The 144,179-nt window shown below is 42.7% G+C and overlaps 3 protein-coding genes across 5 annotated transcripts; 2 read left to right on the top strand and 1 right to left on the bottom strand.

Annotated features, from left to right (window-relative positions):
• Nucleotides 1-29,560: 29,560 nt before the first annotated feature.
• On the bottom strand, nt 29,561-75,062 carry LOC123990703 (lethal(3)malignant brain tumor-like protein 3). Of its 2 annotated transcripts, none has more exons than XM_046291473.1 (22): nt 74,949-75,062; nt 73,225-73,349; nt 71,470-71,581; nt 69,969-70,134; nt 68,787-68,934; nt 68,093-68,177; nt 67,734-67,828; nt 67,322-67,426; nt 66,843-66,978; nt 66,108-66,199; nt 65,266-65,417; nt 63,041-63,117; nt 61,721-61,806; nt 61,456-61,566; nt 57,845-57,959; nt 53,698-53,800; nt 51,849-52,004; nt 51,413-51,514; nt 39,544-39,635; nt 32,962-33,119; nt 32,807-32,869; nt 29,561-30,818 (listed from the first exon to the last, which is right to left on the bottom strand). In XM_046291473.1, exons 2-22 carry the CDS (start codon nt 73,330-73,332, stop codon nt 30,675-30,677), a joined length of 2,406 nt encoding a protein of 801 aa, XP_046147429.1. In that variant the 5' UTR covers nt 73,333-73,349; nt 74,949-75,062; the 3' UTR covers nt 29,561-30,674. The 2 variants fall into 2 exon arrangements, with proteins under 2 accessions (XP_046147429.1, XP_046147428.1); XM_046291472.1 differs by having other exon boundaries at nt 32,962-33,122; nt 74,949-75,061.
• Nucleotides 75,063-77,698: 2,636 nt separating this feature from the next.
• On the top strand, nt 77,699-80,721 carry tmem244 (transmembrane protein 244). The gene is made up of 6 exons (XM_046293227.1): nt 77,699-77,929; nt 78,323-78,408; nt 78,704-78,780; nt 78,923-79,048; nt 79,618-79,662; nt 79,798-80,721. Exons 1-6 carry the CDS (start codon nt 77,825-77,827, stop codon nt 79,893-79,895), a joined length of 537 nt encoding a protein of 178 aa, XP_046149183.1. The 5' UTR covers nt 77,699-77,824; the 3' UTR covers nt 79,896-80,721.
• A 2,462-nt stretch (nt 80,722-83,183) lies between these two features.
• LOC123990702 (rho GTPase-activating protein 18-like) lies at nt 83,184-138,773 on the top strand. Of its 2 annotated transcripts, none has more exons than XM_046291470.1 (15): nt 83,184-83,440; nt 122,957-123,159; nt 125,380-125,603; nt 125,958-126,021; nt 127,715-127,881; nt 130,322-130,487; nt 131,196-131,287; nt 131,472-131,549; nt 131,788-131,947; nt 132,318-132,400; nt 132,499-132,705; nt 132,816-132,962; nt 133,432-133,559; nt 133,889-133,944; nt 136,330-138,773. In XM_046291470.1, exons 1-15 carry the CDS (start codon nt 83,301-83,303, stop codon nt 136,422-136,424), a joined length of 2,010 nt encoding a protein of 669 aa, XP_046147426.1. In that variant the 5' UTR covers nt 83,184-83,300; the 3' UTR covers nt 136,425-138,773. The 2 variants fall into 2 exon arrangements, with proteins under 2 accessions (XP_046147426.1, XP_046147427.1); XM_046291471.1 differs by lacking the exon at nt 83,184-83,440 and adding an exon at nt 123,366-123,406 and having other exon boundaries at nt 123,017-123,159.
• Nucleotides 138,774-144,179: the final 5,406 nt, after the last annotated feature.

Here is a 144,179-nt window from a genome sequence, read left to right as displayed (position 1 = left end):
GGGAGAGGCGAAGGTCGAGTAATGCGTCCTCCGAAACATGACTCGCCCAGCTGCGCTTCTTAAACTTTTGAGTGTAGGGGGCAGTATTTTGATGTTTGGATGAAAAACGTACCCAAATGAAACTGCCTATTTCTCAGGCCCAGAAACTAGAATATGCATATATTTGTCAAATTAGGATAGAAAACACTCTAAAGTTTCCAAAACTGTCAAAATATTGTCTGTGAGTATAAGAGAACGGATGTTGCAGGCGAAAACTGCACAACGCATCACCGGGGGCAAACTACCTGCCCTCCAGGACACCTACACCACCCGTTGTTACAGGAAGGCCATAAAGATCATCAAGGACATCAACCACCCGAACCACTGCCTGTTCACCCCGCTATCATCCAGAAGGCGAGGTCAGTACAGGTGCATCAAAGCTGGGACCGAGAGACTGAAAAACAGCTTCTATCTCAAGGCCATCAGACTGTTAAATAGCCACCACTAACATTGAGTGGCTGCTGCCAACACACTGTCATTGACACTGACCCAACTCCAGCCATTTTAATAATGGGAATTGATGGAAATGATGTAAATATATATATATATATATATCACTAGCCACTTTAAACAATGCTACCTTATATAATGTTACTTACCCTACATTATTCATCTCATATGCATATGTATATACTGTACTCTACAACATCGACTGCATCCTTATGTAACACATGTATCACTAGCCACTTTAACTATGCCACTTTGTTTACTTTGTCTACACACTCATCTCATATGTATATACTGTACTCGATACCATCTACTGTATGCTGCTCTGTACCATCACTCATTCATATATCCTTATGTACATGTTCCTTATCCCCTTACACTGTGTATAATACAGTAGTTTTTTTTGGAATTGTTAGTTAGATTACTTAATAATGTTGGTTATCACTGCATTGTCGGAACTAGAAGCACAAGCATTTCGCTACACTCGCATTAACATCTGCTAACCATGTGTATGTGACAAATAAAATTTGATTTGATTTGATTTGATTTGAAAACCTGAGAAAAATCCAAAGAGGAAGTGCCTTCTATTTTGAAAGCTCCCTGTTCCATTGCATGCCTTCCCTCCATTTAAAGGGATATCAACCAGATTCCTTTCCCTATGGTTTCCACATGGTCTGAACAGTCTTTAGACATAGTTTCAGCCTTTTATTCTGAAAATGAGTGCGAAAGATCACATCACGTCAGTGGTGGGTGCCAACAGAGTTTTGCATGCGCGAGCAGCTTGGAGCAGACATTTTCTCTCTCTCTCCTATTGAAAAAGCTACGGTCCGGTTGAAATATTATTGATTATTTATTGTAAAAATAACCTGAGGATTGATTATAAAAAATGTTTGACATGTTTCTACAAAATTTACGGATACTATTTGGAATTTTCATCTGCCCCGTCGTGACCGCTCGAGCCTGTAGATTTCTGAACATAACGCGCCAACCAAATGGAGGTATATTGGATATAAAAATTATCTTTATGGAACAAAAGGAACATTTATTGTGTAACTGGGAGTCTTGTGAGTGCAAACATCCGAAGATCATCAAAGGTAAGCAATTAATTTTATTGCTTTTCTGACTTTCGTGACCAATCTACTTTGCTGCTAGCTGTTTGTAATGTTTTGTCTGGTGAGAGAGATGTCCTTACATAAACGCTTGGTTTGCTTTCGCCGAAAAGCTTTTTTGAAATCTGACAAGCCAGGTAGATTAACAAAAAGTTGTGTGTTCTTATATTGCACTTGTGATTTAGTGAAAATTAAATAATTTTAGTAATTTAATTTGAATTTGGCGCTCTACAATTCAGCGGATGTTGACGAAAATGATCCCGCTAACGGGATGGGTGTGCCAAGAACTCGCCAAGCTGCGCTTCTTAACACCTGATTGCTTAACCCGGAAGCCAGGTGCACCAATGTGTCGGAGGAAACAGTTCAACCGACGACCGAAGTCAGCCTGCAGGCGCCCAGTCCGTCACAAGGAGTCGCTAGAGCGCAATGAGCCAAGTATAGCCCCAGGCTGTAGCGATGCCGTAACATTGCGAAGCAGTAACTTTGACCGCTGCGCCAATCGTGAGGCCCCTAAAAGCCTTTTTAAACCTCAAATAACACTGCAAGTTTGTTTTCCTGCTTTGTAGGAAAATTCTCAGCAACAAAAGAGTGATCAAATTAAAATCCTAAATCCTTAGGTTGTCAAATTTGGCTGCTGATTCCTGTGTTGCACTATTGGGAGAAGAACACTGAAAAACTTTGAGGACACGTGATAAGGACAGGCTGGGCCAGGCAAATTCTGTCATGTTTGTCATTTATTATCTTGTCTTGTCCCTGTGCTTCCCATGCTATTCGTTTCCCTCTGCTGGTCTTATTTGGTTCTTTCCCTCCTTCTAGCCCTCTCTCTCCCCCTCCCTCTCTCACTCTCTCGCTCTCTCTTCTCTCTATCGTTCCGTTCCTGCTCCCAGCTGTTCCTATTCCCCTAATCATCATTTAGTCTTCCCACACCTGTTCCCGATCCTTTCCCCTGATTAGAGTCCCTATTTATTCCTTTGTGTTCCGTTCCTGTCCCGTCGGTTCCTTGTATTGTATTCACCATGCTGTGATTGCGTTTCGCCCTGTCCTGTCGTGTTTTTGCTGTGATTGTGTATCGCCCTGTCCTGTCGTGTTTTTGCCTTCATCAGATGCTGCGTGTGAGCAGGTGTCTCTGTCGACTACGGCCTGCGCCTACCCGAAGCGACCTGCAGTCTGTGGCCGCTTCTCCAGTTGTTTCCCTCTACAAGTCTAGAGGATTTCTGTTATTCCGTTTTGGACTTAAATAAACTCTGTTTCTGTTAAGTCGCTTTTGGGTCCTCTTTCACCTGCATGACAGAAGGAACCGACCAAGGAATGGACCCAGCGACTTCAGACGCTCGTTACACTGCCGTCGAGATCCAAGGAGCCATGCTCGGCAGACACGAGCAGGAATTGTCCGCTGCTCGCCATGCCGTGGAGAACCTGGCCGCTCAGGTTTCCGACCTCTCTGGACAGTTCCAGAGTCTACGTCTCGTGCCACCTGTTACTTCCTGGCCTGCCGAGCCTCCAGAACCTAGGGTTAATAACCCACCTTGCTACTCCGGGCAGCCCACTGAGTGCCGCTCCTTTCTCACGCAGTGTGAGATTGTGTTCTCTCTCCAACCCAACACATACTCTAGAGAGAGAGCTCGGGTTGCTTACGTCATTTCACTCCTTACTGGCCGGGCTCGAGAATGGGGCACAGCTATCTGGGAGGCAAGGGCTGATTGCTCTAACAAATTCCAGAACTTTAAAGAGGAGATGATTCGGGTTTTTGACCGTTCAGTTTTTGGTGGGGAGGCTTCTAGGGCCCTGGCTTCCTTATGCCAAGGTGAACGGTCCATAACGGATTATTCCATTGAGTTTCGCACTCTTGCTGCCTCTAGTGAGTGGAACGAGCCGGCGCTGCTCGCTCGTTTTCTGGAGGGACTCCACGCAGTGGTTAAGGATGAGATTCTCTCCCGGGAGGTTCCTTCAGATGTGGACTCTTTGATTGCTCTCGCCATCCGCATAGAACGACGGGTAGATCTTCGTCACCGGGCTCGTGGAAGAGAGCTCGCATCAACGGTGTTTCCCTGCTCCGCATCGCAACCATCTCCCTCCTCTGGCTTTGAGACTGAGCCCATGCAGCTGGGAGGGATTCGCATCTCGAATAAGGAGAGGGAACGGAGGATCACCAACCGCCTGTGCCTCTATTTGCGGAGTTGCTGGACATTTTGTTAATTCATGTCCAGTAAGAGGCCAGAGCCCATCAGTAAGCGGAGGGCTACTGGTGAGCGCTACTACTCAGTCCTCTTCATCTAGATCTTGTACTACTATGTCGGTCCATCTACGCTGGACCGGTTCGGGTGCTACATGCAGTGCCTTGATTGACTCTGGGGCTGAGGGTTGTTTCATGGACGAAGCATGGGTTCGGAAACATAACATTCCTTTCAGACCGTTAGACAAGCCTACGCCCATGTTTGCCTTAGATGGTAGTCATCTTCCCAGTATCAAATTTGAGACACTACCTTTAACTCTCACAGTATCTGGTAACCACAGTGAGACTATTTCTTTTTGATTTTCCGTTCACCGTTTACACCTGTTGTTTTGGGTCATCCCTGGCTAGTATGTCATAATCCTTCTATTAATTGGTCTAGTAATTCTATCCTATCCTGGAACGTTTCTTGTCATGTGAAGTGTTTAATGTCTGCCATCCCTCCCGTTTCTTCTCTCCCTACTTCTCAGGAGGAACCTGGCGATTTGACAGGAGTGCCGGAGGAATATCATGATCTGCGCACGGTCTTCAGTCGGTCCCGAGCCAACTCCCTTCCTCCTCACCGGTCGTATGATTGTAGTATTGATCTCCTTCCAGGGACCACGCCTCCTCGAGGTAGACTATACTCTCTGTCGGCTCCCGAACGTAAGGCTCTCGAGGATTATTTGTCTGTGTCTCTTGACGCCGGTACCATAGTGCCTTCTTCTTCTCCGGCCGGGGCGGGGTTCTTTTTGTTAAGAAGAAGGACGGTACTCTGCGCCCTGCGTGGATTATCGAGGGCTGAATGACATAACGGTTAAGAATCGTTATCCGCTTCCCCTTATGTCATCAGCCTTCGAGATTCTGCAGGGAGCCAGGTGCTTTACTAAGTTGGACCTTCGTAACGCTTACCATCTCGTGCGCATCAGAGAGGGGGACGAGTGGAAAACGGCGTTTAACACTCCGTTAGGGCATTTTGAGTACCGGGTTCTGCCGTTCGGTCTCGCCAATGCGCCAGCTGTTTTTCAGGCATTAGTTAATGATGTTCTGAGAGACATGCTGAACATTTTTGTTTTTGTCTATCTTGACGATATCCTGATTTTTTTCTCCGTCACTCGAGATTCATGTTCAGCACGTTCGACGTGTTCTACAGCGCCTTTTAGAGAATTGTCTCTACGTAAAGGCTGAGAAGTGCTCTTTTCATGTCTCCTCCGTTACTTTTCTCGGTTCCGTTATTTCCGCTGAAGGCATTCAGATGGATTCCGCTAAGGTCCAAGCTGTCAGTGATTGGCCCGTTCCAAGGTCACGTGTCGAGTTGCAGCGCTTTTTAGGTTTCGCTAATTTCTATCGGCGTTTCATTCGTAATTTCGGTCAAGTTGCTGCCCCTCTCACAGCTCTTACTTCTGTCAAGACGTGTTTTAAGTGGTCCGGTTCCGCCCAGGGAGCTTTTGATCTTCTAAAAGAACGTTTTACGTCCGCTCCTATCCTCGTTACTCCTGACGTCACTAGACAATTCATTGTCGAGGTTGACGCTTCAGAGGTAGGCGTGGGAGCCATTCTATCCCAGCGCTTCCAGTCTGACGATAAGGTTCATCCTTGCGCTTATTTTTCTCATCGCCTGTCGCCATCTGAGCGCAACTATGATGTGGGTAACCGTGAACTGCTCGCCATCCGCTTAGCCCTAGGCGAATGGCGACAGTGGTTGGAGGGGGCGACCGTTCCTTTTGTCGTTTGGACAGACCATAAGAACCTTGAGTACATCCGTTCTGCCAAACGACTTAATGCCCGTCAAGCTCGTTGGGCGTTGTTTTTCGCTCGTTTCGAGTTTGTGATTTCTTACCGTCCGGGTAGCAAGAACACCAAGCCTGATGCCTTATCCCGTCTGTTTAGTTCTTCTGTGGCTTCTACTGATCTCGAGGGGATTCTTCCTTATGGGCGTGTTGTCGGGTTGACAGTCTGGGGAATTGAAAGACAGGTTAAGCAAGCACTCACGCACACTGCGTCGCCGCGCGCTTGTCCTAGTAACCTCCTTTTCGTTCCTGTTTCCACTCGTCTGGCTGTTCTTCAGTGGGCTCACTCTGCCAAGTTAGCTGGTCATCCCGGTGTTCGAGGCACTCTTGCGTCTATTCGCCAGTGCTTTTGGTGGCCGACTCAGGAGCGTGACACGCGCCGTTTCGTGGCTGCGTGTTCAGACTGCGCGCAGAAGAAGTCTGGTAATTTTTTTTCTGCTTCTGCTCCTGGTCTTGCTGGGTCTCAGTCTGTTCCCTGCCATCGCATCTCTCCTGTTCTTGTCCCTGCCCTTGCTGTGTCTCAGTCTGTCCCTAGTTCTCATTTTTTTTTAGAGTAGTACCCTAGTTTCCCTTTTTATCGTTTTTCGTTACGGTCCTGAGGAGAGGAGTTGGGTTCTTTCTCGGGACGTGCTGGACCGTTTGATCTATGATTTCCTCCGTTGCCGCCAGTGTTCCTCCTCGAGAGCGCCAGGAGGCGCTCGGTGAGTGGGGGGGTACTGTCATGTTTGTCATTTATTATCTTGTCTTGTCCCTGTGCTTCCCATGCTATTCGTTTCCCTCTGCTGGTCTTATTTGGTTCTTTCCCTCCTTCTAGCCCTCTCTCTCCCCCTCCCTCTCTCACTCTCTCGCTCTCTCTTCTCTCTATCGTTCCGTTCCTGCTCCCAGCTGTTCCTATTCCCCTAATCATCATTTAGTCTTCCCACACCTGTTCCCGATCCTTTCCCCTGATTAGAGTCCCTATTTATTCCTTTGTGTTCCGTTCCTGTCCCGTCGGTTCCTTGTATTGTATTCACCATGCTGTGATTGCGTTTCGCCCTGTCCTGTCGTGTTTTTGCTGTGATTGTGTATCGCCCTGTCCTGTCGTGTTTTTTGCCTTCATCAGATGCTGCGTGTGAGCAGGTGTCTCTGTCGACTACGGCCTGCGCCTACCCGAAGCGACCTGCAGTCTGTGGCCGCTTCTCCAGTTGTTTCCCCTCTACAAGTCTAGAGGATTTCTGTTATTCCGTTTTGGACTTAAATAAACTCTGTTTCTGTTAAGTCGCTTTTGGGTCCTCTTTCACCTGCATGACAAATTCAGCCATATAGTTTTACAATTCTCCCTCTCCTCCTCCTCTCTCTCTCCTTCTCCCCAATCTTTACCTTGGCTTGGATTTGAAGCTGAACTTTGCTTGTAGGTATACATTTTTCTTTTCAAACTATTTTGATTTAATCCTTGGTAAAGTTAGGATCTTTACCCAGGTTAATCAAAAACGGACACCTGGGCTCAACGGCATCCGTCTATTATGTTTCTGGACCTACTCACTGCCACAAGCATACTCTGGACCTAGTTTTGTCCCGTGGAATAAATATTGTTTTTCCTCATAATCCTGGACTTTCGTACCACCAATTTATTACATCTGCAATCGCAACAAATAATCTGCAAACTGGAAGTCTTTTCCTACTAGCTTGGAAAGACAGTACCGTACAATATCAAAGGGCCCTCACTGCTGCTCGATCATCCTATTTTTCCAATTTATTTGTGGAGAATAAGAACAATCCAAAATAGATTTTTGATACTGTTGTAAAGCTAACTTCAGCAGTGATAAATTCATGAACTTCTTTGATGAAAATATCACGACCATTAGAAAGCAAATTACGGACTCCTCTTTAAATCAACGTATTTCTCCAAAGCTCAGTTGTCCTGAGTCTGCACAACACTGCCAGGACCTAGGATCAAGGGAGACACTCAAATGGTTTAATCCTATATCTCTTGACACATTCATGAAAATAGTAATGGCCTCTAAACCTTCAAGCTGCATACTGTACCCAATTCCAACTAAACTACTGAAAGAGCTGCTTCCTGTGCTTGGCCCTCCTATGTTGAACATAATAAACGGCTCCCTATCCACCGGATGTGTACCAAACTCACTAAAAGTGGCAGCAATAAAGCCAAACCTTGACCAAGAAAATATTTTTAAACTATTAGCCTAGATCAAATCTCCCATTCCTCTCAACATTTTTAGCAAAAGCTGTTGCGCAGCAACTCACTGCCTTCCTGAAGAGAAACAATGTATACGAAACGCTTCAGTCTGGTTTTAGACCCCATCATAACTATCATAACTCAAGATGAGACCCAGAAGCAGACACAAGAGGCAGATGGTTGGAGTCTTAGATGTTTAATAATCCAAAAAGGAGTAGGCAAGAAAATGGTCGTGGACAGGCAAAAGGTTAAAACCACATCAGATTCCAGGAGGTACAGAGTGGCAGGCAGGTTCGAGGTTAAGGCAGGCAGAATGGTCAGGCAGCCAGAAACAGGCAAGGGTCAAAATCGGAAAGACTAGAAGGAGAATGCTGGGTGACTTGGACATAGAAGACGAACTTGCACAGAGAGACAGGAAACACAGGGATAAATACACTGGGGAAAACAAGCGACACCTGGAGACAATAACAAGGACAGGTGAAACAGATCAGGGTGTGACACATAGCACTGAGACTGTACTCGTGAAGGTGGTAAATGACCTTTTAACGGCATCAGACCAAGGCCCTGCATCTGTCCTTGTGCGCCTAGACCTTAGTGCTGCTTTTGACATCATCAATCATGCAATTCTTTTGGAGAGATTGGAAAGCCAAATTGGTCTACAAGGACAAGTTCTGGCCTGGTTTAGATTTTATCTGTCAAAAATATTTCAGTTTGTCTCTGTGGATGGTTTGTTTATTGACAAATCAACATATGTTTCGGTGTTCCTCAAGGAACCGTTTTAGGACCACTATTGTTTTCACTATATACAGTTGAAGTCGGAAGCTTACATACACTTAGGTTGGACTTGTTAAAACTCGTTTTTCAACCACTCCACAAATTTCTTGTGAACAAACTATAGTTTTGGCAAGTCGGTTAAGACATCTACTTTGTGCATGACACAAGTAATTTTTCCAACAATTGTTTACATACAGATTATTTCACTGTATCACAATACCAGTGGGTCAGAAGTTTAATTTGACTGTGTGTTTAAACAGCTTAGAAAATTCCAGAAAATGATGTGATGGCTTTAGAAGCTTCTGATAGGCTAATTGACATCATTTGAATCAATTGGAGGTGTACCTGTGGATGTATTTCAAGGCCTACCTTCAAACTCAGTGCCTTTTGCTTGACATCATGGAAAAATCAAATGAAATCAGCCAAGACCTCAAAAATAAAATTGTAGACCTCCACAAGTCTGGTTCATCCTTCGGAGCAATTTCCAAATGCCTGAAGGCACCACGTTCAGCTGTACAAACAATAGTACGCAAGTAGAAACACCATGGGATTGCGCAGCCGTCATACTGCTCAGGAAGGAGACGTCTGTCTCCTAGAAATGAATGTACTTTGGTGCGAAAAGTGCAAATCAATCCCAGAACAACAGCAAAGGACCCTGTGAAGGTGCTGGAAGAAACAGGTACAAAAGTATCTATATCCACAGTAAAACGACATAACCTGAAAGGCAGCTCAGCAAGGAAGAAGCCACTGCTACGGTTTGCAACTGCACATGGGGACAAATATCGTACTTTTTGGAGAAATGTCCTCTGGTCTGATGAAACACAAATAGAGCTGTTTGGCCATAATGAACATTCTTATGTTTGGAAAAAGAAGGGGAGGCTTGCAAGCCGAAGAACACCATCCCAACCGTGTAGCACGGGGGTGGTAGCATCATGTTGTGGGGGTGCTTTGCTGCAGGAGGGATTGGTCCACTGCTCAAAATAGGAGGCATCATGAGGTCGAAAAATTATGTGGATATATTGAAGCAACATCTCAAGACATCAGTCAGGAAGTTAAAGCTTGGTCGCAAATGGGTCTTCCAAATGGACAATGTCCCCAAGCATACTTCCAAAGTTGTGGCAAAATGGCTTAAGGACAACAAAGTGAAAGTATTGGCCATCACAAAGCCCTGACCTCAATCAAATAGAATATTTCTGGGCAGAACTGAAAAAGCGTGTGTGAGCAAGAAGGCCTACAAATATGACTCAGTTGCACCAGGTCTGTCAGGAGGAATGGGCCAAAATTCACCCAACTTATTGTGGGAAGCTTGTAAAAGGCTACCCAAAATGTTTGACCCAAGTTAAACAATTTAAAGGCAATGCTGCCAAATACTATTTGAGTGTATGTAAACTTCTGACCCACTGGGAATGTGATGAATGTGATGAGCGATTCCAGGATGCTGGCCTTCTAGGCAGAGTTCCTCTGTCCAATGTCTGTGTTCTTTTGCCCGTCTTAATCTTTTATTTTTATTGGCCAGTCTGAGATATGGCTTTTTCTTTGCAACTCTGTCTAGAAGGCCAGCATCCCGGAGTCGCCTCTTCACTGTTGACGTTGATACTGGTGTTTTGCGGGTACTATTTAATGAAGCTGCCAGTTGAGGACTTGTGAGGCATCTGTTTCTCAAACTAGACTCTCTAATGTACTTGTCCTCTTGCTCTTGCTTCGTAACATTGCAAAAGTCTGAATATTTATGTCCAAAACTGATGTCAGCCTTGTCTCAGGGTAGTAAGTTGGTGGTTTGAAGATATCCCTCTAGTGGTGTGGGGGCTGTACTTTGGCAAAGTGGGTGGGGCTATATCCTGCTTGGTTGTTCTGCCTGCGGCTGTGGAACCCTGACCTATTCACCAGATGAGCTACCTTGCCCCGGACCTGCTGTTTGCGACTCTCTCTCTCTACTGGACCAGCTGTCTCTTACTCTGAATGCTCGGCTATGAAAAGCCAACTGACATTTACTCCTGAGGTGCTGACCTGTTGCACCCTCTACAACCACTGTGATTATTATTATTATTTGACCCTGTTGGTCATCTATGAATGTTTGAACATCTTGACTATATACTGTTATAATCTCAACCCGGCACAGGCAGAAGAGGACTGGCCACCCATCAGAGCCTGGTTCCTCTCTGGGTTTCTTCCTTGATTCCTGCCTTTCTAATTCGTTTTTTTCTAGCCACTAGGCTTCTACATCTGCATTGCTTGCTGTTTGGGTTTTTAGGCTGGGTTTCTGTATAGCACTTTGTGACATTGGCTGATGTAAAAAGGGCTTTATAAATACATTTGATTGATTGTTTGATATTACAAAGATAATTGCTGATACAATTAGTCAGTCTGCTGTGTGAGAGCATGACCTATTTTCACTGTAGCTCTAAGGCCAAGTGTTTCTGGAATGGGGGGAGGGAGGGGGGGGGTTGAGGATTAGCTGTGTGTGTGGGCTAACTGGATTTCTCCAGTTGAAGATAAGGTGCTCCACAGGAAATCCCAAAACTCAATTCACAACATTCTATTTCCTACACGGTCATTACACCATGTAGGAAACTATTTAGAATGTAGGTTATAAGCTGGTGCTTGATTTGAAAATACTTTAAAATCTATGCCAGCCTCTTTAAAATATGCATTAAGTTCTTCTAGCCAATGCAGCAAGAAAAGTGGGGGGGAAATGACAACACACAAGTTGAGCACAAATTATTAAATGACCAATTGAACCACCCATTACAATGAGTCAGGATCAATTGTTCATAATAATATTGTATCAGTCACAACAATATGAAAAATGTTGGCTCTCTGCTACCCTACTCTTTTCCAAAATTGAAAGAGGCAATCAAGAGATGACTTGCTTATTAGATTCAGTCACATAATAATCATCTGAAATGTATCCTTGGGAGTGGAAACCAGAAATAGCTATGATGAGTGATAATTGCATTTCACATCTGATCCTCTCAGTCAGGGCCAAGAGTAGTTTTTTTACATTTGGATTCATTATCAGCCAAGTTCATGGATCGTTTTGCGTCTGAGGGCATATGTCAAAATATTCAAGCGGTGTTATAACAATCTAGCACATTAACCTGGTCTATCTTCCGTCAAGATAGAACTGCTAAAGGGGGAGGAGTTGCAGTCTACTGCAGAGATAGCCTGCAAAGTAATGTCATACTTTCCAGGTCCATACCCAAACAGTTCGAACTACTAATTCTGAAAATCACTCTCTCCAGAAATCAGTCTCTCACTGTTGCCGCCTGCTACCGACCCCCCTCAGCTCCCAGCTGTGCCCTGGACACCATTTGTGAATTGATTGCCCCCCATCTAGCTTCAGAGTTTGTTCTGCTAGATGACCTAAACTGGGATATGCTTAACACCCCGGCAGTCCTACAATCTAAGCTAGATGCCCTCAATCTCACACAAATCATCAAAGAACCCACCAGGTACAACCCTAACTCTGTAAGCAAGGGCACCCTCATAGACGTCATCCTGACCAACTGGCCCTCCAAATACACCTCCGCTGTCTTCAACCAGGATCTCAGCGACCACTGCCTCATTGCCTGTATCCGCTACGGTGCCGCAGTTAAACGACCACCCCTCATCACTGTCAAACGCTCCCTAAAACACTTCTGTGAGCAGGCCTTTCTAATCGACCTGGCCCGGGTATCCTGGAAGGACATTGACCTCATCCCGTCAGTTGAGGATGCCTGGTCATTCTTTAAGAGTAACTTCCTCACCATTTTAGATAAGCATGCTCCGTTCAAAAAATGCAGAACTAAGAACAGATACAGCCCTTGGTTCACTCCAGACCTGACTGCCCTCGACCAGCACAAAAACATCCTGTGGCAGACTGCAAAAGCATCGAACAGTCCCCGCGATATGCAACTGTTCAGGGAAGTCAGGAACCAATACACGCAGTCAGTCAGGAAAGCTAAGGCCAGCTTCTTCAGGCAGAAGTTTGCATCCTGTAGCTCCAACTCCAAAATGTTCTGGGACACTGTGAAGTCCATGGAGAACAAGAGCACCTCCTCCCAGCTGCCCACTGCACTGAGGCTAGGGAACACGGTCACCACTGACAAATCCATGATTATCGAAAACTTCAACAAGCATTTCTCAATGGCTGGCCATGCCTTCCGCTTGGCTACTCCTACCTCGGCCAACAGCCCCGCCCCCCCCGCAGCTCCTCGCCCAAGCCTCTCCAGGTTCTCCTTTACCCAAATCCAGATAGCAGATGTTCTGAAAGAGCTGCAAAACCTGGACCCGTATAAATCAGCTGGGCTTGACAATCTGGACCCTCTATTTCTGAAACTATCCTTACCAGCCTGTTCAACCTCTCTTTCATATCGTCTGAGATCCCCAAGGACTGGAAAGCTGCCGCAGTCATCCCCCTCTTCAAAGGGGGTGACACCCTGGACCCAAACTGTTACAGACCTATATCCATCCTGCCCTGCCTATCTAAGGTCTTCGAAAGCCAAGTCAACAAACAGGTGACTGACCATCTCGAATCCCACCGTACCTTCTCCGCTATGCAATCCGGTTTCCGAGCCGGTCACGGGTGCACCTCAGCCACACTCAAGGTACTAAACGACATCATAACCGCCATTGATAAAAGACAGTACTGTGCAGCCGTCTTCACCGACCTTGCCAAGGCTTTCGACTCTGTCAATCACCATATTCTTATCGGCAGACTCAGTAGCCTCGGTTTTTCGGATGACTGCCTTGCCTGGTTCACCAATTACTTTGCAGACAGAGTTCAGTGTGTCAAATTGGAGGGCATGTTGTCCGGTCCTCTGGCAGTCTCTATGGGGGTGCCACAGGGTTCAATTCTCGGGTCGACTCTTTTCTCTGTATATATCAATGATGTTGCTCTTGCTGCGGGCGATTCCCTGATCCACCTCTACGCAGACGACACCATTGTATACACTTTCGGCCCGTCATTGGACACTGTGCTATCTAACCTCCAATCAAGCTTCAATGCCATACAACACTCCTTCCGTGGCCTCCAACTGCTCTTAAACGCTAGTAAAACCAAATGCATGCTTTTCAACCGATCGCTGCCTGCACCCGCATGCCCGACTAGCATCACCACACTGGATGGCTCCGACCTTGAATATGTGGACACCTATAAGTACCTAGGTGTCTGGCTAGACTTCAAACTCTCCTTCCAGACCCATATCAAACATCTCCAATCGAAAATCAAATCAAGAATCGGCTTTCTATTCCGCAACAAAGCCTCCTTCACTCACGCTGCCAAGCTTACCCTAGTAAAACTGACTATCCTACCGATCCTCGACTTCGGCGACGTCATCTACAAAATTGCTTCCAACACTCTACTCAGCAAACTGGATGCAGTTTATCACAGTGCCATCCGTTTTGTCACTAAAGCACCTTATACTACCCACCACTGCGACTTGTATGCTCTAGTCGGTTGGCCCTCGCTACATATTCGTCGCCAGACCCACTGGCTTCAGGTCATCTACAAGGCCATGCTAGGCAAAGCTCCGCCTTATCTCAGCTCACTGGTCACGATGGCAACACCCATCCGTAGCACGCGCTCCAGCAGGTGTATCTCATTGATCATCCCTAAAGCCAACACCTCATTCGGCCGCCTTTCGTTCCAATACTCTGCTGCCTGTGACTGGAACGATTTGCAAAAATCGCTGAAGTTGGAGACTTTTATCTCCCTCACCAACTTCAAACATCAGCTAGCTTAGCAGCTAACCGATCGCTGCAGCTGTATATAATCTATTGGTAAATAGCACACCCATTTTCACCTACCTCATCCCCACAGTTTTTATTTATTTACTTTTCTGCTCTTTTGCACACCAATATCTCTACCTGTACATGATCATTTATCACTCCAGTGTTAATCTGCAATATTGTAATTATTCGCCTACCTCCTCATGCCTTTTGCACACATTGTATATAGACTCCCCTTTTTTTCTCTGTGTTATTGACTTGTTAATTGTTTACTCCATGTGTACCTCTGTGTTGTCTGTTCACACTGCTATGCTTTATCTTGGCCAGGTCGCAGTTGCAAATGAGAACCTGTTCTCAACTAGCCTACCTGGTTAAATAAAGGTGAAATAAAAAAAATAAAAAAAATAAAAAAATATCTGCAATTTGCACTGTGCCCTAGCGATCAAATAAATGATGGTTCTCGTGCACAGGTGTTAGCTCCAACAGTGCCGTAGAATGTCTTGCAAATACAAAACAACAATAAATCAATAAATAACAATCCAAAGTAGGTGTATACTGTATATTAGAGTGAGCATGTGTGAGAATCCAGAATATAAATATGTGGGGTGTATAGAGCCCCACAGTGGAGGTGTCATAATACCCATAAAACTTAGTGGTCAAACAGGGAAATGGTTCCAATGGTATTTTCTAACCACTATTTTTTCCCCATAGGGGATTTGACAAATTCTTAATTCTTTAGAGTCAAAGATGTGGAGGGAGGCACCATCATTTCCACAGAGTGGTCATAATAGTTTGTAGGTCAAACCACAGGAGAGCCCTGGTATAGACAGTATATCATTTGGGAAATAAAATGGTATGCACAGTATATACTACTGTACGTACACAGTGCGTAAACAACATTATATGAGCAGAATATGAGGTGACCAGCATTCAAATACGTGGCATTAGTCTCCAGGTGCAGGGCTGAGTACCGGGTAGCCGGCTAGTGATGGCTGTTCAACAGTCTGATGACCTGGTGACAGAAGCCATTTCTCAGTCTCTCGGTCCAGGCTCTGATGCACCTTATATCTATCTGTCTTCTAGAGGGTAGCAGAGTGAACAACAGACCATGGTTCAGGTGGATGAGGTCCTTAATGCATTTCTTGGCCTTCCTTCGACACAGAGTTCTATAAATTTCCTGGATGGCAGGCAGCGTGCCCCTGGTGATGCGCTGGGTTTCTGCTCCACCCTCAGGAGAGTCATGCGCAGGTGTGTAGTGCTGGGGGCGTACGAGGTGAGGCACTCCCTCACTTTTTTCAATTTGAGAATACACAAAAAATGTATTCTGATCAATTCTAACTAAATTATATTTAATTACCACAAAAATTCCATGAACAATGATTGATTGACAAACCAAATAAATATGTAGGCTACAGCAGCCTGCAGGTAGGTAATTGGGGGTTTCTTCCCTGTCTTCTCTCTGGTGGTGGAGAATGATGAAGAACTGAAGGCTACACTGTGGGGGCCTGTTAGAGGCTTGGCCAATCAGAACGTAAAAAAAATAACAATCGAAAAATAACAATCGAAATTTACCTTGATGTTCATAAAACACCACCAACCCCAATCTTGTGCAGTGGAACCCAAAACGATGTGACCACTTGGTTACTGCGACACCCTCCTGCCGAGGACACCCAAAACAGAGGAGCCACTGTAAAGCCCAAGAGACTTTAGCGCTGTTCTTTTATAACCACGAAGGGAGCTCCAGTCATTTAAAACAACATTCATCAAGTTCTGTTACCTATGCTTAATAGTCCTACTCAATATTCCTACTTATTATTATTATTACAAATGAAAGATTATCACTTCTCACAATGATGCTAGTTTAGGAAAGTTAGATCAAAGTTGTCTTTGTGCTTGTCTCCACCCCCCTCCAGGTGTCGCCCACCTTCCCCATTATCTCCAGTGTATTTATACCGGTGTTCTCCGTTTTGTCTGTTGCCAATTTGTTTTGTCTTGTCAAGCCTACCAGCAGTTTACCCATGCTCCTCTCTTTCTCTAGTTCCTGTTTTCTAGTTTTCGGTTTTGACCATTCTGTCTGCCCTGAGCCTGTCTAATGTTCTGTACCTTGTCACACCACCCTGGAATACTGACCTCTGCCTGCCCTGACCCTGAGCCTGCCTGCCGTTCTGTACCTTTCGGACTCTACCTCTGGATTACTGACTCATGCCTGCCCTTGACCTGTCTTTCGCCTGCCCCCCTGTTTTTGTAATAAACTTTTGTTACTTCAAGACTTTCTGTATCTGGGTCTTCTCCTGAGCTTTGACAGTTACACCAAAAACACTTCATTTCTAATGAGATTTTAGGATAGTTAGCTGAAGCTGAATATCAATATTTTTTTAATCATGAGCCAAAACTCAACAGAGCCACTAGGCAGGATATATGCTTTGATTGAAACAAAATACAATAAAGGCTAATAGTTTGTTAACACCATCTGCTCTAAGTCACTCACAAAACAGTAATTCAAGAAGATCAAAATGCATAGGCTATTCCTATAAAACACAATGAGATAAATCAAATGATCATTCACGATTGACAGTGATGATTGCCTGTTTTGAAATTAGGCAGCATAACTGGGTGTTTGAGGGTATTAAAAATATAACATTTTCTTGAGACAATATGTGTGTGCATAGGCAGACGTTGCAATTGGAGGATGCATTTTATGCATATTCTACACTGAACAAAAATATAAACACAACATGCAACAAATTCAAAGATTTTACTACGTTACAGTTCATATAAGGAAATCAGTCAATTGAATTAAAATCCTTAGGCCTAATCTAGGGATTTCACATGACTGGGAATACGGATATGCATCTGTTGGTCACAGATACCAAAAAAAAAAGGTAGACGCGTGGATCAGAAAACCAGTGAGTATCTGGTGTGACCACCATTTGCCTCATGCAGCGCATATATCAGGCTGTTGATTCTGGCCTGTGGAATGTGGTCCCACTCCTCTTCAATGGCTGTGCGAAGAGGCAGGATATTGGCGGGAACTGGAACATGCCGTCTTACACGTTGATCCAGAGCATCCCAAACATGCTCAATGGGAGACATATCTGGTGAGTATGCAGGCCATGTAAAAACTGGAATATTTTCGGTTTCCAGGAATTGTGTACAAATCCTTGCGCATGAGGCCGTACATTATCATGCGGATAAACGGCACGACAATGGGCCTCAGGACCTCGTCACGGTATCTCTGTGCATTCAGATTGACATCAATAAAATGCAATTATGTTCGTTGTCCGTAGTTTATGCCTGCCTATAGCATAATCCCACCGCTACCATGGGCACTTTGTTCACAAGTTGACATCTGCAAACCGCTCGCCCACATACACATGGTCTGAAGTTGTGAGGCCGGTTGGATGTACTGACAAATTCCTTAAAACGACGTTGGAGGCGGCATATGGCAGAGAAATTAACATTTTATTATCTGGCAACAGCTAAGGTGGACATTCCTGCAGTCAGCATGCCAATTGCACTCTCCATCAAAACCTGAGACATATGTGGCATTGTATTGTGTGACAAAACTGCACATTTTAGAGTGGCCTTTTATTGCCTCCAGAACAAGGTGCACCTGTGTAATGATCATGCTGTGTAATCAGCTCTTGATATGCCACACCTGTTAGGTGGATGGATTATTTTGTCAAAGGATAAATGCTCACTAACAGGTATGTAAACAAATTAAGCTTTTAGTGTGTATGGAACATTTCTGGGATATTTTGTTTCAGCTCATGAAACATGGGACCAACACTTTACATGTTGCATTCATATTTTTGTTCAGTGTCGTTTTTGTTCAGTGTATTTTTGAACAAAGTTGAAATGTACTTTTTAGTGAAAAGTGTAAGAATAGGTGAAATAGGTGAAATCAGTCATTGACACACACATGGTGGCATAGCAGAAACATCGGAATGAGTTCAAATCCCAGGTGAGGACATATTAAATAATACTTGCTGTATGCATAAACATACACAATGGAATCATGCATGTCAACTATGTAAGTTGATGCCGACAGCCTCGTATAGGGCTACCTGATCAGAGGATCTCCCCCTGGAGACGAAGCCATTCCCCAAACTATTTAATAAAATATAACGATAGGTTTTTATTCAGTTAAGCCTGTACTCGATTGAAATGTAAGTCATTTAAGTTAAATCAGGAAGGTGGATCTGAATGCTTGTTTAACTTCATCCAGTAAGCATAATATAATTCACTTTTTTTCCTATTCTACGGGAATAGTGGGAATGAATAGAAACATATCATCAGCATAGCACCTTGTTTCTTTTCCTCTTAGCCATGTTTGGAATGTCATTCACCTATTTACCTTATAGCCAATAAGCACGGCACAATAATGCACATTTCCCACGCTTGCTGTTTAAACTATGGGCTCACTCTTGTAATGATCGCCTTCCTCTCTCTCAACCAATGGGCATAAATCTTGGGATGTATTTATATATTAACTTACCCTTGTTCTCTCACTTACTGTTTTTCAGAAAAAGTTTTCGACAACCATCCACATCCCCATCACCACCAGCTATAATAACCTTTAGGCTCATCGGTGAAACTCCTTTCCACCAGTGGGGATGTTTCGATGTCAGCAGCCCCGCATAGGGCTACCTGCCATCACATCATCTGGCTCCGAGGATCATCTGTCAGAGAACAGGCCATTCCCCAAACTATTTAATAAAATGTCATATTGCATTCCATCTTTGTTCATTCAGTTAAGCCTGTACTCAACTGAAGTGGGTCTAGGGTGTCGGGCAAGGTGGAGGTGACATGGTCCTTGACGAGCCTCTCAAAGCATTTCATGATGACAGAGGTGAGTGCTACGGGGCGATAGTCATTTAGTTCAGTTACCTTAGCTTGCTTGGGTACAGGAAGAATGGTAGACATATTGAAGCAAGTGGGGACAACAGACTGGGATAGGGAGATGTTGAATATATCTATTAACACTCCAGCCAGCTGGTCTGTGCATGCACTTAGTATGCGGCTTGGCTTGCCGTCCAGGGCCAGCAGCCTTGAGATGGTTAACACGCTTAAAAGTACTGCTCACGTCAGCAACAGAGACCACATGCGTTTCGTGTCTAAGCTATGTTGTTTTATTCATATGTACAGTGGGGCAAAAAAGTATTTAGTCAGCCACCAATTGTGCAAGTTCTCCCACTTAAAAAGATGAGAGAGGCCTGTAACATTGATCATAGGTACACTTCAACTATGACAGACAAAATTAGGGAAATAAATCCAGAAAATCACATTGTAGCATTGTTTATGAATTTATTTGCAAATTATGGTAGAAAATAAGTATTTGGTCACCTACAAACAAGCAAGATTTCTGGCTCTCACAGACCTGTAACTTCTTCTTTAAGAGGCTCCTCTGTCCTCCACTCGTTACCTGTATTAATGGCACCTGTTTGAACTTGTTATCAGTATAAAAGACACCTGTCCACAACCTCAAACAGTCACATTCCAAACTCTACTATGGACAAGACCAAGGACAGGGAAGACTGAATCTGCAATAGGTAAACAGCTTGGTTTGAAGAAATCAACTGTGGGAGCAATTATTAGGAAATGGATGATATACAAGACCACTGATAATCTCCCTCGATCTGGGGCTCAAATCAAGATCTCACCCCGTGGGGTCAAAATGATCACAAGAACGGTGAGCAAAAATCCCAGAACCACACGGGGGGACCTAGTGAATGACCTGCAGAGAGCTGGGACCAAAGTAACAAAGCCTACCATCAGTAACACACTACGCCGCCAGGGACTCAAATCCTGCAGTGCCAGACATGTCCCCCTGCTTAAGCCAATTCAAACTCATCGTGTTTGGAGGACAAAGAATGCTGAGTTGCATCCAAAGAACACCATACCTACTGTGAAGCATGGGGTGGAAACATCATGCTTTGGGGCTGTTTTTCTGCAAAGGGACCAGGACGACTGATCCATGTAAAGGAAAGAATGAATGGGGTCATTTATCGTGAGATTTTGAGTGAAAACCTCCTTCCATCAGCAAGGGCATTGAAGATGAAACGTGGCTGGGTCTTTCAGCATGACAATGATCCCAAACTCACCGCCTGGGCAACGAAGGAGTGGCTTCGTAAGAAGCATTTCAGGGTCCTGGAGTGGCCTAGCCAGTCTCCAGATCTCAACCCCATAGAAAAGATTTGGAGGGAGTTGTAAGTCCGTGTTGCCCAGCAACAGCCCTAAAACATCACTGCTCTAGAGGAGATCTGCATGGAGGAATGGTTCAAAATACCAACAACAGTGTGTGAAAATCTTGTGAAGACTTACAGAAAAAGTTTGACCTCTGTCATTGCCAACAAATGGTATATAACAAAATATTGCGATAAACTTTTGTTATTGACCAAATACTTATTTTCCACCATAATTTGCAAATAAATTCATAGAAAATCCTACAATGTGATTTTCTGGATTTTTGTGGGAGAACTTGTGGGAGAACTTGCACAATTGGTGGCTGACTAAATACATTTTTGCCCCACTGTATATGTTTATTCATATTCATATGCATAAGCATTCATAATCTCGTAAGCCTGTGAACTTGTTATCTTAATTAAGTGGAAAAATAGCACCAAAAGTTACAATAAATATTCACAAGGCAAGAATAGATGCCAACTTCAGCCTGAAATGTCCAAAAGATGCCAACAACTGAAATACTCTGGCTGCAGAGGTACTGGAGACAAGTGACTCACTGTTTTTCTATAGATAGCTGCCTTTTTTAGGGTAATATTACATATTCCCCTTAAAGCTAGTCCTCTGAACCCAACCTAATCTAGACTCCTCCATGCTGTACACTTTCCTTTGCACCACCAAACATTGAATTGAGGTAAATCATGATAATAATCATGAACCACATCTGTTGCAATGCATATTCATATTTCCCAATGCTGTTGAAAACATCTTTATGCTTTGCAGTAAATAATACATTTTATATCTGCAATATTGTGTGAGACAAAACAAATCAAAGACTATGTTTCCTTAAAACGTCTTTGGGATAGGGGACAGCGTTTTCACTTTTGGATGAATAGCATGCCCAGAGTAAACTGCCTCCTACTCAGTCCCATATGCTAATATATGCATATTATTATCTGTATTGGATATTAAACACTCTGAAGTTTCTAAAACTGTTTGAATGATGTCTGTGAGTATAACAGAACTCATATGGATGGCTAAAACCTGAGAAAAATCCAAACAGGAAGTGGGAAATCTGAGGTTTGTAGTTTTTGAACTCAGCCCCTATCGAATACACAGTGGCATATGGGTCATTTTGCACGTTTTGCATGCTTTAGAATGTTGTTTCAGGCTTCTACTGTGAAGGGGGGCCGGATGAGAGAGGATTGAGTCAGAGGTCTGGCAGCAGCCTCGATCTCAGTCACGCGCATTTCACATGAGAAGTAGCTCTCGTTCCATTGCTTTTCTACAGACAATGGAATTCTCCAGTTGGAACATTATTGAACATTTATGATAAAAACATCCTAAAGATTGATTCTATACTTAGAATTCTATACTTATACTTTGACTCGTTTCTACGACCTGTAATATAACATTTGAACTTTTCGTTCGACGTTCGGCTGGACCTGAACGCACGTTTGGTTTGTTTACGAAACGCCCTAACAAAAGAAGCTATTTGGACATAAATGATGGACTTTATGGAACAAATCAAACATTTATTGTCGAACTGGGATTCCTGGGAGTGCATTCTGATGAAGATCATCAAAGGTAAGTGAATATTTATAATGCTATTTCTGACTAATGTTTGCGCAACATGGCAGATATTTCTTTTGGCTGTTTTGGGCTCTGAGCGCCGTACTCAGATTATGCTTTTTCCGCAAAGTTTTTTTGAAATCTGAGACAGCGGTTGCATTAAGGAGACGTTTATCTATAGTTCCATGTATAACACGTGTATTTTCATCAACATTTATAATGAGTATTTCTGTAAATTGATGTGGCTCTCTGCAAAATCACTGCATGTTTTGGAACTACTGAACATAACACACCAATGTAAAAATGAGATTTTTGGAAATATAAATATGAACGTTACCGAACAAAACATATATGTATTGTGTAACATGAAGTCCTATTAGTGTCATCTGGTGAAGATCATCAAAGTTTGGTGATTAATTTTATCTCTATTTGTGCTTTTTGTGACTCCTTTCTTTGGCTGTAAAAATGTCTGGGTTTTTCTGTGACTTGGTGGTGACCTAACATAATCGTTTGTGGATCTTTAGCTGTAAAGCATTTTTAAAATCAGACACTGTGGCTGGATTAACGAGACTTTTATCTTCAAAGTGGTGGCTAATACTTGTATGTTTGAGAAATTTGATTTATGAGATTTCTGATGATCTGTATTTGGCGCCCTACAATTTCATTGGCTGTTGGTGAGGGGTTCCGCTAGCGGAGGTTAACAAAGATTTCATCTTAGAGTTGTACTTTGAGGTGATTTAGAAGACTGGAGCAGAGACACAATGATCAAACAACAGTTGTCAGATGTTGTTCATGTAATAACAAATACTAGAAAATAAAAGATTGTGTTGAACCATGCAACAATTAAAGGTCTTTAGTTTCACTGCATGAAAATAGAACAAGTAAATGATGTTTCCATTCTTCAGCTGATTATTCGAACAAGGTGACAGGAGAAAAAAATTGCACCGTGTGACAGGATGTCAAAATTATTTGAAATGAGCTAAATAACAGATGTATAATATTCTGTTACTGAAGACTTCAACAAATCCAAAGTGGGTTTAGTGTACACTGAAAGTACAACTTGAGGCAGCAAATAACACCTGGGACACAAGTAGACAAGGCAGACTTAGTGTACTTCTCATTGTATTTATTTGTGAATCAATACAGGTGGAATAAAGGTTTCATCATTATTACACTGCAAAAATGGCAAGCTCTTTTCTCATTTACATTGCATTGCATAATTCTATACACAGCAGTCTCACTCAAGAAAGAAAAAGCATTATTAAATCAATAAAAGCAAAACATTTTCTCTTTAGGCTTCAGTAAAGCCCATTGAAAATAGAAATAGCATATTAAAGTCAACTTTTTCAAGGGCACTAAGTATGCTCTTTGAGATGATCAGCAATGTATCCATTCAATTATATTTAGTGATTGCTTTAAATGCAAGTTCTCAGTGCATTCGGAAAGTATTCATACCCCTTGACTTTTTCCACATTTTGTTACGTTACAGCCTTTTTCTATAATGGATTAGATAGTTTTTTTCCCCTTAATCAAAAACAAAAATCCAAGATGGCACAACAGTAAGATGTGTTTGTTTTCATCCCATGTAAATATTGTCTTTTTCAGTTTTTTTGTGTACATTTCAATCTCTTTTGTCCATTTTTAAAATAAATACATTCCTGCAACCCGCCTCACCCAATGTAGTACGGATCAGCAATTTTTTTTAGACCTTATAACTAGAACCGCCATCACAGGCTAGCCAGCTAATTAGCTACTAGCTATTTAGTCATTGTTAGCCTCTGCTAGCGGTCTTTACCTCTAGCTCGGACTCCTGCCGTTTTAGCCTGGATAGCCCGGATAATACCTGCCAGTCTGCACAGCGTGATACCAGTCCTGATCATATCGGACTGCTCTTTTCAACTACATCACCAGATTCCTGCCGCAAGCTCTGGAGCTACTGTTGCTAACACCCTTGTCCAGAAGCATGCGCCAGTTAGCCCCGAGCTAGGCCTGTCTCCCAGCTAGCAAACTAAGTACACCAACTACAACACTTCTCTTGCCAATTGGCCTGGACCCTTTGTCGACACGGAGCCGCACCGATCCATCATGACTTAGGAAGGACACCAAAAATCCAGATATTTCCATCCCTAACTATAACATTTTCTGACAAGATAGAACTGCCAAAGGGGGCGGAGTTTCATTCTACTGCAGAGATAGCCTGCAGAATTCTGTCATACTATCCAGGTCTGTGCCCAAAGAATTCAAGCTTCTACTTCTAAAAATCCACCTTTCCAGAAACAAGTCTCTCACCGTTTCCGCTTCAGCCCCAGCTGTGCCTGGACTATCAACAGCCCTGCACCCCCCCACAGTAACTTGCCCAAGCCTCCCTATTTCCCCTTAAGCCAAATCCAGATAGCTGATGTTCTGAAAGAATTGCAAAATCTGGACCCCCTACAACTCAGCTGGGCTAGACAATCTGGACCCTCTCTTTCTAAAATTATCCACTGCAATTGTTGCAACCCCTATTACTAGCCTGTTCAAACTCTCTTTCGTATCGTCTGAGATCCTCAAAGATTGGAAAGCTGCCGCAGTCATCCCCCTCTTCAAAGGGGGAGCCACTCTAGACCCAAACTGTTACAGACCTATATATATTCTACTCTGCCTTTCTAAGGTCTTCAAAAGCCAAGTTAACAAACAGATCATCAACCATTTAGAATCCCACTGTACCTCCGCTATACAATCTGGTTTCCGAGCTGGTCATGGGTGCACCTCAGCCACGCTCAAGGTACTAAACGATATCATAACCGCCTTCGATAAAAGACTACTGTGCAGCCGTATTCATCGACCTGGCCAAGGCTTGACACTGTGAATCACCACATTCTTATCGGCAGACTCAACAGCCTTGGTTTCTCAAATGACTGCCTCGCCTGGTTCACCAACTACTTCTCAGACAGAGTTCAGTATGTCAAATCTGAGGGCCTGTTGTCCAGACCTCTGGCAGTCTCTATGGGGGTGCCACAGGGTGAAATTCTCGGGCTGGGGCCTCCCAGGTGGCGCAGTGGTTAAGGGCGCTGTACTGCAGCGCCAGCTGTGGCACCAGAGACTCTGCGCTCGCGCCCAGGCTCTGTCGTAACCGGCCGCAAACGGGAGGTCCGTGGGGCGACGCACAATTGGCCTAGCTTTGCCCGGGTAAGGGAGGGGTTGGCCGTTTGGGATATCCTTGTTTCATCGCGCACCAGCGACTCCTGTGGTGGGCTGGGCGCAGTGCACGCTAACCAAGGTTGCCAGGTGCACAGTGTTTCCTCCGACATATTGGTGCGGCTGGCTTCCGGGTTGGATGCGCGCTGTGTTAAGAAGCAGTTCGGCTCGGTTGGGTTGTGTATCGGAGGACGCATGACTTTCAACCTTCGTCTCTCCCGAGCCCGTACGGGAGTTGTAGCGATGAGACAAGATAGTAGCTACTAAACAATTGGATACCATGAAATTCGGCAGAAAACAGGGAAAAAAAAACGTTATTCTCGGGCCGACTCTTTTCTCTGTGTACATCAATGATGTCGCTCTTGCTGCTGGTGATTCTCTGATCCACCTCTACGCAGACGACACCATTCTGTATACTTCTGGCCCTTCTTTGAATACTGTGTTAACTAACTTCCAGACAAGCTTCAATGCCATACAACTCTCCTTCCGTGGCCTCCAACTGCTCTTAAATGCAAGTAAAACTATATGCATGCTCTTCAACCGATCGCTGGCCGCACCCGCCCGCCCGTCCAGCATCACTACAGTTCTGACTTAGAATATGTGGACAACTACAAATACCTAGGTGTCTGGTTAGACTGTAAACTCTCCTTCCAGACTCACATTAAGCATCTCCAATCCAAAATGAAATCTAGAATCGGTTTCCTATTTCGCGACAAAGCATCCTTCTCTCAAGCTGCCAAACATACCCTCGTAAAACTGACTATCCTACCGGTCATTTACAAATTATTCTCCAACACTCTACTCAGCAAATTGGATGCAGTCTATCACAGTGACATCTGTTTTGTCACCAAAGCCCCATATACTACCCACCACTGTGACCTGTATGCTCTCGTTGGCTGGCTCTCGCTTCATATTCTTTGCCAAGCCCACTGGATCAAGGTCATCTATAAGTCTTTGCTGAGTAAAGCCCCGCCTTATCTCAGCTCACTGGTCACCATAGCAGCACCCACCCATAGCACCTGCTCCAGCAGGTATATTTCACTGGTCACCCCCAGAGCCAATTCTTTCTTTGGCTGCATTTCCTTCCAGTTCTCTGCTGCAAATGACTGGAGCGAATTGCAAAAATCACTGAAGCTGGAGACTCATATCTCCCTCACTAACTTTAAGCATCAGCTGTCAGAGCAGCTCAAAGATCATTGTACCTGTACATAGCCCATCTGTAAATAGCCCATCCAACTACCTCATCCGAAATATTGTTATTTTTGTTGTTGTTGCTCCTTTGGACCCAAGTATCTCGACATTCATCTTCTGCACACCTGTCACTCCAGTGTTATTTGCTAAATTACTTCGCCACAACGGCCTATTTATTGCCTTACCTCCCTAATCTTACCTCATTTGCACACACTGTATATAGATTTTTTCTATTGTTATTGACTGTAAAATGTGTTTATTCCATGTGTAACTCTGTGTTCTTGTTTGTGTCGCACTGCTTTGCTTTATCCTGGCCAGGTCGCAGATGTAAATGAGAAATTGTTCTCAACTGGCCTAGCTGGTTAAACCCTGTTTGGGATAGGGGGCAGCATTTTCACGTTCTGATGAAAAGCATACCCAGAGTAAACTGCCTGCTACTCAGGCCCAGAAGTTAATATATGCATATTATTAGTAGATTTGGATAGGGAACACTCTGAAGTTTCTAAAACTGTTTGAATGATGTCTGTGAGTATAACAGAACTCATATAGCAGGCAAAAACTTGATAAAAATCCAACCAGGAAGTGGGAAATCTGAGGTTAGTAGTCTTTCAACTCATTGCCTATCGAATATACAGTGTCTATGGGGTCATATTGCACTTCCTAAGGCTTCCACTAGATGTCAACAGTCTTTAGAACCTTGTTTGAGGTTTCTACTGTGAAGGAGGAGAGAATGAGAGCCGATTGAGCCAGAGGTCTGGCAGAAGGCCATGATCACACGTGCACCCGTGAGAGGTAGCTGCGTTCCATTGCATTTCTAAAGACAAAGGAATTCTCCGGTTGAAACATTATTGAAGATTTACGTTAAAAACATCCTAAAGATTGATTCTATACATCTTTTGAAATGTTTCTACGAACTGTAATATAACCTTTTGAACTTTTCGTCTGAACTTCCGCCTGGACTTGCCCGCGCCTCGTGAGTTTGTATTTGTGAACTAAACGTGCTAACAAAAAGAGGTATTTGGACATAAATGATGGACTTTATCGAACAAAACAAACATTTGTTGTGGAACTGGGATTCTTGGGAGTGCATTCTGATGAAGATCATCAAATGTAAGTAAATATTTATAACACTATTTCTGACTTTTACTGACTCCACAACATGGTGGGTATCTGTATGGCTTGTTTTTGTGTCCCAGCGCTGGACTCAGATTATTGCATGGTTTTCTTTTTCCGTAAAGATTTTTTGAAATCTGATACAGCGGTTGCATTAAGGAGATGTTTATCTAAAGTTCCATGCATAACACTTGTATCTTTTATCAAAGGTTATGATGAGTATTTCTGTAAATTGATGTGGCTCTCTGCAAATTCGGCAGATGTTTTCGAGGCACAACATTACTGAACACAACGTGCCAATGTAAAATGAGATTTTTGGATATAAATATGAACTTTATCGAACAAAACATACATGTTTTGTGTAACATGAAGTTCTATGAGTGCCATCTGATGAAGATCAAAGGTTAGTGATTAATTTGATCTCTATTTCTGCTTTTTGTGACTCCTTTCTTTGGCTGGAAAATGGCTGTATGTGTTTTTGTGACTAGGCTCTGACCTAACATAATCATATGGTGTGCTTTCGCTGTAAGGCCTTTTTGAAATCGGACACGATGGGTAGATTAACAAAAAAGTTCAGCTTTAATTTGTTGTATTGCACACGTTAATGTATGAAAGTTAAATATTTCTGAAAAATATTTTTGAATTTTGCGCTCTACCTTTTCAGCGGATGATGTCAGAGGATGTTGCCCTAATAAGTTTTAAGTAAAGTAGAAATAAAAAATCTACGCACAATACCCCACAATGACAAAGCAAAAACAGGTTTTTAGACATTTTTGCAAATGTATAATAAAACAACAAGTCAAATATAACATTTACATAAGTATTCAGACCCTTTACTCAGTACTTTGTTAAAGCACCTTTGGCAGTGATTACAGCCAGTCTTATTGGGTATAAAGCTACAAGCTTGGCACACCTGTATTTGGGAAGTTCATCACATTCTTCTCTGCAGATCCTCTCAAGCGCTGTCAGATTGGATGGGGAGCGTCACTGCATAGCTATTTTCAGGTCTCGGGTTCAAGTCCGGGCTCTGGCAGGGCCACTCAAGGACATTCAGAGACTTGTCCCGAAGCCAGTCCTGCGTTGTCTTGGCTGTGTGCTTAGGATTGTTGTCCTGTTGGAAGGTGAACATTCACTCCAGTCTGAGGTCCTGAGCACTCTGGAGCAGGTGTTCATCAAGGATCTCTCTGTACTTTGCTCTTTTCATCTTTCCCTCAATCCTGACTAGCCTCCCATTCCCTGACACTGAAAAACATCCCCACAGCATGATGCTGCCACCACACTGCATGACCGTAGGGATGGTGCCAGGTTCCTGCAGAATGTGATTCTTGGCATTCAGGCCAAAGAGTTCAATCTTAGTTTCATCAGAACAGAGAAGCTTGCTTCCCATTGTCTGAGTGTCCTTTAGGTACCTTCTGGCAATCTCCAAACGGGCTGTCATGTGCCTTTTACTGAGAAGTGGCTTCCGTTTGGCCACTCTACCATAAAGGCCTGATTGGTGGAGTTCTGCAGAGATGGTGGTCCTTCTGGAAGGGTCTCCCATCTCCACAGAGGAACTCTGGAGCTCTGTCAGAGTGACCATCAGTTTCTTGGTCACATCCCTGACCAAGGCACTTCTCCCCGTTTGCTCAGTTTGGTCAGGCGACCAGCTCTAGGAAGAGTCTTAGTGGTTCCAAACTTCTTCCATTTAAGAATGATGGAGGCCACTGTGTTCTTGGGGAACTTCAATTTTGCATAAATGTTTTGGTAACCTTCCCCAGATCTGTGCCTAGACACAATTCCTTCGACCTCATGGCTTGGTTTTTTGCTCTGACATGCACTGTCAACTGTGGGACCTTATATGGACAGATGTGTGCCTTTCCATATCATGTCCAATCAATTGGACTCAAATCAAGTTGTAGAAACATCTCAAGGATGATCAATGGAAACAGGATGCACCTGAGCTCAATTTTGAGTCTCATAGTAAAGGGTCTGAATACTTATGTAAATAAAGTATCAGTTTTTTTGTTGTTTTTTAAAAACATTTGCAAACATTTGTAAAAACCTGTTTTCAATTTGTCATTATGAGGTATTGTGTGTAGATTGACGAGGAATCTACACTCAATCATACATTTTAGATTAAGGCTGTAACGTAACATAATGTGGAAAAAGTCAAGGGGTCTGAATACCACCCGAATGCACTGTAAATAAACAAGTGAACAACAGTCCACGTAAAGAAATACAATTGTCTATATGGACTTTTAGATTTAATTCATTCAACCAAACCCCTACCCTGGGGTTAGTACCTTAAAGTAAACAGACACTTGTCACTGCTTCATAGGGCCTGAACAGTACTGATGAGGAGATGACTGTACAATACACTGGAGAAACCAGACCAAGGTGACCCATGTTGGTCTTTATACAGGTACTGTATATGGCTATCCATAAAGCATAATAGGTGGGTGCATTTAGGTGGGTGCATTTACCAAAAGGGAAATTAAATGCAGGGCCTGATGTCTTGTTTTACAGTATGGTTCCTGTTGGTTTGGTGAATTAATAAAAAATCCCTCTCACCTCTCAGTTATACAGCCTTGTCCTCCAGCACCACCAGCACCACCACCCCAGCAGCCAGACAGAAGTAACAAGGATTATTTTTAAAGCATGAGGACTTTCTAATGAATGTATTAATTTCTCTGTGCAACTCACCTGGGGAATCACTGAGCTTCCATTCTCAGTTAGAATCTCTCTGACCTGCATGACATCAGCATCCCAGAGACTGGAACAGCTAAAGCCCTGTGCAGATGGGACTTTCTACATGATGGAAATGTCAGAGTTGCTGATTGTGATGCACGAAAGGAAATCTGACGCATTTGCACTACATTTCCAGTTTTAGTTTTTAGGTAGAACGAGCATACTCGTGGCACCACCCCAACACTAATATAAAAAGAGCCTATACTGTACAATAATATTACACATAATAGAGCTGATGATTGAAAATGACATTTCTCCAATGAGTCAATCACGTTGGATATTCGCAGTACGCAATATGGCTGTCTTAAAAAAAATAACTTGTGCAATTCACATGTGCATTCAGTTTGCTTCCTCTGGGAAAAAGAATGGTTCTTTGTGCTTCACATCCTTATCTGTAGACTTCCTTCTCCTGGCTCTGCTCTGCTCAGGGTAAAAATAGTGGCCTCCGACCTTCGTTAGAGCTCATTACATGCCGATTCCTCTGCCGTCTTGAACATCAAGATTGAGTTGTAGATTTTTATGGCTGGACCCAGCTTGATACTCATGATCCTCACTAGGTCAACCTGAGTCAACAGAAGGAAGGCTTCACCATCTATTTGCTGGACAAAAACATATGAGGGAGGGAAGAGTTAGAGAAGTCTCACGTTTGAAAATGTCCACCATCAAAGTGCTTTCCTAATAAACCTTTTTGCCCAAGGAATGTGTTTCACTTTCAACCTCCAAAAACAGGCAGCTTAGACATAGTGGTGCATAAAGAATTAACTTCAAAGCCAAGGGTTTTTAAAGATTCTTCACCATACAAATGACCATGGCTCATTAGGGGGGTGTTATTCAGGGATTGAGTCATATTCTACATTTAACAAGCAGTCGTAATATCTTCCGCTATTAACGCTGACAGAATGGCATAATAACGATGCTCTTGTTTTGGGATAACCTATGCATCCTTCATTCCTCCCATCCTATAGGGAGACCGATATATTCAAACAGTGCCTTAGATGAGCTGGTTTGCGCATGTAGGAGTGGTACTTGTGTTGCCTCTCCTCCCACAGACACTTACGTAAAACCCTCTTGTTCATTGTTCATACTTCCCGCAGCCGTTGGATAGGCACATAATTGACTTTTACTTGCCCACTGTAACATATGATTAGCCTAGGGTACTCAATCTTGTAGGCCGCTATAGTTTTATAATGGGCTGCAAAATAGTGGTTTTGTGCCGAATTTGGAGAGCAGTTTGACATGGGACATACACACGCATAGTCCACATTATCTTGGGATCCTGGAGACTGGGTTTTATTGGGTTCGCTCATGTAGCCAACTAGCGTATAGTTGTTAGAAGGATAGTTGCCATAAGGGCGAAATACTACTGTTAGTAAAGCACCATGGATAAGGTCATTAATAGTTATGTAAAAACATTTTAGCAAAATGTTCGCCTAGGGTACGCAGCAGAACGTTGTAGCGAATCCGGAGCGCAGACTGACTTTTTTGTTTGTGATCATAACACTCCATGGTCGTTAGAAGAGTGTACACCTATAGTATGAAATTGACAGGGGGAAAGTTGGTCTGTGTGTGTGTGTGTGTGTGTGTGTGTGTGTGTGTGTGTGTGTGTGTGTGTGTGTGTGTGTGTGTGTGTGTGTGTGTGTGTGTGTGTGTGTGTGTGTGTGTGTGTGTGTGTGTGTGTGTGTGTGTGTGTGTGTGCAAGCTAATAGTTCATGTGCAGTGACGCCTGTTTGAATGAGTGTTTTTAGTCATTAGATTGATAGCCATTAGTTTGTTTTGCCCCTAGTTTGTACCACCCACACACACACACCCCCCCACACACCTGCATACACACACAACCCGCCCGTCTCTGTATGTAACAACGGTTCCTCCTTCTGAAAATAATCTGTGGCACAACTTTTTCCAGGTCCTAATACTTATAATAATATGGTAATTATGTGCTTCTTACTAAAGCCAATTCTAAAGTATAGTTTCACCAGGTCATCTACAGTAACCAACACATTTCAATGGTGGCGTGCACAGCATTAGGGAGCCAGGGAGACATGCACTTTAACAAATCCCCTACGTTAATCTTGAAATATAACAGACTTTATTCTAAAAATGTTTACTTTATTTGCAAAATATTTGCACCTTATTCATAAAATATTAGCACTTATTTTAATGTACTAGCATGCAAAAAATAATATTTCAAGTACCATCACCATCACTGTTTATTTGATTAATATTGTGATGCTCCAAATTGAATACAGTTCAACTCTATATCTGACATGGTACAGGTGTCTTATTTTTTAAGCTCATAACCGTGTGTGTGAGGTGTGTACTTTTGTTTCAAAGTAGATTTATTTAGGACTACCAAGAAACACTCTGTGTGACGCTGATTTAGCCCACTGCAGTAAAAGTTTCAACTCTGAGGCAGACACAGATGTGGAGACCACAGAGCGATAATGTGGAGGTAATGCATCTGATGAAACACAAATGGGATCTTTATAATCCCACAAGCAGACAGTAAATGGGAAGTCCTTTTCCCAGAAGTGTGTGTGTGTGTATCAGTGGTCAGTGAGCTAAAAGCTGTAGTGTACTGAAACTGTACCTCATCTCTGAAAGTGTGCACGTGTTCGTTACAGCCTGGAAGACCTTGAATGAACTCAATCACCTGTAACACATTGAACATCATGGTTAGTACAGTTATCCAAATTACCCAGACAGTTATTTAGACTGCAAGAAACAATGTAAGTTATCCAGTACCTCCTCCACTGTCCACACAGCCACTTTGCTTGAAGTGATGCCAGCCACGGTGGGTAGCAGCTTGCTGTGCTGGTCCCAGCAGAAAGGAGAGCTGCTGGGGGATGGCGAGGTGCATGGCATGAACACTGACTGGTGAAGGGCTTCCTGTAGTGTCAGCTCTACTGTATGGAAGACAAGAAAATAAACATACAAAACCTTGAATTAATTAACTTAATTTTAAACAACAAGGGATCTGTTGCTGTGGCTACCTGTAGAAGAACTGCTTGATATTAAATCAGCAAGGGATCTGTTGCTGTGGCTACCTGTAGATGAACTGCTTGATATTAAATTAGCAAGGGATCTGTTGCTGTGGCTACCTGTAGATGAACTGCTTGATATTAAATTAGCAAGGGATCTGTTGCTGTGGCTACCTGTAGATGAACTGTTTGATATTAAATCAGCAAGGGATCTGTTGCTGTGGCTACCTGTAGATGAACTGCTTGATATTAAATCAGCAAGGGATCTGTTGCTGTGGCTACCTGTAGATGAACTGCTTGATATTAAATCAGCAAGGGATCTGTTGCTGTGGCTACCTGTAGATGAACTGCTTGATATTAAATCAGCAAGGGATCTGTTGCTGTGGCTACCTGTAGATGAACTGCTTGATATTAAATCAGCAAGTGATCTGATGGAAGTATCTAGAAATGCTAGTAGAAACAGAACGCAGATGCTTGACGCTCACTCCTAACCATATTAGGATCCAGGGGCAACCAGTCTAATCAGATAGTGAGTTAATGCTGACTGTTACTTTGCTCCAGGCATAAACACATCTTTGAGCATCTTCCAAAGATTATTTCCTAAAATGTATAATTGGTAGTGACAATTCAAGTGAAGCAAAATATTTGGATGTTTTGAGAGTAATTCTATAGTTTGATGGAAAATAAAGATAAATGTTGCCCCGGGAGGAACGCATCTACTGTAGCAAGAGAGGGAGGACCACTTAGAAAGGTTTCAGCCAATAGCAAAGGCCACAGTCACAAACGGATGGGTCATAACTCTTAGTACAAATTGAATGACAGTTGTGACACAGCAACTTCATGTTACTTTACTTTGGTGGATGGAGAAAACTAACAACAAAGCACTCAAGGACAATATTATTCATGTTTCAGGGAAATGGGAAGTATTTTTTGGAAGAGTCTTCTCTTGCCATTCTGCTAAGTAAATACCTTTGGGACATGTGGTGTTATATATGAAAATGCATGTTAGAGAATGACCACTACTCATTAAATCTATAATAAAATGTAATTAAATTATATTGTATGCTCCAAAAAATTGGGAATTATTTTGTATTTTATTTTATATTAATACAATTGCTCAGATAAAGAGATTCTGTATAACAAGTAATACTATTTTCTCAAAAGGTAGGGCTCAAAATTATTGACACCCCTGTTTTCAATACTTCACCTTGCGAGGATAACGGCACTGAGCCTTTTTCTAAATTGTTTTATGAGTTGGAGAACACATTGGAAAGGATCTTAGCAGTGGCGGCTCAACCATTAAGGCGTTAGGGACGGCACCCCACTTGTGATAAACTGTTAACAAATATATTATATCATTCATGGATTATATTTTAAAATGCTGATAAAAGTGTGGTAAACATTTACATTTTCCGGATTCAAAATGATATTGATTAACAAAAGGCTAAGCTTGAGAGCAAATATATTTATTTCATTTCATTTGCGATTTTCATGAATAGTTAATGTTGTGTTATGGTAATGAGCTTGAGACTATAAATAGGATCCCGGATACGGGATTGCTCGTCGCAACAGGTTAAAACAAGCTGTTCAGTTACCTACTAGTCAGCCTCTCAGTAGTGCTGAGTGATTAGTGCTTTTTGTGGTAGGTACGGTTTTGATTAGGTTATTTGTTAAATAATCAGGTTTTAGATTTTTCTTTATACATTAAATGCATTATGAAATAAAGCTTTTTAATAGAAATTCCAAACCCCGAAATAGTGAGAATTCAATTTTGCAATGTCTCTTTCAGGTCCACTTTTGGTAGACATAAATAGAAAAATAGGAAATTATTATGAAATACTAAAATATTTCAGTTGTGTATATTACTTAGTTGTTATTTAATAACTTAATTATTTTTCATTTGTTAAAGTCATCATCACATCATCTTTAGTCATCCTATTTAGCTAGCCTGCCTAAGTACTGTAGCCTTCATACAGTATGCTACAGCACTGTCTGATTAAATAATTGTACTCGTTTTTCAAAGTAGATAAGGCATACTTTCACAAACTGTCTCTGTCCCTCTCTTTGTTGTGTTCTGTACATTCATCTATCGTGCAGTCTGTGTGGAGATCTAACCTAACGTAGCAGGCGTAAAAGTGTATCCATCCAGAGATCTACAGTACCAGTCAAAAGTTTGGACACACCTACTCATTCAAGGGTTTTTCTTTATTTTCACTATTTTCTACAATGTAGAATAATAGTGAAGACATCAAAACTATGAAACGACACATATGGAATCATGTAGTAACCAAAAAAGTGTTACAAAAATCCACCCTTTGTCTTGATGACAGCTTTGCACACTTTTGGCATTCTCTCAAACAGCTTCACCTGGAATGCTTTTCCAACAGTCTTGAAGGAATTCTCACATATGCTGAGCACTTGTTGGCTGATACAGGAATGAGTAGAAGTGTCCAAACTTTTGACTGGCATTGTATATATAATGACGAGATGCTCATGTCTCCGGGACCTAACAATGGGGGTCGTTGTCGAACTAGGTTGAATATTTGCTTAAATGAAAATGACAACTCTCTTAAGCCCAGCATCCCACAAAATTCTTGCCTTGATTTCAGTTGTAAATTATTTAAATTCTCTCTAGCGAAACGCTGCATTGGGCTCACAAGAACCCCTGAACTAAATGGAATTAAAGAAATTGAACCAACATTGGCCAATTAGGTATTTAAACCCGGAGAAAATAAATGTTGGTTAATCACTCAGCACTACCCCTCAGTGATTCTGCCAGCAGCAACAGCTCCGCGTGCGCATAGGCCCGGCGAACATTGTTTAGATTGTTTTACCAGCCATTTGCTATGAGGGGGAACTGCCCCAATGAAATTGCAGGATTTCTAAATGTGTACATAAATTATAACAGCACAAAGTAAATGGATCATCCTGTGGCACTCAAATGTGGAGTCAAAACCTCTGGGTCTGCTCTAGTCTCCCTCCCAATGAGTCTCCTGCACCAGATGGCTTGAGATTAGATCTGCTCTATCAGGTACAGATGGCACTAAAGCTAAAAGCAAATTGTAATTAAATAAATAATCATAACAGTCACCGGAGTCTGGGACCTGATAAACCGGATACACTAGCTCAAACCTTCTCATTGTGGATCTGGTAGGACAAAAAAGCATGACAGTGGCTGGCCAATTCTCCCCATGGTATTCATAAACTGGGTGTATCACAAAGCATGATCAAATGAATTAGCAAGCTATAATACATTTTAGAAATAGTTTGGAAAATGTTGGGGTAAAATTAACCAGTTATCTACCGTTGATAAGCATCTAGCTAGCTATAGCTAGCTAGTTAGCTCCCATTCCAAATTAGTCTTTCTAAACTAATATGTCACTAACTCAGAAATATTAAGTTGTTTCAGAATGAAACTAGCTAGCGCATCATGCTTTGTGACATGTTAGCTAGCTATCCCCATTTAGATAATGTATTTTAACTTATTGCATCTGCATGCTTGTTGAGTTCTCCCAGGTGCACCCGTTAGTTTGTGAGCTGGCTGCTCGTTCTAAATAGTATAATCTAATCTGTTCAAAACAGTGGCAGCATATGCAGCATTTGTCATTCGGTTTTTGACATGCAAAAGTGAAATGTATTTATGCTGTTGTTCAAATGCACAGATCGCTTCTATATCTTCTCAAAGAAACTATCAGTAGTTCGAAAACTTTGCATCATATTTTTGTCATGCTGCTTTGTTGACAACTCCAACGACCCCGCGACCCTGATATTCAGCCAATCAGCGGCCACCACTGGATCTTAGACCATTCCTTCATACAGAATCCTACCAAAGCCTTGATATCATTAGTCTGCGCTTATGGACTGCCCTCTTCAATTCAAACCACAGGTTTTCAATGAGTTTCAAGTCCAGAGACTGAGATGGCCAATGCAAAATGATGTTTTTCTGTCGAATGAACCATTTCTTTGTGTAATTTGATGCGTGCTTGGGGTTATTTTCTTGCTGGAAGATCCACTTGCAGCCAGGTTTCAGCCTCCTGGCAGAGACAACCAGGTTTTTGGCTAAAATGTCCTAGTACTGGGTAAAGTTGATGATGCCTTAACCATAACAAGGGCCCCAGGACCAATGGAAGCAAAATAGCCCCATAACATCCACCACCATTTAGTAGGTAGGGGTAGGTATGTGGTATAGGGTTCTTTTCTGCTTATGCATTCTAATTGAGACTGCAAACCCACAACTGGAGCGCGTAGTTTGGGAGCTCTATTTTCATGTTATCTGACCAAAGCACTGGTTCCAATCCATGTGCCAATGCCGCTTACTAAACTCAAAACTACATATGTTGGATGACATGAAATACAGCTATTTGGCCACGCACGCCAGGGGTGCGTTTGGCGTCGAAATGAGAATGCTGCCTAAATTTGTTTTGTGTGTAAAAAAATATTTTGAAAGAAGTAGCGCCCCTTGTGTGCACCGCCAGTAATAACATATACCACGGTATGGGTTCAGGAACGGTATGAAGGTATGAAAATCAGAACCGCCCAACCCTAACGAAAACTAATTCTGTCTGTCTTTGTATTCAAATAATATTTGCTTCCAGCTTGCTAGCCTTTGATGAGTTCTGACTATAAACTTAAAATATTGTTAACTATCAGGTATTCTATTGAAATATGTCTTTGTCTGTTCAGCTGTGCGATCCTTTGGGTGAATAAACTTTGTTGGAACTTTTATAGTGTCCGTCACTTTCTTACTCTGTTATTTAGAATCTCACAATTTCTATCCCTTCAGAAGAGTGAGAACTCACAAAGACACAAAGGACCAGAGCAGAGCCTTTAATGCACTGACACAGGGACATCACACAAATAACCCTGAATCCAGAGACTATACTGTAGAAGGAGTGAGACATTCCTATTGCTTTAAGGTTTCGTATTGCTTAATGGTTATGTTCACACTACACTACAAGGACTGCTTTGGTATGCGGTGCAGTTTGGTTTCATTTGGAAAGGATGTGAATGTTGGAATTTCGCTCAATAAATCAACTGAAACCAAAGGAGCTAGGACAAGAAACAAGATATATTATCTGTGCCAAAGACATGAACATTTACATAATTGCACTGTGTAAAACTGCTTTGACAGCTTGTGCCTAGCCCTGGCACGACAGAGTAAGGGGAGAGAAATCCCAAGAGGTGTACACATTCAGCATAGTAAAAGACAGAGGAAGTGATGTAATTCTTGATTAATCTACATTACTGATTCATACTGTGAAGGAAGGCACGGGGTAAGATGAGTGGGAGGCGATAGATCAGACTATATTGGGGAAACACTGTGCAGTGATGCTCTTGATATCCAGTGGGAAGAATATAATGTTATTTAGAGAGGGTTGTCATGCCCTGACCCTAGAGATCCTTATTATTCTCTATGTCTGGTTAGGTCAGGGTGTGGGAAAATCTATGTTTTCTATTTCTTTGTGTTTTTGACTGAGTATGGTTCCCAATCAGAGACATCTGTCTATCGTTGTCTCTGATTGGGGATCATACAGTGGGGAGAACTAGTATTTGATACACTGACGATGTTGCATGTTTTGTGTTGCATGTGGAGGTCTGTAATTTTTATCATAGGTACACTTCAACTGTGAGAGACGGAATCTAAAACAAAAATCCAGAAAATCACATTGTATGAGTGGCTCTGTAAGAAGCATCTCAAGGTCCTGGAGTGGCCTAGCCAATTTCCAGACCTGAACCCAATAGGAAATCTTTGGAGGGAGCTGAAAGTTCTTATTTCCCAGCAACAGCCCCGAAACCTGACGGATCTGGAGAAGGTCTGTATGGAGGAGTGGGCCAAAATCCCTGCTGCAGTGTGTGCAAACCTGGTCAAGAACTACAGGAGACGTATGATCTCTGTAATTGCAAACAAAGGTTTCTGTACCAAATATTAAGTTCTGCTTTTCTGATGTATCAAATACTTATGTCATGCAATAAAATGCAAATTAATTACTTAAAAATCATACAAATGTGATTTTCTGGATTTCGTCTCTCACAGTTGAAGTGTACCTATGATAAAAATTACAGACCTCTACATGCTTTGTAAGTAGGAAAACCTGCAAAATCGGCAGTGTATCAAATACTTGTTCTCCCCACTGTATATAAGTTGTTATTTTCCTTTTGGGTTTTGTGGGATCTTGTTTTCTGTATAGTTTATTTAGCCTTACAGAACTAACTGTATGTGCTTTCGTTTTTGTCATTGTTATTTTGCTTTTGGTGTCATCAATAAAAAGAACGATGTACGCCTACCACGCTGCACCTTGGTCCACTCTTCATGCTACAATCGAGAGCCGTAACAACAGTTCAGTACCTTTGGTTTCAATTATGCATGGCACCTCACTCTTCATCTCCTCATCCTCCACCAGCTCCTCTACCTTCTTCTGCTTGCAAGGCCGCCCAACCCTGGAAGAGAGAAGGGGGTCAATAGAGACACACAAACAGGGCAGTCTTGCAGGAACTGGGATCACACAATTTGGAAAAACATTTTTAATGACATACTGAGTTATTACTTAATTATCACAGTACATTCCAATATGTTCACTACTCCTGGGGCGAAAATGTAATGTAGATTGTAATCACTCCCAAATCCCAAAAATTGTTTGGTCAAACTCAATCAACATGCTGCTCTGATGAGTCTTGATAATTCATATATAACAGAGTAATGACTTGAGTTCTCTCTAAATTAAACTTAGCGAACACCTTCGTTCCCCTCTCTTTTCCATGTCTTCAGAATTTGTTTTGTGCATTGGACTGAAAGCAGGTTCCAACTCTGGAATAAAACACAGAGATAAAACTTGGTGCCAGTCCCTTAACAACGAATTTCTCTGTGCAAATCACATTACTCAACATTTTAACAATCAACATTTTTTAATTAACATTTTAAGAATAAAGTGACGTTTTTGGTGAATTTCATGTTAGCCTTCATGTTACATATCAAGCTGCCCACATATGGCCAACAGCTCTGTGGCCATGCTTGTGGAGTAGAGATACTGTACATTTATAGTGAAATGGGATTGAGTGCATATTTGTGTAAATACCTGCTGGTAATGACATTAAAGTGTTTTTACAAGAGAAACACAGCATTATGTCATTTAATTATACGTTACTTTAAACCTGAGGAAAACAGTGCATGATGGATTTGGTAGTGTATGCTTGAGGAGTAATTTCTACTACTAGGCCTTCAATAACCACAATGAGAGGAGGGCAACTGGAGGGCAAGCATTAGTCAGATGACAGTTTGACAAATGTTGGGGAAGCTGATGTAGAGAGGCTTGGTACCTAGAGCAATCTTAAATTCTACTACTGTGACTCTGCGGCTCTCTGTGTGGCTCTCTGTGTGAAAATAGATAGGTTCTGATCTTAGCCCATGAACATTAAACTCTCAAGTCCAGAAAAAAGGACTTAACTTCAATTGTGTATCGGTCACTTGAAGGAGGATGTGTACACCACCCCGTTCATGAAAATGAATCACTCCTACAGACAGTGAGTCACGTGGCCGTGGCTTGCTATATAAAGCAGGCATGGAAGCATTCAGTTACTGTTCGATTGATTGTTGGAATGGGCAAAATTGGTGACCTAAACATCTTTGATCATGGTATGATCGTCGGCTCCAGGCACACCGGATCCAGTTTCTCAGAAAGGTTCGCACTCCTGGGCTTTTCAAGAACAATATTGTACAGGGCTGTCCCCGAAAAAAAAGTTTAAAATCTTGGTTGACCAATAGTCGTCTGTTCAATTGAGCGAAATTTGTATTTTTTACATATATACAGTCGTGGCCAAAAGTTTTGAGAATGACACAAATTTTCACAAAGTCTGCTGCCTCAGTTTGTATGATGGCAATTTGCATATACTCCAGAATGTTATGAAGAGTGATCAGATGAATTGCAATAAATTGCAAAGTCCCTCTTTGCCATGCAAATGAACTGAATCCCCCAAAAACATTTCCACTGCATTTCAGCCCTGCCATAAAAGAACCAGCTGTCATGTCAGTGATTTTCTCGTTAACTTTTTTGGGATAGGGGACAGCATTCAGAATTTTGGATGAAAAGCATGCCCAAAGTAAACTGCCTGCTACTCAGGCCCAGAAGCTAGGATATGCATATAATGGTAGAATTTGATAGAAAACACTCTAAAGTTTCCAAAACAGTTAAAATAAGGACTGTGAGTATAACAGAACTGAATCGGCAGTCAAAAACCTGAGGAAAATCCATCCAGGAAGTGCTATTATTTTGAAATGGGTGTTTTTCCATTGAAAGCCTATCCACCATTTAAAGGGATAGGACCCAGATTCCGTTCCCTATGGCTTCCACTAGCTCTGAACAGTCTTTAGACATTGTTTCATGTCTTTTTTATGAAAAATTAGGGAGAATGAGCAGTTTCAATGAGAGGCCAGTGGAAAATCGCCAACTTGTTTGGTGCGCAATCCCGAGAGCACGCCTTTCTTGTTTTTCTTTAATATTGACGACGCTATTGTCTGGTTGAAATATTAGCAATTATTTAGGCTAAAAACAACCCGAGGATTGATTATAAACATCGTTTGACATGTTTCTACAAACTTTACGGATACTATGTTTCTATGAACTTTACAGAATTTTTGTCTGCCTCTTGTGACTGCATTTGAGCCATTGGATTACTGAACAAAACGCGCCAGCAAAATTGAGGTTTTTGCATATAAAGAGGGACTTTATCGAACAAAATGAACATTTATTGTGTAACTGGGACTCTTATGAGTGCAACCATAAATCAAATCAAATCAAATCAAATTTTATTTGTCACATACACATGGTTAGCAGATGTTAATGCGAGTGTAGCGAAATGCTTGTGCTTCTAGTTCCGACAATGCAGTGATAACCAACAAGTAATCTAACTAACAATTCCAAAACTACTGTCTTATACACAGTGTAAGGGGATAAGGAACATGTACATAAGGATATATGAATGAGTGATGGTACAGAGCAGCATACAGTAGATGGTATCGAGTACAGTATATACATATGAGATGAGTGTGTAGACAAAGTAAACAAAGTGGCATAGTTAAAGTGGCTAGTGATACATGTGTTACATAAGGATGCAGTCGATGATGTAGAGTACAGTATATACATATGCATATGAGATGAATAATGTAGGGTAAGTAACATTATATAAGGTAGCATTGTTTAAAGTGGCTAGTGATATATTTACATCATTTCCCATCAATTCCCATTATTAAAATGGCTGGAGTTGGGTCAGTGTCAATGACAGTGTGTTGGCAGCAGCCACTCAGTGTTAGTGGTGGCTGTTTAACAGTCTGATGGCCTTGAGATAGAAGCTGTTTTTCAGTCTCTCGGTCCCAGCTTTGATGCACCTGTACTGACCTCGCCTTCTGGATGATAGCGGGGTGAACAGGCAGTGGTTCGGGTGGTTGATGTCCTTGATGATCTTTATGGCCTTCCTGTAACAACGGGTGGTGTAGGTGTCCTGGAGGGCAGGTAGTTTGCCCCCGGTGATGCGTTGTGCAGTCCTCACTACCCTCTGGAGAGCCTTATGGTTGAGGGTGGAGCAGTTGCCGTACCAGGCGGTGATACAGCCCGCCAGGATGCTCTCGATTGTGCATCTGTAGAAGTTTGTGAGTGCTTTTGGTGACAAGCCGAATTTCTTCAGCCTCCTGAGGTTGAATAGGCGCTGCTGCGCTTCTTCACGACGCTGTCAGTGTGAGTGGACCAATTCAGTTTGTCTGTGATGTGTATGCCGAGGAACTTAAAACTAGCTACCCTCTCCACTACTGTTCCATCGATGTGGATAGGGGGGTGTTCCCTCTGCTGTTTCCTGAAGTCCACAATCATCTCCTTAGTTTTGTTGACGTTGAGTGTGAGGTTATTTTCCTGACACCACACTCCGAGGGCCCTCACCTCCTCCCTGTAGGCCGTCTCGTCGTTGTTGGTAATCAAGCCTACCACTGTTGTGTCGTCCGCAAACTTGATGATTGAGTTGGAGGCGTGCGTGGCCACGCAGTCGTGGGTGAACAGGGAGTACAGGAGAGGGCTCAGAACGCACCCTTGTGGGGCCCCCGTGTTGAGGATTAGCGGGGAGGAGATGTTGTTGCCTACCCTCACCACCTGGGGGCGGCCCGTCAGGAAGTCCAGTACCCAGTTGCACAGGGCGGGGTCGAGACCCAGGGTCTCGAGCTTGATGACGAGCTTGGAGGGTACTATGGTATGAAGATCATCAAAGGTAAGTGATTCATTTTATTGCTATTTCTGACTTTCGTGACTCATCTACTTGGCTGGTTACTGTTTGTAATGTTTTGTGTGCTGAGTGTTTTCCTCAGATAATCGCATGGTTTGCTTTCGCCGTAAAGCCTTTTTGAAATCTGACACGGCGGCTGGATTAACAACAAGTTAAGCTTTATTTTGATGTATTGTGCTTGTGATTTCGTGAAAGTTAAATATTTATAGTAGTTGAATTTGAATTTGGCCCTCTGCAATTTCACCGGATGTTGTCGAGGTGGGACGCTAGTTTTTAACACAGGTGTGAGTGTTGACGAGGACAAGGCTGGAGATCACTCTGCCATGCTGATTGAGTTCAAATAACAGACTGGAAGCTTCAAAAGGAGGGTGGTACTTGAAATCATTGTTCATCCTCTGTCAACCATGGTTACCTGCAAAGAAACACGTGCCGTCATCATTGCTTTGCTCAAAAAGGGCTTCACAGGCAAGGATATTGCTGCCAGTAAGATTGCACCTAAATCAACCATTTATCGGATCATCAAGAACTTCAAGGAGAGCGATTTAATTGTTGTGAAGAAGGCTTCAGGGCACCCAAGAAAGTCCAGCAAGCGCCAAGACCGTCTCCTAAAGTTGATTCAGTTGCGGGATCGGGGCACCACCTGTACAGAGCTTGCTCATGAATGGCAGCAAGCAGGTGTGAGTGTATCTGCACGCACAGTGAGGTGAAGACATTTGGAGGTTGGCCTGGTGTCAAGAAGGGCAGCAAAGTAGCCACTTCTCTCGAGGAAAAACATCAGGGACAGACTGATATTCTGCAAAAGGTACAGGGATTGGACTGCTGAAGACTGGGTTAAAGTCATTTTCTCTAATGAATCCCCTTTCCGATTGTTTGGGCCATCCAGAAAAAAAGCTTGTCCGGAGAAGACAAGGTGAGCGCTACCATCAGTCCAGTGTCATGCCGACAGTAAAGCATCCTGAGACCATTCATGTGTGGGGTTGTTTTTCAGCCAAGAGAGTGGGCTCACTCACAATTTTGCCTAAGAACACAGCCATGAATAAAGAATGGTACCAACACATCCTCCGAGCGCAACGTCTCCCAACCATCCAGGAACAGTTTGGTGACGAACAATGCCTTTTCCAGTATGATGGAGCACCTTTCCATAAGGCAAAAGTGATAACTAATTGGCTCGGGGAACAAAACATTGATATTTTTGGTCCGTGGCCAGGAAACTCCCCAGAACTTAATCCCATTGAGAACTTGTGGTCAATCCCCAAGAGGCGGGAGGACAAAAACCCACAAATTCTGACAAACTCCAAGCATTGATTATGCAAGAATGGGCTGCCATCATTCAGGATGTGGCCCAGAAGTTAATTGACAGCATGCCAGGGTGGATTGCAGAGGTCTTGAAAAAGAAGGGTCAACACTGCAAATATTGACTCTTTGCATCAACTTCATGTAATTGTCAATACAATCCTTTGACACTTATGAAATGCTTGTAATTATACTTCAGTAGTCCATAGTAACATCTGACAAAAATATCTAAAGACACTGAAGCAGCAAACTTTGTGGAAATTAATATTTGTGTCATTCTCAAAACTTTTGACCACGACTGTAGACACACTGTAGACACACATGTTTGAATAAAATCAACTAAATGCACTGAACTTGTCTGATACTTTAAGAGCACTGGTTGATGAAATAATTAAGAAACAAATGACTCAAGAGGGAGCCTGGTGGCCACTCTGTGTTAATATTTTTATTTTATTTTTTACAGCCATTTAATTTCTTATTTGTTTCTCTGACTGAAACGTTATGTTACCGAAATCCCTCATTTGTTTAGAAAAAAACATTCCCTATTTGCTCAACCCCTCATCTCTTTATGTGAAACACGTATGCATGTGACCAATAGGGCCTGACCTACTGAATAGCCTATCATAATAGCCTAGTGATTAAAGCGTTGGGCCAGTAACCGAAAGGTTGCTGGATCGAATCCCTGAGCTGATGAGGTGAAAATTTGTCGTTCTGCCCCTGAACAAGGCAGTTTAACCCACTGTTCCCCAGTAGGCCGTCATTGTAAATAAGAATTTGTTCTTAACTGGTGTCATGAAGTTGGCCTGGGGGGTAGGTTTATGACAGTCCTAAATACCTATTCCCCCATTTTTCCTCTCTCTACCCTACTGATGTTACATTTGCAAACCCCTTTGGTTAACATAGAGATTCTGGGAACATCAGAAGGTGGGGGAAATGAACTTTTTTCTGGTAATGCGAGTCAATCACCACCTTCCGGAGACACCTGAAACCCCACCTCTTTAAGGAATACCTAGGATAGGATAAGTAATCCCTCTCACCCCCCCCCCCCCCCCTAAGTTTTAGATGCACTTATTGTTAAGTGACTGTCCCACTGGATGTCATAAGGTGAATGCACCAATTTGTAAGTCGCTCTGGATAAGAGCGTCTGCTAAATGACTTAAATGTAAATGTAATGTAAATGTAACTTAACATATGCAGTGGTACTTAATGAATATGATGTCAGTTCGGTTGTCATCTGAGACATTCTCATCAATGATAAGTTGACATAAACTCTACAGTGGAAAGTCTACACATCAGAGTTATCGGATTCACATGGAATTGTTGTTCAATCTAAATGTTTGAATATGCAATTATTCGTGATGGGATGAAATGTGATTTTAGCTTCTAAAATGTGAGATTTGGGTTTTCATAAGGTAGGACTCTGCTCAATCAGTGGCCCGCCCCTGTGAATGGACATGGGCTATAAAACCTTTCAAACACGCTCTCCTCTCCCTTCCTATATAAAGCCTTGACGACAATGTAACCTCCTGTTCCAAGGATGTGAGGACGACGGTCCGATGTCAGAATGGTTCAGATAATAACTACAGAATGAAGCCAACATCAGCATGAGCTTTGGTTACGAATGGTATGAACTTTGAATTCTTATTCACTACAGAAGTGATACCTCCTAGCCGTTGAGTTAGCAACAGCAGCTGCAAACGCAGGTTAGGAAGGAACAGACAGAGTATCCCGTCTACCACACAACAACGTTACTACATTGTATCCAATTTACCAGCAGAGACATTCTTCAAAGGACAAAGGACTCGGTTGGGCAACACGGCCTTCCATCTACCACCAACCTACCGAAGCGCAGCTCAGAGTAAATATTTATTGCATTTTCCTTTTCCAAATGGGTGGTAATTTAGAATGCATAAAATACTGTATTTACGATAGCACAGCTTCACCCTTTGTTCCTCAGTCTTCCCGCTCTTTCACTCAAACCCAGCCATTTTCTTTTGTGTAACAAGCTGTCATATCTGTTCCGCCCGCCAGGGACGTTTTCCTTTATGACGTAATTTGTAATCAAGTTATGATTTAATTATGTGTATGGGGCGGCAGGGTAGCCTAGTGGTTAGAGCGTTGGACTAGTAACCGAAAGGTTGCAAGTTCGAATCCCCAAGCTGACAAGGTACAAATCTGTCGTTCTGCCCCTGAACAGGCAGTTAACCTACTGTTCCTAGGCCGTCATTGAAAATAAGAATTTGTTCTTAACTGACTTGCCTAGTAAAATTTAAAAAATAATAATTAAATGTGTAATTATGTGTGATTAGTTAGGTAATTTAGTAAATAAATAATTAAACCCAATTTTGTATTGCTGATTCAACTTGTTAGCCAGGGTTTGTGCAGATAACCAAAAATGTACAACTTTCAGATAAGACTGAATTAAGATGACGAATAATATTGACTGCTATTGATGTAAAATATTACTAAGTCTTTAAGAGTTTATTTGGAAAATAACAGCTCTATAAATATTATTTTGTGGTGCCCCGACTCTCTAGTTAATTACATTTACATGATTAGCTCAATCAGGTAATATTAATTACGGAGAAATTATTGTATAGAATAGCATGTCATATCACTTAATCCAGCATAGATTGCCTAGTTAAATAAAAAATAATAATCACATCAATAAATTGGTTATAACAAGCTCTGAACGCCATAACACATGACAGCAAAATTGAGGCAGAGGATGGGAAATAGGAACTTGAAATTGGTGAATGTTTACTGGTTCCCAGGAGGGAAAGGGGAAGTCAGATATATTTGACTTAGTTGTGGAAAATACTGTGGATCATGCAAGCGCACTGTGTAAGTATTATGTGTGCCAAAAAAGTGCTGTTAGATTACAATATTATATATTTTTTTGACCATTTGGAACAGTGTAAACAACACTAAATTGTGTACCAGTGTCTGTTCTAACCAAAACATTTTTTGTAGAAAGCAAAGATCAAAAACAGTTACATGCATTCGTGAATTGTGATTTATTTATTGTTTAGGCTAATTATTCAGCTCCCTTATTTTATGCTTGATTGCTTATCAAAGCATGAATGACTCGTATGCTCTGGGATGACATGAACAAATAATTCATTGATACATTAGCTCAGCAGTTCACAAACTGGAGGGTTGCGACACAATGTGGGGTCGCCTGATGTGAAAATGGGGTCGGGATAAAAACATTTATTTACAATATAAAATTGTCTTTAAAATTGTCTTCAAAATCATTGCAATCTGGTTAACCTTAAATATCTAAATGAAAATTACTCAAATCTAAAATTCAACAGAGAGCGTCCTTAGATCATGGGAAAAGGCCACACTTGACCGTTGCACTTGAACTATTCCCACAGTGAATGGCTAGGCCTGTTACACTATGAAACCACACACTATTGCAGAGACTTTGATATTACTGGCCGCAATTGATATGGTGAAAACAATGTGTGGAGTGACAGAGGCACACAAACACATGAATACCTTTGTCAGATTACATTGTTAAACAAAGAATTCATGCTATTGCGAACAATCAAGAGGAGACCGACTGAATGACTCAATAACTCCCTAGCTTATGCTCTCCAAATGGATTTTAGCTGTGAGGACCAAGATGTGCATGCATTGACTTTTGTTCACTATACATGTCGGGGGATGTTATTCACCAGGACATATTGTTCTGTCTCACGATTCCCGAGAATAAAACAGCCAGGGGATGTTCAGTGTGCTGCATGGCTGTATTGATGAAAAACGGATGAATCATGTGACCGAATGCATTCACGGGTCACTACGGAGGAGTTTTGGTTCTTGACTCAAAGGGAATACCCTGCTGCCAGTCTCACTCTGATCATCCTCACTCAGGATTCCAACTCGGGAACTCAGGCCTCTTTTTAGAGCCCTGACCTTCTGACCTGAAGATCACGGACATCATGATTCGACTTAGTATTTTCAGAGTTCCCAGTTGTCTTGAAAGCACCATAAAACTCACAGTAGCCTTTGCCAGCTCATATCTGTGTGAAGCTGGATTCGGTGCTATTGTTTGCATTAAAACCAAATACCGATCCAGGTTGGATGTGACAGCAGAGATGAGGTGTTTACTGTCGACCACGCCCTCTAACTTTGAGAAGGTCAAGCTCACCCATCTCATTAGTGGTGGTGAGATAAGATACATTATGTCAGACTAATTTGCAATTGACTATCATACCATCACATACTTTTAATGTGGGGCTGAGTTGAATAGATCGTCAGAAATACTGTTATAATGTTGACTGGCATAGCCCCAAATTTAAAAATTCACGTGGTTGGGGTTGCGAGAAAAACGGGTTTGTGGGCAAAAAAAGTTAGGGAACCCCTGCAGTAGCTTACAGTATATATTGAAATATAGGCCTAAGAAGGTTACGCTATTAAGACTAAACAGGAAGTGCTCTTAGGCCTTCAGCTCTGTGCTGGTTATACAAGGCTGCGTGCATATTATGTGTGACAAACAGGTGTTGTTAGATCACAATGTTTGGAACAGTGTAAACAACACTAAATAATTTAAAAGTAATATCAGTCTAATGGGGAAAAAGCCTTTATTACAGCATAGCAAAGATTAAAAACAGCACATTTGTGAAATTGCTTTATGCTACAGTTTGTGGTTGAGTGAGGCTTGGTGTTCTCAACACCAATATGCTGGTTAACTTTGCTATTATGCACATACAGAAGCAACATACAGTACCAGTCAAAAGTTTGGACACACATTCCAGCTATTTAAAAAAAATGATTTTCTACTTTGTAGAATAATAGTGAAGACATCAAAACTATGAAATAACACATATTCATGTCGTAACCAGAAAAGTGAATGAGTAGGTGTGTCCAAACATTTGACTGGTACTGTACAGGGAAAGGTACCAATTCAACGGCAAACTGAAGATTATGTTTCAGAACCACGGATAGTGAACTCTATCCAACGTGTAAGAATGCACATTTGTTATAAAATATTATTATATTTATTAGTGTTGCACCATTATTCTTACATAATATAACTGCCATAGCGGCAGGGTAGCCTAGTGGTTAGAGTGTTGGACTATTAACCGAAAGGTTGCAAGTTTGAATCCCTGAGCTGACAAGGTACAAATCTGTCGTTCTGCCCCTGAACAGGCAGTTAACCCACTGTTCCTGTTAAGGATGTTTGTGAATTTTCTCAGCTTTTTGTTAAAAATCGCGCAACATTTCAGCGCCCTGCTATTCATGCCAGGAATATAGTATATGCATATGATTAGTATGTGTGGATAGAAAACACTCAGACGTTTCTAAAACTGATTAAATCATGGCTGTGGCTTTAACAGAACGGGCGTTTCATCGGAAAGTGCAAAGAAATCTGTTCACAGAAAATGGAAAAATATATCCTTCCGCATTGTTCAAAGTGAACCGAATTAAATAGAGCCGAGTTTACATTGCCTACAGCTTCCACAGGGTGTCTAGAGTCATGTCATTTGATTCGCAATTGATTCTTGGTCTAACCCAAACAAGGGAACTCCTTCCCTGCTGTCTCCGACGGGATGATTGGTCCACCTCTTTTCAGACATGTTTTTCTACACGGAGAGCTAAAGATTTTACATCGCCTCCTGATGAATTTTATCGCTTATTAACGTGTACTAATACCTAAAGTTGCACTACAAATGTATATTGAAGTGTTTTTTGAAAGTTTATCGTCGACTTTTTGAATTTAAAAAAATTACGTTACGTTATGAAACGCTATTTTTTCCGTTGATCACACAGTATTCTTAGATCGATATCTAGGCTATATATGGACCGATTTAATCGAAAAAAGACCCTAAATTATGTTTATGGGACATCTAGGAGTGCCAAGAAAGAAGCCCGTCAAAGGTAATGAATGTTTTATATTTTATTTCAGCGTTTTGGTTTGCGACGGCTAACGCTAAATCTGCCGTGTTAGGTGACGTTGCAGTATTTTGAGGGTGCATGGTATCAGATAATAGCTTCTCATGCTTTCGCCGAAAAGCATTTTACAAATCTGACTTGGTGGATAGATTCACAACGAGTGTAGCTTTAATTCAGTATATTGTATGTCAATTTTAATGAAAGTTTGAGGTTTATCACCTCTATGGGTGGCGCTCTAGAACATTTCCGCTGATTGTGGTCCCCACTTCGGTACCACGTCCATAAGAAGCTTTAGGCTGTCATTGAAAATAAGAATTTGTTGTCAACTGACTTGCCTAGTAACATAAAGGTAATTTTTTAATATTTTAATTTATTTATTTATTTTGTATTGTATTTCACTGCCTTTTTCTTCCCAATTTTGTGATATCCAATTGCGATCTTGTCTCATCACTGCAACTCCCCAACAGGCTTGGGAGAAGTGAAGATCGAGTCATGTCTCGCAGATTTCACACCAACATCAGAATTTCACAAGCTAGTCACAACCTGTTACGTGACTATCAAATCAGTTATGTGACTATCAAATCCTCACAGTCCTATCGGCAGGCAGGCGGGCAGGCAGGCAGGCGGGCAGGCAGGCAGGCAGTAATAATACAGTAATAATACCGTACAGTCACACACCACTCCACCATCAGATTTAATGTGAGGTCTGGCAGCCATTCTGGAGAGCAGGGTTATTCACATGCATTGTAAGGACCACTCACCTCCTCTTGGGCTCTGTGCCGACGGGTTTCGCCATGCCGCTGCCAGCCATCTCACCCCTGCCAGGCTTCTCCAGGTGATTTGTGTTGGCGCTTAAGTGCTTGCTAAGAAATTGTCAGAGAGAGGAATTGCTTTTAAGTTGTGCAGAAAGAACATCCATAATAAGGCTGGCGGAGAACAGTTTAGAATGTTTAGTCACTTCAGACAGAAATAGATGAGGGCTGTTCACACTTATTTGGGTGTTAAGCTGCTAAAATGCTTCAAGGAATTTAGAATTCAGTTATATTTCAAAATATGAAGCTACACGATGATAGTTTCAGCCAAACTCAGGAATTATACTGTATATTTTTCCCCCTACAACATCTGTCTGGGAATGTCTGAGAATGTTGATTAGTTAAGAGCATTCTGAGCGTGTTCTGGTTCCTAATTGGTCCTTACTCTGCAGTGAGAGCTAGAGCTGGGTGGTTCTCTGGGTTGGGTTCTGCCCGTCGGGGTCGGCCCAGTCCTCCTGACCCTGGCATCTCACCACTCAGACGGTCTGGCAGCACTGAGTCCTTGTTGATGTTGAGATCAGAGTATGGGCATCCCACCGCACTGCAAATCAGAAAACGGACATTATTACAAATGACTGATTTCAGAAAAAGGACTTTGTGTAATACAAACTTCATAATAGGACTTCATTATAACTTAATAAGGTATTAATAACATATGTTACCATCAGACAAGATATGATTTCACACATCAATGTTCTTGGGGACAGAATCAATAAAAGCAATAATAAAGAATGAGAATAGGGAAGTTGTCTCACACTGAGAGCGTGTCACAGACTCTCTTTCCTGTCTAATCGGGCAAAAGATGATTTTGCTATAAAACATGTGAGTTTACACAGTTCCAAGTACTTCTCAATAGTCACTGCAGCAAACCAAAGAATTCTGAGTCGCTGGGATTGACGTAATTAATTCCAGGGTGTTGAATCTCAATTTGGAAGCATTACATTTGCTGCAGACAATAGCAGTGTGCAGACTGTGACTACTTCTTTACAGTGCATTATCACCTTCTCATTAACTTTGGTGGAAACATACTTTAACTCCACTAAAAATGAAATATATAAACAACATATTTGCATATACATGGGGGTATGGATGGTTGAGTAACCGCGACCACTGACTGATGAGAGGAGAGAAGAGAAATTGAAGCGTTTTTCTCATTCTCCTCTAATCCGCTCTCATTCCTCCCTGGCCACTGTCACACATTTTTATTAAAATGAGGATCTTCCCCATTATTTCAGGCCATAGCTAGCTGTGGCACTACCTGTTTAATATGCCAGGTTAGCCCACAAATCCTGATAAAGCGCCCTTCATTCCATAGATACATTTTAATAAACTACATTATGTACTCAGACTCCAAGGTTAATCAGCTTACATTACAGATACATGGTACAGTGTCCCCATTAAAAAGTGACTCTACAGCAGTATCTATGACCTCAGGTAACTATATAATGTAGGACTTAAATGTCAGAGTCATATTGCCTTTGCTGCAAATATTTTTCTGCTCACATTAGTAGATATACTACACCTGGAGGGGTATATGCTGTAAGAAAGCCAGCTGATGCAGATGCATCATTGTAGGTGTATGGAGAGTGGAGATGTGGTTTCTTAGGAGAAAAGGGAAAGAATGGTGATGAATACTGATGGGAGAGAGTGACACTCATGCGCTTACACGGCTGTGCTTCTAGCTCCACACAGCCAATTATACAGCCTATATACAGCCTCACCTCAATACCAATACTGTTGACATCCAGACCTAACACAGTTGCTCTAGGCATATATTGGGTGTCTTTTGCATTACGGATGTCTATGCTACAATATCGGCTAATACATGTAACCAGTTGATCAATGAGCAAGAAGACCCAGTTTTACCATTATGTGGCCTGTAGTGATATGAAGCCTGTTGGTGTTATTTGTATATTTATTTTTATTTTTATTTAACCTTTATTTAACTTGGCAAATCAGTTAAGAACAAATTATCATTTACAATAACGGCCTACTCCGGCCAAACCCTACCCCGGACGACGTTGGGCCAATTGTGCGCCACCCTATGCAACTCCCAATCACGGCCGTTTGTGATACAGCCTGGAATCGAACCAGGATCTGTAGTGATGCCTCTAGCACTGAGATGCATTGCCTTAGACTGCTCGGGAGCCCTATAAGTGTCAGTTTCCAGTAGATGGTAGTTTTATTCCTGGCCAGCCAGATGGAGTGATGTGAGAGAGAGAGAGAGAGAGCACCTGTGGTGGCCAGAGTAGCGGGCTCCTTTGATGTGGCCCACACCTTTACACCCTGGGGTGGGACATCCGCCCTGCCCTGATGACTCAAACAGCTCCTGTGGACCTGGGGATGAGGAGAGGGGAGATATTACATTTGGGTCTACAGTACCAGTCAAACGTTTGGACACACCTCTCTACATTCAAGGACTCCATTTTGTTGCTCCCTGCCTACAGACAGAAGCTAAAACAAGAAGCTCCCGCACTAAGGTCTGTTCAACGCTGGTCCGACCAATCTGATTCCACGCTCCAAGACTGCTTCCATCACGTGGACTGGGATATCTTCCGCATTGCGTCGAACAACAACATTGACGAATACGCTGATTCTGTGTGCGAGTTCTTTAGAACGTGCATTGAAGATGTCGTTCCCATAGCAACGATTAAAACATTCCCAAACCAGAAACCGTGGATTGATGGCAGCATTCGCGTGAAACTGAAAGCACGAACCACTGCTTTCAACCAAGGAATGGTGACCAGAAACATGACCGAATACAAACAGTGTAGCTATTCCCTCCGCAAGGCAATCAAACAAGCTAAGCGTCAGTGTAGAGACAAAGTAGAGTCGCAATTCAACGGCTCAGACACAAGAGGTATGTGGCAGGATTACAAACAGAAAACCAGCCCCGTCACGGACCAGGATGTCTTGCTCCCAGACAGACTAAATAACTTTTTTGCCCGCTTTGAAAACAATACAGTGCCACTGACACGGCCCGCCACCAAAACATGCGGACTCTCCTTCACTGCAGCCAACGTGAGGAAAACATTTAAACGTGTTAACCCTCACAAGGCTGCAGGCCCAGACGGCATCCCCAGCCGCGCCCTCAGAGCATGCACAGACCAGCTGGCTGGTGTGTTTACGGACATATTCAATCAATCCTTATCCCAGTCTGCTGTTCCCACATGCTTCAAGAGGGCCACCATTGTTCCTGTTCCCAAGAAAGTTAAGGTTACTGAGCTAAACGACTACCACCCCGTAGCACTCACTTTCGTCATCATGAAGTGCTTTGAGAGACTAGTCAAGGACCATATCACCTCCACCCTACCGGACACCCTAGACCCACTCCAATTTGCTTACCGCACCAAATAGGTCCACAGACGATGCAATCTCAACCACACTGCACACTGCCCTAACCCATCTGGACAAGAGGAATACCTATGTGAGAATGCTGCTCATCGACTACAGCTCAGCATTTAACACCATAGTACCCTCCAAACTCGTCATCAAGCTCGAGACCCTGGGTCTCGACCCCGCCCTGTGCAACTGGGTACTGGACTTCCTGACGGGCCACCCCCAGGTGGTGAGGGTAGGTAACAACATCTCCACCCCGCTGATCCTCAACACTGGGGCCTCACAAGCGTGCATTCTGAGCCCTCTCCTGTACTCCCTGTTCACCCACGACTGCATGGCCACGCACGCCTCCAACTCAATCATCAAGTTTGCGGACGACACTACAGTGATAGGCTTGATTACCAACAAAGACGAGATGGCCTACAGGGAGGAGGTGAGGGCCCTCAGAGTGTGGTGTCAGGAAAATAACCTCACACTCAACGTCAACAAAACTAAGGAGATGATTGTGGACTTCAGGAAACAGCAGAGGGAGCCTCCCCCTATCCATATCGATGGGATAGTAGTGGAGAGGGTAGTAAGTTTTAAGTTCCTCGGCATACACATCACAGACAAACTGAATTGGTCCACTCACACAGACAGCATCGTGAAGAAAGCGCAGCAGCGCCTCTTCAACCTCAGGAGGCTGAAGAAATTCGGCTTGTCACCAAAAACACTCACAAACTTCTACAGATGCACAATCGAGAGCATCCTGTTGGGCTGTATCACCGCCTGGTACGGCAACTGCTCCGCCCACAACCATAAGGCTCTCCAGAGGGTAGTGAGTTCTGCACAACGCATCACCGGGGGCAAACTACCTGCACTCCAGGACAACTACACCACCCGATGTCACAGGAAGGCCATAAAGATCATCAAGGACAACAACCACCCGAGCCACTGCCTGTTCACTCCGCTATCATCCAGAAGGCGAGGTCAGTACAGGTGCATCAAAGCTGGGGCCGAAAGACTGAAAAACAGCTTCTATCTCAAGGCCATCAGACTGTTAAACAGCCACCACTAACATTGAGTGGCTGTTGCCAATATATACTGTACTCTATCATCTACTGCATCTTTATGTAAAACATGTATCACTAGCCACTTTAAACTATGCCACTTTGTTTACATACCCTACATTACTCATCTCATATGTATATACTGTACTCAATACCATCTACTGCATCTGGCCTATGCCTTTCTGTACCATCACTCATTCATATATCTTTATGTACATATTCTTTATCCCTTTACACTTGTGTGTATAAGGTAGTAGTTTTTGAATTGTTAGTTTAGATTACTCGTTGGTTATTACTGCATTGTCGGAACTAGAAGCACAAGCATTTCGCTACACTCGCCTTAACATCTGCTAACCATGTGTATGTGACAAATACATTTGATTTGATTTGAGCCTCAGAAATGGCAGCCCAAATAAGTGCTTCACAGAGTTCAAGTGACAAACACATCTCAACATCAACTGCTCAGAGGAGACTGTGTGAATCAGGACACCGATAAGAAGAAGAGATTTGCTTGGGCCAAGAAAAACAAGCAATGGACATTAGACAGGTGGAAATCTGTGCTTTGGTCTGATGAGTCCAAATTTTAGATTTTTGGTTCCAACCGCTGTGTCTTTGTGAGATGCAAAATAGGTGAACAGATGATCTCCGCATGTGTACTTCCCACTGTGAAGCATGGAGGAGGAGGTGTGATGTGTGGGGGTGCTTTGCTGGTGACACTGTCAGTGATTTATTTAGATTTCAAAGCACACTTAACCAGCATGGCTACCACAGCATTTTGTAGCGATACGCCATCCCATCTGGTTTGCGCTTAGTGGGAGTATCACAGGACCTCCAGGCTGTGTAAGGGCTATTTGACCAAGAAGGAGAGTGATGTAGTGCTGCATCAGATGACCTGATCTCCACAATCACCTGACCTGAACCCAATTGAGATTGTTTGGGATGAGTTGGACTGCAGAGTGAAGGAAAATACGCCAACAACTGCTCAACATATGTGAGAATTTCTTCAAGACTTTTGGACAAAACAATCCAGGTAAAGCTGGTTGAGAGAATGCCAAGAGTGTGCAAAGCTGTCATCAAGTCCAAGGGTGACTACTTTGAAGAATCTAAAATATTAAATATATTTATTTGTTTAACACTTTTTCTAGTTACTACATGATTTCATGTGTGTTATTTCATAGTTGTGATGTCTTCACTATTATTTTACAATGTATAAAATAGTAAAAATAAAGAAAAATCATTGAATGAGTAGGTGTGTCCAAACGTTTGACTTGTATTGTACCTAGTGAGACATTATCCACAACATGACTTCAGGCAAACCATCCTAGAATAATGTTACAAAATCTATTGGATTCATGTAATGCAAATGAGCAGTACAATGTCCATATTAGGATAGCCTCAGAGTCACAAGAAATAGGTGTCAACCTCAGAAGGAGTTGGTACTAATGAGAGCCATACAGGTAGAGAAAAAGCAGATATCTTCCTGAATCTGTCCTTATGACACGAGTGAGCTGTCATGTGAAGCAGTAGCTCTGTACTCTGAAATATGACGGCAGCATTTTCTCCACGCCACGTTTCCATGGACACCATTACACAGGGAGAAATGATCAGGACGGGGAGGCAGAGGGAAGTTCTTTGTTCTGCTCCCAGCATCCTCTGGGTAAAATACAGGATATTGACCACATGATTTCAGGACAGGACTCAGGAGCCGGACTCGGGAGCCATCAAACATCTCGAGTTATTTTGAGCAATTATTTTCACAAACAAGGCTTCAACTACTTCTTAAATATAAGGACGGCAGATCAGATTAAAACAATGTAAAGTTGGAACCGTCTTTTCAGGGATAGCATATTAGGCCATTTATGATGGAATGGGATGAGAAATAGCAGCATCAATGGAGGCCTGGCTCTAAGTGTGTCTGCTATGAACCGTAGGTCTTGAACTGAGGCAGGGAGCTGGACATGAATAGATTAGGATGAGTCATAAAGCCACTCACTGATCGGGGGCTGGAGGGGGTGGCCTGTCTTAGCACACCAGCCTGCAGGGTGGATGTCTGGGCTGTCTGTGTCCACCCAGTAGTCATATTTATCCGTCCAGCCGTCAAAATGGATCTAAAGGAACACACAAACCAAGGACAAACGGTCACAGTAAAATAGCTAAATATAGAAATGTGGGGAAAAGAGATTGTCAAAACCATGGTAGACATGATAAGGACATGTCTTGGAGGTAAGAAGCAGAACTGCTGATTGCGCCAGTCTACCTGACAAGTATTGTCTCCGACTGAAGCCCCTGTCGCTGCCTCTTACAGCTGGCTAGCCCTGCTATCTATGTGAGGCAGACACACAGCCTAGTTGATCACTATCTCTCCCTCAGTTCTGATTCACACTCCTGACAATGAGAGTGTGCCTCACAGTCTGGGGCAAACAAGAGGAGACAGGAGCACATCAGGGAGTTGTGGAAAGGCAGACCGTCCTAGTCTACAGCCTTCTTCCCTCCCTAGCTGAACACCCTTATTACTATTTTACAGTTGAAGACAACATGAAATATGAAGCAAGTGATGGTTTTCAGAGGAACTGGAGAAGGGGAAGCAGTAAGATAACGCATGTGATTGTTGAAGGACAATGAGAGCATGAAATGCCTGTAGTGTTGGTTTGTGTGTGAGTGATAGTGATGGTGGGGATGGAAGGAGATTTAGAGAACACTGCCTTGGAATGGAAGATAAAAGTCAGGACAGAGGTCCAGATCACATCTAAAGACTTGTATATAAATGGAGGAGTGAAAGTAGAGTACAGTTTAGGGGTTAGGATTTATTTAATATTTAATAATAATATTTAACATATTTGTGTGTGAGTATGGGGGGAGGTAGATCCGCTTGAATGTTGTTGATAGGTATTGGGTTCTATCAATTTAACTGTTTGCATAATTTCTAATTCCCCTTACTTACGTATTTTCTCCAACCGTATCACCGCTCTCCTGACTGGAGTAAACTAACTGATAACAATACTGCTATTTTCGCTCACATGTACGGTACATGTAGTTAAATAATTATAGATCTATTCCTAATTTCCTCATTCTGCAAGATCTGAATGTTCACCCACAGCGGGTAAATCCACCATTCATTGTGATCTTAACTCCGACCCTCCAATGTCCACAGTCTAACCCATCTTTCCCAGTATAATACCGTTTTGCTATTTACTTTTGCAATACATCCCTCCACTTGACTGATCCCTTTCACATTGACTGATCACATTTTTTCAGATCCACTAACAATACAGTTTGCAAGCCCATCTGAACACTGATATTATGACATAACAACCATTCCTGGCATAACAACCATAACAATCATTCCTCCAAAAGCGAGCTGCCAATGGACAGTACCAGAAAACATGTTCTATTGATTCTGTTTCCCCGTGGCAGAGTCTGCACAATGCTGACTGTTCAATGCCCCATATATTGAGTATTCTTTTTGTAGCAAGGATTTTATATAATAGCTTAAATTGAGATGAATGCCTGCTCTTTCCATGACATAGACTAACCTGGTGATGAATCCAGGGGGGGGGGGGGTTAGTTGCTTGTGTGACATCATTTTACCATCCTTGTTTACAATGTTCTTCATAAATATTATACCCTTCTTGTAAATGTTTTCCAAGAAAATGGTTGTTTTCTCTATCAGTACAGTGGAGTTCAGACATATTATTTGCTGTAATATTTGATCTGCCTTTCCTGGAGGATGAAATTGAAATTGTAGCCAACTCTTTATGGCTTAATTTAAAAAGGAGGATACTTAAACAGGGATCCATTGTCAATAAACCGAAAATGTACAGTTTTAATCTGCAAAAAGGCAAAGAGCCCACTCTTAAGCATAGGATGGGCCTCTCTTAGTAACCAGTTTGGATTTAGATATAATTTTGGACTAATGGAGGCTGTAAGAGAGGTTTAATGCCTAAATATTGAATAGTTTTAACCTTCCAAACTCATGTTCGCTTTATAAATATGCCTGTTTAATTTGATCTGGTTTACAATTCCAAATAAAAATAAACATTTTGTCTTGCGTGATTTGAAAAAGGATTCTCCTGGAGTCGGTAGATCCATGAATAAATATGTAAACTGAGAATGAATCAGAGAATTAATCAGGGTAATCGTCCAGTAGGTGGACAGGTAGGGGTTAGGACTTTAGACACCTGAGGGACTGGATAGAGTGGAGATATGCTATGAAGGGTTATTTTTGCTCAATGGACAGAAGGGTTTAGACTGAGATGACTGAACAGTATAGACATAAGTAAGGCTGAGGTAAAGGCATTGACATACTGTAGGGCTAGAGAGCAGGGGAAAGAAAGACTACTCTATGGCCCATCAGCAGGAGCAGCAGGTTAGAGAAGAGGAGAGAGGGGTGAGAGAAGAAGGGGGAGGTGACATTACTGCCCTCTGCGGATAGATACCTGTCCTGCACTAATGTCCCAGCACAATGCAATCCTCTCATGACTCCCCCCTGGCAGCAGGCTGGCCACTGGCACTGAACTACTGTTCACTTCAGAGTTCATGGAAAGTGAAGCTTATATTGCTCCTCAAAATGATCTCACTGAGAAAGTCAGGCAGATGTTCATTTGACACCACTCGGGTTCCCGAGGGGTCTAAGGCACTGCATGTCAGTGCAAGAGGCATCACTATAGTACCTAGTTTGAATCCAGGCTGTATCACATCCGGCTGTGATTGAGAGTCCCATAGGGCGGCGCACAATTAGCCCAGCGTCGTCCGGGTTTGGCCAGAGTAGGCCGTCATTGTAAATAAGAATTTGTTCTTAACTGACTTGCCTAGTTAAATATAACAAATTACATAAAACATGTACTGGGACAATGAGATGTGACAATGCCAGGGACTTAAATAATTTTTCGATTCATTCCCAATGCAGTGCATCAGTGCAATTCACTTATTTGCCATATAAAGGACCCTTTCATTTCCTTCCAACTTTCTATGTGAAATTCCTTTACATTTTTTCCAGAGAAATGTTGAAATATAGGCGCTATACAGAGCTCGGATTAGGCATATAATTCTGTCATCTAAGATTACACCCTTTCAAATCTAAAAAGTAACATATTGTAGTTCAGAGTGCAGATGAGTGATGTAATGGCTAATCCTCCTGTACAGCTGAACTGAACGACACACAACACCTGGTGAAACTCATCTCCCGGTCTGAGCTACACACTAGTGATAGGAGGAAGGGAGCATTCCTAGTTATTGACACAGATAGAAGTGTTGCTACAGCTGAGTGACACTGCCATTTTGAATGAATCCAGTGTGGAGTGCAGATACTGTAGATACCGGTAGACACAGGGGTCAGATAGACACAGATAGATAAAGATAGACACAGTGACAGGAGTCAGATAGATCATTGGGTCTCAAAGCTCTCCTTGGGGACCCCCAGACATTTCACTATTTAGTTTTAGCCCTGAACTAGCTCTCCTGATTCACCTACTCATTGGCTTGATGATTAGTTGACAAGTTGAATCAGGTGTGCTTGCTCTGGCATAGATCAAAAACATGGATGGGCTGGGTGCGCGTCCTAATGAGAGGTTTACAGAAGATAGAGAGTGATAGATATGTTCTCACTTGGATCCTGTGGTCCTCAGTGTCTACCACGGTGGCCACTCTGACAAGCATGGGGTTCCTCTTGTCCACCGTCTCCAGCTTCATGAGTGGCAGGAAGGTGTGGGGGGGTTTCTGTAGAGGGAAAGGGGGGTGTGAGGCCGCATGTCATATGTCACTCTGCAGCAGGCAGACAGCCAGCTAGGCTACTCTATTAAATTGTGTTTGGATGTGGATGGGGGGCTGCCACATCGTCTTATGGGCCGAGGATAGAGAGAGACAGCCTCACCCCTTTGAAAGCCCTGGCAGGGGCCGGTGATGAGTTGGTCTCCTCCAGATATTTTCCCCAGGAGAAATCTTTGACACTGGGGTAACCTAGAGCAAGGAAAAAGATTGAGGATTTTATTACTATATGCTATATTATGTAGTGAGTGGGCAGGCGGGTAAAGTCCCTTGTGCTTTCTGGTACTCGGAACCATCTGTCTACTCCACAGTGGAATAACATCATTTATAGATCAGATCATCTGTTTGGAAACGTTTCATGTGTTTTTTTAACTCTAACACGGAACCCAAACCAGCTGCGCGCGTGTGCCATCGTGCATACATGTATTTTGTCCCCCTACACCAAACGCGATCACGACATGCAGATTAAAATATCAAAACAAACTCTGAACCAATTACATTAATTTGGGGACAGGTCGAAAAGCATTAAACATGTATGGCAATTTAGCTAGTTAGCTTGCACCTGATAGCTAATTTGTCCTATTTAGCTGGCTTGCTGTTGCTAGCTAATTTGTCCTGGGATATAAACATTGAGTTGTTATTTTACCTGAAATGCACAAGGTCCTCTACTCGAAAAATGAATCCACATAAAACGGCCAACCGAATTGTTTCTAGTCATCTCTCCTCCTTACAGGCTTTTTCATCTTTGAACTTATATGGTGATTGGCATCTACACTTTCATAGTATTACCACATCAACTGGCGAAACACTTTGTCTTTCAATCACCCACGTGGGTATAACCAATGAGGAGATGGCACGTGGGTACCTGCTTCTATAAACCAATGAGGAGATGGGAGTGGCAGGACTTGCAGCGCGATCTGCGTCATAAATAGAAAGGAGTTCGATTTTATCCCTTGGCATCGCAGACACTCGTTGGCACGCGCGAGCAGTGTGGGTGCAATAATTGAATAACATGGATTTCTACATTTATTTTGCGACGCTCGCACACGCGACGTGTCCGGTCTGGTCAGCATGTTACATGCGGTCTGGTCAGCATCTAACAGACCGGACAATTCGTGTGCGCGAGTGTGGCAAAATAAATGTAGAAATCAATGTTATTCAATTATTGCACCCACACTGCTCGCACGCGCCAACGAGCGTCTGCGATACCAAGGGATAAAATCGAACTCCTTTCTATTTATGACGCAGATCGCGCTGCAAGTCGGGATCGCGTTTGGTGTAGGGGGACAAAATACATTTATGCACGATGGCGCAGGCGCGCCGCTGGTTTGGGTTCTGTGTATAACTGTATGGTCAGTCATCATTACACACTACATCTTGGTATCTACAGGACAAATAGTGACAATAATGATTGACAGGATGTCACCTGGAGGGGTCGTGAGAATCCTGTCGTTGTCTTGACACCAGCCCACTGCGTGGATGTACGGACTGGTTGCATCACACCTACAGAAGAGCAGGAGAAGGACAGTGGTTAAAATGCCATGAGCTCATCAATGGCAAATTTCCCCCTTTCCTATTGCCTTGGCGGCAGTTAGCCTAGCCATTAAGGGGGAAAGGGAATATCTAGTCAGTTGCACAACTGAATGCATTCAAGCTAAATGTGTCTTCCACATTCAACCCAACCCCTCTGAATCAGAGAGGTGCAGGGGGCCGCCTTAAACGACATCATCAGCACACGAGGAGCAGTTGATGGGGGTTAACTACCTTGCTCAAGGGCAGAACAGCAGATATTTTTAAACTTGCCAGCTTGGGATTCAAACCAGTGACCTTTCGGTTACTGGCCTACACTCTTAACCACTAGGCTATCTGCCATTCGGCCAGAAACTGAAAGGTTGGGTTAAATGTGGAACGCATTCAGTTGTGCAACTGACTAGGTATCCCCCTTTCCTTTTCCCCCTGTCTCCATAAACTGTTAAAGACATGAAGTTTATGATATGAATCCCACTGTATGATATGAATCCCACTGTTATGAGTGATTGAATAAGGATCATGTTAATGACTGCGAATACAGACAGAGGAATAGATCAATTGACAATGTGACAGAGTCTGACACACTGTGGCATGCATTTAGACATGATGGCATGTTATGCAACATACACTTTGATGTATCAGGACAGTCAGGGTGAGAAAGGACACTTCTCTCACAGCTTCCTAAGAATACCTCTCTGCACGACAAACATCAGTAGGACAACATTCACCCATCACTGAATGATGGAGGGCACATCATTGACCTGATGAGTAGCATTGTTTAGGTGCAACTACAGGTATTAATACTGTTATGATGCCGTTATTGCATCGGCATTGCTGGATAATTTGCAAGGGGCTTGCAAATCTGTTTAGTATATTGCAACCCTCCTTACTTGTCCAATAGGCTGTTACTGAAATATCTTTGGAGAGTTAAACTGTTTACTATGCCGCTCTGTACCATCACTCATTCATATATCTTTATGTACATATTCTTTATCCCCTTACACTTGTGTCTATAAGGTTGTAGTTTTGGAATTTTTAGCTAGATTACTTGTTGGTTATTACTGCATTGTCGGAACTAGAAGCACAAGCATTTCGCTACACTCGCACTAACATCTGCTAACCATGTGTATGTGACAAAAACAATTTGATTTGATTTGATGTACTCAACATACTGTAAAGCCAATCCCTATTGTGGTGTGCCAGTATGGAATAATCTCAGCAGTGCAATGGGCTTTTACTAGTCCTGTATTAGTAGACCGATTTATAGATGTCTTCAGCACATGAAACCAAAATAATTTGTATCGCTGCACTCCCCCTAGTAGTGTCCTACTCTCTGGCCAGGTCAGGGTGGAGCAGAGTGGAGTAGTTTAGCTGCTCTCTGGCCCGAGCTGTGATGTTGGAGTGGCCTGTGACTGGCTGCAACTGGCTGATGTGATACGTAGTGACATCACGTGTGAGAAAGTCATCTCCCTGGATGAGTCTGCTCCTACCTTAGCCGCTCTGTGCTCTACTCTTTCTCTAACTCCTTCTTGAGATTTATTGACGATCATTCATAATTCAACCAATACAAGCTCCTGCATCGTGCAGATTGAAGCTTCCTCCTGGCAATCTAAATCCACAGCTGGGAGAGGTCAGAGCGGCGACGAATTGACAGTAACGACTGTAACCACACACGCAGTTCTCAGTCAGAAAGTCACACAACGGAAGCATTAAGAATTGTGAGAGCCAAACACATGCAATAAGAAACCAATAAAAGGGATAAAAAATAAGACACATGAATTGTGAGAAAAGTGATGTGCCAGTGTCAAAATAATAATTCATGGTACAGACATTTTTGTCTTCCAAATCTGAAAGCAATAACGCAGATTCAAGTGATGTAGCATGTTTGCTTGTGTAAAATATAAATAACAAACACTTTGGTAAGAGGCAATGATTTTCTCCTCCCAGACACAAACCTTCTGGTTTAATAATCTAGCACCATCTAGTGCCCAATTCTGCAACAAGCTAAACCAACACAGACTCCAAAGCAATATGATTATGATACGGCATCAGTTAACACAAATGATACAGTGCTTTGATTTTGAGTACTGAAGGAAATGTAATCACAAAGTTAGACATTACCAGAAGTCATAGCTCTCATCCCAATTATCAAAGTGCACCAGGAATCGACTGTCCACCATGTCTGTTACTGTGGCAACACAGATGAAGGAGGGGTTCTTCTTGTCAATGGCCTCCAGCTTCATCCCAATTCTGAATCCTAAAGGGGTGACAGTCTGGAAAATATACATAGGACGGTTACTCAGAGGCAAAAGTTACTTCATCCATAACCCTACAGATATAGGATCTTCATTTCATCACCCTGTTTGTTGTAGGATAACCTTTGCAATGCAGGACATTTTAAACTGGCAGTGTATTCTGAAGGCTTCTGAGGCTTGTAATTTCCACTTAGAAATGTCAGACTTAAGAAAAAATGTATCAACCCTTACAAAAAAAGTAAATTAATTATAATCCACATAATAATGAACATTTCCTGTTGCTGCAGGACTATTTTCCTGCTGTAGAAAACCACACCTGTACTTTAAACTGCACATGCATCTGCGTCAAATCTATGTTGAATGGGCTGATGTCAAGTACTGTACTTCAATGAATGCCGTGTAGTCTTAACTAAACAGTTTTACCAAGTGGTGGTAAAACGCTACTACTAAAGCAATATGAATGTGGACACGTTGAGATTTTGTGTCAGAGAATTTCAGATGGAGCAAATGCTTTTTAAATGGGAGTCATCTGTTGATGAATGACAATGGGGATGATTGACAAAAAAATGAATGCAACTCGTCCGAAAATAGTTTACTTGAGTTGTACTTCTGACGCTCAAAAATGGACAATGATGTATGTCGATTTCATTTGTGTTCATGCATCGGAGTGTGTCCCCGGCCAAATCTAGGTCTGTAGACTTCTCTTACCGTGTTCTGATTCTCAAACAGGGCCTTGGGAGCTGCCTGGGCTTTGCTCTGTTTGATGTATGACGACCAGCCGAACTCCTCATCCTTCATACCTGTCCATCCATAGAGAAATGACAAGGATTATACTCACGTTTCCATAAAGAACTGGGGGTAAAAATGATTTGACTCCTAATTAAATATTGCTGGTTAAATTACAGTGCTAGTAATCATACATAGAAGTCATATAAATAAACATCTTTGTCTTCTTTGTGTTTTCAAAATAGTTTAGAACCGTTTTCCATTTGCCATGGGTAACCTGCTTGCACACCTGCTTGTCAAAGTATACACACTGTAACCATCCCTAAATGACTAGTCTCGCATACAGATGTTAGATATTCATTTGATCACCCTGTTGCAGAAGAACTTTCCTGCAATTCAAGACATTTAAAACGTGTAGTGTATTTGAGGTTTAAAAAAATTCTACTTTGAAATGTCAGACTTGATTTTCCCTTACAAAAATGTATCAACCCCTACAAAAATGGCCACTAATTATTATAATACACATAATAATAATTCAAATTCACTGTTGAGGCAAACTAGCTCAAATTAAAATACAGCAGTAAGGAAATACTAATGAGAAGAAGATGAGGAAGTGCTAAAGTAACCGTTTCAAAATATCCCATCCAAAATGACAAGCAATCCATACGTTATTATCTTTTCCAGGTGGATATCTGTCAAATGTAGCATGTCTCTTACCTTTGGGGGGGTGCAGCTTGTGTCCTGTTTTCTCACACCATCCCACAGGGTGGATGTCTGCAGAATTGGAATTCACCCAGAAGTCATAGCAGTCCAAGTTCTTGTCAAAGTGAAGCCGTATTCGGTGTCCTAAAACCTAAACATGGAAGAAGCATTAAGCATCTTCATACCTAACATGGTCATCATGTGTTTGCTACTCAGAGATGAAGTAGCAGAATACTGACCAGAAGTGCACATGATGCCAAAATAGAAAAGTAGACTCAAAACCAAACAAGCATTTATGGTCGTATTAATATTGTAATTTGCTAAATGCCATTGCATAGCAACACATACAGTACATGTTAGTGAACACAACTATTGCTTTGCACTGGAACAAGAACAATGACAATGCAGACTTTGCTTCAGATCTGAAGAAATCCATGCCATGAGTTGAGACTCCTCTAAGAGGGCAGCGATGATGAGTCGAGGTGAGAGGTTACCTCAGCTACAGTGAGCACACAGTACATGGAGGGATGTTCTGGGTCCACACCCTCCAGCCTCATCCCCACCCGGAATCCATTCTTACTCTGGGGGAAAGCCTGGTGCTGAAAGGAAAATGGGACATAATATGTTTAAAATACATATTCCCAGACTTATGTAGAATAAATAATGAACTTAACAGTGTTGCTGTAAGAAAATAATAATATGATTAATGAGTTGAATAAATGAACTCTAAACATGCAGGACTCAATGTAGGCCTTGTTGTGAAATTGCATATAAACGCTGAATGACAAGCTGTAAAGGAGAAATAGGAGAAAGATTAGATTGACTTGAAGGAAACAGAGAATGATAATGGGTTAGACCTCAGTTAATAACCAATTCTAGACAGGCCTGGGGGGTATGATAGCTCACCTCTTTGAACAGTTTAGTTGGGGCAGCGATGGCTTTGTCCTGCTCCAGATAGGAGGCCCAACACCAAGACTTTTTCTTCCCTCCATATGGAACAGCTGCCATAAATAATGATTTGATTGTAGCAAGCAATAAATTAAATTACATACAGTTTGTGTGTGTGCAATGGCAGTGATTATATGAATATAGTGATTTGGAAATAGTGAGAAGATTCTGTCCCAAGAGACAGTCCCAAATGGCACCCGATCCTCTATATAGTGCTCTACCTTTGATCAGGCCCCATAGTGCTCTACATAGGGAATAGGGTGCCATTTGAGACACACCCCTCACAGGTGTCCCTTCCACTGCCTGTTTCTACTTACTGTGTCTGAGCAGGGCTGCATCCCCCCTCCGCTTCCTCCTGCCTCGCGGAGCTCCACGCGTCGTCTTCCTGCTGTCTTTCTCCTCCTGTTTGATGCACAAACAGCAGGATTTACACACTAGAACATTATAATATTCAGGAACATTCTAATGAGACTAAGAATACTCACAAATACAGTATAGACTAGAGCAATATGATATGTTGGTGCAGGCAATCAGGACAGTGTTTGTGAGGTAGTATGGAAATCATTCTGAATTTGTGTATACATTGAAATGTTTCCATTTTGAAACATTAATGATAAATCAGAGACTATCAGCGAGTTTTCAGCACCAATCAGGTCACAAAACTTTGTGAGAGGTATTAATTTAGTTACGACACCTCGGCAGTGAAAGACATGTAAGGCTAATGCATCATCCCTCACAATCTTGTGCAATCTGGAGTGATGCAAAAATGTACAGACTGAGAGCTCTGAAACAATTTGTCTATAGCGTCTTTAAAATCACATAAGCAACATCTACAAAATGTGATGAAATATCAAGAAATATCAGTAAATGTCTTAAAATGTTGGGAGTGATTTAGTAGGTACACAATGTCTGTAAAAGTGAGGGGGGGGAGCATGGATAAGAATTCCGGATAACAACATTGGTAAAAAAACAAAAAAGCCCATATTCCTTGGAGTATAAACTAATACTGACGTAGTCCTCATCATGGTCCTCAGGCAGGACCTCTGTGGTGTCCATCTTGTCAGCTAGGCTCTCCTTGTACTGCTGCAGAGGCCTCTTACAGCTGACCCCCACCACCTCCCCATTGCTCTTAGACACCTCTTTCTTCAGCTTCAGCTCACTGCAGTGGAAAGAACACAGAGTACCAGTGATTTAGAAACTAGAAGGTTTCTAAAAGGTTATGCAAAAAGGATTATCATTGTTAAAAACTATCGTTTCAGTAATAACACAACTGGGAAATGTTTCTGTCAAAATATCTAAAGTATGACCAGCTCAATACAGTGTTCATTCACGGCAAATAATTGAAGTCAAAAATGTAAATGAGGACCACATGTATTTCATATTCATAACGCATTGCGCCTACATTGACTTATTCCTGGTGACGGCTGCCTATGAATAATCGTATCATCATCAGCTAAAATGGGCAAAATAAAAAAACATTTTTTATTTTATTGTAATCTAACTCAAAATGTTTCTAATTAAGTGTAATTAACAATTTATTATAGGATGCAAAGGCAGTATTTTCCTTTCTCTGTTGCCATGGCAGTCGTAAATCCACAGAGGGAATACCACTTTAAGATGTAACGTTCTGTTGGCAGCTTCTCCTCCTATAAGACAATGGATACATGGTGCCCACGGCAATGCAGCACTGGCTCTCTCTCTCTCCAGCTCAGAGCATGCATTAGCATCACCACCAGTCTTTACATTAACTAACTGATCGATTATTCCTGGCTTCCACTCTGCATAGGATGGCTGGCCCCAAAAACATTTTAGGAGGGAGACTCTGATTTTTTTAAGCATATGAAGGATGTTTATAGTTCTTCATAAGAGCAAATTGAGAAAGAGAAAATATGATATCAGTAAAACCTTTTTTTAATCTATATTTGTGTTTCAAAATAATTTGAACATGATAATTTGCCATCAATGTATGATATCAACATTGACTATGTGAGTCTGTCACCGCTATTATTTCAGTGTATTGTACACAAGGGAATGTTATTACAAAAGGAATAACCTCAAGAGCTCAATAAACAGCAGTTCAACTACCAGAAAGTAGCATGATATTTTCCCACAGGATCAGGCAGACACTGCAGTTAGGACCAGACCAGACCCCCTGGACCCTAATAAAACTCTAGTCCTCCCCAGCCCACTCACTCCTGCTGGTCCTGCTGCAGACAGCGCTCGCTGCAGTGAAGGCAGTCAGACAGGAAATCCACGGGGGAGCCCTTCCTCTGGCAGCGCACACACACCAGGCCTCTCTGGGCCCACTGACCCTCCTGCCTCTCCTCTTTCACCGCCACACACGCACTGTCTGAGAGGGCTGTGGAGGGAGTGAGAGAGGGAGAGAGAGAGAGAGAGAGAGAGAGAGAGAGAGAAGAGAGAGAGAGAGAGAGAGAGAGAGAGAGAGAGAGAGAGAGAGAGAGAGAGAGAGAGAGAGAGAGAGAGAGAGAGAGAGAGAGAGAGAGAGAGAGAGAGAGAGAGAGAGAGAGAGAGAAAGGGAAAGAGAGAGAGTCACAAAGTCATCCTCACCCATCTCCTGTGTGGCTAATGAAACGTTTCTAAGCTCAGGGTCAATAAGGTAATGGTCAAATACTCCAGTCACCCAAGTCATATGCACCGCAAGCGGTAGCGGAGCGCCAAGTCTGGGACCAAAAGACTCCTTAAGAGCTTTTACCCCGAAGCCATAAGAATGCTGAACAACTAATCAAATGGCCACCCGGACTATTTACATTGACCCCCCCTCCCCCTATATTTTTACACTGCTGCGACTTGCTGGTTATTTCTATGAATTGTCACTTTACAAATTACCTTGACTAATCTGTACCCCCGCACACTGACTCAGTACCGGTACCCCCTGTATTTAGCCTCAATATTGTTATGGAAATGTTTTGTGTTACTTTTGATTGATTTGATTTATTTTTGACTTTAGTTTATTTAGTAAATATTTTATTAACTATATTTCTTGAACTGCATTATTGGTTAAGTGCTTGTAAGTAAGCATTTCACGGTATATACCTGTTGTATTCGGTGCATGTGACAAATACAATTTGATTTGATACCCTATTTGATATATTTAAACAACAATATAGCCACGAGCTAAACTAACACATACTGTACATTAAAGTCATTTGAGATCTCAGCTAATCAGAAATGCTCCAATAGATAGCTGACCACTTTTAATGATCATTATTCATCACTTTCTTAGCTTTGAGCTCAATCTAACTAATTCTCATACCTATAAGGTTAGACACAATTATGACAATGTAATATTCTGGAAAATGCATATATCATAGGTATCCTAAACTAAAAGATGAAAGCATTTTTCAGACAGCACAGTTACCTGATGTAATTATCTGGTGTTGTGAATAGTCATAAAAACAAAGCCACCACTACTGATGTGAAGTCGTTTCTTGAAGATTGTGTATGTGGTATGTGGTAAGGTAGTGAAAACCGTCAGTTAAACATGCCTACTTGAAAGAGGAAGAAAGAGTAAATATATGCACATCCCACCAGGTCAGGTGCTAGAGAGACAGGTGCATATTATGTAAGATCCCAATGGGGATACAAACATTGTACAAGTGTAGGCTTACATCTCACAAATATATCCCTGTTGGGAGCATATCAAAGTTGTGTACATTGAACCATGCCATCTTACCCTCCTGAACAGTGGGCACTGCCCATGTAGTGGTAGCATGAGACTTCTTCACCCTCTCATCATCTCCCTCCTCTGTTAGGACCTCCAAGACTCCAAACTCATTCACCTTAAACTGATAAACATAACACACACACACGTGAGGAGTAATTATATTTATTATATTTAGATGAATACTGTGATTAGGGCCATGCAACATGGTCAGGAAAATCTCAAACGAATTATGATTTTTACAATTTATGATGTACACAATTATATATAACATTGCATTTGGCATTACAAAAACGGCTCATTTAATTTCATTATAATGTTTCATTTTTCTGCTAGGTATAATACAAATATTTACAGTACCCGTCAAAAGTTTGGACACACCTACTCATTTATGTTTGTACTATTTCTTACATTGTAGAATAATAGTGAAGACCTCAAAACTATGAAATAACCCATATGAATCATGTAGTAACAAATAAAGTGTTAAACAAATTATTCAGAAAAGCCACTCTATGCCTTGATGACATCTTTGCACACTCTTGACATTCTCTCAACCCGCTTCATGAGGTAATCACCTGGAATATATTTCAAGTAACAGGTGTGCCTTGTTAAAAGTTCATTTGTGGAATTTATTTCCTTCTTAATGCGTTTGAGCCAGTAAGTTGTGTTGTGACAAGGTAGGATTGGAATAAGAAGATAGCCCTGTTTGGTAAAAGACCAAGCCCATATTATGACAAGAAAAACTCAAATAGGCACAGTGAAATGACAGTCCATCATTATTTTAAGACATGAAGGTCAGCCAATCCAGATATTTCAAGAACTTTGAAAGTTTCTTCAAGTGCAGTCGCAAAAACCATCAACCGCTATGATGACACAGTCTTTAATGAGGACCACCACAGGAAAGGAAGACACAGAGTTACCTCTGCTGCAGATGATAAGTTCATTAGAGTTACCAGCCTCAGAAATGCAGCCCAAATAAATGAAACAGACACATCTCAACATCAACTGTTCAGAAGAGACTGCGTGAATCAGGCCTTCATGGTCGAATTGCTGCAAAGAAACCACCACTATAGGACACCAATATGAAGAAAAGACTTGCTTGGACCAAGAAACACAAGCAATGGACATTAGACTGGTGGAGTCCAAATGTGAGATTTTTAGTTCCAACCGCCATGTCTTTGTGAGACGCAGAGTAGATGAACAGATGATCTCTGCATGTGTGGTTCCCACCGTGAAGCATGGAGGAGGTGTGATGGTGCTTTGCTGGTGATTTTTTCAAATTCAAGGCACACTTAACCAGCATGGCTACTACAGCATTCTGCAGCGATACACAATCCCATCTGGTTTGAGCTTAGTGGGACTATCATTTTTTTATCAGGACAATGACCCAACCTACATCCAGGCTGTGTAAGGGTTATTTTACAAAGAAGGAGAGTGATAGAGTGCTGCATCAGTTGACCTGGCCTCCACAAGCACCTGACCTCAACCCAATTGAGATGGTTTGGGATAAGTTGAACCACAGAATGGAGGTTAAGCTTCCAACAAGTGCTCCGCATATGTGGGAACTCCTTCAAGAGAGTTGGAAAAGCATTCCAGGTGAAGCTGGTTGAGAGAATGCCAAGAGTGTGCAACACTTTCAATGTAGAAAATAGTCCAAATAAAGCAAAACCCTTGAATGAGTAGGTGTGTCCAAACATTTGACTGGTACTATATATATATATGTATATGACAATATTGAACCTTTTTGGCTATTGTGGTGATCTGTACCTTTAGCTCACTCCCAGGTAAGGTCCCAACACCCTCACTCCAGTCCATGGCACCATACACATCAAAATCAGGGGTTACTGCATTTGTGATGTTTGTAGACTCATCCATATTAAAAATGGTGATATCTGAAATAGACAATGATAGATGAAGCCAAGCCAGACAATTAATAATGCACTGCATAATAAATATGTCATAGGACTACTAAATCTACATAAACTGACTTTATAAGTCTTTTTTATAACATTAGCTAACTAAAGTGCAACTCAAATGAAATGAAGAAAAACAAAGTGACGTTCAACAGAGCCGATTGGCAACAATGTTTCAATAATATTTCACAGAGCTGCTTTGCAACAATATTTCACTATTGTCGAAACAGCGGAAGCCATGTGATTGGAACTCGATGACGTGCATCAACCACTAGAGGTCATTGCTGACAACATTAAGACGACTGCGTTTGAAACTTTCAGACCCTATTCAACAATGAAATCACTGAACAAAAAATCGAGACGAAAATGTCTAATGTATTTTATAGAAAATATGAATTATTGATAGTTTATGCAATATGATGCATCAATATTGCTGTCTTTCAAATACAATTCCTGACATTGGGGTAGGGTATTGGCTATAATTTATGTTTTATGTATGCGCCTATAGGCATTCAGGCAGTTACAGTAGCCTATATCAACAGCAAATCGTTGACAGTCATTTCTGAAATTGCAATATGAAAGTAACTTCAAATTGACGCAAGCATATAATTTAATTTACAACCCAAACTATTTGAAGGATTACTCCTATCTGCTAAGCGTCAAAATTGCATCGTTGCGGGAATACTTTTTTGAATGATCCAAAAATATTATTACAAAGGAAAATTCCGCATGTTGACTGTGCACATATTATTCTCCATGTGTGTTAGATTTTATCATCAGATGCTCACTACCGGTTGTGAGCGTTATTCATATTTATTTCGAGCTCTTTGAGTCAAATAGTTTTTATTACGAGTGGGGTTAAATTATTCGGTTGGGCGCAACCAGTTCGCATTTCCTTTGTATTCCAACTAGGAGTGTTACAGGTATGTAGCGATGTCCCTTAGCAAGACGCCCAACATGCATTGCATCAGATCTAAACACTTTTCTTTGCTCTGATACTATTTAATGTGTTTTAAAGGCAGTTTCCCAAAATGGCGGAGCTGGAATATACTCTATATAATTCTCACCGGCAGGCCTGCAGACTCGTTGCACTACAACAAAAATAATATTTAACTGCCTTGACAGCTTTTTGGAAGGAAATGGTGATATAAATATTTTAGTCCAAATCGCTTGTCAAGCGCACAGTTCCTCCTTTCCACATCCATAACCGGGAATTACACTGAAGCGCATTATTCTTGAAAGAGTACAATATACCATTATTATATACGTCTCCAAGAGACAAGAAATGTAGCGCAACATATTTTCTATCGATTGCAGTAATTTTCAACGCAACTTTTGTTACAATTTTAGAACGCAATAGATTAACGCTTTACATTGAACCTCTTCCTGGCTGATATTATTGATGACACGTCCAGTCGTTTTGTACTTTATTGCTAAGTTTTGGTCAAATTCCGTCGCAATGAACCTCTCACGAAAGTATTAGACTACACAATAGATCACTAATTACAATAAGACATAATTTTCTGCATTAACTGTTTTATCGTAAAGTACATTTGTTTTAATTTGTCTGTTTCTTACCCAAATTCTCCCACGAGTACTGACAAATTGCCCAGGCAGCCGTCAATGCGCATGAGCGTGGCTCTGAGCGAGTGCTTGCAGTGAGTGCCCCAGCTCGACTGAAGAACACATGATGGCAATATCGAAAGTTTTAGCTGGTTGAGTAACAAAATATTTATAGATTTAACCATTATTTGTCGCATAACGTTGCCATCGAAATAAAAGCACCAGCAAATGATTATTGATGCGTTGTGGATATTTAGAGAATGAAATATGCGATAATGGGAATACAAGAGCACGAATACCATGTTACTAAAAATACAACCCAGTGTGCTTGTCGACAGTGAAACGGGGTGACTTGCGAAATAGCACAAAGAACGTCAGAAAACGTTTCACTACCGACATTGTGTTGTATAGTACGTAGTGCGCCATCAACACATTTTCAATTTTGTGCTTAGGTTTATAGTACGCAGCAAGCTCGTTTTCGTTGCATTTGATATACTAAAATGAATCTGTGCTTGTGAGTCCTGTGCAAGAAACCATGCAAATATTGATGTACAACGTTTCTTTATGTCATGATATAGTTCCATTACTATGAACAAATTGGCTCAACTTGATGTAATGACATCAACATGAAAAACACCAATAGGCTGTATCCATGGCCTACTTTTTAATTAAAATACCTTTATTGGACTTCTAGTTAGTTTATCTAGAGTTGATTCAGTAAAAGTAGCAGTACATAATAGAATACATAACGTTAGAGTAGAATACATTATGTATGACTTTCATCAGTAATGGCTGTCTAGAGACAAATGTACAGTAACTATCTGTGCAGATTTGTAGTCAATCATGCTTATCATTACCAATGCATTCAGTTATACAAAAAAATGTATGATCATGATTATGACTACTTTTTCTATAAAATCTTTCATGCTTTGTCATCAGATTATTATGAACTGCTCTGTGAGAGCATGTCTGGCTAATGCATACTGGATTGGGTGTTACTGCTGTTGCATATCACCATAGTGTACATTTAATTTGTTACTTTTGGAGCTCAATTTCAATTCATGGAATGTGCATATTGGAATGGCATGCGGGCAAAGATTTCATTGGGAGCCCTTTCTTGCATATGACTGAGTATTTAACTGAAGACATGCTTTGTGTTGGTGATCTGTCTCTAATGCATGATTGGCGTCACCGCACAATCCACTCACTGTATAGAACATTAGTGATTAGTGAGTTACAGTGTCACTAATTTGCTAAAAAGAAAAGAAGCTCAAATGATGCTGTGCTGATGATGCTGTGCTGAGGGTGATTGTCAAAAGACATATTGAAGACTGGGTTTATGACTGGGATAATGATTTAAGTGCTTAGGACTTGTTTGCTTTCCCTCAAAGATCTGTCATGGTTTTAACAACTGTCGCAGGAGCCTGTTCAATGTCTCAACTCTAAACATTCAAGAATATGTTCAGTTCACACACACACACACACACACACACACACACACACACACACACACACACACACACACACACACACACACACACACACACACACACACACACACACACACACACACACACACACACACACACACACACACACACACACACACACATACAGCAGATTCTCCAGTGTTAAATCAACACTGTAGAGTGTTACATTTAACATTGTTCCAGTGTCTATACAGTCCACACTTTTCAGTGTTAAAATAACACATTGTAAAGTGTAAAGTCTTATTTCCCAGTGTGCCTTTCCTATTGAGTGAATTGTAGAGTTCACAACCCATGACTGTATTTGTTAGTGACAGTGACATCGTTGTTGCATTCATTCATTTTCAGTCCTATGGACCTCACCAAGTGAAATCCTAAGTGGATATGTTATCATTAAACTGTCATTATTTAATACAATACCATACATATTTCATAACGCCTTATTTTGAGGGCCTAGTTGTAACCTAATACAGTGACCTGAAACTCATGCTGGCTTGCAAAGTGATCTGTAATTCCTATTGGAATACAGCTGGACTGGGAATATCCAACATTTGGAATTTGTATTCGACTGGAACCTGTATTCAGAATGACTGCCTGGATTGGGAAGACTAAAATATGAGACTACCTAAAGCATCTAAACTGGAACAACTATTTCAGTAACCGATGGAATAAGTCCAAGTAACAGATTTAGAAAAATGTTGTTTATATTTGAGTAGCTTAAGACTCATAAATCAATCAATATACATGAAAAGCATAGATATTGAATCAAACTGTTCTAAAAACCAACCTGCAATAGAGCTCAACTCTGGTTATTAATGCCAACACTCTGGTTATTTTACACCAATGAGTGTTAAATTAACACTTACAGAGTCAACTTCACTCCTGAATCAACCATAGAAAAGTTACACTGAAAAATCTACACTAGGTAACACTGGCCAATTTGCTGTGCAGTATGCTGTTGATCAACTGGCCAGAGAAGCAGAGCACTGTTCTAAAGAAGTGTGTGACCTATTTACATTTAATTTACTCAGAGTCATGTCTGGCTTGCCTCCTGGTGCTCCAGCAGCTGTTACAGTATATACACCCCAACAGGCCAACATCACACATTAATAGCTTAAAAAATAATACCGTCCAGTGAATATGTATGCAGTGACATCACAGTGATGTCAAGAGAGGTTGGTTGTCACCCCACTCAGGTATATTTCTAGCCACTGGGTGTTGGTGATGCTGTAGAAGTGGTCTGGGCCTTGGGCCGTGCTTTATCCAGCCTGGATTGAGACAGGAAGCTTTTTGCGTGTGTGTAATCCCATTAACCATTAAGACCAGCCCTCATCCCCTGGTGTGTTTGCTCTGCTGTAGGCGGCCTTCTAGCGTCTCAACTGATAAAAGAAAAGGCGGCCATTCATGTTGTTGGACTACTGTTGCAGGTGTTGTGGGTATTGTGGGTCTACTCTGAAGCGCTATGGCCCAACATCAGTCAAGATCAAGACCAACGTCAGTGAAACATGGGTAAAGACCTTGGACTTCAGTTTTGGATACCACAGGAAATGTAGTAGTAGAGAACTACAGGAGGTGTACATGTTTACCAGTGTCTACTTAGTGTGGCACTGTGTACATAGTTCATGTGCTGCTGTAGTTTTGGCAACACAGCTCACTATTCAAGTTAGAGCATTTGGTATAGAATTCTAATACCTTTCAATGAAATGACTGAACGTATCTGAGTTCAGTTTATGCAAGTATTTCAGTCGGAAACTTTCTAAATGGCCTTTTTTTTGTAGATTTGTGGCAACAGCAATGATCAAATGAATCCATATTATTATGGATCATATTTGAGGTTTTATTAGCGTCTGACATTTTGAGGGTCTTGTGTGACGGAGTCTGATGTGATGTTATGTATTACAGATTGTTCTCCAGAACTTGCTGATGTGCATAATATCCTTCTATGCTGTTTACTACATAGTGGTCAGTCTCTGCATTGGTATTCTCAGGTGAGTCTAAAATAATAGATATTTTGCACAATATTCAAATGAAGTATATCCTGTCTTTCATATAGTTTCATTGTCAAATGTTGTGGTACATGATTGACGTGTACTTCCTGTCTCATGAACACAGAAACTATCCACACAAAAAATGCACATTGTCTGCATGGAACCCTCATTCTGGTTTCTGCCAAAAAGCATCACAATATGTCTCCAGTGCTACCTCACACATTTACTGTAACTACAGTTAACAGCAAATATACCATTTATGACCTAAGTTTCTCATTATTCATCATCTCTGCAGGGTACATGAGGTTGACAGCCTTTTAGCGCCCTTTGACTACACAACACAGCCATCATGGCAAAGTCCAAAATACCTAGGTGAGTTGATCGAAGACTCTGCTCTATTCTTGTTATTCAGTAGTTAGCAACATCCCTTTTTTAGATAGACTACCTTGAATTCTGTGTGTTCATGTTGGTAAGCATGTTGGCTGAGGTGTGTAGTTTTGTATTTCCTGCATAGTGACAGTGATCTCCATGGAGCTGACCTATCTTTTGGGAGGCCTGATATTTGCGTGGATTGTCGAGGAGTGGGTGTGGGACTACGCCATCACAGTCACACTAATCCACATCGGTCTGACGGTAGCAGGTAAGCAGCAAGAGAGCCATTTTTACAAGTATGTACATATGGTCTAATCACTGCGTTGTGTATATGCAGCGGTCTACTTTGTGTTTAAATCTGTGTCAAGTACCATGCTTCAAGAGTCCCTCCTTTTATTGGTTAACATCATTAATGTCGCTACTGAATAGCAACCAGTGCTATAGTGTGATGGCGTCTGTCTGTCTGGTTCTGTCTGGTGCTGCCTGTGCTCTACTGTAAAGCCAGGTTTGATAATAGCCAACACATCAATGACTCCACATGAATCTACTTCCCACCTGAGATACACTTTTTAGTAGATGTTTTAGTACCAGTTTCAGTATCTGCTAATGAATTAGATGAAAAATAACTAGGATTTCAATTGCTAGGATTTCAATCTACAGTAGGTTATGTTATGCAAGGTTGTAAGGCCACTTTAGTATCAACAGGCTTGTCAGAAGAACATCATGGTCATACAGTTTCACAAGCTGACAGAAAGCTTGATTTGATGTATTAGTTTATTTGATGTGGTTGAATATGTGTCATATTCAATTAATATCATGTCTGTTTCTTTCATCCAGTTATGTCTGATTTCCCGTCAACAGAACATTATTGGATTGCCCTTGGTAAGGAATCATACTTGATTTCAGGCCATTTGGAGCCAATAAAAACATGATGTTTTAATTAGTCGACGTACATTTATTGATTAAATACTTGATGCATTCAAATAGGTCTATCCTTTAAATCCACTTGTGTCACAGGTTCTGGATTGGTGATGATGATTTTCGGAGGCCAACTTGTAGCATATAAACTCTTCAGGAATAATTTTGTGTATCCGGATGAGCTCCAACATTTCTAAGAAAAAGATTTCGCTTTTCTTCTACAAAATGATGTAGGGTCAAATATTTTTTTATATTCATTTTTTTTTGTACTACACAACTTTGGTACTCTGTAAATCCACACATTATATTGTTTGGAAGGAATAGTTGAGAATATGGGGCAGCAGGGTAGCCTAGTGGTTAGGGCATTGGACTAGTAACTGAATGGTTGCAAGTTCAAATCCCTGAGCTGACAAATCTGTCGTTCTGCCCCTGAACAGACAGTTAACCCACTGTTCCTAGGCCGTCATTGAAAATAAAAATGTGTTCTTAACTTGCCTAGTTAAATAAAGGTAAAAAAATATATATATTAAACACTTCTTGCCAACAATGTTCTTGTTTTTGTGTATCTTGTTCATATTCATATCCATGCCATTGGAAATAATAAGGAATTACTATTTTTAGAGATGGAATAAACACAAGTGTTATTGCTATGTTATTAATGTAACAAAGTGTTATTACTGTGTTATTACTGTAATGAAGTGTTATTACTGTAACAAAGTGATATTACTGTGTTATTACTGTAACAAAGTGTTATTACTGTGTTATTACTGTAATGAAGTGTTATTAGTGTAACAAAGTGATATTACTGTGTTATTACTGTAACAAAGTGTTATTACTGTGTTATTACTGTAATAAAGTGTTATTACTGTAACAAAGTGATATTACTGTGTTATTACTGTAACAAACCGATAATACTGTAACAAACTGTTATTACTGTATTATTTCTCTAACAATGTGGTATTACTTATATCAAAGTGTTATTACTGTTATTACTGTAACAAAGTGTTATTACATTGACATTTTTGTAATTTAGCAGACACTCTTATCCAGAGCAACTTACAGGAGCAATTAGGGTTAAAACAAAGTGGTATTAGTGTCTTATAACACATTACCTAATTAAAACACTAAGGAACCTTAGGGATAGCACAGTGGTGATTGTTATTAAGCCTGAGCATCTGTTGTCTGTTAAAGCCCTTGGGATTAAGAATGCTTAGAATTACTGAGGCAGTAGCGAGCAGTCAGTCAGTCGCTCCTCCTTACTATTTTGAATGGTGTCATTTCAGTACTGAAGCACACATCCACCTCTTGAACAGGTCAGTCTGTTGATCATTACAGTCTGCAATACTGACCCTAGTCACAGTTGTAATCCCAGTGACCCCATATTTACACAGACACACCCCAGACAGTGAAGTAAATCAAAGACTCAACTGAAATAATTAAAAAGCTACAACAGGATGTATATCTACCCATAATATATTGGTAATTTAGCAGGCACTCTTATCCAGAGTGACTTACATGAGCAATTAGGGTTAAATGAAGGACACAGGCAGATTTGTCACCTAGGGGACTTGAACCAGCATCCTTTTGTTTACCTGCTCAATGCTCTTAAACCCTAGGTTACCTGCCACATCAACTAGTTTCACTCCATTCTTGTACCTGCAGGTGTAGATTTGACCTTGGTAAGAGCTTTGCTCAGATCATAGTGTCCACACCTTTCCAGATGGATTGACAGAGGGCGTTATTCATCTAATATCAAATGTATATAAGGATTAAAGTGTTAAGTAACATGCCAAGAATATAAATGTTTCTGTTTAGTGAATTGACACAAGGTTTTGTTATATGCCTACTTGTATGTCAAACACTTGATTAGAGTAATAGTAGTATTAGTAGTACTTATTAGGATCCCCAGTTAGCTGCTGCCGAGGCAGCGGATACTCTTCCTGATGTCCAAACAGGAATCAAAACATAACAAATAAAATACATAATATACATAATACACAGTACATAGCACTACATGTGCTAGGAGAGATTGAAATGCATGTTATTGACATTCGTCCTCTGTGTCCATCAAAGTGCAATACGTGCTGCTCTGTCCTGGAACAACTGCAATTTGCTGCACCTGACCACATAACTGTGCAGTATTCCAGATGCGACAAAACTAGGGCCTGTAGGACCTGTCTGCTTGACTTAGATGTCAAGAAAACAGAGCAATGCGTTATAATGGACAGACCTCTTTACCAGCAGTAGATTTAGCAGTAGACTTACCATCAGATCCATTTTCTAATCTGACTATGACTATGAAGCTATGATAAGCACAAAATACATGGCATATTTCGTAATCCGAAAGGTCAACTGCCTAACCAGTCCTAACCAAACAGTCCATGTATGATGACTGGTACCAGAGGTATACACAGCCATTACCATGTAAAATTCAATACCAACAGTAACATTTCATTTAACCTACAGTGATATTATTTTAAGTTAGTTTGCTTAGTTTAGTGGCTATTAAGTATTTAATTGTGATTAATACTGTCCCCATTTTGTTCTATACACTCCCACTGACAGACGTTATCGCAGCAATGAACCCAGATTGTTTTTGAGCATCATTACCAGTGAATCGAAAACAAAGGGATTTCCTCTGCTGCACCCAACAGACATAGAACATGTTGTAACCGAGCACCAGATGGCAGTATAGAGGTAGCCTACTAATTTACTGTATTATGGGAGGCCTTTATTGTAATGGCCAATGCTGCTCAGATGTCAAACCTATGAGGCGCGTTGGAGCTGGTCTGATAACTAATCACACCAGGAGAAAGGTCTTCCGATTCAGCCTGCCAGGCTAATACATATTTACTAATTGATTGGAACAGAATGTAACAGTTTGTAAGTGTAACATAATGGCTTTTTCTTCTGGCACGCACAAGAGCCCCTACATAGTTCCTAAATCAATATTCTAATTGTAGATATGGACATTGACATAAATCACACAAAATACCCAAATTAAATAACTGTTGTACTGCAGTTATTACAGCCTTACTACACAGCTATAAGACCAAGATAATGCAGGTGTAAAAGCCATGAACACTATGCAATAGTCACAGAGGACATCAGATCAATATCAGGATCAGAACGGTGAATTCCAATTCACTAAGTACAGGTGGAATTATATAGCATTGTAATGCATCCTGAATCAGAATTAATATCAATGTAGGCCGAGCTATTACATACAGTAACTTGGAATATTAGAGCAGTAAAGGATGATTGTGCTGTTTTCAGGTCATTGCCCTGTTACTTGACAAATGAATGCCCCAGGTAGGATATTAGTAGTGCTGGGGCCAATTGCTGGTGGACCATATAAAGTAAGTAGATACCATAGAAGGCTGGGACAAGAAAAAAAGTGATCTTTCATAGGTTTATAGGAGTGGCTCAACCCAGATTACACGACTCAGCGGCATTCTGGGCGGTGCTTTCAGGCAGCTGTTGATTATCCATGTTATCGGGGAGGCAGTGAGTGAGATCATTGAAACAGCTCCCCTGTTACATACAGCGTTACTACCCCTAGAGCTGTGTACATTCTAAGTCACCTGCGAACTGCAACAATAATGCAGCATGAGTCGCGCAACATGAATCGCCAGCAGGACGCCAAGGGAGTAATCTTGACCGGGTATTTTAGCAATAGTGAAGTTTCACCTCCCGCCTCAGTTGTCAATAATGCCGAAGAGATCGAGTCTTCATCGTTGAGGTGAGCGGATAGTCTGTTATTGAACATAGCGTACTGTATGTAACATTGCCGCTTGAATAGTAACGAGAGGTGCAGTTGCCTAGCATATTCTCTTTTTAGTCAGATATGGCTACCAGTTGTCCGGTTTGTAATCTGACCTCTAACAGAACACTCAGTAGCCTACAAGCCACCGCTGACTTTTCCATGTGTTGATACATTATTTTCTATGATGGATATTTGAAATCGAATGAGTTCATTGACTAAACAAGCAGTGACGATATACAAGGCAAGCAGTATAAATACTAAGTGTAGGCTAAACTAGGCTACGTCATTATGCCAAAATTCGACTGTCCACAACCCCACTTTTTATTAGACTACAGAAAACCTTAGAGCAAGCCCTTACAGGATATATAACGAACACAAATATAAAAGCAACTTGAAATTACACAAATATAAAAGCAACAAGAAACAATTTCAACGATTTTACTGAGTTACAGTTCATATAAGAAAATCAGCTAATTTAAATAAATTCATTAGGCCCTAATCTAAGGATTTCACATGACTGGGCAGGGGCAAAGCTATGGGTGGGCCTGGAAAGGGAGAGGCCCATCCACTTGGGTGAAAGACCCACCCACTGGGGAGCCAGGCCCAGCCAATCAGAATTAGTTTCCCCCCAGTATAGGGCTTTTTTACACACAGAAATACTCTGGGGTGGCTGGTCGCAGATGATCCCGTAGGTGAAGAAACACGTGGTCTGCGGTTGTGAGGCCGGCTGGACATACTGACAAATTCTCTAAAACGATGTTGGAGGCAGCTTATGGTAGATAAATTAACATTACATTCTCTGGCAAAAGCTCTGGTGGACATTCCTGCAGTCAGCATGCCAATTGCAAGCTTCCTCAAAACTTAAGACAACAGTGGCATTGTGTTGTGTGACAAAACGGCACATTTTAGAGTGCCTTTTATTGTCCCCAGCACAAGGTTTACCTGTGTAATGATCATGCTGTTTAATCAGCTTCTTAATATACCACACCTGTCAGGTGGATGGGTTACCTTGGCAAAAGAGAGATGCTCACTAACGGGGATGTAAACAAATTTGTGCAGACAATTTGAGATAAGTAAGATTTTGTGCCCATGGAACATTTCTGGGATCTTTTATTTCAGCTCATGAAACATTGGACCAACACTTTACATATTGCATATTGAACATATTTTTGTTCAGTATATATCATTTTTGTTACACAAACATTGTTTGTTCTGCAAATGTTTAAATAACAATATCAAACCCCATGCAGAGGCTACAGAGGACATACACACACAAACCTAAACCACATTTTTTTGTTGTTGCCCTTTTCTTCCCAATTTCGTGGTATCCAATTGGTAGTTAGTCTTGTCTCATCACTGCGTACTCGGGAGAGGCGAAGGTTGAGAGCCGTGCATCCTCCGAAACAAAACCCAACCAAGCCACACTGCTTCTTGACACAATGCCCACTTAACCCAGCTGCACCATGTGTCAGAGGAAACACCGTACACCTGGCAACTGTGTCAGTGTGCACTACGCCTAACCCTAACCTAACCCTAACCCGCAATGGGACAAGGACATCTGGCTGGCTGTGGCAGAGCCTGGACTCAAACCCAAGGTCTCTAGTGGCACAGGTACCACTGCCCCTCTCGGGAGGCCTCCCTAACCCTAAAATATTTATCTATTTATTTGTAATAATGACAATTACAACAATACTGAATGAACACTTATTAGCCTCATAAATAATGAAACACTTTAGTAACACTTTTTAACAATTTAGTTTAAATAATGCAAAAACAAAGTGTTGGAGAAGTAAAAGTGCAATATGTGCCATATAAAAAAGCTAACGTTTAAGTTCCTTGCTCAGAACATGAGAACATATGAAAGTTGGTGGTTCCTTTTAACATGAGACTTCAATATTCCAAGGTAAGAGGTTTTAGGTTGTAGTTAATATAGTATTTATAGGACTATTTATCTCTATATCATTTCTATTTCATATAGCTTTGACTATTGGATGTTCTTATAGGCACTATAGTATTGTCAGTGTAACAGTATAGCTTCCGACACAATTTCACCTGGTTAATATTGCCTGCTAACCTGGATTTATTTTAGCTAAATATGCAGGTTTAAAAATATATACTTCTATGTATTTATTTTATTAAGAAAGGCACTGATGTTTATGGTTAGGTACATGTTGGAGCAACGACATTCCTTTTTCGCGAATGCGCACCGCATCGATTATATGCAACGCAGGACACGCTAGATAACTACACATGGTTGATGATATTAAAAATCAAATCAAATTTTATTTGTCACATACACATGGTTAGCAGATGTTAATGCGAGTGTAGCGAAATGATTGTGCTTCTAGTTCCGACAATGCAGTAATAACCAACAAGTAATCTAACTAACAATTCCAAAACTACTGTCTTATACACAGTGTAAGGGGATAATGAATATGTACATAAGGATATATGAATGAGTGATGGTACAGAGCAGCATAGATACAGTAGATGGTATCGAGTACAGTATATACATATGAGATGAGTATGTAAACAAAGTGGCATAGTTAAAGTGGCTAGTGATACATGTATTACATAAGGATGCAGTCGATGATATAGAGTACAGTATATACGTATGAATATGAGATGAATAATGTAGGGTAAGTAACATTATATAAGGTAGCATTGTTTAAAGTGGCTAGTGATATATTTACATAATTTCCCATCAATTCCCATTATTAAAGTGGCTGGAGTTGAGTCAGTGTCAGTGTCAGTGTGTTGGCAGCAGCCACTCAATGTTAGTGGTGGCTGTTTAACAGTCTGATGGTCTTGAGATAGAAGCTGTTTTTCAGTCTCTTGGTCCCAGCTTTGATGCACCTGTACTGACCTCGCCTTCTGGATGATAGCGGGGTGAACAGGCAGTGGCTCGGGTGGTTGATGTCCTTGATGATCTTTATGGCCTTCCTGTAACATCGGGTGGTGTAGGTGTCCTGGAGGGAAGGTAGTTTGCCCCCGGTGATGCGTTATGCAGACTTCACTACTCTCTGGAGAGCCTTACGGTTGAGGGCGGAGCAGTTGCCGTACCAGGCGGTGATACAGCCCGCCAGGATGCTCTTGATTGTGCATCTGTAGAAGTTTGTGAGTGCTTTTGGTGACAAACCAAATTTCTTCAGCCTCCTGAGGTTGAAGAGGCGCTGCTGCGCCTTCTTCACGATGCTGTCTGTGTGAGTGGACCAATTCAGTTTGTCTGTGATGTGTATGCCGAGGAACTTAAAACTTGCTACCCTCTCCACTACTGTTCCATCGATGTGGATAGGGGGGTGTTCCCTCTGCTGTTTCCTGAAGTCCACAATCATCTCCTTAGTTTTGTTGACGTTGAGTGTGAGGTTATTCTCCTGACACCACACTCCGAGGGCCCTCACTAGTTTAACTACTGATTATGGTTGATTGATTGTTTTTTATAAGATCAATTTAATGCTAGATAGCCACTTACCTTGACTTCTTACTGCATTCGCGTAACAGGCAGTCTCCTCGTGGAGTGCAATGTAAGGCAGGTGGTTAGAGCGTTGGACGAGTTAACTGTAAGGTTGCAAGATTGAATCCCCTAGCTGTCATTCTGCCCCTGAACAAGGCAGTTAACCCACCATTCCTAGGCCGTCATTGAAAATAATGTGTTCTTTAACTGACTTGCCTAGCTAAATTAAGGTGTAATAAAAAATAAACAAATTAAATACAAAAAAAATACATTCAAAAAATCGGCCAAAACTTGTGTCTAAAAATACCGATTCCCGATTGTCATGAAAACGTGAAATCGGCCCTAATTAATCGGCCATTCCGATTAATCGGCCGACCTCTAATACACACACACACACACACACACACACACACACACACACACACACACACACACACACACACACACACACACACACACACACACACACACACACACACACACACACACACACACACACACACACACACACACACACACACTACCGTTAAAAAGTCTGGGGTCACTTAGAAATGTCCTTGTTTTCCATGAAAACACACATGAAATGAGTTGCAAAATTAACAGGAAATATAGTCAAGACGTTGACAAGGTTATAAATAATGATTTTTATTTGAAATAATAGTGTCCTTCAAACTTTGCTTTCGTCAAAGAATCCTCCATTTGCAGCAATGACAGCCTTGCAGACCTTTGGTATTCTAGTTGACAATTTGTTGAGGAAAGATGAGATTTCATCCCATGCTTCCTGAAGCACCTCCCACTAGTTGGATTGGCTTGATGGGCACTTCTTGCTCCCACAACAGCTCAACAGGGTTGAGATCTGGTGACTGTGCTGGTCACTCCATTATAGACAGAATACCAGCTGACTGCTTCTTCTCTAAATAGTTATTGCATAGTTTGGAGCTGTGCTTTGGGTCATTGTCCTGTTGTAGGAGGAAATTGGCTCCAATTAAGCGCCGTCCACAGGGTATGGCATGGCGTTGCAAAATGGAGTGATAAGTGTACAAATGGAGTGTACAAATCTCCCACTTTACCAGCACCCCCAGAGCATCACATTGCCTCCACCATGCTTGACAGATGGTGTCAAGCACTCATCCAGCATCTTTTCATTTTTTCTGCATCTCCTGAATGTTCTTCTTTGTGATCCTCAAACTTACATTTGTCTGTCCATAACATTTTTTTCCAATCTGCCTCTGTCCAATGTCTGTGTTCTTTTGCCCATCTTAATATTTTATTTTTATTGGCCAGTCTGAGATATGGATTTTTCTTTGCAACTCTGCCTAGAAGGCCCGCATCCCGTAGTCACCTCTTCACTGTTGACGTTGAGACTGATGTTTTGTGGGTACTAATAAATTAAGCTTGCCAGTTGAGGACATGTGAGGCGTCTGTTTCTCAAACTAGACACTCTAATGTACTTGTAATCAAACTCAGAAATGCTGATGCTCCAGATACTCAACTAGCCAAAGAAGGCCAGTTGTATTGCTTCTTTAATCAGCACAACTGTTTTCAGGTGTGCTAACATAACTGTAAAAGAGTTTTGTCGTTGACACAACATTCCAGTTCTGGCATAGGAACGGTCTGGTGTTTTTGTGTGACCTATTTGTTGATAACACATTCATCTCATTCAATACTCTGAGGGTTGACCATAATATTCCCAATACCCACTTTTTTAGAATCCTGCAAACTATCAGCTTTGCCAAAAAAACATTTTCCTTAATTTCCACTCGAGCCAACTAAGTTTCGTTGAGAGGTGCTTAGATCTTAACCCTTATCTGAAGGGCACAATCTCCAGATTATACGACATAATACAGAACATTAATCTGACTTCCATTGCAAATACAAAATCTGCATGGGAGCAAGACATACTGTAGGTGGCGAACTACAAGATTCTATATGTCAACAAACTATTGAGCTTATCCACACATCATCATTTTGCATAAGGCATGGGCTTATTCAGTTTATACTTTTGCACCGTGTCCATCACTCAAATGACGGATTGGCAAAAATATACCCAAATGTTGACCCCATGTGTTTGAGATGCCACTAGAGTCCAGCGACATGTTTTGTTTATGCCAATATTTGAGTTGCCTCTGAGACCCCATTTTTGAGGCATTCTCACATATGTGCTATACAACTGTTAACCCCAACACGGTCACTGCCATGTCCTTTTTGGGGTACTTCCCCTAGACCAGAATGTCCTCTTTCACTGGAAGTCTGGAAAGGCTTCCTCCTTAATGCTGTGGGTTAAGGAGGTGATGTCATCTCTGCCTCTGGAGAAGGTTAGATACATTGTGCATGGGTCCCGACAAAAGTTTGACTTAACCTGGTCCCCCATAAATAAACTCAGCAAAAAAAGAAACATCCCTTTTTCAGGACCCAGTCTTTCAAAGATAATTCGTAAAAATCCAAATAACCTCACAGATCTTAATTGTAAAGGGTTTAAACACTGTTTCCAATGCTTGTTCAATGAACCGTAAACAATTAATGAACATGCACCTGTGGACACTAACAGCTTACAGACGGTAGGCAATTAAGATCACAGTTATGAAAACTTAGGACACTAAAGAGGCCTTTCTACTGACTCTGAAAAAGCGTAAACGTGCCTTAGGCACGTTTAAAGAGGCATGAGGACTGCAGATGAGGCCAGGGCAATAAATTGCAATGTCTGTACTGTGAGACGCCTAAGACAGAGCTACAGGGAGACAGGACGGACAGCTGATTGTCCTCGCAGTGGCAGACCATGTGTAACAACACCTGCACAGGATCGGTACATCCGAACATGACACCTTCGGGACAGGTACAGGATGGCAACAACAACAGCCTGGGTTACACCAGGAACGCACAATCCCTCCATCAGTGCTCAGACTGTCCGCAATAGGCTGAGAGAGGCTGGACTGAGGGCATGTAGGCCTGTTGTAAGGCAGGTCCTCACCCACCGTTGCTGGACCAGAAGGGTGCTCTCAAAAAGTGCTCTTCACTGACAATGTTTCACGTTTTTTTCTCACCAGGGGTGATGGTTGGATTCGTCATAGGAATGAGCGTTACATCGAAACCTGCACTCTGGTCTGGGGCGGTGTGTCACAGCATTGTCGTGTCTTTGGCTATGCCGGATTAAGTGATATGACATGCTATTCTATAAAATAATTTATCCGTAATTAATATCACCTGATTGAGCTAATCATGTAAATGTATTTAACTAGAGAGTTGGGGTACCATGAAAGGGTGAGCTGTTATCTTCGGAATAAACTCTTAAAGACCTAGTAATATTTTACATCAATATCAGTCAATATTAATTGTCACCTTAATTCAGTCTCAACCAAGAATTTACAACTTTCAGATATCTTCACGAACCCTGGCTAACAAGTCAAATCAGCAATGCAAGGTTGGGTTTAATTATTTATTTACTAAATACCTAGCTAATCACACGGAATTACACATACACATAATTAATCATAACTTGATTACAAATTACGTCATAAAAGAAAACATCCCTGGCGGGCAGAACAGATGTGACAGCTTGTTACACAAAAGAAAAGGGGCTGGGTTTGAGTGAAAGAGCGGGAAGACTGAGGAACAAAGGGCGAAGCTGTGCTATCGTAAATACAGTATCTTATGCATTCTAAATTACCGCCCATTTGGAAAAGGAAAATGCAATAAATATTTAGATGGAAGATGGAAGGCCGTGTTGCCAAACCGAGTCCGTTGTCCTTTGAATAATGTCTCTGGTGGTCAATTGAATACGTTGTAGTAATGTCGTTTTGTGATAGACGGGATACTCTGTCTGTTCCTTCCTAACCCTCGTTTGCAGCTGCTGTTGCTAACTCAAAGGCTAGGAGGTATCACTTCTGTAGTGAATAAGAATTCAAAGTTCGCAACCAAAGCTCACGCTGATGTTGGCTTCGTTCTGTAGTTATTATCTGGACCATTCTGACATCGGACCGTCGTCCTCACATCCTCGGAACGGGAGGTTATATTGTCGTCAAGGCTTTATATAGGAAGGGAGAGGAGGGCGTGCTTGAAAAGTTTTATAGCCCATGTTCCTTCACAGGGGCGGGCCACTGATTGAGCAGAGCCCTATCTTATGAAAACCCAAATCTCACATTTTAGAAGCTAAAATCATATTTCATCCCATCACGAATAATGTCATTTTTCAAACATTTAAATTGAACAACAATTCTATGTGAATCCGATAACTCTGATGTTTAGACTTTACACTATAGAGTTTATGTCATCTTATCATTGATGAGAATGTCTCAGATGACAACCAAACTGACATCATATTCATTAAGTACCACTGCATATGTTCAATTGGTCGGATTACCAGAATATAGTTCATTTCCTCCCACCTTCTGATGTTCCCAGAATCTCTATGTTAACCAAAGGGGTTTGCAAATGTAACATCAGTAGGGTAGAGAGAGGAAAAAGGGGGGAAGAGGTATTTAGGACTGTCATAAACCTAACCCCAGGCCAACGTCATGACAGGATCATCGGACTGAGCTTGTTGTTATTGCAGGCAATCTCAACGCTGTGCGTTACAGGGAAGACAGCCTCCTCCTTCATGTGGTACCCTTCCTGCAGGCTCATCCTGACATGACCCTCCAGCATGACAATGCCACCAGCCATACTGCCCGTCCTGTGCGTGATTTCCTGCAAGACAGGAATGGCAGTGTTCTGCCATGGCCAGCGAAGAGCCCGGATCTCAAACCCGTTGAGCACGCCTGGGGCGTGTTGGATCAGAGGATGAGTGCTAGAGCCATTCCCCCCAGAAATGTGCCTTGGTGGAAGAGTGGGGTAACATCTCAGCAAGAACTGGCAAATCTGGTGCAGTCCATGAGGAGGAGATGCACTGCAGTACTTAATGCAGCTGGTAGCCATACTAGAGATTGTTACTTTTGATTTTGACCCCCCTTTGTTCAGGGACACATTATTCAATTTCTGTTAGTCATATGTCTGTGGAACTTGTTCAGTTTATGTCTCAGTTGTTGAATCTAGTTATGTTCATATGAATGTTCATACAAATATGTACACAAATATTTACACACAGTTTGCTGAAAATAAACGCAGTTGACAGTGAGAGGACATTTCTTTTTTTGCTGAGTTTATGTGTGCCATTCAGAGGGTGAATGGGCAAGATAAAATATTTAAGGGGTGTCTTAATGTTTTGTACACTCAGTGTATGGTCCTCTAACTGATAAGATGCCAAGGCTAAATCTATGTCCTACACAGAATGGGGATAAAGTGAGCAGGAATAAATCTTAATATAAGATTCTCCTACCAGAAATAAGTCCCTTGTTATGAGTGACAGCCTTTCACTAAAACCACATATGCAGATTTAAAACCCAGGCATTTTGACATGTATGAGAGCTCAGGAGAGATATCGATGTTATGATGGACTTGGTCATCAAATCAGCCGTCAGAGAGAGCCCCTGTCATGCTGCAGAGATAAAGCTGATCACCTTTACACCCCTCCTCATGCCCTCCTATGCCTGTGAAGATAAATGGCTTACTGTCCAGCATTACTCTTGCTTATATCCGTTTTGGTAATGCTGTCAGAGCAGATCCATTTCTATTCTCATTTAAAATTGTGCTTGCCAGTAGCTGGAGAGGGGCCAAATGAGGTTCCACTACACGCACCCATCTTCTGGATCTAATGTCCTGACAACATGTCAGATTTAGAGATGGTAAAAACCTACTCCGTGGCGGCTCTCCCCCTCTCTCAATGGTCTGGTGAATTCAGCCGGAAACATATATTTTAGAGAGGTGAAGGGGAAAAGTGTACCCTAACACATTAATAACATGTCGAAGACATTTTTAAAGTAGACAAATACACTGAACAAAAATATAAATGCAACATGAAATAATGTCTTAGATTTTACTGAGTTACAGTTCATATACTGTAAGGAAATCAGTGAATTGAAATTCATTCATTAGGCCCTAATCTATGGATTTCACATGAGTGGGAATACAGATATGCATCTGTTGGTCACAGATACCTTAGATATGGGCGTGAATAAGAAAACCAGTCAGTATTGCAACACAGGGCCAGGCATTATCATGCTGAAACATGAGGCCAGGCATTATCATGCTGAAACATGAGGCCAGGTATTATCATGCTGAAACATGAGGCCAGGTATTATCATGCTGAAACATGAGGCCAGGCATTATCATGCTGAAACATGAAGCCAGGCATTATCATGCTGAAACATGAGGCCAGGTATTATCATGCTGAAACATGAAGCCAGGCATTATCATGCTGAAACATGAGGCCAGGCATTATCATGCTGAAACATGAGGCCAGGTATTATCATGCTGAAACATGAAGCCAGGCATTATCATGCTGAAACATGAGGCCAGGTATTATCATGCTGAAACATGAGCCAGGCATTATCATGCTGAAACATGAGGCCAGGCATTATCATGCTGAAACATGAGGCCAGGCATTATCATGCTGAAACATGAGGCGATGGAGCGGCAATGGGCCTCAGGATCTTGTCACGGTATCTCTGTCCATTCAAATTGCCATTTATAAAATGCAATTGTGTTTGTTGTCTGTAGCTTATGTCTTCCCATACCATAATCCCACCACCACATTGGGGCGTTCTGTTCACAACGTTGACATCAGCAAACCGCTCGCCTACACGACCACATACATGCTGTCTGCCATCTGTCCGGTAAAGTTGAAACCGGGATTCATCCGTGAAGAGCACACTTCTTCCGTGTGCCAGTGACCATCAAAGGTAAGCATTTGCCCACTGAAGTCAGTTACGACGCCAAACTGCAGTCAGGACAAGACCCTGGTGATGACGAGCATGCATATGAGCTTCCCTGAGACTGTTTCTGGCAATTTGTGCAGAAATGATTTGGTTGTGCAAACCCACAGTTTCATCAGCTACCCGGGTGGCTGGTCTCGAACGATCCCGCAGGTGAAGAAGCTGGACGTGGAGGTCCTGGGCTGGCGTGGTTACACAAGGTCTGTGGTTGTGAGACTGGTTGGAGGTACTGCCAAATTCTCTAAAATGATGTTGGAGGCGGCTTGTGGTAGAGAAATAAACATTCAATTCTCTGGCACGATGTCATAACAGCAGCACACCACTTGTAGTTCCAGTTTCCCTAGCTGAGTGGCTATCAGGGCCAATGAAGCACCAGGAACAGGCCATTTGTCCCAATAGTCCCTAACAGCTCTGGTGGAATTTCCTGCTGTCAGCATGACAATTACACTCTACCTCAGAACTTAAAACATCTGTGGCATTATGTTGTGTGATAAAACTGCACATTTTAGAGTGGCCTTTTATTTTCCTCAGCACAAGGTGCACCTATGTAATGATCATGCTGTTTATTCAGCATCTTGATATGAGAGAAATAAGCGTTTTTTGCATATGGAACATTTCTGGGATCTTTTATTTCAGCTCATGACACATGGGACAAACACTTTACATGTTACGTTTATATTTTTGTTCAGTGTAGTTGGTAGGAAGAAACTTTGCCATCATTATCATGTTGTTCAATTTACTTAATACATATGAAAATGTTTTTATTAGTAAGCAAAGTTCATCAAAAATAGCTAGCAATGATAACTTTAGCTAGCTAAAAATCTGTTGGTCTCCCCTCAATATTAACTAGCTAGCTAACGTTTTACTGCATCTACAGTCAATCTGGTTACATCACAATGATGACAAAAGGTAGAAATGTATTGTATTTCCAAGCCACTTTTGTCATGTTTTGTCATTTATTATCTTGTCTTGTCCCTGTGCTTCCCATTCTATTCGTTTCCCTCTGCTGGTCTTATTAGGTTCTTTCCCTCTTTCTATCCCTCTCTCTCCCCCTCCCTCTCTCACTCTCTCGCTCTCTCTTCTCTCTATCGTTCCGTTCCTGCTCCCAGCTGTTCCTATTCCCCTAATCATCATTTAGTCTTCCCACACCTGTTCCCGATCCTTTTCCCTGATTAGAGTCCCTATTTCACTCCTTGTTTCCCGTACCTGCCCTGTCGGATCCTCATTTATAATTCACCGTGCTGTGTCAATGTTTTGCCCTGTCGTGTCGTGTTTCCCTCAGATGCTGCGTGGTGAGCAGGTGTCTGAGTCTGCTAGGTTCAAGTGCCTTCCCGAGGCAACCTGCAGTTCTCGATCAAGTCTCCAGTCTGTTCTTGTCTTTACGTGTAGTATTATGCTTTTTGTTTTGTAAAGTTTATTCTGGATTAAATACTCTGTTTTCGCCAAGTCGCTTTTGGGTCCTCATTCACCTGCATGACAGAAGGATCCGACCGAGGAATGGACCCAGCGACTACAGACGCTCGTAACACTGCCGTCGAGATCCAAGGAGCCATGCTCGGCAGACACGAGCAGGAATTGTCTGCTGCTCGCCATGCCGTGGAGAACCTGGCCGCTCAGGTTTCCGACCTCTCTGGACAGTTCCAGAGTCTCCGTCTCGTGCCACCTGTTACTTCCTGGCCTGCCGAGTCTCCAGAACCTAGGGTTAATAACCCACCTTGCTACTCCGGGCAGCCCACTGAGTGCCGCTCCTTTCTCACCCAGTGTGAGATTGTGTTCTCTCTCCAACCCAACACATACTCTAGAGAGAGAGCTCGGGTTGCTTACGTCATTTCACTCCTTACTGGCCGGGCCCGAGAGTGGGGCACAGCTATCTGGGAGGCAAGGGCTGATTGTTCTAACAATTACCAGAACTTTAAAGAGGAGATGATTCGGGTTTTTGACCGTTCAGTTTTTGGTGGGGAGGCTTCTAGGGTCCTGGCTTCCCTATGCCAAGGTGATCGATCCATAACGGATTACTCTATAGAGTTTCGTACTCTTGCTGCCTCTAGTGACTGGAACGAGCCGGCGCTGCTCGCTCGTTTTCTGGAGGGACTCCACACAGTGGTCAAAGATGAGATTCTCTCTCGGGAGGTTCCTTCCTGTGTGGACTCTTTGATTGCTCTCGCCATCCGCATAGAACGACGGGTAGATCTTCGTCACCAGGCTCGTGGAAGAGAGCTCGCATCAACGGTGTTTCCCTGCTCCGCATCGCAACCATCTCCCTCCTCTGGCTCTGAGACTGAGCCCATGCAGCTGGGAGGGATTCGCATCTCGACTAAGGAGAGGGAACGGAGGATCACCAACCGCCTGTGCCTCTATTGCGGATTTGATGGACATTTTGTTAATTCATGTCCAGTAAGAGGCCAGAGCCCATCAGTAAGCGGAGGGCTACTGGTGAGCGCTACTACTCAGGTCTCTTCATCTAGATCTTGTACTACTATGTCGGTCCATCTACGCTGGACCGGTTGGTGCTACATGCAGTGCCTTGATTGACTCTGGGGCTGAGGGTTGTTTCATGGACGAAGCATGGGTTCGGAAACATAACATTCCTTTCAGACAGTTAGACAAGCCTACGCCCATGTTTGCCTTAGATGGTAGTCATCTTCCCAGTATCAAATTTGAGACACTACCTTTAACTCTCACAGTATCTGGTAACCACAGTGAGACTATTTCTTTTTTGATTTTTCATTCACCTTTCACACCTGTTGTTTTGGGTCATCCCTGGCTAGTATGTCATAATCCTTCTATTAATTGGTCTTGTAATTCTATCCTATCCTGGAACGTATCTTGTCATGTGAAGTGCTTAATGTCTGCCATCCCTCCCATTTCTTCTGTCCCCACTTCTCAGGAGGAACCTGGCGATTTGACAGGAGTGCCGGAGGAATATCATGATCTGCGCACGGTCTTCAGTCGGTCCCGAGCCAACTCCCTTCCTCCTCACCGGTCGTATGATTGTAGTATTGATCTCCTTCCGGGGACCACTCCTCCTCGGGGTAGACTATACTCTCTGTCGGCTCCCGAACGTAAGGCTCTCGAGGATTATTTATCTGTGTCTCTTGACGCCGGTACCATAGTGCCTTCTTCCTCTCCGGCCGGGGCGGGGTTCTTTTTTGTTAAGAAGAAGGACGGTACTCTGCGCCCTGCGTGGATTATCGAGGGCTGAATGACATAACGGTTAAGAATCGTTATCCGCTTCCCCTTATGTCATCAGCCTTCGAGATTCTGCAGGGAGCCAGGTGCTTTACTAAGTTGGACCTTCGTAACGCTTACCATCTCGTGCGCATCAGAGAGGGGGACGAGTGGAAAACGGCGTTTAACACTCCGTTAGGGCATTTTGAGTACCGGGTTCTGCCGTTTGGTCTCGCCAATGCGCCAGCTGTTTTTCAGGCATTAGTTAATGATGTTCTGAGAGACATGCTGAACATCTTTGTTTTTGTCTATCTTGACGATATCCTGATTTTTTCACCGTCACTCGAGATTCATGTTCAGCACGTTCGACGTGTTCTACAGCGCCTTTTAGAGAATTGTCTCTACGTAAAGGCTGAGAAGTGTTCTTTTCATGTCTCCTCCGTTACTTTTCTCGGTTCCGTTATTTCCGCTGAAGGCATTCAGATGGATTCCGCTAAGGTCCAAGCTGTCAGTGATTGGCCCGTTCAAGGTCACGTGTCGAGTTGCAGCGCAGGTTTCGCTAATTTCTATCGGCGTTTCATTCGTAATTTCGGTCAAGTTGCTGCCCCTCTCACAGCTCTTACTTCTGTCAAGACGTGTTTTAAGTGGTCCGGTTCCGCCCAGGGAGCTTTTGATCTTCTAAAAGAACGTTTTACGTCCGCTCCTATCCTCGCACTCTGACGTCACTAGACAATTCATTGTCGAGGTTGACGCTTCAGAAGGCGTGGGAGCCATTCTATCCCAGCGCTTCCAGTCTGACGATAAGGTTCATCCTTGCGCTTATTTTTCTCATCGCCTGTCGCCATCTGAGCGCAACTATGATGTGGGTAACCGTGAACTGCTCGCCATCCGCTAGCCCTAGGCGAATGGCGACAGTGGTTGGAGGGGCGACCGTTCCTTTTGTCGTTTGGACAGACCATAAGAACCTTGAGTACATCCGTTCTGCCAAACGACTTAATGCCCGTCAAGCTCGTTGGGCGTTGTTTTTCGCTTCGTTTCGAGTTTGTGATTTCTTACCGTCCGGGTAGCAAGAACACCAAGCCTGATGCCTTATCCCGTCTGTTTAGTTCTTCTGTGGCTTCTACTGATCCCGAGGGATTCTTCCTTATGGGCGTGTTGTCGGGTTGACAGTCTGGGAATTGAAAGACAGGTTAAGCAAGCACTCACGCACACTGCGTCGCCGTGCACTTGTCCTAGTAACCTCCTTTTTTCCTGTTTCCACTCGTCTGGCTGTTCTTCAGTGGGCTCACTCTGCCAAGTTAGCTGGTCAAGGCAATTCGCCAGCGATTTTGGTGGCCGACTCAGGAGCGTGACACGCGCCGTTTCGTGGCTGCTTGTTCGGACTGCGCGCAGACTAAGTCGGGTAACTCTCCTCCTGCCGGTCGTCTCAGACCGCTCCCCATTCCTTCTCGACCATGGTCTCACATCGCCCTAGACTTCATTACCGGTCTGCCTTTGTCTGCGGGGAAGACTGATTCTTACGGTTGTCGATAGGTTCTCTAAGGCGGCACATTTCATTCCCTCGCTAAACTTCCTTCCGCTAAGGAGACGGCACAAATCATTATCGAGAATGTGTTCAGAATTCATGGCCTCCCGTTAGACGCCGTTTCAGACAGAGGCCCGCAATTCACGTCACAGTTTTGGAGGGAGTTCTGTCGTTTGATTGGTGCGTCCGTCAGTCTCTCTTCCGGGTTTCATCCCCAGTCTAACGGTCAAGCAGAGAGGGCCAATCAGACGATTGGTCGCATACTACGCAGCCTTTCTTTCAGAAACTCTGCGTCTTGGGCAGAACAGCTCCCCTGGGCAGAATACGCTCACAACTCGCTTCCTTCGTCTGCTACCGGGTTATCTCCGTTTCAGAGTAGTCTGGGTTACCAGCCTCCTCTGTTCTCATCCCAGCTTGCCGAGTCCAGCGTTCCCTCCGCTCAAGCGTTTGTCCAACGTTGTGAGCGCACCTGGAGGAGGGTGAGGTCTGCACTTTGCCGCTACAGGGCACAGACTGTGAGAGCCGCCAATAAACGCAGGATTAAGAGTCCTAGGTATTGTTGCGGCCAGAGAGTGTGGCTTTCCACTCGCAACCTTCCTCTTACGACAGCTTCTCGTAAGTTGACTCCGCGGTTCATTGGTCCGTTCCGTGTCTCCCAGGTCGTCAAGGCTTCTTCCGCGACATCTTCGTCGCGTCCATCCTGTCTTCCATGTCTCCTGTGTTAAGCCCTTTCTTCGCACCCCCGTTCGTCTTCCTCCCCCTCCCGTCCTTGTCGAGCGCACCTATTTACAAGGTACATAAGATCATGGACATGCGTTCTCGGGGACGGGGTCACCAATACTTAGTGGATTGGGAGGGTTACGGTCCTGAGGAGAGGAGTTGGGTTCCGTCTCGGGGGACGTGCTGGACCGTTCACTCATTGATGATTTCCTCCGTTGCCGCCAGGATTCCTCCTCGAGTGCGCCAGGAGGCGCTCGGTGAGTGGGGGTACTGTCATGTTTTGTCATTTATTATCTTGTCTTGTCCCTGTGCTTCCCATTCTATTCGTTTCCCTCTGCTGGTCTTATTAGGTTCTTTCCCTCTTTCTATCCCTCTCTCTCCCCTCCCTCTCTCACTCTCTCGCTCTCTCTTCTCTCTATCGTTCCGTTCCTGCTCCCAGCTGTTCCTATTCCCCTAATCATCATTTAGTCTTCCCACACCTGTTCCCGATCCTTTTCCCTGATTAGAGTCCCTATTTCACTCCTTGTTTCCCGTACCTGCCCTGTCGGATCCTCATTTATAATTCACCGTGCTGTGTCAATGTTTTGCCCTGTCGTGTCGTGTTTCCCTCAGATGCTGCGTGGTGAGCAGGTGTCTGAGTCTGCTAGGTTCAAGTGCCTTCCCGAGGCAACCTGCAGTTCTCGATCAAGTCTCCAGTCTGTTCTTGTCTTTACGTGTAGTATTATGCTTTTTGTTTTGTAAAGTTTATTCTGGATTAAATACTCTGTTTTCGCCAAGTCGCTTTTGGGTCCTCATTCACCTGCATGACAACTTTAATACACTTTTGATGAAATTTTACTCCATGCCAATTGAGCAGAATGCTGTTGGGCATCAGTCCTAAAATAATGTTCAAAACAGTATTGTGACTAAAATTCCAAGCCATGAATACTACTTTTGATTTTGACCCCCCCTTTGTTCAAGGACACATTATTCAATTTCTGTTAGTTACATGTGTGTCGATCTTGTTCAGTTTATGTCTCAGTTGTTGAATCTTGTTATGTTCATACAAATATATACACATGCTACGTTTGCTGAAAATAAACGCAGTTGAGAGGGCGTTTCTTTTTTTTGCTGAATTTACAATGTGGAGAGCCTGTCTTACTTAGTGTAACTTTGTATAGTTTGGCAAGCAGTCATGTCTGTCTAGTGGCCATTTGTGCTGATAAGAATTTTAATTGAACTTTTTTTTCTCCGTTTTTGTTTCAATTACTTTTTGTTTCTGTTTTTCTTTCCTATTTAGCTTACTTTTATAGATGCATTGGCGGGTGGGTGGTTTGGATGGAGGGAGTGAAGGGTTGGAGGGAGGGAGGTGATGGATGGATGGATGGGAGAATGAGGGTTTGGGGTTGTACGGTTTTTGTTGTTATATCTGAAAATATATAAATAAAGTAAAAAAATAAAACTTTAAGGCTACGCAATCTCTCAATGTCTTACTTCCAAAGCAATTTGAGCTACTACGTAGTTATACATGTTGTTAATTTCTATGCTGCAGGGACCAATGGCCCTCCCTCTGCCACAGCAGGAGCAATCAATGCTGCCTCTGAACCACTCACCCCATTCATAGCCTCTGAAATAGTGATATAGGAGCATCTGAGTCTTATACCTTGTGTAGTCACGTGTAACATTCTGTACACTCCCCTTGTCCTAAGGGTCAAAAATGACCCGCCTTTACTAAACCCCTAAAATATAGCAGCTTGATTGAATTTTAAACCCCAAATCTATTTTGCATGAAGAAATAACCTGTCATTCATCACAAACTTTGTGAATATATTGGTTTTCCCTCTTCACAATGCAGAAAGAATGCATTTAATCAGTGGCCATCGCTCATTTTTATTACAACACACCTGTCATGATAGTTTTCTTTACTAAAGTACAGCTCATCACTAAGCTAAGGAACCTGGGACTAAACACCTCCCTCTGCAACTGGATCCGGGACTTCCTGACTGGCCGCCCCAGGTGGTGAGGGTAGGTAGCAACACATCTGCTACGCTGATCTTCAACACTGGAGCTCCCCAGGGGTGTGTGCTCAGTCCCCTCCTGTACTCCCTGTTCACACACGACTGCATGGCCAGGCACGACTCCATCACCATCATTAAGTTTGCAGACGACACAACAGTGGTAGGTTTGATCACCGACAACGACGAGCCAGCCTACAGGGAGGTGGTCAGAGACCTGGCCGTGTGGTGCCAGAATAACAACCTATCCCTCAACATAACCAAGACTAAGGAGATGATTGTGGACTACAGGAAATGGAGCACCGAGCACACCCCATTCTCATCGACGGGGCTGTAGTGAAGCATGTTGAGAACTTCAGGTTCCTTGGTGTCCACATCAACAACAAACTAGAATGGTCCAAACACACCAAGACAGTCGTGAAGAGGGCACGACAAAGCCTATTCCCCCTCAGGAAACTAAAAAGATTTGGCATGGGTCCTGAGATCCTCAAAAGGTTCTACAGCTGCAACATCGAGAGCATCCTGACTGGTTGCATCACTGCCTGGTACGGCAATTGCTCAGCCTCCGACCCTCCTGCACATTGGCTAACCGGGCTATCTGCATTGTGTCCCACCACCCGCCAACCCCTCTTTTTACGCTACTGCTACTCTCTGTTCATCATATATGCATAGTCACTTTAACCATATCTAGATGTACATACTAAGTCAATAAGCATGACTAACCGGTGTCTGTATATAGCCTTGCTAATGTCTTTTTACTGTTGTTTTATTTCTTTACTTACACACATTTTGCACTATTGGTTAGAGCCTGTAAGTAAGCATTTCACTGTAAGGTCTACACCTGTTGTACTTGGCGCACGTGACAAACTTTGATTTGATTTGGTTTATTATTATTATTGCTAAAGGTACTGCATAGGTGTAAACATAATTGGCTTAGCAAGATATAGTACTTGTATAGCCTAAGAAAGTAGCAGAAATGTGCAGAATATAGATTTGAATGCATTTTATTGAAGGGAAACAATAAGTCTTGAACTTTTTTGGCAACATAGTGATATATTCTTATACTGTACAATGAGGAATTCAACTACAAAATACTAGTCTTCTTCTATTTTTTAAATCATTGCCCACACCCACAAGGTGTATAAACAACAACAATGAATAGGAATAAGATAATAGATACAAAACAAAAACATGAAAAACATAAAACAATCAACTCTAATTAGCACATGTTGGACAGTATGCAAGTGTGTGTGCATGGTCTTTGCAGATGCATTTCTCACATGTGCAGCATATAGTATTTGTTACAGTCCTTCCTTGGGTGTCAAAATTGGCATCTCCTCCTCTTGCCTGCCCCAGCTCCAGCCTCAGTTGGATCAGGACAGCTTTCACAAGCGCTGCAGAGGCTGCTTTGCAGAGAAGGCGCTCCCTTCTTTGAATGTGTGGGGTTACAATTGTCTCTCTCAGCTGCTCCAGGAACACCCTCCTCCTGTTCCGTTTATCAGGCATCCAGGTAGGGTTGATCTTGTCCCATATCATGAAGGCATTGTATGAGGACACATCAATGATGTTGTGGAAGATGACCAGGGGCCAGCGGGCAGTCATCCTCCTACAGTTGTAAGTTCCAATCACTTTGTCCAGGTTGTCCGTGCCTCCTTTGTTGTGGTTGTAGTCCAGGATTATGGCTGGTTTCCTGTCACTGATCTTAACCGTTTTGTGCAGTGTGCTTAGGAGAACCACATTCTTGTTCATCTTTGGAGGTAAGAAACTGGAATGGTGGTGGGGGTGAAGGCAAACTTTGATGAGAAAGGCCCCTCTCCCCCTTGCGAGGAGTGCAGTGGGGAGCTCAGACTTGTTATTTCTAACTGCCAACCATGGTGATCTTCCTCTTCAGGAGCTGCTGGCTGACTTTAAAAGAGGTGAAGAAATTGTCAGACATGACATTGTGCCCCGTCAGTCCATCTGTCACATCAAGCACAACCCGCATCCCCTGTTTTTTCTCCGGGCCTCCACTGGTCGGCTTCCCTGTGTAGACTTGCATCTTCCAAGCGTAGCTGAATTGTGTGTTACAGGCCACACATATCTTGATGCCATACTTTGCTGGCTTGCTGGGCATATACTGCCTGAAAGTAATCCGTAATTAGTATCAGGGTCACAGAAAACAATCACATAAATCAATGACATTACAGCAATACATAATAAAAGCTCCAGCCTCAGTTGGATCAGGACAGCTTTCACAAGCGCTGCAGAGGCTGCTTTGCAGAGAAGGCGCTCCCTTCTTTGAATGTGTGGGGTTACAATTGTCTCTCTCAGCTGCTCCAGGAACACCCTCCTCCTGTTCCGTTTATCAGGCATCCAGGTAGGGTTGATCTTGTCCCATATCATGAAGGCATTGTATGAGGACACATCAATGATGTTGTGGAAGATGACCAGGGGCCAGCGGGCAGTCATCCTCCTACAGTTGTAAGTTCCAATCACTTTGTCCAGGTTGTCCGTGCCTCCTTTGTTGTGGTTGTAGTCCAGGATTATGGCTGGTTTCCTGTCACTGATCTTAACCGTTTTGTGCAGTGTGCTTAGGAGAACCACATTCTTGTTCATCTTTGGAGGTAAGAAACTGGAATGGTGGTGGGGGTGAAGGCAAACTTTGATGAGAAAGGCCCCTCTCCCCCTTGCGAGGAGTGCAGTGGGGAGCTCAGACTTGTTATTTCTAACTGCCAACCATGGTGATCTTCCTCTTCAGGAGCTGCTGGCTGACTTTAAAAGAGGTGAAGAAATTGTCAGACATGACATTGTGCCCCGTCAGTCCATCTGTCACATCAAGCACAACCCGCATCCCCTGTTTTTTCTCCGGGCCTCCACTGGTCGGCTTCCCTGTGTAGACTTGCATCTTCCAAGCGTAGCTGAATTGTGTGTTACAGGCCACACATATCTTGATGCCATACTTTGCTGGCTTGCTGGGCATATACTGCCTGAAAGTAATCCGTAATTAGTATCAGGGTCACAGAAAACAATCACATAAATCAATGACATTACAGCAATACATAATAAAATGAACAGTGGAAATCCCTTATATTACAGATATGAAAGTAAAAATGTACTTCTGAATGGAATCAGTTGCTCCTCCACTGTTACTTCAGGCCCAGGATTGTAGAGGTATGGCAGATGCTCCACCCACTTCTCCTTCACCTCTCTTATGGCCACCAGTTTGTCTCTCACACGTCTTGCAGGTCTTGACTCACGGTTATCAAATTGTAGCATTCTTGAGAAAGTGTGAAAGACTTTCACTGGCATCTAAAATTCCCTTCCACTCTTTGCATCCCAGAGACTACATGTAGCCTCGCCTCGGGACCAATACTCACCCGCTAAGATTAGCAGCCCTATGTAGGTGTCATCCGTATGAAATGTTGTGCTGCCATCCTGCCCTGGTTATCATACGGTGACAAGGACCATGTTATTTTGCTGTTCTTTGACAAAAATGTCTCTTTCAGCTTGGGGGATTTCTTCTTCATCTGAAGATGATGCATCGTGCTCTGGGTTGTATTCTTCCCTATCTTCTTCTTCAGATACCTCCTCTACTAAATAATTGTTCTCTTGTTCCTCCTAGACATCTGAAAGAAAAATCCGATCTACTACCTGTTGTGCATTGAAACATGCACTCATGGCTGAAATGTTTATTATATGAAATGTAGTTTATTTTGTCTGTGAACTTGTGCGATGTGTGGGGTCATGGAGGGGAGATGCTGCACATGCACAATAACGTTTTAGTGTTGTTCAATCAGTAGCACACAATCTCTCTCTCTGTGTGTGTGTGTGTGTGTGTGTGTGTGTGTGTGTGTGTGTGTGTGTGTGTGTGTGTGTGTGTGTGTGTGTGTGTGTGTGTGTGTGTGTGTGTGTGTGTGTGTGTGTGTGTGTGTGTGTGTGTGTGTGTGTGTGTGTGTAAATGATTTTATAACTGCCGGGTCATAAATTACCCTAAGACAATCTTTGTACCCTGGTGGTGTACAGCTTTCATGGAAATATGAACAAAGGCGATGTTTCACTTTTTCTAATTTTGGGGTCACTCTAGGAAAAGTAATCGAATTTCAATGTGAAAAAATATAATTTAGGGGGTTTTCTCTGCTGTTAAACTTAGTGGCGGGTCATTTTTTACCCTTAATACAACACAAGGGTTAAATCAGCATGTATTGATCTGAACTGATTTCAGAGCCCACTCATTTGAATGTAAAAGTCCTGCTAAATCAACTCTGATTGATCTCATACTTACAAATAACCCTCATAAATAGTCAACTAGTAGTGTTTTGATATGGACCTTGGTGATCACTGTCCCATAGTCTATGTCAGAAACACAAGATGTCTAAAACTAAACCACGCCTTGTTATTAAAATAAACATTTCCATACGCAAGGGTTCTTACATGACCTTTACCATTCAGGTTTCTTGGTGTTAATGAGAGTCCGGACATGGAACTTGCCCTTTAACAATTTTCTAGTATGTTTATCGCTGTACCTCTATGAAGAGATTAAGAATTAAAGATAGGGCCAACCCTTGGTCAACGCCTGAACTTGCCGAGTTAATTCAGCTAAGGAAGAAAGCTTGGTCTGAAACAAGACACACTGGTAGCTCTGTTAACTGGCTCACCTTCAGACAACTTCAGCTTCCATTAAATGGACTAAATCAATCTATTTCATTAATTCTATTCCTGACCCTTGTGACTATTCAGCTATGTTTTGGAAGGCTAATAAATTGCTAAAAAGAAGCAGCCACACCTCTCTGCCCAATGAGGTTCTATTTAACTCCAATACTATAACAGACAAAACTGAAATAACCGACGCGTTTAACCAACATTTTATTGCAGCGGGCCATTTATTTGAAAGGGGAAATAGCAGTAATAAGGACATCTCTGAAAAGACTGTTCATGAAACAAGCTCATCTCTGATACACCCCTGTTTAATCACAGACTTGCCTGCTACTGTAAATGGTAACCCACTGTTCTCTTTTCTTCAAGTCACAACTAGGGAAGTTCTGGATGCTCTCTTAATTATTGATGTAAAGAAATCATCTTGGGCAGACATGCTTGACCTGTGTCTTCTACGGCTTCCTGCACCTCTGATTGTGGAGCCTTTGACACATTTTGTATCTATCCATTCTCTTGGGTATTATTTCTAAGGTGTGGAAGGTGGCCCTTGTTCTCCCGCTCCACAAAGGTGGTGAGCCCTGCAATCTTAATAATTATCGCCCAATTTCAAAACGTTCATGTCTAGTGGAAATATTAGAACTCTTGATACGTTCTCAACTGCGGTCCTTTTTTAGATGGAAAATGTATTCTGAATGCTCACCAGTCAGGCTTTAGGCCAGGACACCAATGTCATAGTTATTAATAAATTACATAGTTAACACACTACACAGGAAACAGCACTGCTCTGCCCTCTGATTCAGAGGGGTTGGGTTAAATGTGGAAGACACATTTCAGTTGAATAGATTTAGATGGACAACTGACTTGGTATCCCCCTTTACCTTTATATTGTTATGTGGAAAACATTCAATACAGTTGATCATGCACTGTTGCTATGGAGACTATCCAACATTTTTCAAGATCAAGCGGCCTGCGGCTGGTTAAAGAAATTACCTGCGCGACAGAAGTCAATGTGCAGTATATCTGCTGATGGCGTTCTCTTAAAGGTCCCAAACAGTCATTCTGATTGCCATGTAAAATAGCCTTTTGAGTGAGTAAAACATCTCCCATAATATTTTATGGGGATAGAAATGCATTTTTTTTATGGCTAACTACCGGAAATTTGGAAAGATGTACATTCATCAGCTTGACTTGACTGACAACTCTTTGAAACGCCTATGTCAAGTAACTTGGATGCAGTGTTGCAGCAAAATAATTTCAAGTAAATTTGGTAATGCACAAATCAAATCATCTAGTTCTGACCATGCAGTAATATGTAACAAGTAATCTAACAATTTCACAACAACTACCTTAAAGGAATGAATAAGAATATGTACATATAAATATATGGATGAGCGATGGCCGAACGGCATAGGCAGGATGCAGTCGATGGTATAGAGTACAGTATATATATATATGAGATGAGTAATGAAGGGTATGTAAACATTATATAAAGTGGCATTGTTTAAAGTGACTAGTGATACATTTATTACATCCAATTTGTAATTATTAAAGTGGCTAGAGATTTGAGTCAGTATGTTGGAATCAGTCACTCAATGTTAGTGATGGCTGTTCAACAGTCTGATGGCCTTGAGATAGAAGCTGTTTTTCAGTCTCTCGGTCCCAGATGCACCTGTACTGACCTCGCCTTCTGGATGATAGCGGGGGGAACAGGCAGTGGCTCGGGTGGTTGTTGTGCTTGATGATCTTTTTGGCCTTCCTGTGACATCGGGTTGTGTAGGTGTCCTGGAGGGCAGGTAGTTTGCCCCCGGTGATGCGTTGTGCAGAACTCACTACCCTCTGGAGAGCCTTACGGTTGTGGGCGGAGCAGTTGCCGTACCAGGCGGTGATACAGCCCGCCAGGATGCTCTCGATTGTGCATCCGTAGAAGTTTGTGAGTGCTTTTGGTGACAAGCCAAATTTCTTCAGCCTCCTGAGGTTGAAGAGGCGCTGCTGCGCCTTCTTCACGATGCTGTCTGTGTGAGTGGACCAATTCAGTTTGTCTGTGATGTGTATGCTGAGGAACTTAAAACTTGCTACCCTCTCCACTACTGTTCCGTCGATGTGGATAGGGGGGTGTTCCCTCTGCTGTTTCCTGAAGTCCACAATCATCTCCTTAGTTTTGTTGACGTTGAGTGTGAGGTTATTTTCCTGACACCACACTCCGAGGGCCCTCACCTCCTCCCTGTAGACCGTCTCGTCGTTGTTGGTAATCAAGCCTACCACTGTTGTGTCGTCCGCAAACTTGATGATTGAGTTGGAGGCGTGCGTGGCCACGCAGTCGTGGGTGAACAGGGAGTACAGGAGAGGGCTCAGAACGCACCCTTGTGGGGCCCCAGTGTTGAGGATCAGCGGGGTGGAGATGTTGTTGCCTACCCTCACCACCTGGGGGCGGCCCGTTAGGAAGTCCAGTACCCAGTTGCACAGGGCGGGGTCGAGACCCAGGGTCTCGAGCTTGATGACGAGCTTGGAGGGTACTATGGTGTTGAATGCCGAGCTGTCGTCGATGAACAGCATTCTCACATAGGTATTCCTCTTGTCCAGATGGGTTTGTGCAGTGTGGTTGAGATTGTATCGTCTGTGGACCTATTTGGGCGGTAAGCAAATTGGAGTGGGTCTAGGGTGTCAGGTAGGGTGGAGCTGATATGGTCCTTGACTAGTCTCTCAAAGCACTTCATGATGACGGAAGTGAGTGATACGGGCGGTAGTCGTTTAGCTCAGTTACCTTAGCTTTCTTGGGAACAGGAACAATGGTGGCCCTCTTGAAGCATGTGGGAACAGCAGACTGGTATAGGGATTGATTGAATATGTCCGTAAACACACCGGCCAGCTGGTCTGCGCATGCTCTGAGGGCGCGGCTGGGGATGCCGTCTGGGCCTGCAGCCTTGCGAGGGTTAACACGTTTAAATATCTTACTCACCTCGGCTGCAGTGAAGGAGAGTCCGCATGTTTCCGTTGCAGGCCGTGTCAGTGGCACTGTATTGTCCTCAAAGCGGGCAAAAAAGTTATTTAGTCTGCCTGGGAGCAAGACATCCTGGTCCGTGAGTGGGCTGGTTTTCTTCTTGTAGTCCATGATTGACTGTAGACCCTGCCACATACCTCTTGTGTCTGAGCCGTTGAATTGAGATTCTACTTTGTCTCTGTACTGACGCTTAGCTTGTTTGATAGCCTTGCGGAGGGAATAGCTGCACTGTTTGTATTCGGTCATGTTACCAGTCACCTTGCCCTGATTAAAAGCAGTGGTTCGCGCTTTCAGTTTCACGCGAATGCTGCCATCAATCCACGGTTTCTGGTTAGGGAATGTTTTAATCGTTGCTATGGGAACGACATCTTCAATGCACGTTCTAATGAACTCGCACACCGAATCAGCGTATTCGTCAATGTTGTTATCTGACGCAATACGAAACATACCCCAGTCCACGTGATGGAAGCAGTCTTGGAGTGTGGAGTCAGCTTGGTCGGACCAGTGTTGGACAGACCTCAGTGTGGGAGCTTCTTTTTTTAGTTTCTGTCTGTAGGCAGGGATCAACAAAATTGAGTCGTGGTCAGCTTTTCCGAAAGGAGGGCGGGGCAGGGCCTTATATGCGTCGCAGAAGTTAGAGTAACAATGATCCAAGGTTTTTCCACCCCTGGTTGCGCAATCGATATGCTGATAAAATTTAGGGAGTCTTGTTTTCAGATTAGCCTTGTTAAAATTCCCAGCTACAATGAATGCAGCCTCCGGATAAATGGATTCCAGTTTGCAAAGAGTCATATAAAGTTCGCTCAGAGCCATCGATGAATTCTAAATCAGGTGAATAGAAGGATTTGAGTTCCTGTATGTTTCTTTCATCACACCATGTCTCTTTAGCCATAAGGCATACGCCCCCGCCCCTCCTCTTACCAGAAAGATGTTTGTTTCTGTCGGCACGATGCGTGGAGAAACCCGCTGGCTGCACCGCCTCCGATAGCGTCTCTCCAGTGAGCCATGTTTCTGTGAAGCAAAGAACGTTACAGTCTCTGATGTCCCTCTGGAATGCTACCCTTGCTCGGATTTCATCAACCTTGTTGTCAAGAGACTGGACATCGGCGAGAAGAATGCTCGGGAGTGGTGCACGATGTGCCCGTCTCCGGAGTCTGACCAGAAGACTGCCTGGTTTCCCTCTTTTTCGGAGTCGTTTTTTTGGGTCGCCGCATGGGATCCATTCCGTTGTCCTGTTTGAAAGGCAGAACACAGGATCCACGTCGCAAAAATCATATTCTTGGTCGTACTGATGGTGAGTTGACGCTGTGTCACGCCTTGGTCTTAGTATTTTGTGTTTTCTTTATTATTTGTTCAGGCCAGGGTGTGACATGGGTTTATTGTTATGCAGGTGAATGAGGACCCAAAAGCGACTTGGCGAAAACAGAGTCTTTAATCCAGTAAAGGAAATATGCAATACTCCTAGACAAATCGGAGCGGTAAATAAAGCATAAAAAAACAATTCCACTCGTAATGACGAGAACAGACTGGAGACTCGATCATAAACTGTAGGTTGCCTCGGGAAGGCACTTGACCGTAGCAGACTCAGACACCTGCTCACCACGCAGCATCTGAGGGAAACACGACACGACAGGGCGATACAAAGACACAGCACGGTGAACAATATACAAGGATCCGACAGGACAGAAACGGAAAACAAGGGGAGAAATAGGGACTCTAATCAGGGGAAAAGATAGGGAACAGGAGTGGAAAGACTAAATGATTTATTAGGGGAATAGGAACAGCTGGGAGCAGGAACGGAACGATAGAGAGAAGAGAGAGAGGGAGGGAGAGAGAAAAAAGGGAACGAACCTAAAAAGACCAGCAGGGGGAAAACGAACAGAAGGAAAAGCAAAATGACAAGACAATATAAGACAAAACATGACATTTATTGTGTTGTCGTATTGTTTTTTTTGTAGGCATTGGGACTGTGGCTGATTAGGGGTGTGTCTAGCATAGGCTTGGCTGCCTGAGGCGGTTCATTAAAGAACATGAGTAAACACCACGCTACATTTTGGTCCGCTTCTCCTTCAACAGTCGAACGGCGTTACAGAATCACCCACCACACCCGGACCGAGCGGCGTGGTAACAGGCAGCGACAGCAGGAGCAGTGAAAGGAGGAATGGACATGGGAAGACGTGTTGGATGGAAAGGTTGTTACACTTGGGAGGAGATACTGGCTGGAAGAGATCGCCTCCCATGGGAACAGGTGGAGGCACTTAGGAGTGCAGAGGCAGCCGGAGATAGGAGCCGACGATACGAGGGAACACTGTTGGCAAGGAAGCCAGAAAAGCAGCCCCAAAAATGTATTGGGGGGGTGGCTCAGGGAGAATGTGGCAGAGTCAGGGTTCAGACCTGAGCCAACTCCCCCTGTTAATCGTGAGGAGCAGCGATCAAAGGACTTCTGGACTTGGGAAGACATATTGGACGGAAAAGGACCATGGGCACAGCCTGGAGAATATCGCCGCCCCAAGGAAGAACTGGAGGTGCTGGTATGAGAAGGCAGCACGGCGACGCGGATGGAAGCCTGAGAGTCAGCCCCAAAAATGTATTGGGGGTGGCTTACAGGGAGTATGGCTATGCCAGGTAGGAGACCTGCGCAAACTCCCTGTGCTTACCGGGGGCTAGAGAGACCGGGCAGGCACCGTGTTATGCTATGGAGCGCACGGTGTTTCCAGTGTGGGTGCATAGCCCGGTGCGCTTCATACCAGCTCTTCGTATTGGCTGGGATAGAGTGGGCATCGAGCCAGGTAAGCTTGGGCAGGCTCGGTGCTCAAGAGCTCCAGTGCGCCTGCACGGTCCGGTCTATCCAGAGCCACCTCCAAACACCAGTCCGCCAGTGGCAGCTCCCCGCACCAGGCTTCCTGGGCGTGTCCTCGATCCAGTACCACCAGTTCCAGCACCACGCACCAGGCCTTCAATGCGCCTCGCCTGTTCAGCGCAGCCAACGCTTTCCTCCTCTCCTGTGCTGCCGGAGTCTCCCGCCTGTTTAGCGCAGCCAGAGCTTTCCTCCTCTCCTGTGCTGCCGGAGTCTCCCGCATGTTCAGCGCTGCCAGAGCCTTCCTCCTCTACAGCGCTGCTAAAGTCTCCTGCCTGTTCGGAGCAGCCTGAGCTGCCAGACTGCATGGAGCAGCCAGAGCTGCCAGTCTGCATGGAGCAGCCAGAGCTGTCAGCCTGCATGGAGCAGCCTGAGCTGTCAGTCTGCATGGAGCAGCCAGAGCTGCCAGTCTGCATGGAGCAGCCAGAGCTGTCAGCCTGCATGGAGCAGCCTGAGCTGTCAGTCTGCATGGAGCAGCCAGAGCTGCCAGCCTGCATGGAGCAGCCTGACCTGTCAGTCTGCATGGAGCAGCCAGAGCTGCCAGTCTGCATGGAGCAGCCAGAGCTGCCAGTCTGCATGGAGCAGCCAGAGCTGTCAGTCTGCATGGAGCAGCCAGAGCTGTCAGTCTGCATGGAGCAGCCAGAGCTGTCAGTCTGCATGGAGCAGCCAGTCTGCATGGAGCAGCCAGAGCTGTCAGTCTGCATGGAGCAGCCTGAGCTGTCAATCTGCATGGAGCAGCCAGAGCTGTCAGTCTACATGGAGCAGCCAGAGCTGTCAGTCTGCATGGAGCAGCCAGAGCAGCTGGATCCGCCAGTCAGCCATGATATTCCAGATCTGCCAGTCAACCAGATTCTTCCAGATCTGCCAGTCAACCAGACTCTTCCAGATCTGCCAGTCACTGTTTCACTGTGTATTTTGTGGGTGATTGTTCCTGTCTCTGTGTAGTTGTTCACCAGACAGGCTGTATAGGTTTTCACATTCCGTTTGTTGTTTTGTATTTATATAGTTATTTCATGTATCGTCGATTCTTCATTAAAGAACATGAGTAACCACCACGCTACATTTTAGTCCGCTTCTCCTTCAACAGACGAACGCCGTTACACGCTCATGTTATATTTAGTAGTCCTTCTCGACTGTATGTAATGAAACCTAAGATGACCTGGGGTACTAATGTAAGAAATAACATGTAAAAAAACAAAAAATGCATAGTTTCCTAGGAACGCGAAGCGAGGCGACCATCTCTGTCGGTGCCGGAAGTTTAAGTTGTTGGCTGGGAGTCTCTGACTACCAGAAGAGAGTATCATTGTCTCTTATATAGTTTTAATGGCTTGGAATCTCTGACTACCAGAAGGGCCCAAAATTGACTATTATTCGTATATAAAGCATTTCTCCAGAATATCCCATACTACCTCTCCTCACTTCTAAATTGGAAATCTAGTAATTATAAGACTCGAGACTGGTTGGTACTAGAGGTTCCACAGGTCTCCTCTGAGTTAGGGAAGGCTGCTTTCAGTTACTCTGCCCTTCAGTCCTGGAATGTCCGACTTGCCTGACTTGTTTGTCGCATGTGCCAGTTCAGTTTGTCTTGCATCTGTGCTTCTGCATGGGAAAAGACAAAAAGACGCAAGGGGTGGCAGGTAGCCTAGTGTTTAGAGCGTTGGGCCAGTAACCGAAAGGTTGCTGGATCGAATCCCCGAACTGACAAGGTAAAAATCTGTTGTTCTGCCCCTGAACAAGGAAGGTAACCCACTGTTCCCCAGTAGGCCGTCATTGTAAATAAGAATTTGTTCTTAACTGACTTGCCTGGTTAAATAAAAAGTTGTGGTCAATGAATGTTGTTCAGTTTGTTGGAATAATAGCCTACAATTAAAAGTTCAACAAGAGACTTTGCCATCAGATTACTGAGTCATTCTGGTCTTACAGTATGAACAAGTGTGTTTACGGACATATTCAATCAATCCCTATACCAGTCTGCTGTTCCCACATGCTTCAAGAGGGCCACCATTGTTCCTGTTCCCAAGAAAGCTAAGGTAACTGAGCTAAACGACTACCGCCCCGTAGCACTCACTTCCGTCATCATGAAGTGCTTTGAGAGACTAGTCAAGGACCATATCACCTCCACCCTACCTGACACCCTAGACCCACTCCAATTTGCTTACCGCCCAAATAGGTCCACAGACGATGCAATCTCAACCACACTGCACACTGCCCTAACCCACCTGGACAAGAGGAATACCTATGTGAGAATGCTGTTCATCGACTACAGCTCGGCATTCAACACCATAGTACCCTCCAAGCTCGTCATCAAGCTCGAGACCCTGGTTCTCGACCCCGCCCTGTGCAACTGGGTACTGGACTTCCTGACGGGCCGCCCCCAGGTGGTGAGGGTAGGCAACAACATCTCCTCCCCGCTGATCCTCAACACGGGGGCCCCACAAGGGTGCGTTCTGAGCCCTCTCCTGTACTCCCTGTTCACCCACGACTGCGTGGCCACGCACGCCTCCAACTCAATCATCAAGTTTGCGGACGACACAACAGTGGTAGGCTTGATTACCAACAACGACGAGACGGCCTACAGGGAGGAGGTGAGGGCCCTCGGAGTGTGGTGTCAGGAAAATAACCTCACACTCAACGTCAACAAAACTAAGGAGATGATTGTGGACTTCAGGAAACAGCAGAGGGAACACCCCCCCTATCCACATCGATGGAACAGTAGTGGAGAGGGTAGCTAGTTTTAAGTTCCTCTGCATACACATCACAGACAAACTGAATTGGTCCACTCACACTGACAGTGTCGTGAAGAAGGCGCAGCAGCGCCTATTCAACCTCAGGAGGCTGAAGAAGTTCGGCTTGTCACCAAAAGCACTCACAAACTTCTACAGATGCACAATCGAGAGCATCCTGGCGGGCTGTATCACCGTCTGGTACGGCAACTGCTCCGCCCTCAACCGTAAGGCTCTCCAGAGGGTAGTGAGGACTGCACAACGCATCACCGGGGGTAAACTACCTGCCCTCCAGGACACCTACACCACCCGTTGTTACAGGAAGGCCATAAAGATCATCAAGGACATCAACCACCCGAACCACTGCCTGTTCACCCCGCTATCATCCAGAAGGCGAGGTCAGTACAGGTGCATCAAAGCTGGGACCGAGAGACTGAAAAACAGCTTCTATCTCAAGGCCATCAGACTGTTAAACAGCCACCACTAACACTGAGTGGCTGCTGCCAACACACTGTCATTGACACTGACCCAACTCCAGCCATTTTAATAATGGGAATTGATGGGAAATGATGTAAATATATCACTAGCCACTTTAAACAATGCTACCTTATATAATGTTACTTACCCTACATTATTAATCTCATATGCATATGTATATACTGTACTCTACATCATCGACTGCATCCTTATGTAACACATGTATCACTAGCCACTTTAACTATGCCACTTTGTTTACTTTGTCTACACACTCATCTCATATGTATATACTGTACTCAATACCATCTACTGTATGCTGCTCTGTACCATCACTCATTCATATATCCTTATGTACATGTTCCTTATCCCCTTACACTGTGTATAAGACAGTAGTTTTGGAATTGTTAGTTAGATTACTTGTTGGTTATCACTGCATTGTCGGAACTAGAAGCACAAGCATTTCGCTACACTCGCATTAACATCTGCTAACCATGTGTATGTGACAAATAAAATTTGATTTGATTTTGAGTCATGTAGACCAATAGAAACGGCGGAGTACATCACATTTAATTAGTTGATAACATAACAGTTTGTATATACAAGTACAAAGAATGTGATATACAGATATGTGTTGGAGCTTTGTGTTATGGGGGATGTGTGAAACTTGTGAAACTTACTCCTCAGTCTGAACTGTCCCCATTTGTGCAGCTGAATGTTAACCTTTCAGTGGTGCCGACTGGTGAGACCGATGCTTCAGGAGAGCGGTCACATATGCTACCAAGGGAAAGGTCCTGGGTTTCGAGCCTTGTGGGAGCTGAATCAGGAGGAAGTGGTAGTCGCTAAGCAAGCAGTGTGATGTCCTTTACATATATATTTTTTCTTACTGTATACATGTTCTGTGGATGATGCATGAATCAATAATTGATCAAGTCCTTTGGAATTCTTTACGTAATGTGGTTGGTCAGGTTATTATTCCAAATCAAAGCCAGTATTATGTTAGCTGATAACTCCAATTGGAGTTTCTAACGTTCAAAACAGCAGGGTTAGTGGGTTCAAGTCAAGTGCCAATGAACAGCCTGTGTTATGATTATTTCCTTCCAATCAGGTGAGCATCTGAGTTTAATATGAATGAGATATAATATGAACTCAGGGACCACCTGTCTTAAAATACCTCCAGCAATGTAAACATGAGTCCGTGCACAGAATCAACATGGGTTATCACCATTGTGTTATTGGCGCTGTTTGTGGTTTTATCGTTTTTACATTGACACAGCAGCACTCTCTTTACCTTTCCTGTTGTTCCCTGAGGTTGGAGATTAGTAAAGATTATGCTTACTTGTGTCTCTTTTTACATCCTTTAAAAGGGAAATTTGCAGTTCAACAATAAACAAAGCAGCCGCCCCACCACCTTTTTGGGTACACTGCTTGGGGATGGGTCTGGAGGAATGTAACTTCTCTAAGATTCATAGACGGGGCTATGGATGCAAGGACTGACCATACATGAAATCAAAATGCTAGTTTTATCTAGGGTTGCACATTTTGGGTTATATTCAGAGGTGGAAACTTTCCGTGGGAATTAACGGGAACATATGGGAATTAACGGAAATATATGCAAATGAATATTAATACCATTTAAATGTAGATGTTTGTTGCATTGGATATATTTACCATATCATATGGAGACAGAAACATAAACCATTTACCTTATCATAAGTAGACATAATTGCAAATGATTAAATCCTTACAATATAAATAAATACAATAATTTTAGTTACGAATTGAACTTTAACGCTTCACGTGGGATTATTTCACTGAACAACAAAAGAAAGCGAATATTGAATGATCCCCAATGATCCATTTCATCTCCCAATCTGTAAAATGATAGTCTAGAAACTAAAGCTTTGGTTGTCTTCCTCAGGCTTCCATGTCTTCTCCCTGGACCTCCTCAATGTCCACCTCTTGAACATCAGACTCTGAGGCCTCATCTTCACTGTCACTTTTCAACCTTGTTGAGAATGGCTCATTGTCAGACCCAAATGACCCTTGTATTGGTCAGCCTGTTGCCTGCTTTGGTGTGTGTTCCCAAACAAAGACCAGTTGCGCTCTGAGGCGGCTGATGTTGGTAGGATTTGGAGGATGATGGAGGCAACAAGGAAAAGAGACTCAGATCCACAAAGTCCCTTCCATCAGGTGGCTGATGATATATGTTGGCACGACTGCCATATTGCATCTCCATACCAAAGCCCTTGCTTGGAAGTGTACATCACCAGACTGCCAAGAACCTTGCCTTCATCCAGGCCAATGTGGCGAGACACGATAATGATGACACCATAGGCCTTGATGATCTCTGCACCAGACAGGATGCTCTTGCCAGCATACTTGGGGTCCAACATGTACGCTGCGGCGTGTATGGGCTTCAGGCAGAAGTCTTCATGCTTTTTGATGTAATTCAGAACTGCAGTTTTCTCTGTTTGGAGCAACAGTGAAGTGGGCAGGGCAGTACAGATGTATTCTCTTACATGTGCAAGCAGAGTCTAAACATCAGACAGGATGGCATTGTCTCCCTCAATCCGTGCAATGGATACTGCTATAGGTTTAAGGAGTTTCAGGCTGCTTACCACTCTCTCCCAAAATACATCATCCAGGAGGATCCTATTGGAGACTTCTTCCCCTCCAGGATGCTGTCAAACATGATGACAACACCACCACAATGGGTGTTGCTAGGCAGCTTCAATGTGGTGCTCTTATTCTTCTCACTTTGCTTGGTGAGGTAGATTGCTGCTAAAACGTGATGACCCTTCACATACCTAACCATTTGCTTGGCGCTCTTGTAGAGTATCCATACTTTTCAGTGCCATGATGTACTTGAGGAACAGATTCAATGCATGAGCAGCACAGCCAATGGGTGTGATGTGAGGGTAGGACACCTCCACTTTAGACCAATACCGTTCTGTGTTCCAAGGTCATTGATGACTGCCTTCAGCTCATCTGCAGTGTAGAGACGGGTGTTTCTGTTGTCCCTTGTGTCTCTGCTCTTGTAGAATACTGAGATGATGTCATTAATTATTCCTTGCCCTCGTACATTCGACCACCCATCAGAGATGATTGCAAAACTTTCTGCTTTCTCTATGATTTGCTTGACATTCCCTTAAACTCTGTTGAACTCTGCATCCAGCAAATGAGTAGATAAAGCATGTCTAATTGGAGGGGTGTATGCTGGGCGAGGGAACATTCAGAAATCTCTTCCAATACACATTGCCTCTGAGCATCAGAGGTGAACCAGTTGCATACACAGCAACACATTCATCAGCATTTCTCTGACTACGTTCCTCCATTGAGTCAAAAAAACTTCTGATTCCAGGAGGACCGTGAGCTGTTGCTATCGATAAGGTGCCTTATTCATCATTTTCACCTCAAATAAAAGTAGAGGGACTTTTGTCAGAGGTTGCTTGTTGTGAGCGCTGAGGGAACTTTATGCACTTGGCCAGATGATTCTGCATCTTTGTTGCATTCTTCACATATGATTTTGCACAGTATTTGCAAATGTACACAGCTTTTCCTTCTACATTAGCTTCAGTGAAATGTCTCCACACATCAGATAGTGCCAAATAGTGCAAAAAATTACCAGAAAGCATGTAGTCCTTGGCTCACACAGTACAGTAGTGTGGGCTCAATAGCATCTCATTCATGTGCAACATCTTGAGAATCAGCTGTACATGGGATGGAAGAATACACTGTGCATGCAGAGGGTTGCAATTCCATTGAATTGGGGATAGTTTAACCAAAATATGCCACAAGACCTACAATTGCCTTATGTGTATCCCACAAAAAAGGTTCACTGTTATAAGCTAACTTTTCTGATGAATTTAAGCAAAATTCCCCAAATTCCCGGGCTTAACTTCCCATGGAAAAATTCCAGAAATTTACGCGGAACGTATCCAACCCTTTGAAACCCTAGTTTTAACCATGTTTTGAAGGTGTACAGTGTTTGTTTACAATTTACAAACAATGGAGTAAAACAACATATTTTATATTTGAGGAATACAAAGAAATACAATCAAGCAATTATTTTTACACAAAAGAACATACAGTATCTGAAAACACAACCTCCCAGAACCCATCACTGGGGGCTTTCCCATGCAGTCTGTCCAGTTCAGCTTTGCCTCAATTCCTTGGCACTGTTTCCATGGTGCATCCATTCACTAGGTACTACAGTATTTGCCCCCCCCCCCCCACCCCCACATGTTATCAGTAGTGTGGTCCTTCTGTAGCTCAGTTGGTAGAGCATGGCGCTTGTAACGCCAGGGTAGTGGGTTCGATTCCCGGGACCACCCATACGTAGAATGTATGCACACATGACTGTAAGTCGCTTTGAATAAAAGCGTCTGCTAAATGGCATATATTATTATTATTATTATATAGTAAACCCAGCCAATTCTCCAGTCTTCTGGAAATGAGATGTCCTTTGAGAGTGTACACTACAGAAGAGTGGGGGGCCAGACAGATAGAACCCCAGCAGTAACATTCCATGTCTCTGTTGGGGTTGTCGCAGTAACCAACAGGCATAGGCCCTTGTATTAACAGTAGTGGATGTTTGAAATATGTATTATGAGTTAAGTGAAACTTGATTGCTAGTGCATGTGATTGATAGTACTGTAATTCCCCTGTTTCCATGCTAAACGCATGCATTTTCTGTCACTACGTAGAAATACTTTTTTACCACACAGTCTCAGATTTAGTAAGCCTCGGTGGGGACAGTATACCTGTGTGCCCCTAATCTGACCTGTACTGTCAGATCTTCTGTATGACTGTATTACTTTGGCTCCTCGGATTTGTGTCTGTATGCAAAATGACAAGGCAAAACACTAGAGAAAGACTAAATTGTTTCTCCTTTTGTCCTTGTGCACTGGCAGTTTGTCAATCTTGGAGCCAGCAAAATAGCTGACCTTTCAATGGAATGGGGCAGGCTGTGGGATAACATTGGTGCTGTTTGCATTGTTGGTATACTTGGTTTACCTACTAACAGTGTAACACGTTCCTCTTTCTCGCTGCATTTTCTGGTGGTTGTTGTGTTTATTAAAATGCCCTACTAAACCAAATATGTGTGCTGTGTTTTGGGTTGTTCCCCACAAAAGGTAATTACACGGCTGAACATTTGAATAAAAAAACATTACAGCAATTGAAACATGGTGGAAATATCAAAGAAAGCTAGAAAGAAAATAGACAGAGCAATTGCTTTGTGAGAGCATTTCCCCAACACTCTCTGAATTTCAGATTTGTGCAGTACTGTATGTTAATTATCCAGGGCCAGAAATGTCAGGTATTACTGATATCCTGTCCTGTGGTTAGGAGGGAGCTGATACTCACTTGACCACCTCCACAGACCTTTAGGTGAGACCTAACAGCCTTTAAGGCCTGCAGCTCATTTGTCTTCCGTCCTGTTTATGACAATTCACTGCAAGAAAGACTGTATACCTCACAGCCTTGAAGAACACTAAGCTGGAATTATCTTGGCTAATTTGTATTGAGGTCATCACATATTTCTCCTTGCATGCTGACACCTTGGTAGTGTAAAACAAACCTTACCGCTGACTGCTGCATTTAAGACAAGGTGTAGCCTGGCATGACCCAGATTGACTGTGTTTAGTATCGAGTGTATAAAGCAGTAGCAGTCATTAAGGAATGTAAAACTGCTGAGGGTTGATAAAATGCCACTCTAGGCGTCCCTTTAAGTGCAACCACCAGAGATTATAGGGGGAGTGGAGGTTAGCCGCTCTCTGATGCCCATCAGGAGTCCTCTTCAGTGTTTCCCCTAGGATTTTTTTCAGCAGAGGTGGCAAAGTACTCCATTTGTTTTGTTTCCAGCCTATAGACAGAGACTAAAACAGGAAGCTCCCGCGCTCAGGTCTGTTCAACGCTGGTCTGACCAATCTGATTCCACGCTTCAAGACTGCTTCGATCACGTGGATTGGGATATGTTCCGCATTGCGTCCAACAACAACATTGACTAATACGCTGAATCGCTGAGCGAGTTTATTAAAAAGTGCATCTCTATGTCGTACCCACAGCGTCTATTAAAACATTCCCAAACCAGAAACCGTGGATTGATGGCAGCATTTGCACGAAACTGAAAGCGCGAACAACTGATTTTAACCAGGGCAAGGTGACCTGAAACATGACCGAATACAAACAGTGTAGATATTCCCTCCGCAAGGCAATCAAACAAGCTAAGCGTCAGTATAGAGACAAAGTAGAGTTGCAATTCAACGGCTCAGACACAAGAGGTATGTGGCAGGGTCTACAGTCAATCACGGATTACAAAAAGAAAACCAGCCCCGTCGCAGACCAGGATGTCTTGCTCCCAGACAGACTAAATAACTTCTTTGCTCGCTTTGAGGACAATACAGTGCCACTGACACGGCCCGCTACCAAAACCTTTGGACACTCCTTCACTGCAGCCGACGTGAGTAAAACATTTAAACGTGTTAACCCTTGCAAGACTGCAGGCCCAGACGGCATCCCCAGCCGTGTCCTCAGAGCATGCGCAGACCAGCTGGCTGGTGTGTTTACAGACATATTCAATCAATCCTTATCCCAATCTGCTGTTCCCATATGCTTCGTGAGGGCTACCATTGTTCCTGTTCCCAATAAAGCTAAGGTGAGATAACTAAGTTAAACGATTTCCGCCCCGTAGCACGAACTTCCGTCATAATGAAGTGATTTGAGAGACTAGTCAAGGACCATATCACCTCTACCCTACCTGACACCCTAGACCGACTCCAATTTGCTTACCGCCCCAATAGGTCCACAGATGACGCAATCGCAACCACACTGCCCTAACCCATCTGGACAAGAGGAATACCTATGTGAGAATGCTGTTCATCGACTACAGCTCAGCATTTAACACCATAGTACCCTCCAAACTCGTCATCAAGCTCGAGACCCTGGGTCTCGACCCCGCCCTGTGCAACTGGGTACTGGACTTCCTGATGGGCCACCCCCAGGTGATGAGGGTAGGTAACAACATCTCTACCCCGCTGATCCTCAACACTGGGGCCTCACAAGGGTGCGTTCTGAGCCCTCTCCTGTACTCCCTGTTCATCCACGACTGCGTGGCCATGCACGCCTCCAACTCAATCATCAAGTTTGTGGACAACACTACAGTGGTAGGCTTGATTACCAACAACGACGAGACGGCCTACAGGGAGGAGGTGAGGGCCCTCGGGAGTGTGGTGTCAGGAAAATAACCTCACACTCAACGTCAACAAAACAAAGGAGATGATCGTGGACTTCAGGAAACAGTAGATGGAGCACCCCCCATCCACATCGACGGGACAGTAGTGGAGAGGGTAGTAAGTCTTAAGTTACCAAACTGAATTGGTCCAGCCACACAGACAGCGTTGTGAAGAATGCGCCGCAGCGCCTCTTCAACAACCTCAGGAGGCTGAAGAAATTTGGCTTGTCTCCAAGAGCACTCACAAACTTCTACAGATGCACAACCGAGAGCATCCTGTCGGGCTGTATCACCTTAAAGATGGAATCCGCATTAGTGCAAATTAGCGCCATTGTCTGCCCCACGGTCGTTGTTATTTAAAAAATATATAATATATATAAAATACTCTGTTCGTTGTTTGCTGTAACTTAATTGTTTTAATATCTCAAACGGATGTGGCTGTTTCACCAGTATGGATTACAGCTTTAAACTACTAACTTGGCATTTTGAAATAGGTTAATATAGGGGCTGGTCCTGGGCCAGCTAACAAGCAGCTAACAGCAGCTAACAGCTAACAGCAGCTAACAGCAGGTAACAGCAGGGGTGCACAGAACTCCTTGTTTTAGTGTGACTCTGTCAGAGGAAAACAGTTCTACATTGAATGACTGAAATTAGTTAACCCTTCACGTTCATGCTAAACTAACTTCTATGCGGAAAATACAACCATATGTGACAACACAGCATTCACAGAGTTGCAATTAAAAAATATTTACCGGACAACCACAGTTGGTTTTCTCATTAGAGTTCAGATTGGAAATTCAACACATTGTTGTATGGTATGGCTTGTAGTATTTATAACTCACTTGAACCCTAATAAAACTCACACTGAACTAGTCCTCGTACTTTGTCCCTCTTTCTTCCTCAGTCGCAGGACAGGCCTCTACAGTGTCCAGAGCCGGCCCAAAGATGCCTCAGGAAAGCCCCCATACCACTGCTGTAACTCCCGGGACTCACTGGACCAGCTGTTCATGGATGAATACTGGACAGAGGTGGAGAACATCACCCTTAGCGGCGAGGGAAAGGGGGATGCAGAGCCACAGGAGGTGGTGCAGCTGAAGTTGCCTGATGGTATGGAGCTCTACACTATAGCAGGAGTGTCAATTGAAGTAGAGATGAGATGCGTTTGTTATCGTGGAAGGACTATATGCCCTGCTGCTTCAAAGTAACATTTTAGACCAACCTGCTGAAACAAGATTGAATGAGAGTGATGAGCTTAGCAAGGGGGGCTTTAGCTGAGAAATAATAATAAATACATATTTTTTCATTATGCCCAGCTTACGAGGCCACTTGATGCAATTGCCTCTTCTGCCTAACGGTAAGTCTGCCAGTGAGTATGTACTATGTACATTAGAAATATAATGAATTCATTCTATTTCTATGGTACAGTATATGACTGTGATTTACCTAGATCACTGTCTGAAAGGATTCTTTTAGTAGAGCACATGCAGTACATACTGGTCCGTTCTAATGACATAATGATAACTGATTTCTTTCATCCACAAAATACAATAGCCTGGCTTGATCCTACAGGGTCAGGAAATGTCTATAAAAAGGACTGCAGAAGTTTGTTTATAAAGTCGAAATGCATTGTTTTGTCTGAAGCACTAAACGTAGGAACTTCCTTCTGTTATCTCTTATATCAAGAATGTTGGTGTTTGACCGGTTAAGGCAGCGGTTCGAAGGGTCACCTGATATGTAAATTGGGTCGCGAGAGAATTCCCAAAATTCTGAAAAACAACAACCCCCCCAAAAATGATTATAATATAGTCTATCTCAAAATCATTGGAATGTGGTTAACCTTAAAAATCTAAATTAAAATGATTAAATTCAACCAGAGAGTGTCCTTAGATCATAGGAAAATGCTGCACTTGACCGTTGCACTTGAACTATTCCCACAGTGAATGGCTAGGTCTGTTACACTATGAAACCACACACTATTGCGGAGACTTTGATATTATTGATATGGTGAAAACAATGTGTGGGGTGACAGAGGCACACAAACACATCAATACCTTTGTCAGATAACATTGTTAAACAAATAATTGATGCTATTGCGAACAATCAAGAGGAAACTCTGACTGAACGATTCAAAATCCCCAGTTTATGATCTCCAAATGGACGTTAGCTGTGAGGGCCGAGATGCCCATGGATTTACCTTAGTTCGCAATTAATGTTGGGGGATTTTTTTGCATTGAGAGAGGAACTGTCATTCACAATGGATGTAATGAAAATGAAATGTCTCCTTGCCTATGTAAAAGACATACAGTATTTGGGAACGAACTGAACGCAAGCATGCAGGGGAAATACGAAAACGTTCTACAGATGATCAGTGGATTCAGAGGAAAGAATTCTTATTGGAGAGAGTTTTTCGAACGCGAACCATGCCCCCTTCCCTCAGCTGTGCATGTTTCTAACAGAAAACAGCATCAGTAAGTGTCCCACATGAGTGAACACTGCTCACCTCCAACGCTTGGAAGAGCACTTTGGGATTACTTCCCAATCCGTTTGAATGGCTCAGTTGACATGCCGTTAAGTGATAGGCGAACAGCTGATCGAGCTGTCATGTGACCGAATGCTGCAGACAACACATTCACGTGTCACTACGGAAGAATTTTGGTTCCTGACTCAAAGGGAATATCCTGCTGTCTCCCGTTTAGGATTAAAACTCATGGTACCCTTCGCCAGCTCATATCTGTGTGAAGCTGGTTTCAGTGCTCTTGTCTGCGTTAAAACCAAATGTCGATCCGGGTTGAATGTGAACGCAGAGATGACGTGATTACTGTCGACCGCGCCCCCCGCGAAGCTCCAACAAAACAGTCATCAAGCACAACTATTTCATTAGTGGTGGTGAGATAAGACACATTACGTCAGACAAATTAGCCCCACATTAAAAGTATGTGATTGTGAGTTGAAGACAATCAGAAATACTGTTAGAATGTTTTTTCAATTGATTGTCATATCATTGGCTGTTAATTACACATGGTCCACATGGGTTGCGATAATTTTTTAAAATCAAAATGGGGTCGTGGGACAAAAAAGTTTGGGAACCCCTAGAGTAAGGGGTTAGGAGTGAGACATCCTTCCCTTTTTCATGTCCTTGTTTGTTTATATTCCCACTCCTCAGTACAGAGAAATTGCATAATATAATAGTAATTACACAGAAATAATCTATGAATTAGTTTGTATCTTTATTATTCAGTCTTTAGACCTAGACTTTACCATTAACATACTACAGCTCTTTTGGTGTATCATCAACCTAACTGAACTTGTGCATCTGTTTGTCTGTAGAGGGGGAACAGGAGAAGGCATGGCTGACTGAGGCAGGGCTGGCCCCTCTGTTTGACGAGTCGGCGTCGGACCCCGAGGACATGATGGGGCTGTTGTTCACACTGACGCGCACACAGGCTGCAGCCGTAGAGAAACGTTTTGAAACCATCAGGAAGAGGAACAAGCAGCACCACATACCTGACGTCAGAGACATCTTCAAACTCCCAGGCACACTGGAGTCAAAGGTCAGCCTACCACAAGTCCTGTTAACACGCACCAACCTGGTTTTAGAACTCAGTCATGCCTGAGATGCTTCACTGCAGAAAGAACCCATTGACTTGTGTACCAGAGTCAGTTAACATCATTACTAATCACATGGAGATTGTCTGTTAATGGACACCAGAATGTGAGGTAATAGGTAACTGGATATCTTATCCTAATGAGAGTCTTGTCTTTAGTCTGTTCACAATTGGTAATAGAAACATATCGACTTTCTACAATATCAGCAGTTACATGAACTTGTTTGATTCATTAATTGTGCAAAATAAGCTATATTGAATTCTGATGAGAGCCTGTTTTTGTTCTGTATTATGTTGCAGGAGGATGAAGCAAAGTCAACAGAGAAAAAAACAGAAAACAGAAAAATGAATATTACGACAGATGGTATGTACCACAAGTTCTAGTAGGCGCAAGGGTCAATTTCATCATGTAAAAACTGGCACACTGGCAACATTTGAGGTGTGTCCTTAAAATCAAACATTTCATGTAGCACTAAAGGGAAGTTTTAAGACCCCCAAAAAGCAGGTCATAACAGTAATGCAGTTGATAATGGCATTGATTTTGAGAGAGGCAGCGCAGCCTGTCCTGCCGTGACTCTCAGTGCCCATTGAAAGAGAGTGGTGCCTTTTATGCTGGTGAATTTCGTATTTTCGAAACATAAAAAACTATTGGTTTCCCCCCCATTTCATTTATGAGGCAATAAGGCCCTTTATCTAATTCCCCAGAGTCAGACGAACTCGTGGATACCATTTAGAGGTAGTTTCACTAGCCAATGCTAACTAGAATTTGCACAATGATTGGAAGTCTATGGGTATCTGCTAGCAGGCTAGTAGATACTCATAGACGTCCAGTCATCCACAAGTTCACCTGACCCTGGGGAAGTAGATAAAGGGACTCATTGCCAAAATCCCAAAATATCCCTTTAATCAAGGCTGGTTTCACATAGGTGCATCTTTTTATTATGTTGTATTGTTACATACACCAGATAGGTGCTGTGAAATGTGTTGTTTTACGGGGTCAGTCGTAGTTGTTCGGAGCAAATGAAGGTTAAATGCCTTGCTCAAGGACACATAGACAGATTTTTATCCTTGTCGGCTCCGGGTATTCGAACCAGAGACGTTTCGGTTACTGACCCAACGGTCTAACTCGGCTACCTGCCACTCCATTAGCCAATTTTTGAGTAAAGGGTTCTTAAATGGTCTACTGAGAATGCCTTGAAATATTTTGGAGGTTTTTGCCCTCATGCTTTTTCATGATTCACAATTCAATTTGCTTGTTCAAGTAGGCTATCCTTCTCCATTTTGAAAGAGTACCCCTCATCCGATTACCAAAGACGTGATCCTCCAAACTATTCAGTCCTATAATGCCATAACAACGGCAGATCATTTTGAGAATGTGCCTCGCACATAGGCAACGATACAATTGACAGGAGCGTAGTATTTTGTAAAGACGTACAAATGTAATGCGTAAAGACATTTAGGCCTACGTGTGCACACAGTGCCATTCAACAGGTGATGTGATTTATGATATCATGCTTCTGACCCCGTCCTATTTAGAAATGCTGTTGTTTTTAAAAACAGATGGCTTGTTTTTCATTTGATTAAAAACCAGTTATAGCCTCCCCTCAATAAAGGCTGTTTTTTTGTCCTGCCAAATGCATTCACCAAATAGCAGCATAACAATGAAGGGTTGAAATAAGACTGCTTTGAAATAAATATGAATCACCAAAGCTTTATTAAAAGATCAAGTTTGGAAGCAGCAAAACAGTAGGCGGACCTCCCATTTTTATCATTATTTTAGCCTGCACTCGTTATTAATTTGGATGTTCGTAAAAGCCTCCATAGTCTACCTTAATATGATATGCCCACGGGGAGCAATTATGGTGCCTGTGACGGTCTTTTGACATAGTATATATTAAAACAAGTTGTTTCATTTTGATTCAAATGATATTATAATTAATTACTCTTTTTAAGTCTTATCAATAGTGAATTCAATCTAGCTTATTGACAACGTTTGGCATGTCCATGGCTCAGATTCACACTGGTGTTTGTGTGTGTGCGTGTGCGTGTGTGTACAGGTCAGGTGGTGGGGCAGGGGAATGGGGCTGGCTCTTCTGAGCAGAGTGTGTCTGAACCTGAGACTGACATCAACCTTGAGCTGCCCTTCTCTGATCAGGCCCTCAGCTATAAGGAGGACTCAAAGGCCAGCAGTGAGGCTCTGACGGACACAGACGATAAGCTACCTGTGAGTAAACATTAACACCACCACACAGATTGACTGAGCCTCTCAGTTGGAGTAAAGTTTACATGTCAAAACAGGAAGTGTCATTCGTCAAAAATATACACACAACATGTAAAGTGTTGGTCCCAGCTGAAATAAAAGATCCCAGAAAGGTTCCGTATGCACAAAAAGCTTATTTCTCTCATATTTTGTGCACACGTTTGTTTACATCCCTGTTAGTGAGCATTTCTCCTTTACCAAGATAATCCATCCACCTGACAGGTGTGGTAATCAATAACCTGATTAAACAGCATGATCATTGCACCGGTGCATCCTGTAATGGGGACAATAAAAGGCCACTCTAAAATGTGCAGTTTTGTCACACAACACAATGCTAAAGATGTCTCAAGTTGAGGGATCGAGCAATTGGCGTGCTGACTGCAGGAATGTCCACCAGAGCTGTTGCCAGATGATTTAATGTCAATTTCTCTACCATAAGCCGTCTCCAACGTCGTTTTAGAGTATTTGACAGTACGTCCAACCGCCCTCACAACCGCAGACCATGTGTGTGGCATCATGTGGTTGAGTGGTTTGTTGATCTCAACGTTGTGAAATCTTTGAAGTTGTTGAATGTTGCATTTATATTTTTGTTCAGTATAATTAACATAATAAACAATTCCCGTTGAATTCCGTCTGTTTAAACTAGAGATATACATGTTTTTGTTTGGGCTGCGTCTCAATCCACCGCATTCGCCTACAGTGTCATCAGAAAGTCATACTCCTTGATTTATTTCACATTTTGTTGTATTCAGCCTGAATTCAAAATGTATTAAATATAGGTCTTGCCATATATTTTCAAGTAGATTTAAGTCAAAACTGTAACTCAGCCACTCAGAAACATTCACTGTCTTCTTAGTAAACCCTAACTTGTGTAGATTTGGCCTTGTGTTTTAGGTTATTGTCCTGCTGAAAGGTAAATTCATCTCCCAGTGTCTGGTGGAAAGCAGACTGAACCAGGTTTTCCTCTGGGATTTTGCCAATGCTTACTACATTCTTTTTTTTTAAATCCTGAAACTCCCCAATCCTTAATGATTACAAGCATACCCATAACATGATGCAGCCACCACTATGCTTGAAGATATGAAGATATTCATGTGATTTATTGAATTTTCCCCAAACATAACACTTTGTATTGATACACCATCCAAAGTGTAATTAATAACTTCACCATGCTCAAAGGGATAGTCAGTGTCTATTTATTTTATCTGCCAATAGGTGCCCTTCTTTTTGTGGCATTGCAAAACCTCCCTGGTCTTCGTGGTTAAATCTGTGTTTGAAATTCACTGCTCGACTGAGGGACCTTACAGAAAATGGTATATGTGAGGGACAGAGAAGAGGTAGTCATTCAAAAATCAGGTTAAGCACTATTATTACACACAGAATGAGTCCATGCAACTCATTCTGTGACTTGTTAAGCGAATGTTTACTCCTGAACTCATTTAAGATTGTCATAACAAAAAGGATGCATGCTTATTGAATTAAGATATTTATTTTCATTTTTTATTAATTTTTTATTAATGTATTTTTAAAATTATTTTTTAAAATTTGTAAACATTTCTGAACAGAACATAATTGCACTTTATTTATATTGTGTGTAGGCCAGTGACAAAAAAATATATATTTTAAATTCAGGATGGAGCACACCAAAATGTGGAAAAATACTTCCTGAAGGCATAGTATGTTGGCCTTACGCATCTGCAGTAGAAAGTGGCAGAGCTACAGCGGTGTTTGCCAGACCAAGAGACATCCTGAAAATCGTTCCTCTCACGAAAACTAATGTAGCATCCCAACTAATATGACCACTGTATGGAAAGAGGAGACTCACGAACACGATGATGTTCTCCGTTTTGCCCATGACTCCCATGGGCCCCAGGGGCCTCATCTGAAGTCTGTACCGCAGATGTGCCAACTTCTGTCTGTAACATCCGAACCGTTTGGGCTTCAAACGAATGAACTCTCAGGAACACGACAGTGTTCTCCGTTTGTTCTTCTACCCTCACAGGCGTCACGGGAATCGTCTGAATGTAACCCGGTATTGGTTTAAAAATGAATGGAACTATGGAAGTAGTTTTTTGCCCAAAGAAATGTCAACAACAACACAAATCCTGAGCTTTCTTATGTCTTGTTTCTTATATCCACCCCCCTGCTTGTGTAATAGTGTAAGTTTTATATGACATTGAATGCTGTTTTTATGACATTACACTGATGATCAATCAAAACCTTTGAGTACTTTTTGTCTAATACATTTCACAGTCCAAACTATTCTAGCCTACTTGTGCATTTTAGTCTCTGGCTCTAGGGACACCTGGTGGTGACATTATAGTATAACCTCAGATACTCAAATTATGTCGGGTTTGCTAACTTGCCTATGTTCACCTCTGCTTCTCTCTTCTCCGTGTGACAGAACTTCAAGCTAAGCAGAGACAAGACTGGGCTGACCAAGATGGGGGACCTGTCCCCTCAGGATATGAAGAAGGTGCACCGCCTGGTACTGATAGAGATGACCGCTCTGTTTGACACGGCAGGCATCGACCTCAAGGCCCACAAAGCAGTCAAACTCAAGGTCAAAGGTGAGCCAGTATGCTACAACTGTTAGCATGGAAGTACTATATAACAGTATATCTAAGTGCCCTAATAACTATCCTATTAACTATCCCATTTTGAGCTATAGTTCGATTCAGAGTTGAATTATTTGTTCCATTTTATTCATTTGGTCCGGTTGGTTTCACATTGCCAAATGTCAAGCAAACTAAAATGCCTAAACATGTGGTCATGCAGGTAACTTGTTTATTGGAGAAAAATGCTCACGTTAAATCCATCTACGATAATCAAGAAGCATAACTTGTGTGTCCCAAACTTCATAGGCCTAGTACTTTCACTTTGGTTTTCCAACAACATATGGGAGGAAACGACACGATAATCATAAATGCTCTGCTACTCACATAATGTTTCAGGTATATGAAGTTATTTAATCCAATGCTCGCATTCAAGTAACCAATAATACCTGTGGTTCTTTCCCTGTATTTGGTCCGGACTGTGTTCCCACCTGTAGCGAAACGCACCATGGTACGAATGGACCACAATTTTGAGCGAACCATGGTGTATTGTTTAGTGCGCTCCCGAGTGCGGATAGAGTGTTCACACCTGTCCAAACGAACCAAACTAAGGGGGAAAACACGCCAGGGTTTGGAAAAAACACTACAAACCAATTTGGTGTGAAAGCACCCTTAGTCTCAGAAAGCTCTGGGGAAATTATGTTTGTTGTGTCTGTGTTCTAGAGTCTGGCCTGTTTGGAGTTCCCCTGGCCGCCCTATTGGAGCAGGACCAGAGGAGACAGCCAGGGACCAAGGTGCCAATCATACTGCAGAGGGTGAGCAGCACAACCTCTCAGTAACACAGTTAGTGCACTGTAATCTGATCCTGGTTCACTTTAATACTATGGTATGTCTAAATGTGTGCCCTGAAGTAGAAATCTTGCTGTAGTGGTGATGGTATTCTCATGTGTGCTGTTGATTTGGTGGTTAAAGCTTATAAGAGTGTTCTATTGTTTCCAGCTGATCTTTCACATAGAGGAGGAAGGTCTGGACACAGAGTGGCTTCTACGGATACCCGGATCAGCCACAAGAGTCAAGGTCATTGTTCATCATTGTTGATAGATGGTTTATGGTTTATGCCTATACGGTGTCTGGGCGAGGATCTGCATGCTGTAAAATCAGCATAATGTATCAATGGAGAAATTAACATTTGGCTAACGGAGGGGCTGGTGTGGTGACAGACTGTGTGGAATTTATGATGAGTGTTGTACTGTAGGCCTATGTGATGAAGCCTACAATGTATGTGTGTATATTAACACATGTGTCCTGCTGGCAGGCGGTGCATGTGGAGCTGGAGGGGAAGTTCTATGAGGGCCTGTTCTCATGGGAGAGTCTGAAGCAGCACGATGCAGCCAGCCTGCTCAAGCTCTTCATCAGGGAGCTGCCCCACCCACTGCTCACTGTGGAGTACCTCATTGCTTTCATGGCAGTGCTCAGTCAGTCCCATTATATACTGCACTACATTATGCACCAGACTCTCCTTATGCTACACACTTTCTCACAATGGTGCACTATATGTATACTGCACAGGAGGCTGCTGAGAGAAGAACGGCTCATAATAATAGCCGGAACGGCACAAATAGAATGGTTTCAAACACCCGCATGTTGGATGTATTTGATACCATACCAACTAATTCCGCTCCAGCAATTACCACGAGCCCGTTTTCCCCAATTAAGGTGCCACCAACCTCCTGTGGTATACCCGTTCACAAATGTAGCTTGATTCACATTGAGTTTTATCATATGTTGAGTTATGGGTTAGTAAACCAATCCATTGGGGATGTGATTTGCTTGCTTGCTTTACAGAACTGCCCACTAAGACGCAACAGCTGCAGGCTCTCAACTTAGTGATTCTGCTACTTCCAGAGTCCAGCCGTGATGTACTGAAGGTAGATAGAACTGCTTTCTCTGCTAGTTTTCTAGCCAATACAGTGTAGACTCATGGTGTCTGTTGGACACAATATAATGTATCTTATGATGGGTTCAGGCACTGATGGAGTTCCTTCAGAGGGTCATAGACCACAAAGAGCAGAACAAGATGACCTTGAACAACGTTGCCGTGGTGATGGCTCCAAACATATTCATGTTTAAAGGCTTCCGCAACAAGATCAGTATGCAGCAGGAATTATCCATGGCCACAGAGACCGCCAACATCGTCCGACTGCTCATCCGATACCAAAACCTGCTCTGGACGGTACGCTCTAGTCTTCTACCTTTTTGACATAGATACTTTATAGGCCTACTGTAGTTGAAATTACACTTTGGTATCATATTTGTAATGTTATTATACATTTTTCACTTCAGATTCCTAAATTCATAATGAACCAAGTCAGGAAACAAAACACGGAGAACCAGATGAAAATTAGCAAAGAGCGTGCCATGAGGAAACTCTTAAAGAAGATTGCTTATGACCGAGAGAAACCCGAAAAACTGGAGAAACCCCCCTCAGAGGTGAGAGCAGCAGAAAACAAAGGAGGCCGTCTTTCTAGCACCTGTGTATGGTAGCTGAAAAGCAGTTATGGCTGAGGGAACACCCATGCTCCTGAGTGAATCACTAGGATAATATGTGAATGACTCAACTCAAATGCCTTCTGCACTTCCTGGTTCAACTGAGTTAAAATGGAATGGCTCCCCTGTGACGCCTAGTGGACATATGTAGAACTGTAATGTTTTTGTTTGAAAAATTACTTAATAATGAAGAATATGGATTTATCACACAATTGTATAATTTAGCATAGAATTTGAATACCTTCAAAGTACATTGATATTGAAGTGCAATTTTCAAGAAACGCTTGATATGTTGTACAAGAATATAGCTGCTGTACAGTTTGTATTGGTGTAGTATGAAGTACAGTAGCTACACTATAGTGTGTACACTATTATGATGGTTAGCGGAGACGTGTCTGTTGTCTATCCTTAGGCGGACAGTAGTTCTCAGGGCTTCATCAGGGTCCAGGCCCCTCAGTTCTCTAAGGTCTCCATGGCTGTCCAGTTGACTGAAGAGCTGCAGGCGTCTGACGTCCTCAGTCACTTCCTCAGCCAGAAGAGGTGAGACCAACACCCCTCCCTCTCCTCTGTCCCCGTCCTCCCTGGGGAACTACTGTCAAGCCCGTCATACACAAAAGGATTGCATTCTGAGTCCAGCTAAATTACAGTACAGACACATTTACACCCTGTGTGCGGTATGACTGAGCAGACTATGGAGACTGTTATTTATGCTCCAACTCAGTTGAGTGACACTGCATGGCATGGCTCAGATTTCCCCACATCTGTTACATAAAACTAAAATGTCATAGCTCTGACATTGTATTGGAATGTCACTCTATATTTCTAAAAGGTTTTTATTTATCCCTCACTATGTCATCTGTGTGTTCTAGCTCTGTGTCTGTGAAGAGAGAAGACCTGTGCCTTTATGAAATAGGGGGCAATATCAGTAAGTATTCCATGGTGGTGTGCAGTCATTCAACACACAAACCATCTCAAATACACTGAGTGTACAGACATACCAGGTGAACCCATGGGAAAGCTATGATCCCTTGTTGATGTCACTTGTTAAATCCACTTCAATCTGTGTATATTAAGGGGAGGAGACAGGTTAAAGAAGGATTTTTAAGCTTGTAGGCAATTGTGACATGGATTGAGTATGTGTGCCATTCAGGGGTGAATGGGAAAGGCAAAATATTTAAGTGCCTTTTGAATGAAGTATGGCAGTAGGTGCCAGATGCACAGGTTTGTGTCAAGAACTGCAAAGCTCAACAGTTTCCTGTGTGTATCAAGAATGGTCTACCACCCAAAGGACATCCAGCCAACTTGACACAACTATGGGAAGCATTAGAGTCAACGTGGACCAGCATCCCTGTGGAACTTTTTTGACACCTTGCAGAGTCCCTGCCCCGATGAATTGAAGCTGTTCTGAGGGCAAAAGGGGGCACAACTCAATATTAGGAAGGTGTTCCTAATGTTTTGTGCACTGTGTATTCTGTGGCATTAATATACAGTACCGGTCAAAAGTTTGGACACACCTACTCATTCATGGGGTTTTATTTATTTTTGCTATTTTCTACATTGTAGAATAATAGTGAAGACATCAAAACTATGGAATCATGTAGTAACCAAAAAAGTGTTAAACAAATCAAAATGTATTTGATATATTAGATTATTTAAAGTAGCCACCCTTTGCCTTGATGACAGCTTTGCACACTCTTGGCATTCTCTGAACCAGCTTCACCTGGAATGCTTTTCCAACAGTCTTGAAGGAGTTCCCACATATGATGAGCACTTGTTGGCTGCTTTTTCTTCACTCTGCGGTCCAACTCATCCCAAACCATCTCAATTGGGTTGAGCTCGGGTGTTTCTGGAGGCCAGGTCATCTGATGCAGCACTCCACCACTCTCCTTCTTGGTCAAATAGCCCTTACACAGCCTGGAGGTGTGTTGGGTCATTGTCCTGTTGAAAAACAAATGATAGTCCCACGGAGCTCAAACCAGATGGGATGGCGTATCACTGCAGACAGCTGTTGTAGCCATGCTGTTTAAGTGTGCCTTGAATTATAAATAAATCACACAGTGTCACCAGCAAAGCACCCACACACCATCACACCTCCTCCTCCATGCTTCACGGTGGGAACCACACATGCGGAGATCATCCGTTCACCCGCTCTGCTTCTCACACATACATGGAGGTTGGAACAAGATTTCCACCAGTTTAATGTCCATTGCTTGTGTTTCTTGACCCAAGCAAGTCTCTTCTTCATTTTGGTGTCCTTTAGTAGTGGTTTCTTTGCAGCAATTCGACCATGAAGGCCTGATTCACGCAGTCTCCTCTGAACAGTTGATGTTGAGATGCGCCTGTTACTTAATTAAACTCTGTGAAGCGTTTATTTGGGCTGCAATTTCTGAAGCTGGTAAGTAATGAACTTATCCTCTGCAGCAGAGGTAACTCTGGATCTTCCTTTCCTGTGGCGGTCCTCATGAGAGCCAGTTTCACCATCCCGCTTGATGGTTGTTGCAACTGCACTTGAAGAAACGTTCAAAGTTTTTGAAATTTTCTGAAATGACTGTCCTTCAAGTAATGATGGACAGTCATTTCTCTTTGCTCATTTCAGCTGTTCTTGCCAGAATATGGACTTGGTCTTTTACCAAAAATGGCTATCTGTATACCACCCCTACCTTGTCACAACACAACTGATTGGCTTAAAATGCATTATATATATGATATATATATAATAATATATAATAATATATATGCCATTTAGCAGACGCTTTTATCCAAAGCGACTTACAGTCATGTGTGCATACATTCTACGTATGGGTGGTCCCGGGGATCGAACCCACTACCCTGGCGTTACAAGCGCCATGCTCTACCAACTGAGCTACACAGGACCACATTAAGAAGGAAAGAAATTCCACAAATTAACTTTTAACAAGGCACACCTGTTAATTGAAATGCATTCCAGTTGACTACCTCATGAAGTTGGTTGAGAGAATGCCAAGAGCGTGCAAAGCTGTCATCGGGGCAAAGGGTGGCTACTTTGAAGAATCTCAAATGTAAAATATATTTGGACTTGTTTAACACAATTCCATATGTGTTATTTCATAGTTTTGATGTCTTCACTATTATTCTGTAATGCAGAAAATAACAAAATAAAGAAATCCTGGAATGAGTAGGTGTGTCCAAACTATTGACTGGTACTTACATTTTTTTTTAGATATGACAACATCCTACAGTAGACTCTATTCAGACCATATTCAAAGCGTCACCTTCCCAATATGTCAGACAGTACCTGATTAGTTCTTTGCTGTGTGTTGTTCCTGAACAGAGGAGCGCTGTCTGGATGAGGATACCTATATGAAAGACCTGTTGGAGCTGAACCCCAGTGCAAAGTGGGTCATCAAGTGGGTCATCCAGAGATAGGATACTCACACCCTGCCAGCCATGTCTTAAATGTCCAATGCAGCCATTTTTATCTCAATATCAAATCATTTCTGGGTAACAAATAAAGTACCTTACTGTGATTGTTTTCTATTAAAATGGTAAAAATGAAACAAAAATAGCTTATTTGCAAAGGGCAATTTCTCAAGCATGAATTTTGATAGGACTGTCGGGTCTGAGCGAGGGGCCTGATTGCACGAGCCTAATGGGAGGGATATGTAACCTGATAACTAGCTGTTATTGGCAGAGAGGTCGCTAGGCAGGCCTCACTCCATCCCACTGAAACAGGCTGAAATTTCAGGCAGGTCTTTTCAAACGGCTCTTGCACTAAAAGGGCATTATCATAATTTTTACAATTTCACAGACTTTTTCCAACCTCATAGTGTGGAAATATACATTCACTGTCCAGTTTATTAGGTACACCCATCTAGTACCTGGAAGGACCCCCACCTTTGCTTCCAGAAAAGCCTGAATTCTTTGTGGCGTGGTTTCTACAAAATGTGGCGTTCAAACATTGCTCAATTGGTATCATGGGTCCTAATGTGTGCCAGGAAAACATTCACCACACCATTACACCACCGGCACCAGCATGTACCGTTGACACCAGACAGAATTGGTCCATGGACTAATGCTGCTAATGCTAAATTCTGATTCTACCATCCGCATGATGCAACCGGAACCGGGATTCGTCAGAGCAGGCAATGTTTTTCCACTCCTCAATTGTCCACTGGAACCACTTTATGTTTTTAGCTGATAGGCGTGGAACCCGATGTGGTCGTCTGCTGCAATAGCCCATCCGTGACAATGATCGACGAGTTGTGAGTTCCGAGATGGTGTTCTGCACACCACTGTTGTACTGCACTGTTATTTGCCTATTTGTGGCCCGTCTTCTTGCGCGATTCTTGCCATTCTCCTTCTCCATTCTCCTCTCTCATCAACGAGCTGTGTTCACCCATAGGACTGCCGCTGATTGGATGTTTTTTCGCATCATTCTTGGTAATCCCTAGACACTGTCGTGCGTGAAAAGCCCAGGAGGCCGGCCATTTCTGAGATACTGGAATCGGTGCGCCTGACACCGATGATCATACCATGCTCAAAGTCCCTTAGCTCACAAATATTTCCCATCCTAACGTTCAATTGAACGCCTCGATGACTTTCTGCCTGCTTTATATAGCAAGCCACGGCCACATGTCTAATTGTCTATTGGTGCGATGCATCTTTGTGAACGGGGTGTTGTACCTAATAAACTGGCCAGTGACTGTATATACAACATAGGAATGTCACGTTTTTGAGTGCACTGGGCCTTTAAAGGATAACGGACGTGGGTAACATTAAGGCTGACAACTGAACCCAGCAGGACAGGTATTACAGAAGTGTTAAAGTTGTTGTCCTTTGGTGCTGTAGTTTAGAATACAGTTTAAGTAGATGTAAAATGTATGCCCTGTGGTGTGTTAGGTCCACATGTGTACAGGGTATTTACTGTTTGGGATAAAGCACTCCCCTGATTGACATGTATGCTACTGGAAGTCCAACTGCCAAGAGCTTGAGGAGTTGAGGAGAGCCACTGAACTATAATCTGTGGTGGTATTGATCAATACAGTAAATGCCCCAAACCAAGAAAACAACAGTTGAGGAAACAGTATATTGTAATGGATTGCTCTAAAAATGACAACGACAATGTTTTTACATTCAATGATAGACATTTATGACATAATTTAAATACTAATAGGATTTTCTTTACTCTGCTTATTCTCTATTGTAAGATAACTAAAACGTAGTATACAGGCCTCCCCAAACTACCAGGGTCAATTCTATTCTATTTCAGTTTCAGTCAATTCAGGAAGTACCCTGACATTCCAATTCTCTTCAATGCTTTTCAATTGGGAAGAATTGGGATTGGAATTTGGTTTACTTTCTTAATTGACTAGAATTTAAATGGAATTGACCTCAACCCTGCTAGATAAAATTGTGTTCATATGAATATGTGTTGGGTAGATGTGTTGGGTAGAACCGGTTCTCAAGCTGTGGTCCTAAGCTAGCATTCCAGGTTACTTCCTAATAACATTAACATGTGTAGTTCTCAAAAGGTACTTTCGATGGCGGGATCAGTTTTGAATAATGCAATGTATGTCCGATCATTTCAATTTAGAAAACATGAATAACATTATTTCAGATATGTACTGTATTTTATACACTCTACCTGCCCTTATGTTGTTCTTGATACTGTGAATATGACTTGAAAGATGTTCCATTTGATGTTGTATACTGTATGTTATACTGCTTCTGAAATGACCACTAAACTTTTTGTAAATAAATGTGTAATTGCTCCTATTTAGTGTGTAATGTTCTCATGTATACACAATAAAATACATTAAAAACAACAATAATAGAAAATCAAAGGGAACACATTTTTCCCAAAGGAGAATATTGAGTTCTGTTTTGCTTGTGCCGACATGAGAAGTCCATGTTTCCTTTGACGGGCCTGTATAGTGGCCTGGAGGGCTTGGCTGTAGTGGTGGAAGGGGACTTGGACAAACTGAGGTGGCTTTACTAGGCCAAACACAGAGGTCACCATGGCCTGCAGCCGCCTCACATCTGCAGGGGACACACAGAGAGACACGACGCCACATTTCATATTTTGAAAGTAAAAAGAAAATGTGTGCACTTGTGGGTTGGAGTGAGCTTTGTGCAGCATGCTGACCTTTACGGTTGTTCCTTCTCCACGGTGTCATCCAGAATACTCGTAATGTGATGTTCTTAAAAAGAAGACATTTCTGTTAGAGAGCCAAAGAAATCAGAAATGTCAAGGGTATACTGTAAGCAAGGTTACATTTCGTCTACAATTTACAGGACCATTTGTGAATCATTTGAGATTACGTTGAACATGGAAACAAATGTGAACTCTGCCTGGGGGGGTCATGTGCAAACATCTGAGGGAGCAAAGTACATTAGAGAATGTTGAATTCAAACACCTTTTTCTTGCAGTCTAGAGACATAATAATTGTTCAAAATTCAATGCATTTTTTTTTCTGCATATATATAAGCATAATTCTTGAGCTGTCTGTATCGACCTGACTGCCTCTGTCCTCCGTGTATCTTTAGATGTAAATGCTAATGCCTGGTGGAGATTATAAGAGTACATGGCTATTTAGGCCAGATCCTTCTTCAAGACGTTCAAAGATGACCAGCATTGTCAACAGTTCAACACCTCAGGAGTCAAATCATTTGGCTTTTCATAGCTGAGCATTCAGAGGTCGAGAGAGGTAGACAAAGAGAGTGCTCGAGAGAGAGAGTTGTTCTCACTTTGAGCTATGTTATCATGTGCGCTCCAGCTCGACTCCACACACAGTTAAGATATCATACCTTACCTGACTGGGTCATGGTGATGTCCACGCTGTCTGTACACCAGTGCTGAGCTGGAGTGGAGCTGCCGTAGAGCTCCAGGATGGTTCTCCTCTCTCTCTGCCCCAAGGAGAGGACTCTTTCCTGGGTCAGTCTAAACAGAGCCCTCATTATGACAACCGATGCAGAGCAGCACAGGATGGATGAATCAGTTCTACTTCTACACTGGGATGTAGTGGTACACTCTCACTATAATCTCACTTCCTTAATAACCTCTTGAAGCTATGGGGGCGCTATTTCATTATTGGATAAAAAAACGTGCCCGTTTTAAGAGCAATATTTTGTCACAAAAAGATGCTCGACTATGCATATAATTGACAGCTTTGGAAAGAAAACACTGACGTTTCCAAAACTGCAAAGATATTATCTGTGAGTGCCACAGAACTGATGCTACAGGCGAAACCAAGATGAAACTTCAAACAGGAAATTAGCAGAATTTTTGAGGCTCTGTTTTCCATTGTCTCCTTATATGGCTGTAAATGTGCCCAGAACGAATCTACACTTTCTGCCGTTTGCCCAAGGTGTCTGCAGCATTGTGACGTATTTGTAGGCATATCATTGGAAGATTGGCCATAAGAGACTACATTTACCAGGTGTCCGCCCGGTGTCCTTTGTCGAAATTGCTGTGTAATCTCCAAGCTGCACGCATTCATCCATATGATTCAGGGGAGAGAGGAGACTTCCACGAATGATATATCATCGAAGAGAAATGTGAAAAACACCTTGAGGATTGATTCTAAACAACGTTTACCATGTTTCAGTCGATATTATGGAGTTAATTTGGAAAAAAGTTTGGCGTTTTGATGACTGAATTTTCACTTTTTTTTGGTAGCCAAACGTGACGCACCAAACGGAGCGATTTCTCCTAAACAAATAATCTTTCAGGAAAAACTGAACATTTGCTATCTAACTGAGAGTCTCCTCATTGAAAACATCCGAAGTTCTTCAAAGGTAAATTATTTTATTTGAATGCTTTTCTGTTTTTTGTGAAAATGTTGCCTGCTGAATGCTAACGCTAAATGCTACGCTAGCTATCAATACTGTTACACAAATGCTTGTTTTGCTATGGTTGAGAAGCATATTTTGAAAATCTGAGATGACAGTGTTGTTAACAAAAGGCTAAGCTTGAGAGCGAGCACATTTATTTCATTTCATTTGCGATTTTCATGATTAGTTAACGTTGTGTTATGCTAATGAGCTTGCGAATAGAATTACACTCCTGGATACATGTTTTTTTTCGTAGCTAAACGTGATGAACAAAACGGAGCGATTTCTCCTAAACAAATAATCTTTCAGGAAAAACTGAACATTTGCTATCTAACTGAGAGTCTCCTCATTGAAAACATCCGAAGTTCTTCAAAGGTAAATTATTTTATTTGAATGCTTTGCTACGCCAGCTATCAATGCTGTTACACAAATGCTTGTTTTGCTATGGTTGAGAAGCATATTTTGAAAATCTGAGATGACAGTGTTGTTAACAAAAGGCTAAGCTTGAGAGCTAGCATATTTATTTCATTTCATTTGCGATTTTCATGAATAGTTAACGTTGCGTTATGGTAATGGACTTGAGGCTGTAGTCACGATCCCGGATCTGGGATGGCTCGACGCAAGAAGTTAAACTCTCTTGGGTAGGGGGCAGTATTTTGACGACCGGATGAAAAGCGTGCCCAAAGTAAACTGCCTGTTACTCAGGCCCAGAAGCTAGGATATGCATATACATGAGAAAACACTCTAAAGTTTCTAAAACTGTTAAAATTATGTCAGTGAGTATAACAGAACTGATATGGCAGGCGAAACCCTGAGGACAAACCATCCCAACAACAAAAGAATTGGGCCTACCACTATTTTCAATGGCTATCACTTTTATTATAAGGCCAAGTACCCCAGATTGCAGTTCCTAGGGCTTCCACTAGGTTTTTGGAAAAATGAGACAGAAATTGTAGTTTTTCTAGGTGGCTCCCATTTTGACTGTAGTGTTTCCAAGCGCGTGGAAGAGAGCGCGTTCTTTGGAATTTTTCTCCGGTAAAGACAATAACGATTCTCTGTCTTAAATTTGATTTTTTTTACATATTAGCGTACCTAAGGTTTGATTGTAAACGTTGTTCGACTTGTTTGGAAAAGTTTATTAGTAACGTTTGGAATTCATTTTGTATTCATTTTGATGGAGGGAAACTAGGTTGATTACTGACTGAAGCCCGCCAGATAAACTGAGTTTTTATGGATATAAAGAAGGACATTATCGAACAAAAGGACCATTTGTGATGTAACTGGGACCTTTTGGAGTGCCAACAGAAGAAGATCTTCAAAGGTAAGGCATTTTTTATATCGCTATTTGTGACTTTCGTGTCGCACCTGCCTGGTTGAAATATGTTTTTCATGTGTTTATATGCGGGGCGCTGTCCTCAGAATATAGCATGGTATGCTTTTGCCATAAAGCCTTTTTGAAATATGACACAGCGGCTAGATTAACAAGAAGTTAGGTTTTATTTTGTTGTATTACACTTGATTTTATAAAAGTTAAATATTTAATAATGTATTGAATTATGCGCTATGCAATTTCACCGGATGTTGGCCAGGTGGGGCGCTACTTCCCATAAGAAGTTAAACCTGATAGTCCTAATAGACTGGGAGGCTGAAGAAAGCGTGTGACCCAGCAGAGGTTGATCAGAACCCGTGTCCAGGTGTGTCCAGGTGGCATAGTGCTGTACCCAAAGGATCTCCTCTCTTGATCCAGAGCCATATTGAGGCTTTTACAGCTGCCTTGATGTTGTTGCTGATGGCTCTCCTCATCTTCGATCCATTGATGCTGAGTGTACTGTAGGCTCTGGAGAGGGATTGCCCAGCTAAACCCCATACAGCCTACCTTGATAGGCACACATCTAGCCTTCCACACCCTGCTTCCAGCAGTCAATGACCAGTCCCTCGTACTTTAGATTTTGTTTTTGATTTTGTTTTTGTTTTTGCCGCTATGCTGCTAAAGCTTCTGGAAAACCTTAGCCACCTTTGGAGATGGCTGCTGACCTTCCTCTCCAAGTTCTTGACTGTGGAGATGGTGACTTCATAGATGAGCGGAGGCCAGAGTATTCTCAGGAGGATGCCATGCTGATACATCCACGCCTTGAATTTTCGGGCAGTCCTGACCGGTCAACTGCTCTCAGCCAGGTCTCCAGCTCTGACAGGTGGACTGGATTGATGTTGTGTCCTCAATCTGCTGTTAAACACCTTGCCAAGGCTCTTCACTGGCTTTATAGAGACTGTGGGGATTGGTGTTCCTGCGATGACGAAGCGGAATCTGTCTACGACCTTGACCTTCTTTGACCTCCTTGACCTCCTTAATTGGTTGATTCTCTCAGAATCCTCTTCCTTTGGGATCCAACTCCTTCGGCCAATCCCTACTGCTGTACAACCTTGCCTCTCCTCCAGCTGACCTTAATGATCTTCCAGAGCCGCTTGAGTAACAGAGGGCAGTGCTCATAGACCTCGTATGGGACTCCACATGGTCCAGGAGCTGAGCTAGACCTTGCCCTCTTCACAACTTCCTGTAATTCTTTCAGGAGTAGCTCCCTGTTGTCAAACTCTTTGACCGGTGCTGGTGGGTGTATCAAGATGTTACACTGACCCAACTCCTGCTCCTTGTCGGAGTCACTGTATGTGCTCTGGATGTGCTGGTCAATCTCCTCTTTGGACAAGCCAGGTTCGCACTGAGCTTCTATCCTTGTAGCTGCTTTGTGAAACCAAAGGGATTGGCTATAAAGGCAGTTCGCTTCCTGGCTCATTCTTTCTGCCAGCTTCTCTGCCATTCAGCCCTTACACATCTTTCTCAAGATGCTCGTCACTGGCCTCCTTGTGTTGTTTCTTTGTTTCTTGAGGACCTTCAGTTCCTGCCTGATCTTGTGGATTTTTGCAGCTCTCTAGTTCTTGGTGTACGTTGTTCTCGTAGACTCCTGCTTCACTGTGCCAAACCATTCCGCTGCTAGGCTGACTAAGATTGTTGTTATAGTTTGTAGCCTCCTGTCTGCGTCTCCCTTTGCTGTTGCGCCCAGTACCTTGTCGGAATACTTGATGAACTGTTACCACACTTGTCTTGCAGGTTTGCGGCCACTTGATGCAAAGCTTCTCTGATGATCTTTCAGGAGGGACTTGTTGCAATGCATGGAGGCTCTGGGCTCTGTGGGGTAACACTGGACCTGGCTCCTCCTGCTTCTCACCAGGTTTGCTACCTGTGCGTTGTGTTGCTACTTTCCCCTCCAAACATTTAATCCAGAATGAATGAATCTTTAGGCCTTGGGCATTCTTGCCGACCTTTCCACATACACATTCCATGCTCGTAGTCGG

The sequence above is a fragment of the Oncorhynchus gorbuscha genome, linkage group LG12 (assembly GCF_021184085.1).
Source record: "Oncorhynchus gorbuscha isolate QuinsamMale2020 ecotype Even-year linkage group LG12, OgorEven_v1.0, whole genome shotgun sequence".
NCBI classification, from domain to species: Eukaryota; Metazoa; Chordata; class Actinopteri; order Salmoniformes; family Salmonidae; genus Oncorhynchus; species Oncorhynchus gorbuscha.
The sequence above is the reverse complement of the archived record's forward strand: the minus strand, read 5'-3'. Positions and strand labels throughout refer to the sequence as shown.

Excerpts from the sequence above, each read along its gene's own strand:
- LOC123990702 (XM_046291470.1), top strand. The coding sequence starts at position 83,301 with ATGCAGCATGAGTCGCGCAACATGAATCGCCAGCAGGACGCCAAGGGA. Across the intron at positions 125,604-125,957 it reads CAGGCACACTGGAGTCAAAG|GAGGATGAAGCAAAGTCAAC; the intron begins GTCAGCCTACCA and ends ATTATGTTGCAG. Across the intron at positions 132,401-132,498 it reads CCAGCCGTGATGTACTGAAG|GCACTGATGGAGTTCCTTCA; the intron begins GTAGATAGAACT and ends TGATGGGTTCAG.
- LOC123990703 (XM_046291472.1), bottom strand. The coding sequence starts at position 73,332 with ATGGATGAGTCTACAAACATCACAAATGCAGTAACCCCTGATTTTGAT. Across the intron at positions 68,935-69,968 it reads CTGCAGCAGGACCAGCAGGA|TGAGCTGAAGCTGAAGAAAG; the intron begins GTGAGTGGGCTG and ends TTTCCACTGCAG. Across the intron at positions 52,005-53,697 it reads CGCTACTCTGGCCACCACAG|TGCGGTGGGATGCCCATACT; the intron begins GTGCTCTCTCTC and ends TCTGATTTGCAG.
- tmem244 (XM_046293227.1), top strand. The coding sequence starts at position 77,825 with ATGTTGTTGGACTACTGTTGCAGGTGTTGTGGGTATTGTGGGTCTACT. Across the intron at positions 78,409-78,703 it reads CTCTGCATTGGTATTCTCAG|GGTACATGAGGTTGACAGCC; the intron begins GTGAGTCTAAAA and ends TCATCTCTGCAG. Across the intron at positions 78,781-78,922 it reads GCAAAGTCCAAAATACCTAG|TGACAGTGATCTCCATGGAG; the intron begins GTGAGTTGATCG and ends TTTCCTGCATAG.